Here is a 102,788-nt window from a genome sequence, read left to right on the forward strand (position 1 = left end):
TTTCACGTTACTGACATTTTTGCATCAGGACTTGTACATTAGGAGTTCAATCTGTGGTCAAAGTTTTTAAAAGTTAATTTTTAAGTCTCCTTTTCTTCTTTCATTGGAAATGTTTGCAGTCATCTAGAGGGACTAGGTTGAGACAACATTTTCTTCCGTTAGACTGTTGTTCATGAGGGTGGTTTCTCCAGTCCTCTTCATGCGTGAACACTGTTTGAAGCAATAGTCCCTATCCAGGAGTAGGCCTACTATGTAAACAGTAACAATCAACTGTAAATCATCAGCCCTTAAGTAAAGAGACATGGATAGTACCACGTGTACTCTCCATAGAGGTAGCTTTTGCCACTGTGGATGTTGCGTTGAACCAGTATATATAACAGTATATTAATTACTGTGGCTATAGAGAGGGTAACCACAGGATGAGGGGAATGAGGGAATTTGGCTAAAGGTAGATTGAAGAGGGGAAGGTAAGAACATAGATTAGGTAATGTCAAACAGTCTTGTGCCTCGGGAATCTGAGGCACAAAAGGCTGGTAAACGAGGCCAGACTGTATTTTTCCGGAGAGGAATAAGTTAGAGGAAATAGTTAGGAAGGGGTAAAAAGCAACATGGAGTAGAACTGAGTGGGGCTGAGCTGGCTTGCTAAGATGGCATTGGGTGTTTAAAAGATATAAAGGAAGAGGGCTGGGTGGAGATGAAGATAGGAAAATTGACCGGCCCGATTGCTGGCTTTTGTTTGGATTGTTTCTCTCATTCCTGTTCCAGGTCCTGGAATGCTGGGAGCAAAGCCCTGTTCCTTCACACCTTGAGCCTTCCTTTGGAGGATCCATCACCAATGTTATCCAGGTCTGTGGAGAGTGTCTCACCGGTGGAGTCTCAGATCTGGTCACATCTCAGCGAATTTCTCTCATTTTCTCTCTTGCAGAGTAGACTAACCAGTTGTCTAGCTCTGCTGTTTTTTTTTTTTTTTTTTTTTTTTCCTTCTTATCCACCCCCCTCCACCTTGGTACTTAATTTCTTGTGTGATTTGAATCTGTATAACTGTGAGCTACTCCGAACCACTCTGCAGTTAAGCTTTTGGAACGGGCTTCTCATGAACGTTTCCTTGTGAAAATCTTTGCCACAGTGACTGTTGGGTCAAGAGTCAGCACACAATGCCTGTTTTCTGGACTCACTCTTCTGGGTGGAGTTCCCGCATGGGCAGGTGGATTCAGTTTCTCCACTGTCTCAGGGAGTGGCCTGCAGGTTGGCAGTTACCACACACGGCCTCAGACAGATGCTGAGCTTTTTTGGCATACCCTGGGTTCCTAACTCCCCTTTGATGGAGCAGTAATCTTTCCAGCTTTTGGTAAGAGCTATTTCTGTAGCTTCCCTGCTTCACACAGGCTCAGGGGTATTGCTACTATCTGAGGGGAAACGGAAGGTCCAGTTCCAGCTCTGAGGGCCTCCAGGATCCCAAGGCATCTGCTCTCACCTTGTTTCTGCCCCCTAGGGTTTTCCCTTTCTTTCTTTAAAGTTAAATATATTAACGCGCCTTTCACGTTTTTCCCCACCTTGCCCTTGAGTGATTTAGTTTCTTGCCTGACAGGCTCACCTAGGCCATGAATCTTCTTTGTGCAGAGGATTATGGACCCTCACCACTGCAGCTCCGTTCTCTAACTGCTTACACAGGGCAGCCTTTGTTCCATCCTGCTTCAAGGCAGCCTCACTGTGTGAGTCTGTCAGGTGCGGCATCTTCTGGAGCCCCGGCTTCTTCATCTGTGAGAAGGAGACAGCGGCGGCAGTCTCTTCCTTGAGGGAGTGCTGCCTGCTGTGAGTGAAGCCAGGCAGGAGCGCAGGCGCGCAGACCAGAGCCAAGCTCGCACAGTCCACTCAGTGACTGTGGTGATGAGCCTTTGAGCTCCAAGTTACTTCTTTTAAAGATGACTCCGGGCTGGATGTGGTGGCGCACACCTTTAATCCCAGCACTCGGGAGGCAGAGGCAGGTGGATCTCTGAGTTCGAGGCCAGCCTGGGCTACAAAGTGAGTTCCAGGACAGGCTCCAAAGCTACACAACAAAACTCTGTCTCAGAAACAAAACAAAACAAAAACACCAACCAAACAACCAAACAAAACGGCTCTTCACTAACAACAATGTTGTTTTAAATCTAGAAAGGGTTTTAAAGACTATATTTTCTAGTCTGAGTGCTTTCTGAAAGTTCAAAGGTTCTTTACTTCAGTAGGAAGTAAGCTTTAGCCAAGCTAGAAACTCAGTAGTCTGGGCATAATGGTTTCTGTGTCGTCAAGGATTTCTTTTACACATGACACTCCCTCAAGCCCCGCTACCCAACCTTTAGCAATTATATTCTTTCCCTAATGACTCATCATGAACTCTCTGTAGGTGGCAGAATCAGCACTCAGTAACACCCAAGCTTCCTTTTTGTGACTTGTTTCCTCAATGTTTTGTCACCCATCCCTAGGTGTTTGCTGAAGCCACCTAGTAGAGTTTTATACAGAGCTCTAGGTACAGGCCAGTGGTAGTCTACTTGATTAGTGTGCAGAAAACCACCAACTTAATCCCCAGTACCACCTCGGTCAAAAGGCAAAACAAAACAAAACACCAAAGGAAGAGAAATGAATGAATATATAATAAATTTCCCTCTCTAACTATACATGTATGTTGACCTCTGTAGTTCCATGAAGTGGGGACCATGTTGCTTCACAAAGGCAATATAGATGTTACAGAAAGCCTTTTTTTTTTTAAAATCTCCACTTACAGTGGTCCCTTCCTCCCTTTATGCAGAATCTTGTCTTTAGGATGGTCAAATGTTTACTTAAAGAAAAAGATTTAGACAAGGTTTGTCTTGCTCTCTTTGGGCTGTGAAAAAGATTTACATGCAACAACACCATCAAAGCATGCACACAAAGCTAAAATCGCACAGTGCCATCTTCACATAAACATTGCCCTCATGCATCCACTGAGGCCAGGGATGGAGTCTTTGTGGTGCTAAGTGGCTCAGTAGAGGCTTGAAATCAAGACACTTGAGACCCTTTCTTTATTTCTGTGTATGCTTATATTGCTCAAGGAGACTTAAAATACTATCAGTCAAATGCTGTAGAGTGGACAGTGTAGATTGTCTGACACTGATTTGACTGGCTATTATTTTTAGAAAGATTCTTTCTCAGATATTCTGTACCATGTAGATCTGTTAAAGTTATCACTTTACACAGTACCAAAGAATTATATATTTGCTTATATTTTGAAATAGCCCATTTTTTCCTGGTCTTTCTTGGTCATATGCTCAGTAAGTGGCTACTGGAAGCTGAGAAGAATGTGACTCAACAATTAGCTTTGTGGGCATTCCCCAACTCTTGTTGAGGCTTGCCTTGCTGTCTAGATTTCCCAAGTACTGTAGCTTGTTTTACTAAGTATATTTTCTGTGCTGAGATTCCTTTTCCATTTTTTTATTTACTAATCTGTTTCCTAAGGTATGGATTGAGAATAATCAACAGCACAGCACAGAATAAAAGACAACTTTGGTACAACAACGAAACACTCCCACTATGACCAGCTCAGCAGATGCTCAACTCTGCTCTCCACTGCTGAGCTGGCCACAGCTCTCCCCATCTGGGAAACCGATGAAGCTGAGAGCCAGTGAGAGGATGTGCTGTTGGTGCCCAATATGCCTTGAAGATCTAGATTTTCAACTTGCGCAACAAATCCTACATCGCCTTAGGTCTAATTTCCCCACTCAACCTTGTCATGAAGGAAAAGTTCCTTGACACGGAGTGCTTCAGATAAACAGTCTACTATTAAGCACCGATGTGTAACATATTCTCCTCTGTGGTTGAACATATCTCAGTTAACATCTACTCATTTGGCACCTACTGTGTACAAGGTGTCAACTCTTGAACTGCTTATAAAGAAGGTAGAAAGATTGCTGGACTATAATTCAGGGCAAAATAATGATAAGTAATAATAGATAATAGTTATTATAGGCACAGCTTTGTTCTAAACACTGCGTTTAACCTGCACAAAAATCCTCCGAGGCAGGTACGGTCACACCCCCATTTTACTGCAGTAGAAACTGAAGCACAGAAAGGTTCTGTATTTTTCTCAAGGTCACACAGTTTGTTGGGGCATAGGGGGATTTCAAATCAGGTCTGCACCTCACTTGTGTTCTAGGGTAGGCTGTTCCCTCCTACTGCCTTAGTTGGCTTCTGTGCTGAGTGACCCACGGTTTCCCTTGTGTCCTAATCCACCATAAATTTGTTCTCACCTGCCAGGCCCCTCAGATGCACCGAGGAGGGTCTGTGTGTGTTCACTGTCAGGGGAAGACAAAGAAGGCTGCTGAAGCCTGGCTCCATGCCGGGTGCAGGGAAGCTCACTAGCATTTGCTTTATTCTGCGATACTTTGTGGGTACATAGTATAGCTTAGCGGGGTGACTTGAAAACAGGCGAGCTTAGAATCCTCTGGAACACATACATAGTAAAGAATCACAAAACAGGAAAGCAACGTGAAACCGAATAAAAACGAAGATTAAAAAAAAAAAAAGTAGTTCCATGCCTGGAAGAATGAGCAGATGGCAGCCATAGAAGACCGGGTCATATAAGGGCCCAGCAAAGGCTGGAGAGCATAGCGGAGAATCCAGGAGAACAGTGGGGTTGGAACATCAGGGCTGGTCTCACCAGCGAGTTGTAAGAGGGCGCTCTAGAAATGCACCCTCTAACCACCTAACAGGTGCTATTTTATTTGATGTGAGGCTTTCGATACAGACGAACTGGACTGGAAGGAACGCTGAAAAACCGGAGGGTTCTATTTACACAGAACACTCATCGAACTGTGTGTATGCATTTGTTGTTAACAATAGTCGCCACCGCGGAGAGAAAAGGGTGTGGACCACAGGAAGGCAGGGCGGGGGCAGCAGGTCACACAGACCCGCCCATGGCCAGCTTCGGGAGCTCTAGGTCCCAGCCTGCCCTGGCCCCTGTGAGCCGCTCATGAATCCCGCTAGTCATCTGGGGTCTGGGGTTTGGGATGCCAAGGAGAGCCAGGCGATCGATCGCCATCCATGACATGGGCTCGGTTAGGCTCAGGCAGCTCCGGGACGGGTGGGTGGGGACCACTGGCTCACTGCTGCCCTCTTGCTGGATGCATAGGTGAGCGTCAGCAGCTCCGTCCTAGGGGCGGGGGTCTGCCCTGGAGTTGCAGGCAGTGGGTGACAAGGGGATTTCTGGCGTCCTGGGGCCAACACCGTGCTGGACCTGAGTCTGAGAGATAAGGAAGGAGAGTGTTTACTGGGAGGAGCTTAGAAGGAAAGACTGGTTTTGTAGACAGAGATCTTCCACCTCAGCCTTAGGCTGACAAGCTCGGTGCATTCTGGCCCTGGGCTGAGGTGAGTGCCATCTCTGTACTGAAGCATGTAGTCCCTGGACCAGTGGATGAGATAATGCGATGTGTCTCGCTTTCCTGCTATGTGTCCCTATCCTCCCTGCTTCCGCCCCCCTCCTCCTCACCACGGCTAACTTGTTGTTTGCTTAGTCTCTCTCATGTTTACTAGGGTGCTACCTCCATGAGAGGGCACACCCTACTGGTGGTCTTGACCATTCCTCTTCCTGTCTCTTTAGGCAGGGTTGTACTGGCTCCGTAGGAGCCATTGCTTAGTGACTTGTTGGATTAACGCCCCAGGTCATCCATCCTTAGGGTTTCTCTCACTCGACACAGAGGGTTCTGCAAATGTTCATTACAGTAAGAAGAAATAAGGAGGGAAATGCGAAATGCTATGGCTCCCTGTTCAAGAGTCTGGGTCCACCACGGAGTGCCCTTTGACCTTTGGAAATGCATTCAGCCTCTCAGAACCTCAAGTTCTTCGTATGTAGGTTGGCAATGATAATAGTGCCCCATAGAGTGCTTGTTAGAATATGAATGCCCCAGTGGAGTTGGTCCCTATATTAGGCAGCATTCTCTAAAGTAACAGAACTGACATCATATATATGTGTGTGTTTGTGTGTATGTATATATATAATATATAATAAATCTATATAAATCACAGATTATATTTAATATATAGGGAATATATAACATATAATAAACACACACACACACACACACACACACATATATATATATATATATATATATATATATATATATATAATTTATTAGAGTGGCCTATAGGCTGTGTTCTGGGTAGTTTGATAATGACTGTCTTACAGAAAGGCCAGAAATCTAATAACTGCTCAGCCCATGAGACTGAATGTCTCAGCATTCCCAATCTGGTGCTGGAGTCCTAGGGACTTCCCAGAGAGCTGCTGGTCTTCAGTCTATGTTGGAGTCCCTAAGAAGTTGGTTCTAATACCAGTGAGGGAACGCCTCAGTAGCAGAGTAGATGAACTTAGAGTGAGGGCAAGCAGGCAAAAGCAGAAGCCTCCTCTCCGTTGTTCAGGTGGGCTGCCACCAGCAGGCATGGCCCAGATTTAGAGTGGGTCTTCTCACCTCACATGATCCAGTCAAGAAATTCCCTCACAGGTATGCCCAACTGCTTGGGTTTTAATGATTTGAACTAATCTTGATCACCCTAAAGGCCTGACCTCTGAACTTTACATTGAACTAAGTCCTACCTCTTTGATTTTGTTTTTTGAAGCTGGCCTTAAACTTCTGTTACTCCTGCCTCTTGAGTGTTGGGATTACAAGCATTACATCTGTTTTATGAGATGCTGGTGATCCAACTCAGAGCTTCATGCATGCTAGGCAAGCCCGGCACCACCTGGGCCACAAACTCAGCTTCAAGTCCACCATCTTACCTCCTCATAATGGGGATTGGGTTACAACACATGGCGCCTTAGCAGGACATTTGAATTTTACCCAAGTCGTCACATACGGAATAGCATCCTTGACAGATACCACTGTGAGTTCCGGTTCCTGGCTGTCCTGCAGGGGGACATGCTCCTGACAACAGTTTGCACTCAGCAGCTACTTCCCACTCTCTGCCATTGCTCATGATCTCTGGCATTGCCTTCCACACTGTGGTGGTTAGAATTAGAATGGTCCCCATAGGCTCATATATTTGAATGCTAATTCATTAGAGAATAGAACTATTTGAGAAGGATTAAGAAGGATGGCCTTGTGGAGTAGGTATGGCCTTGTAGCCCATGCTAGGGCTAGTTCTCTGTCTCTCTGTCTCTCGTCTGTGTGTCTGCCTGTCTGTCTGTCTCTCTCGCTCCTCAGCTACTGCTCCTGTGCCATGAGTGCTACCATGCCCTTTCTGTGCTCTCTGCAATGATGATAACAGACCAGACCTTTGAAACTGTAAGCAAGCCTCTGATTAAATGGTTTCTTTTATGAGTTGCCTTGCTCATGGTGTTTCTTCACAGAAATAGAACAGTGATTAAGACAGAAATTGGTACCAGAAGTGGGATACTGCTGTGACAGCCTTACCATGCTGTTTGTTGGAGGAATGTGGACTTTGGGACTCTGGACTAGAAAAGCAGTTGGGTACTTTAAGTGTGCCTTAATGGGCTAGCCTAGTAGGAGCATGGAAGACAGTGGTACTGGAGGTTATGTGAAGTGCGGGGTCCCCAGACCAAATGATTTTGGAGGGAAGGAATATCAGCAAGTGGTCTAGAGACTATTCTTAAGATATTTTGGCAAAGATATTAGTTGTTTTCTGCTCTTGCCCTAAAAATTTGCCAGAGGCCAAATTGAAGAGTTATAGATAAATGGCATTGGCAGAGGAGATTTCAAACAGCCTAGTAGTAACTGTGTTGGGTAGTTACTAGTTGTGACTCTAAGCTAAGCTTCCAACTTGTGAAAAAGAATTTTAGAACAGCTTAAGCAGTGAAGGAAATAATCAACAGCAGAAAGCTGATGCAAATGTAATTGAATGGAGGGGGGGGGTATGTTCCCAGCAAGCAGCAGAACTTGGCAGCTTTGGTTATGTGGTTCTGGCTTTAGAGTCAAGAATACAAGAAAGGGGTTGTGGAATCTCCATCTGTGCTGCTGAGGCCAGGTGAGTGTTGGAGTGTTCCTGCATGGAGGCCCAGAGAGGCCATTGCATGAAGCTGTGAAGGTGAAGACTGGATTGTGTTGGAGACCCCCAGGATGTTGGAAATGTCAGAGTTGTGGGATACCTGCCAAGGAGAACTGCTAACAGGGAGTGGAACCAGCCCAAGAGAAAGAAGTGTGTTGCAGTCAACAAAGCTGAAAGGAGCTGGAGATCTGAAGAGTGCTTTGACATCAGTCATGGAGATGCAGAATTTGGAGTTTGGCCTTCTGGTTTTCAGTCTTCCTTTGGTCTAGTATTTTCTCCCTATACTTCCTTTCCTCCCTTTTGAAATGGTAACGTATATTCTGTGCCATTGTATGTTGGAAGTATGTGATCTGTTTAACTTTGATTTTCTAGGGCATTACAATTACTCAAGAGATTGCCTTGAGTCTCAGAAGAGACTTTGAACTTCAGACTTTTAAACAATGTTGAGACTGTATTAGACTTCAAAATTCCAACTTTTGAAGTTGGATCAAATGGATTTTTTGCATTATGATATGGCTACAAGCCTAGGGGGCCAGGGAGTGGAATGTGGTGGTTTGAATAAAAATGGCCACCAAACGCGCATGTATTTGAATACTTAGTCATCAGGGAGGAGAGCTATTTGAGAAGGATTAAGAGACAGGTCCTTGTGAAGTAAGTGTGACTTTGTTGGAAGAAGTGTGTTACTGAGGATGAGCTTTGAATTTTTAAAAGTCCATGCTAGGCACACTTGTAGCTGGAGTTTTCTCTCCAGGTTCTGCCAAGTCCTGGCAGTCCCTTAGCCCACTTATAAAATAAACACACAGACGCTTATATTATTTAAACTGCTTGGCCATTAGCTCAGGCCTATCATTGTCTAGCTCTTACTCTTATATTTAGCCCATTTCTAGAAATCTATACCTTGCCACGTGGCTCGTGGCTTACCGGCATCTTCACATGCTGCTTGTCATGGTGGCGGCTGGCAGTGTCTCTCTGCCTCAGCCTTCCACTTCCCAGAATTCTCTTCTCTGCTTGTCCCGCCTATACTTCCTGCCTGGCTACTGGCCAGTCAGCATTTTATTTATACAGAGTGATATCGACAACACACACTTCTCTCTTTCTCGGCCTGTGGATCAAGATGTAGCCCTCAGCTGCTGCTCTGGCACCATGAATGTTGCCGTGCTACCCACCATGATGATAACGGACTAAACCTCTGAAACTATAAACAAGCCTCCAATTGTGTTTATTTTATGTTATTTTATTTTTTTACAAGAGTTGCCTTGGTCATAGCATCTCTTTAGGAAATAGAACAGTTACTAAGACACACACCTTCTACCCCACCCAGTTATCCCACTCTGGACTCCTTTGCAGTCTGATACCCAGTGTTCTCCTGACCTCATGTTATGATCCCGGTCTACCTCTGTTATGTATCCCTTCTACTCCTAGACCTTTCCATCCATCTGGACTCTCCTGCAGCTGTTCTTTACAGTCTCATGGTCCTTTCCCTGACACCTCTTGGTCACACTTGCTTTATCAGTCCACATCTGTCTGTGGTCCCTGCCCCACGTCAGTGATATGTGGAGGGGCGTCTTCTTCACAGGGAGTCTCTGGACAGTGACTTGTGAATGCTGACTGTGAGTACAATTTTTCAGACAGAGCCACAGTGTCCCCATACCTGCTGTTCTGATGCTTGTAGCTGTCTGTTAAGCTTTGATGGAGATCTGAAGATGCGGAACAGGGACTTGGGAATGTAGACTTCTAAAATCTACACCTCGTTGAGAAAGAAACTTCTCAGCTCTAGGTGCTGAAACATACCAGCATGATCTCCAAGGACTCTTCCTCCAGAGACCCTGATTTGTTGAGTTTGGTGAGATCTAGCTATCCAAGGCAATAAGATGTGAGCCATCCCCTGACTCGGCAGGATGATATAGGCTTGGGATCCAATAAAAGAAGTACAGTAAGCAGAACAATGGAGGGGACAGAGCTGGGTACTGAATGTAGCATGTGGGGATGATGGGATGCTCATCTGGGTCTTCTACCTCCAGGGAAATGTAGAGAAAGTTTTCAAGGAAGTGGTATGGGGACTTGAAATTATGTCACATCAGGAAGGCATTAGCAGGAAGAGGTTGCTTTTTCCAGGGTCACCATCTGAAAGTAAGCAATGAAAATATCTAGAAAAGGGACCCATGTGCACATCCCTTTGTATTGCACAAACTTATGAGCCTAGAAAGGTATGTGTCTGCACATGTCTTAGAAGATAGAAACAGTTGCACATGGAAATGCATATTTCCTTTCTTGAGTGTACAGCTTGCAAACAGGTTTGTTGAAAACGAAGAAGGAAGGGTCACAGCCTCGAGTCTGCAGGCATCTTTCTGATGATCTTGTGGAAGAGGGTCTATCTTCTGTTGGGTGGATTGCCACGTGGGCTCTGCGGCAGGGTCTGGGGTTTACTCTCCATTGTCACCTACTGGCACATTCTGTTCATTGAAGAATGCCCTCTCCTCTTCATGGTTCTACAGTTTCCACTCACAGAATGTGCTGAGACAAATAGAACAGATGCGGCATACACAGGCTTTGCACAAACAAAGAACAAACACCCTGACACACTTGTTAGACACCTCAGCATCATTGTGTGAGAGTTTTTATGTTGCCCTCCTTTATTTCTGATTTTTGTGCTTATTTAAAGAGACCCGTGTCTAAGAGTGTACATTCAAAATCAGCTCTTTTGACCACAAGTCAACAACCGGGAGGTGAAGGTAAACAGTAAGATTTCTGTTTCTATGCTGGCTGACAGCTGGTCTTGCTAATTCCTCCTCCCAGATAAGACAAGGCCTAGGGCCGGGCAGTGGTGGCGCACGCCTTTAATCCCAGCACTCGGGAGGCAGAGCCAGGCGGATCTCTGTGAGTTCGAGGCCAGCCTGGACTACCAAGTGAGTCCCAGGAAAGGCCAAAGCTACACAGAGAAACCCTGTCTCGAAAAACCAAAAAAAAAAAAAAAAAAAGACAAGGCCTAGGACTGAGTGTATGTAGGGTGTTCATTTTTGTAGACTTGCATGCTACTCTGGCCTGGAATGTGTGGACAGAAGTGGGGGACAGAAGGAGAGTAAGTCACTTCTGCTATCCCCCAGGGCCCAGCAAGGGCCTCTGAACAGCTTGCTGGCTAGAGTAGTCATCACGGAATTACTGTTACAAAACTCCCCCAATAGGCTGCTTTTGAAGTGAAGAAGGGGCTTATTTTGTTCATAGTCTGAAGGTTTGAGGCCAAGATTGAGTAGTCCAATTTCCTTGATCTTTGGTGAGGATGGGGATATAGTAATGGTGAGAAGTGCTTCGTGGAACAGGTAGCATCAAGAGCTAGGAAGGGACTGGATGAGGTACTTAAACTCCCAGATATCCCACCTCCAATAACCTTAAGGACTCCCTACTAAACCCCACCTAACGTTGCCATCTTAGGGATGGACATTAGGGATGGTGGATGTATTTATCTGTGGGGAGGGGCACAGAGGATGGTCAAGCTTCTTTCATTGTCTCCACCCCAGCAGATGATCCTAAAACATTGCCTCCTCCAGGGAGCAGTAACTCTATCAGTTGGGGCTTTGGACTGCCCTCATATCACTGGGGAGCTGAGAAACCACCAGTTATCAGAGTATGCCTGTGACGGAAAACTCTTTGATAGTGTTGCCTCTTCCCTCCAAATTGCCAGGCCTCTTGGTTTTGGCACTGGGACTGGAACCACCTTCTGCGGTGCCCAGCATCCTTTGGGTTTGGTCAGGTGAGGAGTACAGTGGCCTGGAATACGCCTAGACCTCCCTTCTACAGAACCCATGACTGGTCGTGTCTATGTGCGAACATTCCTTCATCTCTCTTGTCTTCCGTCTTCTCCGAAGATAGATACCATATATCTTTATATTTACAATGTGAAGACTGTTGTGGAACATTGTAGTTGAAAAAATATCAGTAACACCAAAGATCATACACTACAAGAGACCATCTACTCCCTTTCCCAGCTGCCTGAAGTAGGGTATGCCTACTTCGATTCCTGCTGGCGCCTCCTCAGTTCAGGGGAGTGCACATGGGTGGAGGGGATTACTAGATCTGCATACACAGGCACACACACACATTCAGGACTTCCATCTATGGGTGTTAAGTAGACTCTCACTTTTGCATCACATGGAAACTATATGTGCCACATAGTGATGTCTTCAGATTCTTTCTCGACTCTGGACACTGACTTCTTTCTCACTACTAAGTCACTATGCCTATCTGTTTCTAGAATGCTGTCATCAGCCTCTTCCCATAGCCTCCTGATGTCCAGGTATGAGTGTACCTCAAGAGAGGACACCCAGGTGGACTCGCTGGCCAGCAGGCTCCTCTTCCCTACCCGCTCTACTGCGTCTGATGCCTGAGATTTAAATACCTCCAGAAGTTGATCTGAACTGAAGAGAAATTCCTTTGTTGGGGAGTGGTAGGGAGTGTTGGGGTCTGGTTGGGGTCATCAGCAACTTGGCATGTGCAGGCATTCTCTCTCTCTCTCTCTCTCTCTCTCTCTCTCTCTCTCTCTCTCTCTCCCTCCTACCTCAGCCTGCCGACCTGGAAACATGATTTTAATACATGAGAGAATAAGCAATATTAGAGACACACTCCAGCCTGGATGCCTTCAAACATCAGGAATCTATTGTCTCCTAGCTCTGGAGGTCAGAAATTGTGGAGATCCACAGAGGCTTCCTAGTGAGAACTTACTCACGGTCAGAGAATCTGGGCTTGCTTTACCCAGCAGGGTTGCATAAGGAGATGATTTGGCCACGGGTGTGTTTACCAGGTGTTTGGAAGGGTCTACACTTGGCTGTACGGTGTGCTTTGATCTTGCAAGGGGGAGGTCTTTTGCCTCTCCCCTTGGCATATTATAAAAAGACCTTTTGAATAAACCTAGGGGCTGTTGGATATTGACCCAGGCCTTCCCAAAGCTATCCTGTGTCTCTGTCTTTCTTCTCATCTAGGTCTATCTATTTGATATTTTCTTATCCCTCTCTCCTCCACCTAAGAACCTTTCAAAAGGTGGGTGCTGGACTCCCACAAGAAATCCACACTGAAGTGTCAGCAGATGGTACCAGAGAGGTGGTTCACCAGTTAGGAGCACTCACTGTTGTGTGGGATACTTTTTGTCATCTTCATACAAGCTATGGTCACCTGGGAAGAAGGAACCTTCATTGGGAACATGCCTCCATTAGATAGGCCTGTAGGCATGTTTGTGGTGCACTTTCTTGATAAATGATTAATGTAGGAGGGCCCAGCCTACGATGGGTGGTACCATCCCTGGGCAGTTGGTCCTGCCTGGGTTTTGTAACAAAGCAGGCTGAGCAAGGCGTGGGAACAAGCCAGTAAGTAGCATTCCTCCATGGTCTCTGCTTCATTTCCTGCTTCCAGGTTCTTGTCCTGACTTCTCTTCATGAAGGATTGTAAGCTGTAAGCTTAAGTGACCCCTTCCTCCCTTAATACCTTTGGTCGTGGTCTTTATCACAGCAAGAGAAACAAACCACAGAAACTAGGACACTGCTCTTTCAGTGGGCTGGAGTTTGGGTCACCATGTCCTCTGGTGGCTCACAACTATCTAACTCTGGCTCCCAGGGATCCAATACCCTCTTCTGGGCTCGAAGGACACTCACACACACAAGTGCACATGCACACATGCACATACACATAAAAATGATAAATCACATGCACATAAATGTAATAAACTTAGAAAAAAACCCACAACAACTTGTCATCAGGACCACGCTCCCCCTGGAATTGAGGGGAGGGTCTCTTCTCCGCCCAATACCCAGCTCCAACTACTACTGCAATCCTTCATGTTCTTTGAGTTGCAGGAGGGTCACCCCATTCTCTGCTGCCATTAACCCATGAGAGTGCTCTTTATCTCTCGCTTCTAGACTTCCCTGTCTATTGCCATAAAAATAAAAACAATTTCTCCAACACAAAGAAGCTAGTGTCCAACATTAGGAAAGGAACTGTGCAGAGTGTCACAACTACACCACAGACTATTGTGCAGTCGTTAAAAAAAGATGGATGGAGCTGGAGAGATGGCTCAGTGGTCACGAGCACGTTCCTCTCGCAGAGGACCTGGTTCAGTTCCCAGAGCCCACAAGGTCACCTGGTTTAGGTCCCAGAGCCCACAAGGTGGTTCACAACTACCCTTAACTCCGTTTTCAGGGACTCTGCCAACTTCTGATTTCCAAGGCAAAACATTCACACAAATAAATAAAAATTAAAAATTTAAAAAAGGGTGGAAAATGGCCCACAATGTGATGTAAGGCTGGAAAATGATAAAGCATGAAGTGCAATCTCTCCTTTATACAGGAGTCGGGCACTACACAGAGTGTGTCCTGAGGGAATGACGTCATTGATGTTTGTTTTTTATGTTTCTGTGCTCTCAGCTTTTCTACAGTAAGGACCTTTATGACTGGGAAGAAATTTATTTTTATTTTTATTTGCATTGGTGTTTTGCCCACATGTATGTCTGTGTAAGAGTGTCAAGATCTTGGAGTTACAGACAGTTGTGAGCTGCCATGTGGGTGCTGGGAATTGAACCAGGTCCTCTGGAAGAGCAGTCGGTGCTCTTAACCACTGAGCCATCTCTCCAGCCCAGAAATTTATTTTAATTAATTTTTAAAGTTAACATTCAAAAAGATGTTTCATCATGACATTTGCCCACATATATATCATGGTACTTTGCTCATGTATTTCCTCCCCTCTCTTGCTGGTCCATTCTTTTTCTTCCTTCCTTCCTTCCTCTCTTTTGGTTTTAGACAGGGTCTCAATGTGTATCCCTGATTGTCCTGGAACTCACTCTGTAGACCAGGCTGGCCTCTATCTCAGAGAGTTCCACCTGCCTCTGCCTCCTGAGTGCTGGGATTAAAAGCATATGTCCCCATGGCAGCCTGGTTTTTGCTGTTTAGAGACAGGGTCTCGCTACATAACTCTGGCTGGCCTGGAACTCTCCATCTTCCTACCTCAACATCCTGAATGCTGGGTGTGTGGCCGGTGTTACCAAGCCCAGCTGCGTTGCCTTCTCCTGCCTTACTCCAGCCACACCCCCTCACGCACCATTCATATTAGATTTCAGGTCTACTGTGCTCCAGTATGAAGCTACCCTACTTTATATAATGACACCCAGTTTCCAATAAAACCACATTTTGATGCCTGACACAGAGAACTTCTGTGTGTCTCCCCACAACCCCCATCCCCGCCCCCACCCTCAATCTGTAGCAGGGTCTTTTCAGTTCTTTCTCACAAGTGTAGCCTCTCTCTCTCTCTTTCCCTCTTCCTCTCCCTCTCCTATTTTTGTCTTTGTTTTTATGGTGGACCTGGAGTCCAGGGCCTTCTCTCTGCTCAGCAGGTGCTGTATCTTAGATACACTCTTTGCCCCGACTCACTCCTCTTATTACCCTGACGAGATTTTCCAAGAGAAGATGTATTTCCCATGTGCAGGGGCAAACCATAAGCTCCCTGGCTAGGTCTGATCTTCAGTCCCTGCCCTGCAGTTCTGGGCACTCTGAGCTCTGGAAGACTTCTTCGAATTAGATTGTGACATTTACAAGTTGGGGAACTCCACCAGCAGATCTGGATGTTTGGTCTCCTGGACAAAGTAGAACACCCGCTGACATGAATAGCTGGTCCTGTGTTTCCCCTAGTCCAGAACACAGCAGGGGCTTCCCAAGGTTGGGCAGTGGCTCTTCTCCCTGTTGCTCCCTAGCTGGGTCAGCTGCCACTTGTCACTCAGCCAACTTCACTTACACCCGCTGCCACCAAAAAAATATTAGGGGAATAAATGCCTGATGATGATGTTGGTGGCAAATGAAATGTGTCTGGGATTCCCCTTTTCTTTGAACTCGTGCTCCTGAATCTTCCCCGGTGAAATGTTCATCCTCACAATGCAGCTGAGACAGTCAGTGGCAGGTTCTCAACCGATGTCTCTCCTCTGTTAGCAACACGGACATAATGGGGCACCTGGTGTCTTAGTTAGGGTTACTCTTGCTGGGATGAAACACCATGACCAAAACAACTTGGGGAGGAAAGAGTTTATTTGGCTAATTCTTCCACATCATATAGTCCATCATGGAAGGAAGTCAGGATAGGAAGGAACTCAAGCTAGGCAGGAACCTGGAGGCAGGAGCTGATGCAGAGGCCATGGAGGGGTGCTGCTTACTGGCTTGCTTCCCATGGCTAGCCCATCTTTCTTTCTTACAGAACCCAGAACCACCAGCCCAGGGATGGCACCACCCATAATGGCCTGGGCCCTCTCCTCTCAATCACTAATTAAGAAAATGCACTACAGTTGGATCTTTTGGAGGCATTTTCTCAATGGAGGCTCCCTCCTCTCTGATGACTCTAGCTTGTGTCAAGTTGACATAAGACTAGTCAGCACACCCCTGCTGTAAAGACGCTTTCTCCCAGGAATTCAGTCACACTTACAACCTCTCACTGGCCCCTCCCCCTCTTTCTTCTGCCAAAGTCAGTGGCTTGCGTGGCCCAGTCTCCGTGTTTCCTTTCTGTTCTACTGTGCCAGCACTGTCTCAGAACATCACATTTAATGCTGTGCCCTTAAACCTCTCCTCCCTGCTAACTGTTGAAGCTTTTGCCTGTGGCTGGCAAGCCCCTCTGACCTCCCATGCCTACTTCCGTCTTTGTTTAGACGCGTGTATTGAAGGCCCTTAACCTTAAACTTAGAAGCCCAGCTCCTTCAAAGTTTGTTTCTCAGGGCCCGACATTTCTGTAGACATCATACTAATTCCCTCAGTCGTCCAGGGGGAAACACTAAGCAGACTCTTCATGGATTTGTCCCCTCATGCACTCAGCCTGCTGCGACTTCCTTTGGAATGGCTAGTCCTGTGCCAGTTTGCAGAGCTCATGGTACCCAGGTTGTTAGATTTAAAAACAAACAAACAAACAAACAAACCAAAAAAACCAAAAAAACAAAGAGAGAGAGAGAGCACGAGAGCACAGAAAGAGAGGCTTAGCCTGATCTTAGGCCTGACCATGTTTATTCACAGTTAGGGGGCACGCTTGTGCCCTACAATGAAGATGGGATGTGGTCTCTTATAGGGGTGGAATGAAATTCGTAGTCTGCAGTGGAAGCTGGGAATTGTAGTCTTTCAGCAGGAAACTCTCATAGATGTTTGGCTGACACACCAGTGTGAAGGTGGCTGTGGAGGCACTTAGGGTGGAATATCAGCTCAAGAAATTCATTCTAATATAAAAACATGATAAATCAGGCCTGGGAGTACACAGCTCAAAGGTAGAGAACCTGCCTGATGTTCTGAGCTAACGACATCAAATACTAATTGTTCTCAAGAGCTCCAGCATGGAGAGGAGAGTTTGCTGCTGTGGCCTCTGAGCTCATCCATAGATCTCTGCCTCCTAACTCTCTAACCACTGTGCTTCCTTTAATATGCAACCTAGGCTTCTGCCACAGGGCCTTTGCTCCTGCTGCCTCTCTGCCTAGAAATCTCTTGGTTGTGACAATTCATCAGAACAATTCATGAGCAGAGCTGAGGTCTTTGCATCTCAAGGGAAGTAGAGACTTCCCCAAGAATGGGCTGTTCATTTCAGACTTGCCAAAATGTCTGTCTCAACCCTCTGCCCCAGGGTATCCTCTAGGACGGTTGACCTGGGTCTTGGTCCATCATCATTTCTGGTTGTGTGGTCCCTGTATGAGAGTGGCATGTGGATAAGTCCCAGAGAGAAACGATAAGCCTATCCATGAGCACACAGAGGTCAAAGCTTGGCTTCTCTTCAGTGTCTGGTTCTTGGGTACCTCCCAGAGAAAATGAATGACTGCTTTCTAAAGAACAACTTACCCTTTCATCTCGAGTAGGTTTGGGTGAGGGGAGGGCATGGCATACATCATGGAAAACAGACATTTTAAACAGTTGTCCATAGACAAAACGCCCACCATGAGGGGGCTGGGACCACACCCTTGAGAGTCCTCGCCATCCCCAGCTCTCCTCTTCTCCTATGCGTCCCACCATGGATGGCTGGTCCAGAGGGTTCTCTGTCAGAACACTTCACTGTGTTCTGACAAAGGTGGGAGGAACTCACATGTCAGCAAAGTGGTATTTTAAAACTAAGGGACCAACTAGGATGGGTCCAGGTACTAAGTTAAATGCCCCTCTTCACTTATTTTCTCCCTTATCAAAAAGAAAAAAGATGCTTACATTATGGGGCTCTTATGGTCCTTTAAGTAATATAGAATGAGTGCTTGGCTCACAGAAAACAGTTTCTGTTTGACTCACAGCCAGTTAGCATACAGTTTTTGAAGCCGTAGCAGAGGCATGCTGGAGATCCTGAGTGCTGTGTGTCCCTAGGCTGATTCAGGATACACCGTGGACACTCCGGATTACTCCAGAGACTGACTCCTGTCCTTCTCATTGTTACCCCAGGTTCCTCCTAGAATGTAAACCTGACCAGGCCACTCTGCTCTACCTACAAGCACAGTGAGACCTGAAAGTGCAGCCTCCAGAGAGCCTGAGGCACAAACCTGTCAGGACCCTGTCTCTCTCTGAAAGCACCTTCTTGCCCTTGGGTGTTCCTGCAGACCTTTGCTCTGGGTAGAGAGGGAGGTCAGCGCCCAGTGGATCTTGTGGCTGGCTCCTTAGAGCTGTCAAGCCCCTGAGCAAAGGTATGCAGCCTGTTCGCTCTACCTCCTGTGAGTGACCTCACTGGAGATTTTTCTGAGGCTCGGCCTGGTGTGATGTGCATTCCTCGGCTCCACTGCTCATCTGAAACAGAAAAGAGGTTGGTCTAGCATGACCAGTTCTTCATGAATGCCTGACACCGAAAATGTTTTGGGTAGTGCAGTCCTTCAACCATAAAGTTCTTGGTAACGCTGGGTGATTTCCCGGATTCTCTCCCACCAAGACTTCGGGGGTCCACGGTTGGAAGCTCGGGTGCTCAATGCTGATCACCAGCCAGTAAGTGGCTCACTGATCCTACAGATGGTCACTCGCTGGCCTGGCTTTATCAAGCAGCCAACGAAACATTTGCAGAGAGGCTTTCTAAGAGCTGGCAGGGGAGTCTGTGGGCCAAGTCCATCTGGGAGCCAGCAAGAACAACACCCTCGATTCCCAGGATGCTCTTTGCCCTCCTCTGCCCTGGCTACCCTCACAAGAACCGAACTGTATCTGGATCCTAGAATGCGAGGAATGTGCCACAGCCTGATAGGCATGAAGCAATCTGTAGAAAGGCAGGGAGGAGCTGCTCCCCAGGCCAAGGCCTGACAGAGCGAGGACTATCTGGCCTGCAGGCTGAGTGGCCCCTCCCACCTTCCCTGGCCTCCCCACAGCAGGCCGGATATCAAAGGCTGCATTGTGCATTGAGCAGCCTCGGTCCCTCGCATGCCAGGGAGGAGGCGGGAGGAGGGACGCCGGCCGATGGGAGGCTCCCAAGGTTCTCCTGACTGGCGTTCCCAGGGGCCTTGGCCCAGGGAGGATGGTGCACACATGGGTGGCTGCTTCTGTATCCCTGGGGAGCGGAGTCTGCCCTGGGGCCCAGGTGAGTTTCCTGGGGGGATCTGGCCTGGGGCTTTAAGCAAGAGTGCTGGTCCAGGGAAGTTGGTGTTTTGGAGAACCTGTCCTTCCAAAGATGGGGAGATGACTGTACTCTCTGGCTGCCTCTCGTCTCCTGGTTTGGTGTTTCCATTCTGGGTGCAAAAAGGTGGTGAAGTCTGGGGTAAACATCTACTTTACCTGAGAAGCGGGCTCTGTGCTGGGCCTGTGCTTTGTGGCGGGGGAGTGAGGGCCGCTCCTGGCAGCCACTCTGAGTATGTGACTAAGCCCTTCCTTCCTTTCTTCCCAAGATTCCCTAGGACAGGAAGAAGGCGCCACAGCGAGTTCCTCTGTGGCCCATGGACGGTCATAAATTTGGCCTGGGTCACTCAGGCTATTCACTATTTTCCTCAGGGCTTCGGCCACAGAGGAAGCCTAGGCCGTTTCCTCCCTCCTACCTCTGAGGGTGACTTTCGGCCCGTTGAATTGAGGTCATGGAAAGTTAGGTTAAGAAGCTGTCCAGCAATCTGGACACAAGGTGGCCAGTCTTCCTGGTTTGCCTGACACCGAGGGCTTTCCTGGGATGTGGTTAGCTCTAAAACCCAGACGGTCACAGGGAAGGAACCAGGACAGCTGGTCACAGTGTTGAAGAGCTCCTGCCGCTTCTCACAGCGCAGCCAAATGAGACCCCGTGGCCTCACTGTGGGACGTTCATCAGGGAGGACTCACTTGGGAGATAGAGGAACATCACTCTAAGGCATCATTCTGCACCTTTATTAGGGTCACATGTCTTCCTGGAGAGCTACCATGGTTTTGGTAAGCACTACCATGGTTTTGATGAGCACTACCATGGTTTTAGTGAGTACTACCATGGTTCTGGTGAGTACTACCATGGTTCTGGTGAGTACTACCATGGTTCTGGTGAGCACTACCATGGTTCTGGTGAGCACTACCATGGTTCTGGTGAGCACTACCATGGTTCTGGTGAGCACTACCACCATGGTTTTAGTGAGCACTACCATGGTTCTGGTGAGCACTACGATGGTTCTGGTGAGCACTACTACCATGGTTTTAGTGAGTACTACCATGGTTCTGGTGAGCACTACGATGGTTTTAGTGAGTACTACCATGGTTCTGGTGAGCACTACCATGGTTTTAGTGTGCACTACCATGGTTCTGGTGAGCACTACCATGGTTCTGGTGAGCACAGCTGGGAGGTTCCCCTAGCTAAGGGCTTTCCTTCTGACTGACTGCTTCCTTCTGTGGTCTTGTGACTGGGGCTCCTCAAAAGGACTTGAGATTTTTAAAGGGAACCCCAAACAAGTCAGAAGTCCTGGCCTACACATTTTGACACTGACAGCAAGAACTTCTTCCCAGACAAGGGACACCAAGAAACCCACCCAAAACTATCAGCAGATGAACCCCAAATATTACAAAAGGCTCTGACATATTTTGTTTCTCCAAATTTCTGGGTTTATAGCCTTTTTTTCAAACCTTGCCTCCAAGTCCTGTTATCTTTGTACCCCATGAGGACAGACAGAGTGAGGGCTATTTGGAATCACAGGTCTGGAAGCCAAGGGACCTGGGGTCTGGGTCTGACTCTGTTTACCTCCAGGTGGGAACATGTTGTTGTGGTCAACATGGGCTTTCTGGCCTAAAGGTCTGAGTTTGAGCTTGGTTCTTTCGTTCACAAAGAGTAACTTATTTATCTCCTCTGTTTTCATTTCCTCACCCGTAGGTTTTATGACCCATCATGCTTTCCTTACAGGGTTGAGGGGGCGGGGCTCAAGTCTACACATTCAACATTAAAAACAGTCCAGCTCACGGTTAATCATGCAGAATAGATATCAGGCCTTGTTAATGGTATTTCTGTGACTCTGGCATATCACGTTCTCTGGGGTCCATGTGGTCCTCTACAAAGTCTGAGGTTGTAATCTGCTGTGGAGATGCTCAGGGCTCTGCCCCTGACTCGAACCCCAGCTTCAATGGGAGGAGCTCAGCTGCTGTTTGACGGAGTCCCATTTGGGACGAGTTCTGTGGTGCGAGACTAGGAAGCTGACACTGAAGCTGTCCTCAAAGTTTCGTGACACTGTCATCCCGTAATTATATCTTTTCACTTTTTTTTTTTTTAAACCACTGGCACTGGGTAGCCCCTGGGTAGTTCACTATTAAATAGGAGCCAACTTACTATTTATTCTGTCACAGTTTCCCAGTCCTTCTTCCTGTGTTGTTCTCCACCCACCAGGCTTTTCCTGAGGGAAGTCGCTAGGGATGCATCTGAGGCCAGATGGTGTAAACATTTCCATCCTAGCCTCCCGGTATATCCTAGGGAAATGTCACAGTCTGAGACACTTCTCTGAACAGCTTAACATTTGCATGACCTCAGGCAAGTCCCTGGGACCTTTGAGTAGCCGTTATCTGACAGTGTGCTCCGTTGAGTGGTGGTGGCGATCACAAGAACTTTGGGGAGGATTAGATTGGACAGCGTGTCTCATAGACACGACTTTCAGTGATGGCCAGCTGTTCCACTGTTCGCTAATCCGGGCCACACCTCATCTCTAATTTGCTATTCTCTACCGGAGAGAGGTCTGTGTTCTAGTTTCTTTGGCTGCTCCTGCTTTTGGGTCTGTTTAGGTGGAAGTTAACAGTGAGGACTAAACCATGTGTCCTTGTGTACGGGGAAAGGCAAGGGAGAAGATTCGAGATACCTGGGTGGCTGCCCAGGTTTGCCTTGCTGTAATAGTAATGGAAGCTGTGTTCTCCTGTGTAGACCCTTCCTGGAGCTCCTCCTGGTCATGTGTCTCACTTTCTGCAGAAATCTCCTACTAGCATATGGTGAGAGGGCAGGTCCCGGGCAGTTGTCAGGACCTCTGACTCCTCCCCTTTGGGTTTCTTGCCATCGTTAGTCACCAACAAGTGCCCACTTCAGATCCCAGAGGAAGCCATGTCAGAAGTGCCGAGCACTTGTCTCTTATCTCCGACACCCCTTCGAAGTGATTTGGCAGGAGTTCTCATATAGAAGAAGTAGGGGAGATTTTTTGTGGACACTGTCACTCTCTTTTCAGCCTTTCTAGTAAGACCGACTCCTTGATATAATCACAGGGGGAGGGGAATGCACACGGCAATAAACAGGGCACCACTCTGGATTTAAAAGGGTGGAGAGACATTTTGAACACAGTGATGGTACAGGGTGTTGGAATAATGAGCCCCATCCACTTTATCATTTTGTGGCGTCAGAACGTCTTCATTTCTGTTTGAATAAATAAAAAAGTTGCATTTATAATCAGGGTCCCCTGGCTGGCTCTTTCCAGTCTGACTCCCACTTCTCACTCAGCAAAATCAATCGCTTTTGTGAATTCTGTGGGTTTTTTTCCCCTCTTACAGATCCATGCACACTCAGTCATTGCAAAGAATACTTTGCCGTTTTAGACATAAACAAAATGCTATTGTTAGACAACTAGCTTGTTGACCCCTCTTTGCAGTCTGAGATACATCCATATAGAGGGATGTAACTATAGTGAGAGACTGTTTTTTCTCCTAGCAATCAGATGTGGGCTTAGCTCGCAAAAACTGCTGATGGTGTGTTTTCTGGGTCAAAGGGAAAAAATGTGGGTGAAATAATAGAGTATGTGGGGAGGCCTTCAGTGTTGGTTTTCTTTAAGTTTTGGGATGATGGTAGGAGCAGAGAAGCCAGAAGAAGAGAAGGGGAAGGGGCCTCATTTCCAGCGAGTTTCTGGGTTGGGATGCTTTCCTCATCGGAGACCTTTGACCTTAGAGTTCCAAGGTCAGCTACTATAGTAGAAATAACCAAGTCTGTCCCCAGTGATTTGGATGACCTCTGACTCGTCTGTTAAGTTGCTGTGTGATTTTGGTAAAGTTGCCACTCATTTCTGGGCCTACATTTCCCAACATCCATTTTTTTTTCTCCCTCATAGTTGTCTTCCGTATTTGGCAGACCAGGATGCCTTCTCTTTTTCTTACGTTAAAACACAGTATCATTGACTCTGTTCTGTCGCTTTATATTGTTAAAACTACAGTCCGGTCTCCCGCTCCCTCCCTGATTTTCTAACAGCTCTCCAGCAGGCCTCTCTGAGTCTTCTGCTTCCTTTTCTATATTCCTTCCTATGTTTCTCCTAGCAGAGTGATCACTTTTATGAGGCCACTCCATTGCCAAGAATGTCCCACAGCTCCCCGCTGCTTACATACTCATCCCATCACCTCTGCCTGCCAGAGTGCGCATCTCTCCTGGCCCTACTATGTTTACCAAGCAGGCCCCTTACCTGCCCAGCATGTGCGGGTTGGCCATATACACATACAAAGCTCATCACTACCCTGCGTGCTTATTTCTTATAGATTAAAAGACCTTTTAGTTAGACTTGTTCATTATATTTTATGTATTTTGCTTGCATGTATGTATGTATGTGTACCACATGGATGCTTGGCGCCTGAGGAGGTCAGAAGAAGGCATTGGATCCCCTGGAACTGGAGTTACAGATGGTTGTGAACCACTGTGTGGGTGCGGGGAATCGAACCCAGGTCCCTCACAAGAGCAACAAGTATGGTTAACTGAGAAGCCATCTCCCCAGTGCTCCCTTGAAGGTTTCTCATGTGCTTTCCTGTATACTCCAGGTTCAAGTTCTTTGATGACTGTATGCGGTGTTAGTGTTTTCTTTTACTCTGCCCGCTGTGCATCACTCTTCTACACCTTTTGATTAGCACAAATTCTTGAATTTAATGCATTATCGTCTATGCACTATTTTGAGGAGGGGAAGAAGAATAGGTCTTTTCCGATCCTCCTTAGAAAACCATTGGCAACTTAAATTATGCAGATAGTCATCTGCAGTTTCTGCAAGTTTATTTTTAGAGACATCTTTTAAAATGTCCCATGCTCCCTCCCCTTGGGGCTGGGGATCAAACGCTCGACCTCATGCTCCAAACCTCACATCTCCTTTACAGGCCATGCGACCTGTGCCCCACACCAGGGGCATCGCCTTGGACTTGCCTTCCTGAAGGTAGGCTCACTTCACAGGCTGCTGCTGTCAGATCTTCCTCTGTGCAAGGTCACAGCAAGTGACTGGGTAGGGTGAGCTGTGGTGGCTGAACAGCCTGTACTTGGCAGTGGGGCAGCAGCCACTCACCTCTGCTGATTGTATGGGAAGGAACGCCCCGGGCTATAAGTCCTCCAGGTTTCAAAGTCAAGACAAGCATTTTGGGGTCAATAAAACATTTTGATTTCTAAAGGGTATTAAGCAATTAAAACTAAAAATTCACTTTGCAAGGGAGGAAAAAGAGATGTTTGGGGGTTTACGCTAGCCTGTGGTTAAAGTTTGTCCTGAGGTAGGAAAGCAGTTGCTACTCCATATTGCTCCTCAGGCCAGTGATGGAAATACCATCTAGAAATGCTAGAAATGCAGAATCTCTCTGCTCAGCTCCTAGCGGAATATCCGTACTCAGGATGATCCATTAGGCACTCACTCTGTTTGAGAAGAACTGGTCTGCTCATGTGATTCTCAGCCCTGCCCTAAACTGATATCATCATGTGGCGATTTAAAACAAAGGTATCCCTGACCCCGTAGCTGCCCTGCAGATCACGAAAGTCAGAATCCATGTTGATGGAGCCTAAGCATGCACATACAAAACCTAACCTGGATGACGCAAATGAATAGCCAGGGTTCAGAAGTGCTGATCTGGGCAACTTTTTCTTTCATACCTGGAGAAATTAAAGGCCCCAGAAGAAGTGGACAGGTCACATGCTGTGTCCGAGTCGTTTGACCAGTCCATGGAGAGGTCTCATGATTTCCAGCTAGTGGCCACCCCCCCCCCATTACTTCTGACTCCTAGGAACAGAGCTACAGCATGATTCTGATGGCCTTGACTCATTGCTGCCAGATTGGCTACTCACGGCTTAGCTTTCACCACTGAGAAGCTCACCCGGTTTTCCGCACGAAGAGCTGGCACTTCCTTCTGCCCACTCACGCTGAAACCCATTTTGTTCCCACTGTCCGTCAACAGTGCTGACTGCTCTTACCAGGAAGAAAGGGAGAGAGACCTCTGGGTGTCAAGAGGCCACCACGGAGGTCCACCATGGACAGGGACCAAGCCTCTTGACAACAGTCTGAGGACTGAGGTTCGGCACTGGCTAGGGTGATTGGGACTGCTTGAGTCTTGTCATGTGCTTTGGCCGTGTCATTGAACTACAGCTCTAGAGGGCAAGACTCGGGGGGCCTAGACACCTCCGACCCAAATTTTATAGGCAGTTGTGAAGATTAAATAAGTGACTTGTGGTGGAGACAAGATTATTAACCTTCTTTCCCAGGAGGAGGTTATGCTTGCTTGCATGGTTCTGGTCCAGTGGTTTAGTTCTTGAGAAATGTTGTGGCTGAAAGGACAAAGTCCAGCAGCCAAAGTTAATGTGCTAAAGACTTGAGCTTCTGGTATGTGGAGAATACCATGAAAGAGGCCAGTCCTGGCGGGCTGTCCAACCGTGTGGGTTCTCTGGTCCACACAGAGTGAAGACTCGCCACGGGCTATGTATTATTGGTGGTGTCCAAGCTGTGAGCATGATTCGTGGGGTACTATAGCACAAAAGATCTACCCTGGGCTGGACCTGCTCCAGGGTTGGTAGCTGGACACGCCTTTGCATCTATGGCAGTGGGTACATTTCTCTGCTCTTTCTGCTTCCTCATGCTTTTTCACTGTACTCTCTGCTCTCTTTTCAACCTTAAGCAATCAAAATACCACTCCTCTAACCTCACCCTGGTCCCCACCCTGTGTTCCAATCTGTCTTCTCCCTTGTAGCATTTATTTATATTTATATCGTGTGTGTGTGTGTGTGTGTGTGTGTGTGTGTGTGTGTGTGTGTGTGTGTGTAGAGGTCAGAGGACAAGTTGCAGCTGTCAGATCTTTCCTGGGGATTGAAGTCAGGCTGTCAGACTTGATGGCCTTTGCCTACTGGACCATCTCCTGCATCTGTCAGCCCACAGTCCTCCTTCTTTGAACTATGTTATGTCGGTGGTGGTCGTAATGCTGCTTATGATGGAGCCCAGAACCTTGTTCGTGTTAGGCAAGCACTCTTCTAATAGCTTCAGCCTACACCCTTTACTCCACTTCAGTAGCAGCAAAAACGGGATCTATTTTAAGAGCTGGGAGGATAGAGTTTTTAGACAGGACCCTGTTTTGTGGGCAGACAGATGGACAGCATGGGGACATTACAACCATTCCTCAGCCGTCTCTCTAATGATACCATTCTTTCTTCTTCCACTCCAGTCTTCCCATACCTGCTCATTGATCCAGACCTTGTTGCGGATAGCCATAATAGTGATCTGTGTAGGCTCCACATGACTGGGGTGCCTTCAGCGCACTGTACCCTGGAACTTGGTTTGACCTGTGGGTGGGACTGGTTAGTGAAATGGGTACACCCAGGAGGCTGCAGGATTGAGATAACACATATGACGGTTCTTGGAAAACAGCTGACTACTAAGTAATTATAAGGCAACTGTGACAATAATTCTTTCAAGCCCCTCGTCTTGGAAAGACTGCTGGCACTTGGTAGGAACTTGCAGTCCGTAATTACGACTTGCATATACTGTTACAAATGATCTTTTGCTTCATTTTCTTCAGGTAAAGAAAGTCCTTCCAAAGATCTTCCTGGATCAAGTGAGGAGGACATAGCCTCACTTGAAAACAAGGGAAAATGTTTCCTGCCACAGAATATTACTCAAGGTATCTAAATCACACAGATAAGTTCAATTGGGGGAAAAAAACACCTTCTGGATAGAGCTTCCTCGTCTCTCCATCTGCAGATCCCGTGCCCCCCCCCCTTGCCCTTGTCTCTTGTTACATCCAAGTGCGTCTGTGTAAGTGTGTCTTCATCATATTGTTGCACTCACAAACCTTCCAGACTGTTAGTCAAAGTTCTTTAGACTCTGGAATGTGTCAGGAACTCCATATATAATTTCTGGGCTAGAGAAACATTATTGATTAGATTTTTAAAGGTGATATGGGGGGCAGGGTTAAATTAAACAAAAACTGTGCATTCATCATGGTACCTTAAAGAGTTGTTTGTATGTTGTTGGTGTCCAAAAAAATGTATGACAAAGACACAGATTGAGAAATGAATATTTGGAGGACCTGTCTATATTCTGTATCACACTTACCACAGTCTCTTCCTATTCTAGGCTCTGGGTAAATATTTCTTAAACAAATGAATACTAAAATGAAGACCTGAGTGTGTAGAATGAGATTGGCTGCGTAGAAGCTTCTGAATGAATGTTTAAGAAGCAGAAAATTATTTGGAAATCATTGTGATGGAAGATATCCATTTTCATTAATATCTCATGAGGTCCTCTTTTGTGAGACTTCAGTGAAATTCACAAAGAGAGAATTCTCATTAGAAAATAATGTCATTGAGATGAGCCTTACAGCAGAAACCAGACGACAGACAGGAGGTGTTCCTGTAGCATAGCATCTGATAGGCAGTAGTGGGGACCATTTTGAGAGCAGATCCTGTATCAGGAGGTCTGTTACAATGACCCTTACACAATCTCCTCTTTATGGCAACACCCAAATGCCTACCTATCAGATGGGAAGGTGGGAAGCAAAATCTCAGAAAGGAAGGTGACTTGACTGTCATATACTTAATATGTGATGAGGAGGACGCTTGAGCCCTTGTTGTGTTACTCAGGGTTCTCTGAAGGGACAGAACTGATAGAAGAACATATAAAGAGGATTCAGTGGAGTATCTTATAGGCTGTGGTCCAGCTAGCCCAACGATGGCTGTCTGCCAACAAAACTTCCAAGAATCAAGTAGTTGTTCTGTCCACGAGGCTGCATGTCTCAGCTGGTCTGCAGTATGTGCTGGAGTCCCAGAGAAGTAGACTCTAATGCCAGTGAAGGAATGGACTTGTCAGTGAAAGCGAGGGCAAGCAGGCAGAGAGCGCAAGCTTCTTTCTTCCATGTCCTTTCTATAGGATGCTTCCAAAAGGTGTGGCCCAGATATAAGGTGGATTTTCCCGCCTCAAAAGATCCAAATAAAAGGTGGGTCTTCCCACATCAGGTGATTTAATTGAGGAAAAAAAATCATCACAGGTGTATCCTCCAGCCCCTTGGGTTCCCTGGTTGTCATGAGAAATGTTAATCCCAGAGCATGAGAAACAGGTTGGGAAAATGTGTACAAACAACTCCTAAGATAATGTTTATTACCTATTATAAATTTGTGTGTAGGGGCTGGAGAGATGGCTCTGTAGTTAAGAGCACTGACTGCTCTTCCAGAGGACCTGGGTTCAATTCCCAGCACCCACATGGCAGTTCACAGCTGTTTGTAACTCCATGATCTGACACACTTACACAGGCACATGCAGGCAAAACACCAACACACGTGAAATAAAAGTAAATAAATTTAAAAAAGAAATATGTTCAATAAAAAGAAATTTATGTATAAATGCATTCCCTTCACTTTGGATAATGTAGTTTTCATTTGGAACTTTCACACATCATCTTCTGGAAGCAATGTCTACTTTGGCTGGGTCTGTGTCAGCACCTGAGCCAAAGTGACCACTGTCCACCTCTCCAGAGCCCCGCTGGCCCTAGTGTCTTTCCCTATCCCTGGGAAGGACACCTGAAAGGGAACTTGGAGGATCCTTTAGCCTACTCTGATCTGTTGTCGGTGGAGGATACCGATTTAGGGTTTGTGGGAGCAACTTTCCCCCTGGTTCTTTCTTTCACTGTGCACCCAGCCTTGCATCTCTCTTCTCTTTCAGACCTGGTGCTCTCATTCTGTGTGAAGAGTCGCTCCAAGAGGTGTGTCAATGCAAGCTTACAAGAAGCTGCACGGAGGAGGCTCTGGGCCCTGGAGAATGAAGACCATGAAGTCTGTGCACTGTTTAAGGTGAGCTGGGATGGCTGGCTCTCAGATCTCAGGTCCCCAATAGCAAGGACTGTGCCTAGAACAAGGTAAGTCCCCAAACAAACAACTGGCTGCCTAACAGGAATGAGTGGCCTAAGCCAGAGGAACACCGCCCCCCACCTAATTTTGGGCAAGTTACTTGTATTAATGCAGAATAAGGATATCTATAGCAACTGTCTCAGAAGTATATTCCCGGTCCCCCAAGGTGCTACATTTGAATTTTGTTTTGTTACTAGGGTACAACATTCACATATTTTCCCATTGTGATTTAAAATGCACAATTCACTTATGATGATTGTTTCCAAAACATTCTATCCCCATTGCTCCAAGTTCAATCTCTGTGTCACAAACAACTGTCCATTTTTTCCTTTTCCTCTTGGGTCCTGGTAAACATTGAGCACATTTCTTTTTTCCTTCTGAGACAGGCTTTCTCTGTGTAGCCCTGGCTGTCCTGGATCCTACTCTGTAGACCAGGCTGGCCTCGAATCACAGAGATCCGCCTAAGGTGTGCACCACCACTGCCTGGCAAGCACATACATTTAAAGTAATAATATTGCCAACGGAAAAAACCGTAACTATAAATATTGGGATGAGAGGAACAATGCAACAAATCAGATGGATTTTCATAGTAGATAGATGCTTAATAGTTAAGCTATATTTGGTATTACCAAAGGTCTGATCAAAGAACGAGAGTCAGAAATAGAGAGAATCTGTTGCTGTCAGTGGTAGGGAAAGAAAGCATTGCTTTATGTGACAAATTAATATGTCTTCTTATTTTCATTTCCTCCTTAATCTAGTACAAGTGGAAAGGAGAAAAGCACTGTGGCTGTCATGTAACAGAGTGACAGCAGCTGGTTTTTAGTAGAAAGCAAGGCTACGCCTGTAGAGAGCTTCATTTTGTACATGGTGCATGGGTAGTGGTATCTGTTGCATAATTAACAGCTAAACTTAAAAAAAAAATGTGTGTTCCTGAATGTGACTGTGGTGTATGCACATGTGTATGGATGCACATGCCTCTGGGCAGGCCACTGTGCTTGGGTATTCAAAGAGGCTAGAGGGGGACATTAGGTGGCCTGCTCTGTCACTTTTCACTAGGCTGATGGCCAACAAGCCCCAGCATTCCTCCAGTCTCTGGTCCTCCCCTCAGTACCGGGGTTACAGGTGCAGTGGCTGCACCCGGCTTTTCCTGCGGATCTGAACTCATGACCTTGTGCTTGGGCAACAAGTGTTTTTACCTACTGAGCCATTTCTCCAACCCTGGGCTTCTAAATTTGCTTTTATTCTATTTTAATCCTCGGAACTCGGGAAGTGAAGACACTAGCTGGCGATGGCTTTAATGAATTTCTCTTGGATTCAAGTCACCTTTGCTTTGGGCAGGAGCAGGGTTTGATGGCAAGAGCTATCCATTGGTTAGGTCATGTCTTGAACTAAGTGTGTTTAGGGGTGGAAGCTGAGGTCCGAAGTTGGCTATATCCAAGAGCCAGTCAGGGCTTACTCTCTATAGATGACCCTGGGCAAGTTACCTCACCTCTCTGTGTCCTCATCTCTTTGTTTACAAAATGTTATGAGCTTCATGATACTATTAATCATAACATCCGTCCTTATTTAGTATACATCTTAGAGAAAGTACACCTTGTCCATTAGGCAGGGTGCCATACTTCCTCGTCTTTCACTTGAGAAGTGGTTAGATGTTACAAAAGCCATACAGTGGATTAAATACCACAATTGCACTCTTTTCAGGTATTTATTGTGGGAACTGAATGAAGTGTTGCTCGCAAAGATTTGCCTTGCAAAGGTCTGACATCTAGCAAATTCAATATATATATATATTACCCAGCAGTTCTGATTGCTCACAAGATCTATACCTGCTCAGGATCTGGGGCCTCTGAGTCGCTGGTGTTGAGGGGATGCAGATTCCGACCTTTCTGGACTTGGGGCTCTTCTTTCGGATCCTCATTCCCTTAGACTCCCTAAGGGTTGGGTCTAGCAGTTGCTCTCCATGGCAGTTCCTGGCCCTGGAATAGGACGTTCAGACCATCACTTTGAGCAACCAACAGAGAAAGACTGGGGTGAAGCAAGTGCCACTGGGTTCAAGCCTACTTTGGTCCCATATTGGACAGCAAGAGGCTCCTGGGCCTCTTCTTGTTCTACTGATGAAACGATATTGGCAGATATTTTTGGAGGTTATTGTGTGGCTGCATTTTTGAATAGAAGATGCATATATTCTCCACTGAACTGCGCTTCTTAGAATCACGTGTACCCGAACAAGCAAGGATGTGCATAAAGATTTATCTATTGAGGTAGATTGTAAAATAACCCCAAATGAAAGGATGGCATTTGCAACCAGTAAACATAATGTAGACCACTCACTGATGGGAGAATGTTTTACAACACACTGCTTAGCAACAACTAAGTTGTTGATTAATACTTGGTCCTCACGTGCTCTTTACTTAAAGAACTCAGTTATCACAGGCTGACTTGTTGCTCTTGTTCAGGACCTCTCTGCAAGGCTGGTGGGCATCCAGTCCCAGAAGGACCAGTTCCTCATCACCTTCAAGACTGTGGAAGAAATCTGGAAGTTTTCCACCTACCTGAACTTAGGTATGCCCTGGGTAGGTAGAGGAGAACATACTTCTCAATCTAGCCAGCTCATTGAGCCTGATATCAGGGGATTGGTTTGTCTCTGATAAAGGAGATGCAGCTCTGAAATGGATGGTTAGCTTTTTGAAATATCATAAACTCTCTAAAGCTAATTCCAAAATAAGTATTAACTATTATTCTAAAATGTCTGTGAAGAAACTCATTTCCCTACCATCCAGCGAGAGCTTTTTTTTAGTTTTTCGAGACAGGGTTTCTCTGTGTAGCTTTGTGCCTTTCCTGGAGCTCACTTGGTAGCCCAGGCTGGCCTCAAACTCACAGAGATCCGCCTGGCTCTGCCTCCCGAGTGCTGGGATTAAAGGCGTGCGCCACCACCGCCCGGCTTCAGGGAGAGCTTTTTAAAACTGACATAGCTGGGCAAACAATTTGGTGAGCTGCTGAGTTGGATGCAGTGAGATAGATGTGGAGTTCAGTAGGAAGAAAGACTCCTGAGGAAGAGCCAGAAGCTGCTCAAAATACTAAAGCTCGGAGATGCTTTGTCCCATGTGTTTGTGAAAGAGTCAAAGAGATGGGAGACCTAGCTGGGAAGTGGCCCCAGTCTTCAGGGTTTTCTAGAAAGTTGCGGGTGTCAGAGCACAGTGACCTTACCATTGTAGTGGACACTGTTTCATCCTCTGTTCCAGGACAAAAATCCTGGCAGGAACTGATGGTTTCACAGCCAAGTCACCTACATTTGATGAACATTTGCTGCATGGCAGAAAACCCTGGGTTCCCTGAAGTTGTACCCAGAAAGCAAGGCTGAGCTGGGCTGAGGGTCCAAGTGACCCTTGGCTGGAGCGGGAAACTTCCCTTATATTCACGGTGATTTTCCTGCTCTCTGTGCCGTATTACCTGTGACCATGCTAGATGGTCAGTATTACAATTTTGCTTTGTGGATCAGTTCGTTCACTCCCTGGAGTGTGCTGGTGTTACAGACTCAGAAACCCAGGCTCTGACTCAGACCTGCTAATTAGCTTCTGTGTTTTTATAAGACTCTTAAGTGTGAACTTTCAAATTTAACTCTTGTAGCAGACAGTGAGGGTAGAGGATGGCAGGTTATTGCATTATAGGAATAGTGAAGAAGACGCAAAAGGAGCAGAATTTCAATAAGAATAATTCATGTTTAGAAGAATATTGGCATATAATAGTGTCTAGTTAGCACTCTGCTCCATTTAAGTGGTGGGTCTGGGTATGTGTTTTCTCTCTTGTGGCCGCTCAGGGCGGAACTCATCTTGTTCAGCTGTGTTGGTTTGACCTCTAGGCTATGTGTCCACATGTCTGGAACAGCTTTTCTTTGACCATAAGTATTGGCTCAACTACAGACTGGTGGATGACACAGAGATCCAAGTGTCTGTAGATGACAATCACTTGGAAAACATGTACCTGGGCCTCCTGTTGCAGGAAGGTGAGTCTGGCATGGGATTTGGAATGGGAGCCTCTTTGAGATATTTGTTATTGGAGTCCCTCAGTAATTAAGATACCTAGAGAGGAAAAAAAATTCTTAGAAAGATGAAAACATGCCGGAGTGAACCTATCTGTTGTAACAAAACCTCAAGCATCCTTCTCGGCCCAGTCCTGACGTCACACAAACAGCTGTGTGTGTTGGTTGGTCTCACTGATTCATGTTCAGGCTGCTTGGGGGGTTTAAGGGGTGGGGGTCGGGGCTGCCAGGCTTTATCCAGGCTGGTAGAGTTTCTGGAGGTGGGGACCCTGCCATTGGCATTTTAAAAATAAAGTTTCTCATGTAAATCTAACGGTCTCCAGGATTGACAGACGGTTCTATGAACACATGATGTAATTTGATTGTAAAATAAATTTATGAATCTCAGAAAACCTGAACTATTTCGTGAAATTCAGTAACAGAATATGAGGGGTCAGTTGAAGCTTCTCTGTCTGACCTTTTCACAAGTGAAAGTGCCATCTGACTGGCAGTTGGTCAGGTCTGATCACTTAATACATGTTGAAAGCCAGACTGGCCCACTATAGTTTTACAAAAGTCATTCTCTTTCCAATTCTAGTGCGCAGCTCTGTAGGACAGAGTCTGTGCCGTACTGTTACAAAGCTCATTCGGCATCATTGCATTCATCTAAATGACTTCCTTTTGTCTTCGTGGCTCTGAATGAAGTACAGGGTTGCAAAGACAGCTGGAGCTGTGTAAATGTGCATGTATTTCCGTGGGGCTTTGCTTCATCTCTCTCTCTCTCTCTCTCTCTCTCTCTCTCTCTCTCTCTCTCTCTCTCTCTCTCTCTCTGTAAAGTCCAATTAAGTCTTACTCTCCCGAATTACTCAGATCTATTAGTATCTATTTTAAGGGAACTCCCTGTCAGTGACTTTTCTTACTCCCTGGGATCACAGCACAAGGCCCTTGTGCCTCCTCCCGGACAGTGGACTTTTACTCGGAGGAAGAAAATTGTCTGGGCTCTGCATCTAAGTAGTGCCTGGAAGATGACGCTCTCCATTTCCGGCTGCTCCTTGGAAGCCTTTTCTCATTCTCTGCAGGCCACTTCTTCTGCAGAGCCATGTGCTCCGTGGCTCAGCCAGAAGAGAAGGAAGGGGAGTATTTGACACTGTGCAAGAATGAGCTAATCTCCGTGCTCTCTGAAGGCGAATCTGAGTGGGAAGGCGTGTCTTCAGTGACGGGCCAGAGGGGCCTGGTGCCTGTGTCAGCCCTGGAGCCCCTGTCTGTCCCTTTCCATCAGTGAGTAGCTGCCCACCCCCTGGGGGAGGGTCCCAGAGCAGACTGAAGTTTGGACAGAATAGAATAGATATCCTTTTAGATATGGTATTCCTGGTGCCTGGAAGAGGACAAAATTGGAGGGGCTTTTTAATCTCCTTTTTTTTAAAAAAAAAAAAATTATTATTTGATGAAAGTGGAAAAAACTCTAAATATCAGATGGGCATAGTACATAGGAAGAAGTATATGACCTCTATTGAAGTGCTTTCCAGTTCATGAACTGGGGCCATTCCGGTCAATGCCACCTGAGGGTTTTACTATGAATTCAGCCCCCGCCCCCCGCCCCTCCTCTGGTTCTCTTGGTGTTGGGCCCAGAAACTCCCTTTTTAAATGATGTCCTCAGGCCTGTTCTTCACACCAAAGTTTGAGAATCTCTACCGGAGATTTAAACTTGAGCCGACAGAGCGACAATCTTGTCTCATGCCTTATCCACTCTGCCTGACCCTGGCAAAGTTGGCAGTAAGAATAGTAAAGGTTGTGTGCAAGTTATCTGACTGGCAGAAGAATCACAGAGCTAGGGAAGATCCCAGACTTTCATTTTCACAGTGTAAAGTAAGTTCTCAGTTTGCTGTCATTAAAATAAGGGGAACGATAACACCACCGTCATTTTTCTACGGGACTATTCTGCTCGTTATTTTAATGTTTGAAAACTCCATGTTTCCACTGGCAGATGGTTCCTGAAGAGCTACCCGGGAATCTGTGGCCTCCCCAGGAAGAGAGACTGGATGAGCTCTTGTCACATTGGTATGAGCTGAAAACAGCATCGTCAGGAAGATGATGTGTACTTGCTTCCTAATCTCACTGACTGGATGTGGGAAGTCAGTTACTGTCTGCACACTTGGGGTCTTTGCCTGTGAAGTGAAGGTTCAGGCCAGGGCTGAGGAAACAGATGCCTGCCTACACGAATGGGCAGAACACATATGTATGAGAAGGACTGGGAGAGGGGTGTTAGGGAATGGCAGGGGTTAGGGAGATTTAAAGATAGACCGGTAGGAAAAAAGTCTTGCATGGGCCAAATGAAACATTTTGGAGCCAAATGTGACCTACAGGCCACCAGTTTCCAACTCCTTACCCAAATATTTTCTGGCTTTCCATAGAGTAATGTGATTTAGGGGGACTATGAATGCCTAGTACTTAGTGAGTGCCCAGGAAACACTGAATGAATAGATAATCGACTATGCACACACATATCTGTGTTCACATGCACACACGTGACACGCACACACACACACACACACACACACACACGTGTCAGTTAATCTCTGTGTACACACACACATTGCTAAGTAATGCATTTAGTAGATAACAAAATATCTAAAACGAACTGTTGAAAGTTTGTCCTTGTAGCTCCCTATTCTAGCACATTTCCTTTCACACATCTCTAGTTTAAAAAAACAACAACACAATTTTACTAATTCCAAACCCAAATAACACTTAAAATAACTAGAAGGAATCATAGAATCAAAATGTTACAACTATGCAATCATTGGCCATAAACAAGGCTTTTAGCATTTGCAGAAACATAGCCTGTGGAAGTCAGAACTATGGGGCTTTGGAGTCTGTTACGGTTTACACAACCTCACACCAGCACTCCCTGCCTTTCCTAGGCTTCTACCTTCTCAGTAAAGAAGTGGTGTCGTCAAGCCAAATGCTGTCGCAGAACTGAGCAGATGGACGGTAGAGGTGGGAAGTAGCAGGGAAGCCTGGCTGCAGTCCTAACTCTCCCTGTGCCCCTTAGACACGTCACTCAGGACTGCGTCCCACTTTCTCATCCACGAAGGGGGAATTCTGCTGGGTACCCTGCCTGGCATTCAGCCCTCTGGAAGACCTGGGTATAGAGATGTGCTTTGTAAACAAGAGAGTACAGTACTCACAAAAACACTGTTATTGGATCCTAGGTGAACCATTTGTCAAATGGGGTAATTACTGTGGCTTTAAGGATAGTCCCAGATCGCTCTGGCTTCCCTGCAGCACTCTGTCCTACCAGGGATTGTGAAGTGACATCTCCTGGGAGTTGATTAGGTACCAGGCACGATGCCCTTTGCTTCGGACTCTGGTGTTTAGAAGCATCAGGTGTCACAGTGGCTGAAGCGGCTGCAAGGAGGTGTAGGTATCTTCTGCTGTAAAGATTCTCACACACTGCTCTGAGGTCCTGTGCCAAACGTGGTGGTGATATGTACAATGGTGATAGAATCAGTTGAGGATAATATAAGGAACATTCCAGCTTCCTATCAGCTTATCTAGTTTCAAGGCATACATATTCTGTATTTTGAGAGTACCTTTCTTATACTTGGGTCTTTTCTTTTTAAAACATGATAACAAAAGCACCCAGATTGTAGTTCCTTTTTGGATTGTCCTGGTTTGGCAACGTGAAAAGCCTGCTATCCCTGGCCATTCCTACCAGTTTGATTTTGGGGTGTGTGTGTGTGTGTGTGTGTGTGTGTGTGTGTGTGTGTGTGTGTGATTGGACTGAATTATGGAGATTCCTAAGGCTGGGATACCTTAGTCTGTGTCACACTGATAAACAGGGCAAGGTTCATTCCCCATATCCTTCCAGTTGACCAGTGTGTTCTTTTTCACAGGCAGAGGAAGGTGCAAGGCCATGATGGATTATGAACAGGAGCAAAAGGATGAACTGAGCTTCCTCCAGGGAGAAAGCATTGAGATCCTTGGCTTTGTTATACCTGGGCTGCAGTGGTTCATTGGGAAGTCGGTGAGCTCAGGAGAAGTGGGCTTTGTCCCCACCAGGAGCATAGATCCTGATTCCTGCTCTCCAGTGTGAGTATGTTTGGGGGCCCAGCATCCTTGCCCAATGCTTCCTTCCCCTCTGAGCAGCTTTTCAGAGAGTGCAGGGGGTACCCTGGATGTAGAGCTAGAGGGGCTCATTCCACACCCATGGTGGACACAGAGGAGTGGTTAGAAAAAGTATTGTCTCAGTTCATTTCTATAGATGCTCTTTGAAGCCTCGCTGTGTTCAAACAGACAGGCAGAGTCTCAAGAAAGAGGGTGCAGTGTAAGGGTTTGGGTACCATCACTCACAGTGACCAATTACAAGACGCCGTCAAAGGATGAACATAGACGGAGAGTGGCAGATTACTGGCTTGTTCAGTGACATTCTCCCCTTGTAGGCCAGGGAGGCAGGTCCCTTGGAGATGTCCACACACTTAGCATTCAGGTTAAAACTTGAATGTGTGATGTCAGCCCTGGCAAGGAGAACCAGAGACACCTTCTCCGTCTGTCTTGATTCTGAAAGGGCTGGTTCTGAGGAACAGACCTAACCATCTGATCAATTAGCAGCAGGTGACCAGCTGTTCTAACCCCCCTCCTTCTCGGGTATGGGAAGGGCAGAGATGGGTAGTATTACCCAGTCTATTTGGTGGGCTTCCACCCAAATAGGAAAGCAGAAAGTTGGGCTTGGGTAAGTGCAAAGGAAAAAATCAACTGCCTCCACACATGAAGACACTGTAACCACAGTTTCCCACAGTGGGGAATATCTAAACTTCCACAAAGAATATCTAAGGCTTTCAAAGGAATATCTGTGGCTACATATGGAATTTCTATGGCTACATAAGGAATATCTATGGCTACATAAGGAATATCTATGGCTACATAAGGAATATCTATGGCTACATAAGGAATATCTATGGCTACATAAGGAATTCTGTGGCTACATAAGGAATTCTGTGGCTGTGTAAGGAATATATGTGGCTACATGAGGAATAGATAGCTACAGCTACATAAGGGATATCTGTGGCTACATAAGGAATAGTAGCTATAGCTACATAAGGGATATCTGTGGCTACATAAGGAATATCTAAGGCTAAAAAAGAATATCTGTGGCTACATAAGAACTATCTAAGGCTACATAAAATATCTAAGGCTACATAAGGAATGTCTAAGGCTACACAAGGAATGTCTAATGCTTTCAGTATTTATACCAGGCTTCCTTCTCTCATGAAAAGGAGTCAACAAAGAGAGCAGATTGAGGGCAGAAACTCCCTCTGTGTTCTGCCCTTTTCCAGGGAGAGGACACAGGCTATTTTTCTATCAGAAGTGTGAAATCTGAATCCTTGAACAAGGAAGGCACTCCTTGATGCCTTGAGAGGGGTGGGGGACAGCAGGGATTTATAAAGTGGACAAGGCTGTCAACAGAGCTCTCAGGAGAGGGAGCTAGTTAGACAGGGGAAATGGGAGGGGCAGGAGGCAAGGGATATGGGAGGGGTTGGAGGGAGAAAAGGGAAGGGGGAAATGATGTTATATTTATTTAAAATAAAAAATGGGAAACATAAAAAGAAGGCACAGCAGAGAGAGAGAGAGAGAGAGAGAGAGAGAGAGAGAGAGAGAGAGAGAGAGAGAGAGAGAGAGAGGGAAACTACTATGAGAAAGGCAACCTTTGAGTTAAGCTTTGCCTCATGGGAAAGCAAGTCATCCTCTTGGGGACAGATTAACTGGAGAACACCAGCGTAGCCAAGACCTGGCACGGCCTTCCCTGAGGCAGAAGGTGGGGAGACTCTGTAGGGTGGTCCCTTTAGCTTAAGAGGATGGCGAGTGTCTGAATGTCTGCAGAGGCTGAGAGATGATGGGTACTGCCTGGCTTTGGGGGAGGTATGTACCAATAGGGCGCTGAGCAGGAGGCAGGAGTCCGGGGACAAGGCTAAGGCTGGAATCCCACAGGAGGAGTGGGGAAGGGGAAGAGACACTGGTGATGAGCAGCAACCAACAGGAAGTTAAAGAACCTGAGAGACTTGCACATAGGGATATTTGTGTCCTGCCCCCAGAGGCTCCAGTCTAAATGTTCTGAGAAGGGCTTGGGACAGGACAGTCACAGAAGGTGGCAGCCAGGTGAAAGACGCCAGTCTGAGTGTCTCCTTTGTTTTGCTGCAGGGGGTGGGGAGTCCAGGACACACACACTGGTAAAGGGCTTGAATCCAAAGCCCTGTATCTAGAACCCTAGAATCCTGGCGTCAAGTGCATGAATCCTGTAACGGAGGTCCTGGCGAGAGAGAGAGAGAGAGAGAGAGAGAGAGAGAGAGAGAGAGAGAGAGAGAGAGAGAGAGAGAGAGAGAGAAGGAAAAGAGCAGAGACTTAGTGGGGGAAGAACCATTTCTACAGCTGAGGCAGGATGAAGAAAGACTGACAAAATGGCCCCTGAAGGAGCTGGCTAGGAGACGCTGGGGTGGTTAACACCATTGGCGGCGTCGGTGGGTGGGGCAGGCTGGCTGGGAAGGTCTTTGTGGTTGACAACGGGGAACGATTTGGAGGTATAGTAAGTAGCTTACTGGTTTTCAGATTTCTGAGTCAGACTGACCAAAAGAGATCTGTAGCCAGTGGATCCCGTGTCTTCATGAGCTAACCAGTTCTGCGACTTTGCATGAAGTGAGTTACTTTTCTGGCCCTCGCTTGTCTTATCTGAAAATGTGCATGATGCTAGCCTAGCACTGCCTGATAGGATCATCAAGGGCTTAAACAAGAGCATGCACACCGAGCATGCAAGGCCTGCTGCACTGTGCCGGTGTTTGATATTTTGGCTTTTGTTACTGCGTTTTTGTCCCCATTAGGCATGGTAATCTTGGAGGTTCAGTTTTAATAGGATGCTGTTAGAGGATGTTATTATATTAGGATATTATGTCAGAGGTAGGTCTTAGAGTCTACAAATCGTATTTGGACTTCTGTGACTCAGACCCTGCCCAAATGACAACTCAGGCTCACTAAGTTGATTTGGTGCTTTGCTATAAGGGCCCCCTCTCACAGCGAGGAACAGCACCTTTCACATCAGAGGATGTGGCAGTGCCCTGGTCACCTGTGGGATCTAATGCATCAGAAGCTGCATGTTGGGTAGGTAAGGGAAAGAGATTCAGGAACCAGGGAGCAGGGGCAGAGGTAGGGGGACCCTGCATCCTTATATCCCTAGAAGCACTCTTGGGATTGCAGATGTCCCTGAAACACAGTAAGGGTGGACTTTGAGTTTAGAGGTCATAGTTCAGAGATGTGACAGCCAAGCAATCAGGCCTCACAGTCAGCACACTGCTGAGGTTCCTGTATCATCCCTGTGCCGTGTGCCTGCCGATGCCACAGGGTGTCGCTCTTAGACTGTGTTCACTTCTTTGTAAAGGGAAGGACAGCAGTGTTTGCTTAAACCAGACTCTTCCTAGTGTCTGGGTGTGAACATGAATGTGTATGAGGGTTTTTGTGTGTGTGTATATGAGTTTTTATGGTGTTGGTATATGTATGGGCATGTGTCTGTGCATAGCTATGTATTCATACCCCATTGTTTATGTACTGAGAGTGACATTTCCCCAGGATTGTTTTCTAAATAATTTTTGACTGGTGCTTTAGACACATAGCCAAAGCCTCATGCTTGTCCAAGGAAACAAATCGACAAGTTTCCTTTTTTACAGTATTTTAATGTCAGCCACTTGGTTTCACAGCAATGGCAACTAGAAAACCAGCCTGTAATACTTGAGGCAAGCATTGATTTTACTTTATATTTATTGAAGCTCAAGAGCAATTTTATTTGAATGTGAAAGAAAAGGAACCCAAGTTATAAATCTCAACAGCTGCCCAGAGGAGGAGAATAGAATGGGGGGTGGGGAGGACCCGTATCATTTAAGCTGGCATGGAAGTCAGACCCATGGTGGCCAAACAGCCCCATGGAGGAAGGAAGGGAGGAGGACTTTGGAGAAAGAGGAAGGAAACCCAAATCATAAGGGAAAGCATGCTTAGAAAAGAGACAGAAGAAAAGAAGTGAAACTTTTCTGGATAGTTTAAAAGGTGGCCAGACTGAGGAAGCCACATGGCCGAACCCTGGTACACTTCTGTATAAGGGGCGAGGATTCTGAGAAGGAAAAAGGACAGTATCTCATTAGAGGATGGATTCTTCTGCCTATCTCTTTAGCATGATTTAAGCAGAACCTGCCTTCTTTGGGGTACTCCCTTGGCCGGGCGATTGACCTAGCCCAACTGGAATGCTAAGCCAGAAGCTGTATTCATTTGAACAGAAGGTTTTCTTTTCTTTTTAATCTTTAATTTTTATGCTTTTATTTTATGTGGATGAGTGTTTTGCTTGCATGTATGTCTATATAACATGTGCATGCCTGGTGTCTGTGGGGGCCAGAAGATGGCATTGGATCTCCTGGAACTGGAGTTACAGGTGGTTGTGAGACACCTTATGGGTGGTGGGAATCAAACCTGGCCACCTGGAGAAACACTGAGTGCTTTTAACGGCTGAGCCATCTCTGTAGCACCCAGAAGACTTTTCTTTTTTTTTTTTTTCCTGAGACAGGGTTTCTCTGTGTGTAGTTTTGGTGCCTATCCTGGATCTTGCTCTGTAGACCAGGCTGCCCTCGAACTCACAGAGATCCTCCTGGCTCTGCCTCCCGAGTGTTGGGATTCAAGGCGTGCACCACCACCACCCGGCTCAGAAGATTTTTCTTAATGGGTCTTTATTGCTACTCTAACATCCCCTACTCTGAATTGATAACCCTAAAATCACTTAGAAACCAGGTCAAGTATTAGTGCCCCCGAACAATTCTGGCACCTCTAGCCTCTAGCAAGAATGATACTGTTAAGAGGCCCACGGACACTGCTGGATTTTAGCCAGGAAAGAAACTGGTTACTTTTCTTTGGGATCTTTTTACCCATTTAGGCAAGTTGGCCAGTTTCTAGTTCCTGTTCTTACCATTCCCCTCTGAAGAGGGAGCCCCAGTTGCCATTATGGAATTCTGTTGATGACTGACCTGGCTTTTTCCAGCTGAATGTAGGTGTCAGGTGTAGCAGTTGGGGTACCCCGTCCAGTGGGCCTATCTAAAAGGCACAGAAAAATGCATCAGTTGCTTTATTTGGTTAGCTGTCAGATGAGGGGAGCAAAGGAAGGCTTTGATTGGTGCCCAAAAACAGATGTGAGAGAGAAGTTAAGAGTTATGAGCATTACAAGTCCTAGACATGGATCCAGGAGAAGTCAGAACACAGGTTACTTTTAAAATTGTCCAAATATAAGAACATTAGAATGTCTTGATGGGCTCATGACAGCATCCATCTATTGGACTCCTCTTTTTTTTTTTTCTTCCAAGATTGGACTTGAGAGTGATGGATGAACTCAGGATGATTTCAGGCACTTTGATAGCTGTTGGAGTGGCTAGAATCACAGTGTGAGGTCCCTCCCAGATGGCTGAGGAGGGGAAGGGAGAAAGAGGAGGAGGAGGAGGAGGAGGAGGAGGAGGAGGAGGAGGAGGAGGAGGAGGAGGAGGAAGAAGAAGAAGAAGAAGAAGAAGAAGAAGAAGAAGAAGAAGAAGAAGAAGAAATAGTTTAGCCATCATTTAATCTGTAGGTTAAAATAATTGGCTTATCTTTTTTGATTGAATTGAGCCAAAGTCATGAGGCAGAGGCAGGTGGATCTCAGTGAGTTCAAGGCTTCCAGGATGGACAGAGCTACATAGCGAGACCCTGTCTAAAAAAAAATATCATTAGTGATAAAAATTGCCAAATGACATCTCATATGGAGTTAAGCCTAATGTCTGGTGAGTATGGTCCCTTGGATTGTTCCTCAGGAAGGAAACAGACCAATCATTTTAATCTTTGGTTATACTTTCCTGTTGAGTGTTTAAGACCATGCAGGTGGCCCAGATTAAGCACTTTACTTTTTACTGTCAAATCCAGCTGAGGATCTGGTCCTCAAGGGTCACCTGGGCTTGGGCAGAGCCTCTGGCTCCTCTCAGCCTTCTTTCTCACCAACTCTTCCTCTATTTGAGGATCCGTCAAAGCCTTGCTTGACCATGGCTTTGCTTGGAAACATGAAGGAACATTTTCTTCCATGAAGACCTTTCTCTTTGCAGACTAGACACTAGTGAGAGTTCACTGGGTGGGGGTGGGGTCTCCACAGCTTCCCTGAACAAGGGGACAGGTGTTTCACATGGCAAGCACAGTGAGGTTTTTTTTTTTTCTTTCTTCTTCTTTTTTTTTTTTTAGTAAACATTATGTCCCCTTTGTGGTATAGTTTATTTTAACAAAGTGCAACCAAGAGGAAATGCACCCAGATATCAAAACTAAATAAAGTAAGCAAGATTAATAAGCCATTTGCTTAGAACCAGCAAAAAGAGAGTAGGAGAAAACTCAGAATTTCATAGTGTTAAAAATTGTATCTTTTATTGCGTTGTCTCTTTTACTCTTTACAGTTTTTCTGTTTATGATTCTATTTCTCATGACATCCACTTTTGCTGATTAACATGATGCTGTTGGCCATTTCTTCGTAAGTAGGAAGTCTTTTTTTTTTTTTTTTTTTTTTTTAATCTTAGAACTTGATCCTTTACAATTTCACCGAGACATGAATCGTGCCCGTTAGGTGTCGACAGCAGGTTAGCCCCTGTGTCTGCAAAGGCTCACTCTGGCAGTTTCTTCCAATGTGATTCCACAGCTTGCAAGCACCGCCAGTCCTCAGCCCTTGTTTGGATTAAATACTCTCCGATGATAATTTATCTAGGCGTAGAATAACATCTTCAAAGTATGTGTGTGTGGGGAACTAACGAGAAAAAATACAAGCACATCGTGCTGGGGCTTTGTCTATTTCATTAGTGTTTTCAGAGAACCATGTTTTCCTTTGCGGGCTGTCTCTGCTTTCTGTACTATTGATTATAACATTTGCCTTCATTATTTTGTTCTTTACTTGGTTTTATCTCAGATATATGTGTTTTTGTCGTTTATATTTCTTTTCTTTTTTCCTTTTCCTTTTTCTTCCTTTCTTTCTTTCTTTCTTTCTTTTTTTTTTTTTTTTGAGACAATTTTTCCACATAGCCCTGGCTGTCCTTGAACTCACTCTGTAGACCAGGCTGGCTTTTGACCTCAGAGATCTGCCTGCCTCTGCCTCTGGGGTGCTGGGATTAAAGGCATGTACCACCCCTACCCGGCCATCATTTATATTTCTTTTGTGTCATTAAATTGAATGCTTAAATTATGGAGAGTTGAACCCAAAAGTAAGAATAAGCAAAAAAAAAAAAAAAAAAAAAAAAAGGATAACTTGGAAAGACCTATAAGAAATAATGGATTCCTTGTTAAAAATAATATTTTTATTTGTTTTGCTCAGGATTTGGTGTGCTTCTTCAGTTTGAAGACTCATCATGTCTTTCTCCAATTCTGGAAACTTCTCAATCACTCTGTCTTTGAATAGTGCCCCCTCTCAGTCTTTTAGCTTTTCTCTCGGAATCCTGGTAGAGGTATGTTGGACTTACTCTGTCATCAATCTTGATGAATTAGGTTTTTTTGTTTTGTTTTGTTTTTTGTTTTTTGTTTTTTGTTTTTTGTTTTTTTTTAAATCACCAGTCACCTTTTGTGACTGGAGGCCACATTTTGGGGGGTTCTTCAGTTTTTCTAACTTTCTCCTCTGCTACCACTGAACTTGCCATGTAACTCATCTTTATCATTCTTGATGTCCGTGACTCTGCTTTCCATTTGTAGAACTGCATTTTCCTCAGAGGGTTGTTGGCTCTGAAAACCATCCAACCTTTCACGGTAGCCCCTATTCATTTCTTGTCTCTTTGTTTTAACCAGGCTTATGGTCAGTCCGTCTTCAGATGACTGCTGCTTCCAATTTTGCAGGATTCATTGACTTCTTTGGGATTACACTTGGTTTTCTTTCATAATTTACATTTCTTGGTCTGCATTTTTGTGTTTGTGTGTGAACTGTTTTCAGCGTTTTAAAAGATGGACCTTGTGTGGATCCTGCAGCAAAGAAAACCTCCTTGCCAAGAGGCATCTTTGCGTTTGCTGCTCCTGAAATCCGAAGAGCTCTCGGTCCAGGTCCTGTAACGTTGCATTCTCTGTGGTACCTGCGTGGCACCGTGTACGCTGGGCCAGTGGAGGCACTGGGGCCTGATGTTTCCCAGGACTCACGGAAGTGAGAGGTGTGGCCAGACTGGCAGACAGTACGACATGTTGCAGCCCTCTGTATGGAAGCTGCTGCCTTTCTAGACTGTGGGCTTTATGAAAGAGCTTATGTCCAACTCCCTCTTACACACAGGCTCAAGATCAAGTTTCCTGTCCCGGGTGGGTGATTACAACCCAGCTAAACTACTGGAATCTCTGTGGCATCTGCTCTCACCTCTCATCCTTTTGTCCTGCATCCCTGAGATTCCCCTTCCTCTTTTAAACTTTAAGGGGTTGTTAAGGTATTTTTCTTTTTCATGTGTCTTCCAGGTTTGAGTGTGTATAAGGTAGAGTAGCCTTGGAGCACATGCCATGTTATGGGTTGCTTTGCTGTGTTCACTAGCTCTGTTTTTGTGTTTAGAAATCCACAATATGTAGCTCACCCTGTTTCTTGGATTCTCTTTAGACTCCTGGAAGTCAGGGTGCTGGCAGATCAGCTCGGAGGCAATGGACATGGGTGCTGATGGACAAGATACCACTTTCAGTCTTGCCTTTACCACCCTCCAACTGTACAATTCTGAACATGCTCCTGAATCATATTCATCAGCAAACATGGATTAAAAACAATTAGCAAAGAGAGTTGTTATGAATAGCAAATGATCAGTCAAATTCAGAACATGTTGTAATGTAATTTTTTTTAGAAGCCTTAAACATTACATGTTCTGAATTTTATTTTTTAATGATTTATTTATTATTTTACATACATTGGTATTTGCCTGAATGTATGTCTGTGTGGAGGTGCCAGATCCCCTGGAACTGGAGTTACAGACAGTTGTGAGCTACCATGTGTGTGCTCGTAATTAATCCTGGGTCCTCAGGAAGAAGAGCCAGTGCTCTTAACCAGTCAGCTATCTCTCCAGCCCCCTAAACATTTTCTTTTCCTTTTTTGTTTTTTTTGGTGGTATTTTGAGACAGGGTTTCTTTGGGTAACAGCCTTGGCTGTCCTAGAACTCACTTTGTGGACCAGGTTGGCTTTGAACTCACAGAGAATCACCTGCGTCTACCTCCTGATCGCTGGGACTCCAGGCCAGGAATGGGGCTCATACCTGTGGGAGAAGAACTGTGGACCAGTTGTCAGCATGCAACTCTACTATATGTCTGCTAGGAAGGAGAGGAGTGACCTTGAGCTGTTCTTTCCTGGGCTATGGGGACAGACAGCAAGGGACCATCACAGCAACCCATCACAGGCCCTCTAGATCCCTGCCCTGACTAGAGAGGCTCTCTTACTTCCCGATTACCAACTCCTTTTAATCTGTAAGCTGTTCTTTGTTTTTTGTTTTTTAATCTGTAAGTAGGGATAAGAATAGTCCCTGCCTAAATAGCAACTGTGGAGATTAAATAACAATGTAGGAGCACCCTTCACACGTATTAACTGCTATGAATTTTTGGGTTTTGAAGGATTTGGTTTTAAATTGTTTGGTACTGAACCGGATGTATATATTTGCGGTGTTTTGTGTTCTGTTTGGACACAATGATATCTGTGGACATTGGGGTCAGGGGACATCTTGCTGAGATGTTTAGGTTTAGAACAAGGAACTGAGCAGGCATGTGCCGTGGATGGTAGCAGAAGGAGAAAGATATGCTTTCAAGATTGGAAGATGGCCAGAGCAGGGGGGAAATTTTAGAAGCTGAAAGGGTCATGTGATACAAGGAATGGGGCTTTTACATCCCAGTAGTATATATTTGGGGGAGTCATTTGAACAGGGTGGGCTGTCTGTTAACATGAAGTTTATAATGAACCACAGGTTGGTCACCTTCAGACTCTCTGGAGTGTGCCTCTGTACCTGCCACAGTGGCTCCAGCCAGTTGTAGCTGGCCTCGGCTGAGGGTGTGGGGTGTGAGGTATGTGAGTGAGGGTGTCTGGCTTTCCTCATCACCAGTTTTTTTTTTTTCTCTCTTGTATTAGTTTTGCTGCTTTCCCCCAAGGCTTTCCTGACCTCTCTCTCCGCCCTACTCTCCTGCCTCAGTCACTCTGTAGCCCAGGCTGGCTGGTCTAGAACTCACTAGGTAGTCCAGTGTGACCTTGAATTTAAAGCATTCCTCTGTCTCAGTCTCCCAAGGAGTGCTGGGGTTACAGGAGTAAGCTCACACATCAGCTTGCAGCTAAATACTGGATGTGCTTTGTCAGGCGTTTGTAGTTTTCAAAATAACCTCTAACAAGCAAAGGAGACCTCACAGGTAGGTTGCACACAGGCTGCACTGTGCTCGAAGACTCTTCCGTTTATGATTGTTTCAGCCCCTCCCCCGTACCCCCCCCCCCATGCTTCCTCTACTCACTTTCTGTCCCTCAGTAACTCCTTTCCTTTCTTAGTGTCACATAGTGCCGGTCTGTGTCAGGGAATCAAATCTGGGTTGCTTCTGATCACAGAGGGGCTTTCTTTCCTGTTCTTCTAGACGGGTACCATTTGCCCCTGACTTCCTGAAAATCAGCTAAGGAGAAAGAAACTTCGTATGGTTTCTTTAAATCCTGACCATTGAGGCACCAATTCCATGGCTCCTGTTACAAACTGATGCTACTGGGATTTGAGGGACAGGACTTTCTTTCCCTGAGGAGATGGATTTTTTTTTTTTTTTTTTCTCGAAACAGGGTTTCTCTGTGTAGTTTTGGTTCCTGTCCTGGATCTTGCTGTAGACCAGGCTGGCCTGGAACTCACAGAGATCTGGCTGGCTCTGCCTCCCGAGTGCTGGGATTAAAGGTGTGCACCACCACCGCCACCGGGCTGGGAGATGGAATTTTAATAGAAGGGTGTTTCCACCTCCCCTTGACCCACTTACTACCATACAACTTCCCTTTCTTCTCTTGCACAGATCGCAACAGTGAGGAATTGAAGTCAACCCTGGACAAGCCAGTTCTCTAAGCTTTACTACGTCCTTGTATGGAGAGAGGAAGATGGGGAGTCTGAAGCCCAGTGCTAACCTGTGTCTGTCTTCTGCCCCATCCAGGAGCAAGAACGCTGTCTTTTTCAGCGACGAGGAAAGATGTTCTCTCTGGGCCCCGGGCAGTGACAGGAAGGCTGAGTGTTCCGGCTTTTTACATGCGCTCGCTCACACTGACATCGCTTCTGTCTACCGGCTCAGTGAGTGTCGCTCCTCAGACCCCGGAGAAAGCCCCGAAAAGAGCCCATAGCCAGAAAGAGACTCTCTCTACCTTCTAACACTGTCTAGGAATTGGGGGCCGCAATCATTATTCACTTGATGGCCTGGTTCATGCTTGATCAGCAGTCCCTGCAGATTTCAGATCTCTCTGGATTGCACACATAGTGTTATCCAGCAACTGTGACACATGATAAAACCAACTCGCCTTTACCATGGGTGGTCAGCTGTGTGGGCCTTTCATTCCAAGGAAAGCAAGAACTTCCCGAGTCATGGCTAAAGGTCACAGGGCTGACGAGGTACCAATTCACAAATCATACAAATAACTGGAAATAGATCTCAGAGACAATCCCCTTATTTTAGGGATTAGGAAACTGAGACCCAAGACTATTAGTACATGAGCCAGGATAACTGCTAGCCCATTTCATCACACTGCCCAAGATATAAGATGACCCTGAGCTGTTGGATGAATGAATCAGTCTCAGGAGTCGATCTACCTTGCCTAGCATAGTTTTTGGCAAAGTTGAATGAATGAATGAATGAATGCTAACAGTTTTCTTATGATGGGAAAGACCCACCGCTTTGTGTGAAGGAGTAGAGTTACTCTCACTAATAAGGCTGAGAGAAGGTTCTTTTTTCTCCCATCTCTCAGTGACAGTGATATGTCTGCATCTATGCGACCGAATTAGATGGTTGTCACTTCATGGGACTAGCCGGAGATTCTCCACAAGGGACTCTCAGGCCAGTTCCCAGGAAGAGAGGGACTTGGAGACTTTCCTCATGTATAGGGAGCCTTTGTGAGGAATATAAAGCCCATATATTGGCACTCAGTCCTAGCAAAGCTTTCTCACTGTAGCAGATCTGCCGGGCTCAGCCTGGGTGCTGAAGCCCTGAGCACTTCCTGGTGGGGGAAGCAGAGCTCTGAACATCAAGGACCAGTGTGCTCTGGGAGCGGGCAGGGGAGCAGTGGTTGGTAATAGACTTGGATCAAAGATATGTTTCCTGTTGGCCCATTGACTGGGAGATCCCCAAACAGGTCCCAGGAAGCATGCCACTTCTTGATTTTAAAGACCAGGAATCAACTTTGCTGGCTGTGGGCTATGCCTTATGGTTGTGTTGACCCTGGCCTCAAGGCAACCAGAAGGGGAACCGCATTACTAATAAATGCCAGCTGTTTTAGGGCTTATGCCCTGGGGAAGGAGTGATTCTGTGAGTCTGCTCCCGTCTTGTGATGAATACAACACAGGCTTTCAGTGATCTGGTCCCCGAGAGAAACGGCCACATGAAATGGGCATGTGTCTTTCAGCACTGGAGAGGCCAGGGTCCGCAAACAGCTTTGTGAGGCAAACGCCTCAGCTCTTCCAGCTTCTGCTGCAGGCCTTTCACCCTTCCTAAGGTGCATGCTGGAGTGCCTGCCATGGCAATCCTGGAAGCTCTTCCCACAGGAGAGCAGGCAGAGGCGGGGCTTGATGAGGGGCTAATGGTTCAGAGTTCACTGATTCAAGGCGTGGGGACCCCACTGCTGCTGCTTTCCCAGGAAAAAGTGGATTCTTCCCTCCAGCACTGGCTGTCCTGAGGGTTGTGTAGCTTTGACCTCCACAGGTCCGTTAGTGGGGGGCTCCTGAGTCAAGAACATGCTTTCCTTGCCTAGGCTCCACGCATCTTCTTGGTTCTTGCCTAGTTTTTTTTTTTTTTTTTCCCACTTTTGTGACATTGTGCAGCTGCAGTATAAGTCACTCGGCCTTTATGATTCTCTCAGCTCTCTGCTTTTGTTTTGTTTTGTTTCTTTCTGGAAATAATTGACATGCGTATTAACACACCCCTTCCTCCATCTTGTTCTCTTTTCCCTTTGAATACTTCACCTGTGTGATCACATCAGTCCTGGGACTTGGGCTGACTCCTTGTGTTTCCGTGTGAGCCTCCAACCTGTAGTTACCATTTCTACTGTCCTCCTTGGCTTGAGATATACTTGATTCTCTACCTACACCTATGACTAGCTCCTAAGTCGAAATATCTAAAACCGTGTAGCGTATTCTGTGGATGTAACCAACTGTCTTATTAAATAAGAAACACAGAGCCGATTCAGAGAAGAAAGCCAAGAGGTCAGAACTAAGAGCCTTACCCTTCCTGCTTCAGCTATCCTGCTTCAGCCAAGAGAGCTCTCCGAAAAAGGGGCTACTTCCTGTGTGTATGTCTTTATATAGTCTAGCTGTTCTGCCTTCTCATTGGTTGTAAACCCAAACACGTGACTGCCTCATCACTGCCTGTATGTACCGCCCTCCAGGTCCTTAAAGGCGTGCGCCACCACCGCCACACACTTGCTATGGCTCTAATAGCTCTGACCCCCAGGCAACTTTATTTATTAACATACAATTAAAATCACATTTCAGTACAAGTAAAATACCACCACAGTATTCCATCAAGTTACTTGAGGGAACAAAACTGGGGCTTCAGAAGTATTTTTGTTCCTTTAAACATGAGCATTTATGGCCCCCAGTCTTGGTACTTTTTACTGCACACAGAACTCCTGTCCGTCAAATGGGTGGATGATGAGTGAATGGAGTAAAGGAGCAGGAAGTGAGGGAGAGCGGGAAGGATGCAGGAAGGGGAGGGAGAGCAGAAAGGAAGCAGGAGTGATACCCTGCAGCACAGCATGTTAGAAGTGCCCTGTGATTATAGTTTTCTCCAGCTCTGCTATGAATCAACTGAGAGATTTAGGCCTTGCACCTCTCGAGATGGTTTTAACCCAGCTCCATGCTCACACCTCTTGTTTCCACATTGTCTTCTCTGACCTGCCCCTGCTGTAAAGTGTGTGAGTTACACAGGATGATAGAAACCCTGAAGCTGATGTTGAGGGGGTCAAGACTGCCCATTCCTATCCTTACCTCAACTCAAAAGCTCCTCAGGGGTCATCGGCATGGTGACGTGTTCTGACCTAATACTAGGCCTGTCCTTCATCTCTACCTAGGTGAGTTCGAATCCATCCGGAGTCTGCAGAATGATCTGAGCGGTGAGTAGTGATCGTGCTGAGCCCGACCTCTTGTTCTCAGGTCAGCTCGTCTATTCTCTTGCCAGGAGCTGAACTGTCCTAGTTGCAGACACTCAGGGACGCTCAACTCTGCCTGTCCTTACAGCATCTCTGCCTGAGGGCTTCAAGGAAGCCAGGTCTGGTGGGACTTGGGAGGAGCGGCAGACCCTGGGCTCCAGGCGTTCCAGCAGCTCTACGGACTCCAGCCTCGAGGAAGAGCTCCTCCTATCAGCCTCCTCAGACAGCTATTGCCTTCCAGAGCCTGATGACCTCGGTGACCCGGAACTGTTCATGGACCTGAGCACTAGTCTAGAAGAGGATGAGAGGGAGCACTTTGCCCCCATCTTGGCTTTTCTGGATCACGAAGGCTACACCGAACACTTTAAGAGCCTCTATGATTTCTCGTTCTCTTTCCTTACTTCCTCCTTTTACAGCTTCTCTGAGGAGGATGAGCTGGTGGCCTACCTAGAGACCTCAAGAAAGTGGGCCAAGATGAGCCGCATGACGTGGGCGCATGCCCGGCTCTGCTTCCTCCTGGGCCGGCTAAGCATCAGGAAGACCAAACTTTCCCAGGCCAGGGTGTACTTTGAGGAGGCCATCCAAGTCCTTGACGGGGCGTTTGAGGACCTTTGCCTCGTGTCTGCTCTGTATATCAATTTGGCGGCGATCTATTTGAGGCAGAGGCTGAGACATAAAGGCTCCACCTTGCTTGAAAAGGCAGGTACTCTGCTAGCCTGCCTGCCTGACCGTGAGTTCACTGCCAAGAATGAGCTGGATGTGGTGGCCTATGTACTACGCCAAGGGATTGTGATGGGGAGTGGTCCTCTGGAGGCCAGGTCCTGTTTCCTGGCCGTCCGATTGCTCCTGAGCCTTGGCCGACACGAGGAAGTTCTGCCATTTGCTGAGCGTCTGCAGCTCCTTTCTGGATACCCTCCTGCCTCGGAGGCTACAGCCACCATGTTGAGTTTTCTGTATGACAAGAAATATCTTCCACATCTTGCATTGGCCTCTGTTCAGAAACGTGGTCCCCAGAGTGCCCGGGGGATGTCTATTTCCATTTGGCAGGCCTATTTGGTCCTCCAGAATGCCACTAAGATCCTTGGTGTTCCTTCCTCAAGCTGGGGTGAAGTTTCTGCACTGGCCTGCCCAACCCTCAGGCAGGCCTTGGCTGTCTGTGAAGAGCAGATGGACCTGAGCACTCAGAGGACCTTGTGTCTCATTCTGTCCAAAATGTACCTCCAGCACAGGTCTCCCGATGGTTCTGTCTACTACCTGAGCCAAGCCCAGGCCTTAGGGAAGCTACTGGGGGAGCAGGAAGCCTTTGAATCTTCTCTCTGTCTGGCCTGGGCTTATCTCTTAGCCAGGCAGGCCAAGAAAGCTCTGGAGATCCTTGAACCGCTCCTGTGTTCCTTGAGGGAGACAGAGTGTACGACCCAGAGAGGAGTGGTCCACAACCTCCTGGGACTTGCCTTTCAAGACGAAGGCCGGACAAGAAGGGCCGCCAAGAACTATCTGCGAGCTTTGATCAGAGCTCGTGAGATGGGGAATGTGCGGAACCAGGCCGTATCTATGGCCAACCTTGGCCACTTGAGCCTCAAGTCCTGCATGCCGCAGTCAGCCAGAGGTTATCTTCGGCAGGCTGTCCGGTTGTATTCTGAACTCCAAGCCAACAAGGAGACAGACATGGAATTGATACAAGTGTTGCTCTGGTTGGGCCAAGCTCTGGTGTCTGGGCACCAGCTGGTCCATAGCCGCCTTTGTTATGAAATGGCATTGCTGTTTGGCTTGAGGCATCAACACTTGAACAGTGAGTATGTCCCATATTGCTGGGAGCGTTGGAAAAAAAGTGTTGGTACATGCTTTGCCCATGTCTCATTCATGTCCCTGCTTTATGTTCAGGTCAGCTTCAGGTCACCAAATCCCTCTGCCATTTCTACAGCTCAGTGTCCCCAAACCCTGATGCATGCATTACATATCATGAACACTGGCTGGCTCTGGCTCAGCAACTCAGGGACCGGGAGATGGAGGGACGATTACTGGAGTCCCTCGGGCAGCTTTATCGGAACCTAAATACATCCAGGTGAGTCCCTGCCTTAGGGAGAAATGGTGTTCTTTCTCTCAAGATGCCAAGCCCAAATGCTTGTGGTACATGGATATTGTGATGGAAAACCGTGGGTCTTGCAGCAACCATGCATCACTATATCAGCTGGGAGTTCTGTGGCCTTGGACACGTTATACCTCGGTTTCCTCTTCAGTCAGATGAGGATGATAATGGCATTTATCTTACAGCACCACCGTGAGAAATGAATGAGTCAAAGTCCCTGAAATACAGACAGGGTTTGTAATGATTACTATGTCAGTCTTACTTGTGTGTTTCCAAAACAAGGTGTCCTGTGATTGGCTGAGAGTGCATGATTCAAAGGGGGCAGTTAGACTGAGGACCACAGCTCCTTCAGGGGTCTTCACTACTTGAAGACAACTGCGATTCCAGAAAGGACACAAAGTAAATAAGTGTCATGAAGCAGGGTGTAAAATTTTATGGTAAAAAGAATGCTAGATTAGGACCTCGTCTTTAAAATGGAACTGGGACTCAAGCAGTCACGTCTACTTTCACCGAGCCTCAGAATGAGGCAGTCGCGTCTACTTTCACCGAGCCTCAGAATGACCATGTGGTAGCGGAAGGGTGGACTTGGCACCTCGTTGTGTGGGAAAACTGTGTATTAGCACTGTATTTTGTGGTTGACTTCTTGGTGCCTTCTGAACAACCTTCAGTTTTGCAAAAGTATGTTCCTTATATATCCAAGCGTCCTTTAGACCACTGATACTCAGTCTCCCCACCCACACACCATGCCACCTGCTTGCTTGAGTTCTTTTCTTTCCCTGGTCCAGGGCCGCTAGGATTCTCCTTTACTGGTGGGCAGCCTGCAGCCCTGTTTCTAACAGGCCTTGATGCATTTCATTACCACCACCCCCCTCCAGAGGTCTTAAAAGCTTTCGTTTCACTTTGTAACAGATTGTGTTGTAATGCTACATTCGTAATTCTGGATGGCTTCTAAATACAGTGGAGATGTTTCCTAGGGATGAGCAGAGAGGCATTTGAGGGGAGAGGCACTGCCATAAGTTAGGGTCTCTATTGCTGAGATGAAACACCATGACCAAACGCAAGTTGGGGAGGGGAGGGCTTACTTGGCTTCCACTTCCACTTTGTAGTCTATCATTGAAGGAAGTCAGGACGGGAACTCAAACAGAGCAACCTGGAGGCAGGAGCTGATGCAGAGGCCATGGAGGAGTACTGCTTACTGGCTTGCTTCCCCTGGCTTGCTCAGCCCGCTTTCTTAGAGAACACAGGACCACCAGACCAGAAGTGGCATCACCCATAACAAGCTGGGCCCTCTTTGATCAATCACTAAATCAGAAATGCCCTGCAGGCTTGCCTACAGACTGGTTTTGTAGAGGCATTTTGTTAACTGTGTCAATGGACGTAAAACCAGCCAGCAAGGGCACCGTGGTAACTGTGGGTATGTAGGCAACCAGACAGCGGTTAAGCACACTGAACTCTTTCTCTATGTATTTCTCCCTGCTCACTCTATTTCATTTCTGTTCCCCTTTCTCTTACAAAAATCAGATGTCTTCTGAGCTCCCTAGTGCCTTTGCCTTTGGTGCCAGGGAGAGAATTTTGACCTAGGCAGCATGGGTGAGGTGGTGTCCAGGGAAGGCCTGTCCAGCCTGCCCTGCATCCATTCCTGCATACCCTAGGAGTCTGGATGCCTCTGGACAGACACAGAAGATGGCTTTCCATGAAATTTTGAGATGGAATAGTTGTAGACACCTGGGAACTGGGCTTTAGGAAAGTCAGGTTTTAAACCACTAAAGGAAGGATGCCAAATGTGACCGTGTGTTTTCAGTTTCAGATTACCCCTGTTCCCAGCTCCCACCGGCCATCCTGTGTTCTTAGCTCTGGGTCAGTTGTCAAGAATACTGAGATCCTAAAGGCATGTAGGAAGAGAGAGAGAGTGAGTGAGAGAGACAGAGACAGAGATAGAGACAGGGAAAGACAGAGAGAGGAGAGAAAGAGAGCGAGAGGAGAATCACTGTTCTTAGATGATGCAGGAGATACAGAAGAGATATGGTGTAGGGACCACAAGAAGATAGCAGCTACTGGAAAAAATGGCTGGAATTAGGAGTCTAGAAACCAAGTCCTGCTGTGACCTAGTAACATGTCCTTAGAAGCTACTGTCTTGGTTGCTATGTTCTTAGAACCAGTTTGAATCAGGAACCTTCTAGTTGAGTCTGAGACCAGCTCACTATACCAAGGACTACCAGATCCCTAGTTCCTCCAAAGAGGCTTCATTTTTTGAGGCAGATTCTAAAAGCTGTGGGCCTTTTAGATACAGGGGCATGGAGTCAGAGACCTAAGGTTTTTTTGGTGGTCTGGAACACTCAAAGTATGGTCAGAGTTCTTGTAGGCAGACGTATTGAGCGTAGAACTAGGCAATTGCTCTGTGCTTGTGTGGGCAGCTGAGTGATAACTGAGTTGTTATCAACTCAGTTGATATGTTATATGCTTCCCTGCATTCTGAGGGTTGAAAGAGAGATGGGGATTCATTGCCAAAGGGAGGCACTGGCTGGATTGCTCAGAGCATGGGCAAGGAAAACAAGGGGCTTGTAGTATGGAGGCAAGCTTCCTAGTGTTTAGTGACAAGATTAGTGGTCAGTGCCATCAATGGATATTCAGGTTCCCATTCCACATGCTCTTTTTGATCCTGTCCTATGCAGTATTAGGTGTAGAGCAGCATGGACCCCTCCTTAAGGAGTACTCACAAACAAGGAACCAAGTATTGAATATATGTTAGGATACAATGGTAGATTTTTATCCCTAAAATTAAATAATTACTTACAGTAAAAAAAAAGATAATCAAACCAGCATTGAAGATTATGCACTGAAAAACAAGGATTTCTTTGCAAGTTCCTATGCTCCAGTTCTCCAGAAATCTATTTACAGTTTTTAAAATATCAATAAATAGTTCATGCATATGAAATATTATATATCCCATTCTCAATATTAAATTCTAGGCATTTAAAATATAATACACATACACCTTAATTATATATGTAAGATTATGGTAAAAGGTCTGTTATACAATGCAGTATACTTTTTGCTTGCATTTTTAAAAAAGTATCACCATGAAATGCTGAGCCAGCATTTTTGAGGCTAAGATCTGTTTCATTGAAAAAAATTTTCATACTATATGTTCTGATCATGTTTTTCCTCCCAGATTCTATCTACCTCCCTACTACCCAATTTTATGTTCTTTTTTCTGTCTAAAAATAAAAAATATAAACATCCAAACAAACAAAAACTAATGAAAAAAAATCCCCAGTGAAAATGAAAAATCAAAACAAACAAGAAATGCCAAAACAAAGCAAAATGAAAGAGCCAAAAAAACCCAATAATAATAATAATAATAATAATAATAATAATAATAATAATAAAACCCCACCACCACCAACAAAAACAAAATGAAGCAAACAATGAGTTTGCTTTATGCTGTCCAACTACTGACTGCTGGGCCTGGGGCCTGCCCTGAAGTTAATATACCCAGTGTGACTCCGTTGGAGAAAAGTGATTGTCTTCTTACCGTTGGAGAAAAGTGATTGTCTTCTTACCAGTGGGTATCATTTGCAGATAGCTTCTTGGTTAGTGGTGGGACCACTTCCCCATCTCAGTGATAGGAGTCTATTTTGGAGTTAGCATATTCCACCATGGGAGCCTTTCTGATGGGCCAGATACTATGGTAAATGCTGGGGAGTCCTGTAATTAGGAAAAAAAAATCCAAACAAACTATCCAATACAGCCTCCACTGTGTGAGAGTCTGTGTGGCTCTTACAGGTATTCAAGCAGATATTATCATGCAGGAACTCTTGATAACAGCATCATTGACATTTAATCACGTGCAATAAAACTGAGCCTTTACAATTTAATTTGCAGCTCAACATACACTCTAGTGTTTGCTTTTTCATGTAGCTATGCTAAGTTTCATTGCTACCAAACTGCCAATCACCTTTAGGACCTCCTCCTCCAAACCCTGAAACCATCAGCAACAGGACTTCCTACTCCCCAATTCTCATCCTGCACTGGAAATCACAGACCTGCTGTGTATCCCTGTTGACACTAACTACCAATGGGATCAGTTTTGTGACTGGTTCTTTCAATTAATATGATGTTTCCAAGGCTCGTTCATGTCAGGCTTGGTAACAAGAGCCTTTATGTGTTGAGCCATCTTGCTGGCCCACTATTCATTATTTTTATTGTTGAACAATGTTCTGTGGCTATGCCATATTTGTTTATATCATTCCTGAATGATGGATATGTAGGTTGTTTCCATGTTGTGGCTACGGTGTGTAATGGACGTTCATGAACAAGTGAACTTGGAGTTGTAGTTCTCTTGAGTATGTACCTAAGAGTGGGATTAGAGAATTGTAAGGGGTTCATAACTACAGACTCCTTTTTCAAAGAGGTTGTGTCATTTGACATCCCTATGACTAATGTGTGATGACCTCACTGCTCCCATACCCTCACTATATTTACTATTGTATGTGTTTCATTTTCGCCCTCCTAGTGGGGTGGGATGGAATCTCATTTTTTTTCCATTGTGGTTTGAATCTGCATTTCTGTAGTGACTAAAGATGTTGAACATTGTTTCATGGGCGTTATATATTCTTTTGGGAGAAATATTTGCCCAAGTCACTTGTCTGTTTTAAAATTGGGCCCTTTGCCTTTTTATTGTTGACTGTAAGACCTCATGTATTCTGGACCCGAGTCTCTCATCAGACATGTGTGTTGCAGACATTTTCTCCCAATCTTGCTGTCTTGATTGCCTCATGCAATGAACTTGGCTGTTCTTTATGATGGTCAAGCTCGATTAGCACTTCATAGGTGATCAGAAAAGCACACCTCTGGGTGGACTGGAGAAGGGATTCCAGAGAGATGTAACTAAGCAATAAATACCCATCACAAATGCAGATGGCGCCATCCCATAGGCTGGTGGCCCAGGTGAAATACAGGGGGGAAAAGAGCCGACCAGTGCAGGCTCCCTGTCTTCTGCTTCCTATATCCTGTGATGTGAACCATTTTCTCCCCATCACACTGCGCCATGACTTTTGAAAGGGGGAGCTGGAATAGATCTCTCCTCCCTTAAATATTTTTGCTCAGGTACTTGGCAAGGTGTGTTTCAATTTTCTTTTTATTTTGAGCAGCTTTTTTTTTTTTGTTTTTTGGTCTTTCTAGGAATTTGTCCATTTCATCAGAGTCAGCCAATTGACTGGTGAACCATTGTTCGTAGCGTTCTCTAGAGAATGACCTTATCCCATGTCTAGCTGTCTTATCTATTATTGAACATGGGGTTATTAATGTATCCAGTCATGTTTTTGCTGAGTTGTCTAGTTCCTCTTCAGTTCTGTTAGGTTGGTCTACGTGTCATTTTGGGCTCTGTCACACACACACACACACACACACACACACACACACACACACACACACACACACACTTGTAATAAGTGTGTTTCCCGTTCTGTTGGCTGTCTTATCACGACAAAATGACTGACATTGTTTCTAGTGATACTTTCGTTGCTTTTATCAATGCCTCCCTCTGTAACTGTTGCGGGGTGTGTATTTTTACATACTTTTGGCTTCTAATGTGTCTTTGAGTCGACACTTTGGTCATTTAAATATCTGTTCTGCCAGTGTCGATCTTTGAAGTGTTGAACTCAGTCATAGTTAAGTAATCACTCAAAGGTAGGGTTTAGACGCCATTTTTTATCATTTTGCTGCTTGTTTTTTGTTTGTCTCATAGCCTTTTCAACTTTCATCCCTCCGTTACTGCTATCTTTCACGGTAAGTAAGTATTTTATAGAGCACCGCTTTATTTCCTCCCTTGCATTTACTTTCTCAGTGGATTCCGGAGGACTGTGGTTACTATATTAACCTGGACCACTCTCAGGAGTTTCTGAGCATGCGCAGCCCTGCACATGCGCATGGCCTTCATTCCTAGAGGGGCTGGGGCTTTGCAAAGCCCATGGGGACACCACATTCCTCCGCTTTTGCTTTGATGTGTGCTTGCCAGTTCCTCCTAAGCAGTCCTTTTTGTGATGCCAAGGATTGAACCCAGGGCCTTACAAATGCCAAGCGAATCTTCTACCACTGAGCTACAGGTTCAGCCCTAGATTTCGATTTGTCCCAAATATTTTCTTTATATCAGGCATTGGCAATGCTTAATTATCCTTCTCCTCCTCCTCCCTTCTCCTCCTCCTCCTCCTCCTCCTCCTCCTTCTTCTTTTTTTTTTTTTTTTAATGAGTAAACTCTGAGTAATGTCCAACAAAAATAAGCTCTGTAGGATAGATAGGCTTTAAGCGGCCATCCCCGGGTCAAATTGACAGTTCTCTGGGATGAAATTTTGGGGAATCCAAATTCTTCCTGATCTGTTCTGATCTGTCCAATTTCCCAGTAACTGACTTCGAGGCTTTGGTTTGATGGTTGTCACAGGTCTGGGGTGAGCAGGAAGGATCGAGGCTAGGGGAGAAAGAATCCCATCTCAATAAAATTAAGGTGAGATTTGAACGAACTTTCCAAGGAAAGGTTTATTTTGAAAATTCTTGACCCGTGTTTTCATGGCCTTTCTTGAGGCCTGGTTTTTCCCAGATCCTTGCTCCATTGTTCCAGAAGCTGACTCAGATCAGAGTTCTTTCAGTCTTTAAATTTTTATTTGTTTTTATTCTATGTGTATGGGTATTTTGCCTGCATGCATGTCTGCACATGATTTATGTGCCTCGTGCCTGTGGAAGGTCTGGGATCCTCTGGAACTAGAGTTACAGACGGTTGTGAGCTGCCATGTGGGTGCTGGGAACTGAACACTGGTCCTCTGCAAGAGCAGCCAGTGATCTTAGCCACTGAGCCATGTCTCCGACTCCAAGGTCTTTTCATTTTAATATTCAGTAGTTCCAGTTTTTAAGTTTTTTATTTGAACTCTTTGGAGGAAACGTTCACTAGCCAGCCACTTCACTTCCCCAGAAACAACCAGCGAGATTCAGAAATGCTTCAGGTGTCACAGGAAGCTCCTCCAGACGGGACGTTATTGTCCCTTTGTAAAATAGCCATTTCATCGGAGACCATGCAGGAACGAGGTGCTTATTTAGCATGTATAGATCACTCAATCCTACAGAGAGCTTTTAAAAGAGAAAAAACAAGAACCAAAGAACACAGACAGATTAACAGGTGTCTCTACACCCCTGGGTGTGGTCACTTTAATTTCTCATGAAACTTCCTGGTAGCTGAAGTAAAAAGGGGAAAAGCCTTCTCTGGTTCTGACTGTCAAACAAAAGAACGCGAACGAATGTGTCTGTCAGAGTAAAGTTTTCCTGGCATTGATTCCCAGGAAGAATTTATTTAAGTGGGCCTTGATGTCATGGACCAGTGGTTCTCAACCTCCCTGAAGCTGTGACCCTTTAATACAGTTCCTCATGCTGTGGTGACTCCCTAACCACAAAATTATTTTCCTTGCTACTTCATAACTGTAATTTTTGCTACTGTTACAAATTGTAATGTAAATATCTGATATGCAGGGTGATCTTAGGCAACCCCTGTGAAAGGGTCATTCAACCCCCCAAAAAGGTTGCAGTGTATAGGTTGAGAACCGCTGTCATGGACTGACTTCTTCAGCTCCTCTCAGAGGATTTCCATTTTCACCAAATTCAAGGTAAAGCAAGCAAAGGCAGGTTTAGAGGAGAGAACTCTTGTAGGGAGGGATGGAGGGGGGAGTAGATCTACGTGACAGTAGTCATCTAGGGGTAGGGATCGGAGGGTCCGTGTGACAAAGTCATCTGGGTAAATCTTTCGAGGAGAGTCCTGGGGGCTACGTATGATGTTTGAAAGGAGGAGAATGGTAGTGAGTGGCATTTCAGGTAGATGGGATAGTGGCCAGAAATCAGTAAGGCCATGTAAATAACAGGTAGACAGACATGGGTGAGCACTGGGACTCAGGCAGAGAAGGTGCAAGCCCCTGGCTAACCAAGGATGCAGAGTCAGGTGGGGTTGGGGGGGGGGTCGCATCTTAGCAGGCCTCTGGACTGATGGTAAGCGTCCATAAAGAAAATACTGTGCTAGCAGAAAGCTTTTGCTGGACATGTGCTGTTTGCTGAGCAGTGTGTCTGTTCCAAGGCAACCACATGTGGCAGGAGCGTTCTGCAGAGGTGGAGAGCTAAAGCCGCCCAAAGTCTTGCCTGAGGCCCCCGGCAGGGGTGGGTGCCAATGGAGGCTACCCACCTCCATTGGCCAACAATACAAACAAGTATTGGCCAACTTGTTTGTCTTTTATTTTTTGAGTCAGAATCTCCTGGAGCAGGGTGACCTTGAACCTTTAGTCTCCCGCTTCCACCGCATAAGTGCTAGGATTATGGGCACGAGCTACCACATCCCCCGTTAGCAAGCTTAAAAAAAAAAAAAAAAAAAAGTCAGATAGTAAATTTTTCAGGCTTTGTGGGCCATATGTTCCCTGTCATCGCCCCTCCACTCTGCAGCTGTGGCGCAAAAACAGCTCTGGGCAGTACATAAACAAATGAGTGTGGCGGCATTCCAAGGAAGCGACTCACAAAGGCAGATGGGAGGGTGTGCTCGGCCCACACGGGTCAGAGTTTGCCACCCCTAGTCCATAGTGCATGGACTCATGTACTTTGCATGTGTTCTGTTTTCTCTGCTAACAGTCCTCACCCTAGATAAGGAGGCCTTGCAGATAGTCCTGCAGTGAAACCTCGTGGGATTCCGGGGATGAGCGTGGCTTAGAGTTTATTGGCTCTGTCCCTGCCTGCCGCAACCCAGACTCAGCATGCGGATTGATTTCACTGGGCTGATCTCAAATCCCCATTTCCCTGTTTAAGGTGGTTTCCCTCTTCTTCTGCCCCTTTTGGTGGTTATAATTGCTTAGTTTAATGATTTTCTCTGGTGTTTAAAGTGGGAGGGATTAGTAGATGACGAGAAGTTTGCCTCACTCTTCAGTACCTGCAGAGCAGTGGCCCTTCTGCCTCCCAGGTGACGTTTCAATCTCTGGGTGGGAGAAATCTTTGTCTGTCTTGATCTCTGTCTGTCTTGATCTGACGCATACAGACTGTGTTAGTTACTTCTCTGTCGCCATGATAAAACGCCATGGCCAAGGCAACTTACAGAAGGAAACATTTAATAGGGCCTCAGTGTCAGGGGTTACAGCCCATGACAGCAGAGTGAACTCTTGGTGGCAGGAACAGCGGAGAGCTCACATCACATCTCAGAACTGCAATGGCTGGTGTGTGTGTGTGTGTGTGTGTGTGTGTGTGTGTGTGTGTGTGTGTGTGGTGTGCGCACTGGGGATGATGGGAGGCTTTGAAGAGTCAGAGCCCACCCCCGAATCATACCTCCTCTAACAAGGCCATGCCTCCTCTCCCAAGACCTCATCTCCTCTAACAAGGCCCTGTCTCCTCCAGCAAGGCCACACCTCTTAATCTTGCCAAACCATTTTACCAACCCAGGACCAAGTGTTCAAACATACGAGCCTATGTGTGTGGTGGTGGAGGGGGACATTCTCATTCAATCCACTACACGAACCAATCCCTTTTTCTAGAGTTGAACCAGATAGGGTTCAGGAGGACCTTGTAACTTTACTGGATCCACTGAAAAAGTATTTGTTCATCAATTTCTGTGGCCCAGACAATGAGCAAGAAATCAGATAAAGGAATTACAGTCCTCAAGCTTATTATGCTCACAGAATAGTAAAGGGAAAAGAAAATGAAGAGTCACCAACGCAGTGGGAGACACTGGTAAGTGCATCCACATAACACTAACTAGAAAGAGGGAACGCTTTGTATGCAGCAGGCCCTTGTGGAGACCCATTAGTCTCTGTATGCGAATATGATGCCAGCCTAGGATCTGTTCCTCCTAGCTTTTATTCTTATTCTGTGCTGCTTGCTTATGTGGAACTAAAATAAAAACAACAAAACAAGCAACAGGACACAACAAAAAGCCTCCAACATTTGGTTTCCAGTATAACCAATATGACTAATCCTTAACTGTTCTGCAATCCTAAATGAGGAAACACTTGCATTTACCATGCCCACACTTGATCCCAAGGCTGTGGTACATTACCACCCACTTCTGCAGATGAGGAAATCTTGTTCAAGGTTTGCAATCATTTATGTCCTTAACCATTTCAGTGTTTTTTAAAAGTGGCAAAAAAAAGTAATCAAAGCTTTCCCACAACTGATAGTTAAGCCAGAAGTTCAGTAAGGGTTGCTTGACTGTGTGGTTAGACTCTTAGTATTAGATTCTGGTTAAGCATGGTTTATTACCTGACCCCAGTTACACTTTCTGAGCCTTATTTTTCCATTTTTAATTATATTTATTTATTTGTGTGTGTGTGTGTGTGTGTGTGTGTGTGTGTGTGTGTGTGTGTGGTGTGGAGTGTGTATGAGAAAGAGAAAGTGAGAGAGAGGAGAAAGAGAGAAAGAGAGAGAGAGAGAGAGAGAGAGAGAGAGAGAGAGAGAGAGAGAGAGAGATGAGCACAGCGTGTGTGCGTTGGTGTCCATACGGAAGTCAGAGGACACTTGCAGAGTCAGGGTTCTCCTCTGCCTTGTGGGTCCCAGCGACAGATCTCAGATGTTCAGGTTTGGTGGCAAGTGCCTTAACCCAGGGAGCCAGCTCTTTCACTAACCCTTATTTTTCCATTTTGTGGAAGGGATGTAGTAGTAGTACTGCTCTCTTGGAGCTATTGTGATGATTAATTGAGATTATGTGTGCAAAGTGCCCAGGGCATGCTTAAATGCCCAGTAAACTCCAGCTAGCTATGTATTGCCGCTACCACCACCAATAAGTAACAGAGAGTTCAAAATAAAGCTTTAGAAATGAACAGGGGGATTGGGAATGCTTTTTTTTTTTTTTTGAAAAAGCCATTGTTTATTTGTAGTATCAGCTAAGCGTTTTGCTAATTTGAAGTTCTACTCGAGAGAATGGGCATTGGAAATGCACATCCCTTCACCTGGCAGAGCGCCAGCCCTCTGAAAGTAGAGCTCTTTCTGTAGGAAAAGGACAGACTAGACTCCTGGAGGCTAGACTCTGCTGAAGGTCAGGCAGGTTCACCCAGGCAGGGTTGGCAGGACGATGCTGGCTGGGAATACAGATGTGCTGGGGTTACTTTGCCACAGTTCACCTCTTTGAATGGGGAGGAAGAAACAAGTCCTGAGACCCAGAGTGTGAACTTGGAGACAGGAAAAATGGTTAAAACGACGATCAAGACTGGATAGGCAGAGGAGTCACATGAGTGAATTGATGGTAACCCACGAGGTTTTTTGTTTTTTTTCTTTTTTTCTTTTTCTTTTAATTCAGAGGCCAAGCCAGCTCAACATCTTCAGGTGGTGGTAAGAGTAACCAGGGTGCTGGGTCATTCCAGGTCAAGCCCGTGTGTGACACAGCACAGCTGTTGGGTTTATCATACTGGGGGGGTGGGGGTGGCAAGGTGTCCAAGGCAGCTGGACACGCCTCTCAATTTAAACTGTTAGAGTACTTTCCAAAAGTCCAATGTGTGTCCTGGTGAAAATCCTCCACTCAAGTGGGGTCTGGATGTCCCTGCACTCATGAATCTCCATGTTTTACCTCCCACCCCCACCCCGGGGAGTTTCTTGGAGAGAAATGCTTATCTCTACTTTCCCCAGCAAGGAGTCAAGTGCCTACTCCATGTGTTAGCCTCTAAGAATCTAAATCTTGTTCCCTAAGGATCTGGAGACAGAAACTTCCATGCAAGGACATTTGAGGACAGTAAGTGGTAATAAAACACAGCGGAAATAGGATCAAGATGAGATTTATGAGTTCTGTCTTCACCATTCGCTCCAGTCAGAGTGAGGAGAGTCTTGGAGCCTGGCCTGGGGTGCTTTAACCCTGTTCAGAGGTGGGGAGAGAAGATCGGGGCTTCCCCAGCTTTTCAAAGACTGTGGTTGTCCTAATTGGGGAGGTCAGTGGCCAACGCAGTATTGTATGCAGCTTCTCACCTTTCAGCGTTTTCCGAGCTCCGGATCTCTAATACTTGAGAGAGTCTACTGTTCACCCCGGATGCCAATCATCTTATGTCAAGGGCAGGGCAGTAGGGACAACCAGAGTTCTTTCCTAGCTCTTTCACAGGCCAAATGTCTGGACACTCTCCTCAGAAGGCCCAAAGCTGCTTCGCTGCCAATACGGATCAGAGCTCATCCTCAGTCAAGACAGTCTTTGCATCCCTCATTTGAAAAAGGGTCTGACAGCTGAGTTGTCCGCGATGAGCCAGCGTATTAATCCATTTTCCATTGCTATTACAAAATACCTTGGGCTAGGCAATAGGGCCCGGAGCCATCATCACTCCAGGGCTGGCAAAGGCCTCTTGGCTAATGGCATCACAATGGCAAGAATGTTTGGTGAGATAAGAAACCAGAGCTGTGCTGAAGTTTCTCCAGGACAGCTCACTCTCATGAGAACTAACCAAGGTCCCAGGAGAGCCTTGTCACCCCCTCTGTGAGCAATGGCCCCGGTAACCCATGACCCAATTACTTTGGATTAAGCCCTATGTCTTACAGGCTTTACTACCTTTCAGTTTTGCTACAATGGCAATCAAGCCTCCAATACACTAACCTTCGTGAGACAAGCCGAGTCAAAAGTACCACAGGTTTTAGCTGTGTTTGAGGTGTACTTCCTGTGTATGTGCTCACAGATGTGGTTAGATGTCTAGAAGATGTATGTTCTGGACTTGGATGCATGTGATCACAAACAGAATGTGTTTCAGGAGCTCAGATTTATGGATTGTGACTGTCATGCCTCCATTTAGTTAGTCCCAGGGGGCTCTGGGCAGCTGAGGTTTTCCAAAGCTCTCAGGTAATACTGATGCAGTGGAGGCCATGGTGGTGGGAGAGGGGGCTGTGGGCGGGGTTCTGGTCTGCTGCACAGCCATGTGCAGTCATTTCCCATCTCTGGAGCTGTTTCCTCTAGAGCAGCAGTTCTCAGCCTTCCTGCGACCCTTTAATACAGTTCCTCATGCTGTGGTGACCCCCATCCAAGTTATTATCTCTGTTGGCTACTTCATAACTGTAATTTTGCTACTGTTATGATTCAGAATGTAAATATTTGGGGGGCATAGAGGTTTGCCAAAGGGGTTGAGACCCACAAGTTGAGAACTGCTGCTCTAGAGTGTAGAAAGACTGGACTAGAGCAGCAAATCTAACCCAAGCTGTGCAGTTGAATCATGTGAGCCACGGTAAAATGCTAGCGCCTGGGTCACAATCCCAGATTGTCTGAGATTGTCCAGGGCTCCAGCTAATGTGACATTTTAAGCTACCCTGGTGAATTGCACAGCTTGGCTGCATGTATTTGCTTTGAAAAGCCCCCAAGGGACTCCTTGCTGCTGGAGGGGACATCCGTGGCACAGAGGGTGCCCAGCGAGTGTCCCCTGTCGCTCTCTAACTCTGGGTCTGTACCACCCTGTCACCCACATCCCATTTCTGCATTAATTGCTGTCATGGAGGAATTGCATATTCTACGTGACACATTCCCCCCCTCCCCCCAATAACTAAGGAGTACCAACTAATTAAAGAATCTTCAAATATTTCAGGCAGGATTAAGTACCAACTTCAAAAAATTCAGTCCGTTTTGATTTCTCTTCTTAATGAACCATCAAAATCTTCATGATTGCAAGTTACCCACTACATATTAGCACTATGGATACTCAAGCATTAATTTCATAAAAGTACATTTGGTGTGTTCTAAGTACATTTGGTGTCACTTATGAAAAACATACAGCAGTGTAGTCTGAAGGTTGTGGGTTAGTAACGGTGGTCATGATATTTAAATATTCATCAAATGCTTACTAACTCCTAGGTGCTAGTTTGAACATTCTAGATGTATTGTGTTTCTCAGGCCTCACAATAATCTTCTAAGGCAGGATAATTACATTCCCCTTTTACAGATGAGGAAACTGAGGCGTGGGTAGGTACTACCTTGTCTCAAGGTCACACAGCAGAGATGAACTTCAAATCAGGCCCTGCTCTCTCTGTGGTCTGCGGCAAACTTGTTCTCTTCTAGAATATCCCAGGTCCTTCTGGGCTGAGTGACCTCAGAGCCCTCGGATCCTCCACAGCTCACAGGTCCACATCTGTCCTCAGGTCCCTCAGAAGATCCCTCGCCTGCATCAAGGAGAGTCTGCGTATATTTGTTGACCTAGGGGAGAGAGACAAGGCGGCTGAGGCCTGGCTGGGGGCGGGGCGTCTGCACTACCTCATGCAGGAGGATGAGCTGGTGGAGCTGTACTTGCAGGTGGGTCCTGGTGTGCCTCTCATCTAAGTTGACTGAAAGACAGACATGAGAGCTCGTGGGGGCTGGGGGAGGGGCAGTAAACACAGAGCATTTGCTGCCAATAACTAGTGACCGAAGCTTGGAAGAGCTGGGAGTTGGTTCCAAGTCTTGCTGCCTTGACTTGCTGGAGTGGAGCCCACATTTCCAATTCCAGTCATTTATACATTAAGGGGGTGCCGTTGCTAAATCCATGTACCCTCTGAACCATTATTAATTTATTTTTCTTGGACTCAACTTCAAATCAACCTTTTAAAAACACTTAACTTTACATAATGTCTCAAATCACTGGCTTGACTCACTTTTAATGGTTTTCCTGAAGTATAATAAAATAAATTTTAAATATGGAAACACAGACTGTTTATCTATGCACTACTAAGATCTCCCCAAGTCCCACCAGAAGAATGCTATCCTCTTACATGGGTAGACTTCCAGACAGAGCATCAGAGTCTTCTTTCCAGCCTCATGGGTGAAGGCCAAATCTACGCGATGACTAGGGTTTCTAGAATTCTGACTAGGTACCCTGGATCCTCCCCCTGCTTGTCTCACAGAGCTCTGGATGCCCTTTTCTCTGCCTCTTACAGCCATTTCTGTCCCACTAGGCGGCCATCCAGACAGCCTTGAGGTTAGAGGAGCCCTCCCTTGCTCTCAAGCTTTATGAAGAAGCAGGTGATGTGTTCTTCAATGGTACCCGCCACAGACATCGTGCTATGGAGTATTACCGGGTAAGCCATGGACTTCCTGTGCTGAGCCAGACCCTGGCACAAATGTGGGCAGCTCTACCATCTTCCTTGTTCAGCATTCACAGCTTTATCCTATCTTTAGCCTAGGAAAGGATCTCATCCACTCTGTTACTCTTTGGTTTGAGGTATGAGACTTGCTGCCACAATATACCATAGTAATAAGTTCTCTTGTGTGCAGCACCTTACAGTGGTAGCATATATAGACTATCAGTGTTCTCTTACTAATGTAGCATTATGGAAGATGACCTAAGGGATGCAATGGTAGGCATTTTATTGGCTACCTTTTCTGTCACTATAATAAAACAATGACCAAGGCAACTTATAGAAGGGGGTTTATTTTGGGCTTGTGGTTCCAAAGGGATGAGTAACATCACAATAGAGAAGTGTGACCACAGGCAGGCACAGGAGCAATGACATCTGAGAGCTTACATCTCAAACTACTAGAGACAGCAAACTTGAGATGGTGAGCTTTTTTGGAGACCCCAAAGTCCACCCCCAGGGATATACTTCCTCTAGTAAAGCCATACCTTCCAATCCTCCCCAAACAGCCATCAACTGGGACAGCCATCAACTGGGAACTAAGTATTCAAATGCCTGAGACTTATGGGGGACATCTCATTCATACCACCACAGACACCAAAAACATGCTACTGTGCTTTTAATAAGCATGTATTAAAGTGTATTTAAAAATTAAGATGCATAACACCAGCTCACCAAATCATGACTTCACAGTTATTATTGCAAATGATGAGGCTAGAAAATAAGAGAGTAAATAATACTAATTAAGTTAATGTCCAGGTGTAGCAGATATATGAATTGTTGCTCATCACCTGACTGAAGTTTGGGAAATATTTGGTCCTAAAACTTTGCTTGTTTGGGTGTACATTCTTTATTCAGTAGCTGCTTCTCATCATCCATGATCAGATACAAAAATATGTGCTGGGCACCGAGTGTAGGTGGGAGAGCAAGAAACACATCACTGACCATCAAGATGCTTATTTTCACGTGCACTTTATGGACAGTAAAATGAAGGCTTGGGGCTGGGAAAGTGGCTCAGTATTAGGAGCTCTTGCTACTCTTGCAGCGACCTGTGTTTGGTTCCCAGCACCCACATGGGGGCTCATAACTGCCCATAGCTCCAATTCCAGGGAATCCAATACCATCTTCTGGCCTCCTCAGGCACAGCATGCATGCTGTGCACACACATACCTGCAGACACACACTCATATACATAAAATAAAAATAAATTAATTGAAGAAGAAGACTAAGGCTTAAAAACACAAAGTGGCATGCCTAAACTTCTAGAATTATGAAAACAATGGAAAGCATTATTTATTGAACACTGTCAGACACCTGCTCATATATGTATTCCACACATCAGCTGAGATGAAGGACTCCCCGGGTGACCTCAGAGTTATTGGGAACTTTGGAGAGCCCCACATTGGGTGCCATATGTTACTGGGGAAACTGGAGTTCCCTCTTTTGAGTTATTAGCTGTGCTAACAAAAGAATTTAGAAATGGACCTAGAAAGAAGCCCAAAGACAATTTTATTAAAGTTTAACAGAAAAACAAGACAGGCAAGCTGTAAATCTTGGCAAGACCAGGAGGAGAGAGAAGAGAGGAGGGAAAGCCGTGCTGGTTGTAAGTAGCCACGTGGTGGAGGAGGGTGCGTGGTATAGAGAAAGATCAGAGCACCAGAAAAAGCACCAGGAAAGCTTTCCCAACATCTGAAAGAAAAAGAAAAAAAAAGGCAAAGAAAATGTTACGTTTTTCTGAGTTAGGACTCAGAAAAGAGCCCAGGCTACATGACGGAAACTCAGCAGTCTGATAGAAGACCTCCAGGCGGCTGACCTGGGGGGAGGGTTTCTGGGAAGGAAAAGGACATTATCTCACTAAGGGGACACTTGCTTCCCTTATCTTCTTAGCATGGCTTTAGGTGACTGGCAGGCCCAGATGGATTAACTCTTAAGGAGGAAGACAATTGTTTGTAATATCCTAATTTTTGGAGCAGATTAGAATGTCAGTCACATCTTTTACCCAGGGCCAGAGGTTGGTTCTATTCTTTGATGGGGCCTCAACAGAGCTTTGATATCCTCAATGGCCTCCAAGGCCATTCCCTCCTAAGAGCTTAGACCTTAAAATCATTTAGGATTGGGCTATAATTGGGGAATGGATATAACCAATTTTCACCATGAAAATCTAGAGACCCTGTTCCAGAGTTGTTCACTGGAAGGGATTAGTGTCTGTAGTGTAGCTTCACCCCTAAGATGCCTCCCAGGTAGATATCATTCAGGAAGTGATAAGCCAGAGCTGCCTTTTGGCATTCCTGGCTGGGGAGACAAGGATGACATGCCCCGCTTCTGGTTAAGGACGAGAATGGAACTGTTCACTTTTGGGATCCCTGCCCCTAAACTGCCTAGCTACTTTTTCATCTGCTATCCTCATCATTAGGATGTTGACTTCCTTTCTGCCTTTAGTTGCTCTGATTTTAGAAGGTCCGATGACCTCCAGTTCTTAAACTGGTCACATCTAGGCAAAGCACCAAGAGCTGAGCCAGTTGAGAAAAGGTAACGGGGGAACACAGTGGTCACCGCAATCCCTCCAGGAAAAGCCAGGCCTGTAGAGTGCAGGGGTGTCTGTAGATTAAGATCGCTATGTCTCGGATCTCAGGCTGGGGCCGTTCCTTTAGCGAGGAGAATGAAGGCGGTGAGAACTGAGCTTCGGATCTTCAACAAACTGACGGAGCTGCAGATCAGCCTCGAGGGCTATGAGAAAGCTTTGGAATTCGCCACCCTGGCTGCCAGGCTGAGTGTCCTCACAGGTAGGTGGTCCTACCCCATAGGTGCATGGGAGCCAGAGGAATGAACACCATGCGGGCATGTGCGTGGCTAGTAAGGAAGTGGGCACCAGCTTTGGACTCCGCCTGTATAGGCTCTAATCCTAGGTTCAGCAGTCAGGGGAAATGTAAGGATTAATTTCCACAAGTTTTGTTCCTCATCAACAGAGCAGGTTTCAAATGAGTGTCTACCCAACTCTGTTATGAAGAGCAATAATTGTCTATATAAATATCACAGCATGGGGTGAGGGATGTAAGTCCTCATTCTGAGGTCACCGTTGCCAATGGTAATTATTATATCACAGTTGGTAACGTTCCTCCGTGAGGTAAATGGTACGTTGTCCTATGCATATGTAATACCTTTATTACATAAAGACTTTTTATGCTGAATTTTTAATTGATTGGTAGTTGGGCCGAAGCACATTTTCCCCATGGAGTAGAAATGCAAATGAAGGTCAAGTTCCCATTAACCTAACTCAGGACATATTTAAAAGCGCCTTTGCTTACAGGGAAAGCTAGTGGGAAATAATGTAAGCCATGGGCAGGGAGGAAAGGTCGAAGTAAAAAGAGTGAAAACAAAGTCAGTCTTGAGTGTGTGTACTTTAGGAAAAGCAGTCTCGATTTTCAGAGAGAAGCCTTGACTCCCTGCAGGAGTGGATGGAGAGCTCTGTGGTGGTTCTAGAAGGGACGTCTATGCATTCTCAAGGTCAACCGATACAGAGGGTAGTGAGCTTTATTTGTAGCTAGTTGAACCAGAGGACTCTTGCCTTTTTTCCTCCACTTTAACGGCAGGAAACTTCATCAAAGCTTTGTGGCTGACCTCAGGAAAGGCCCGAGGGACCTTGGGCAGCTCAGTCTGAGCACTCTGTATCTATTGCTTCCTGAACAAGGCGCTTAAGGAGGCGGGGCTCACCTTACACAGGTGTCTCTGTGATTGAATTTTCCCAGATCAGAGGCTTTTCTCTCCTTGGGACTGGTTTTTATAATTTTGGCTTTTGGTTCTTTGAAGTTTAAAAGAGATTTTTTTTTTAAAGATGGCATGAGATAGCTACCTTGCGAACATTCCAAAGACGGGACTGGCTGAGGAGCTTTTGTTCTCTGTGTTAATAAAAGTACTTTGTATTAAAATGCTTAGTTATTGAAACCATGAATTCACACACACTTCAAACACCTTGAGCCCTAAGTACACACAAAGCCACTGCCATGAAAGCTTAGGCTAAAAGAGAATGGGTCTCTGTAGAGTCCATGGAACTGAAGAGACCTCATGTGGCAAGGATGTTTGCTACCCAATGTCCTTCATTGGAAGCAATTCCTAATTGCTAAATTAAGCTGGTCTTGTCATCATAACCTATCATGGGTTTTAAGAAATAGCTTCCCTCTCAATACTGAATTACAGTATCATCTGCAACACAGAGAACATTTTCTTCCAGAAGTCAGACAGCTCAGCATTTTGTAACACGTTCCGTAGGAGCAATGTTCTATTTGTGGGATCATTTAAGGAGTTCCTTGCTCTGAAACACTAAGCCCCATGCGGGCAGGGACCTCCTCTGTGCTCTCTCCTATGCCCTTAACCTGTGATATCCGGTAGACTCGAAGTTTTCGGGGCTGAATATGAGTGGACAACGGCCAGGGCTGGCTACAGGATGTCCCTTACTCTTGTAATTCCCAGGAGATCAGAAACAGGAACTGGTCGCTTTTCACCGCCTGGCTTCTGTGTACTTCTCTCTAAACATGTATGAGATGGCTGAGGACTGCTACCTGAAGACTCTGTCCCTCTGCCCTCCGTGGCTGCAGAGTCCCAAGGAGGCACTGTACTATGCCAAGGTGTATTATCGCCTGGGCCGACTCACTTTCTACCAGTTGAAGGTAAGTGGTAGTCCTCCGTGACGGACTTTTGAGAGCTGCTGTTCAGCCACTCTTTGCTGAGAAAGATAGTGAGGGGACTTTGGAGTGGAGGTGAGAGGATCAGTGGGCCATGATGATCAGTCTTGATTCATAAGGTATGAATGAAAGCATGGTTTCACTGGGGACATGAGGCCATTTTCTGTTAAGTCCTGCTGGAGAAGTTTATCAAATGCTCTAAGTCAGTGCATGACATTTTGTAGGAAATTTCAGGAAATTACATTGTATAAAGAAATGCACACACATACGAGTATGTTTGAGATAATCATGTATGGCACCTTGGATATAAGGATCTCCAAGCCCTAAGGAAGTTCTTGTCTTGTTTCTCTTCCTTGCTGGCCTGGAGTTCAATCTACAGCTCCCGGTTGCTTCTGGAATTGAGTTGGTAGCCTGCAATCCTGTCACAGCTCTGACCCCCAAATTGTGTCCTCAAGTTTGGCTTCCCCTTCCAAAGGTCCTTATCACTAATACAGTGACTTGTGAGTCTTGTCTAACTTTGACCTCAAAGGGAGACTCAGGGTGGCTCTGCTGACCTGCTGTTTCTGGTGAAACTCAGTACCTGGCCTGAAATAAGTATAGGATAATGAGAACCAGGGGTCTCTTTTTGCATTCTGCCTGAAGATGCATCTGTTTCTCATCCTAGTGTGTAGAGAGGGACAGGTGAGTGAAAGCCCAGTTAGCCATCACACTGTAGTGCAAGTTGCTCAGGGACAAGAATGCGCAGCCTGGTTGCATCAGCCAAGGACTCCAGGCATCGCGAGGGGGAGAAACCTTGAACTATGACTATAAACAGTTATAGCTAGAAGCTGAAGTATGGATTCAGTTTTGAGTACTTCTGGATCCTGTTCCCCATCAGCTTCACGAATTCCTCCCATCTCCTCCTTGACACTGTACATTCCTACTTCTCTGTGTCTCTTGGGCTCATTCCTTGCCCACACTTGGGGTGCTCATCCCATATCCAAAAGGACATGGGCAGTTTTCCTTGCTGGGTCACACTGAAAAGTTCCAGAGAGGGATGGACAGGTCAGGTTTGGGTCATGTATATGTCCTTGAAACGCTGTGTCGAGTGCGGTGTTATGTCATGATTGGATGAAATGGGGAAGGTGCCACCTCTGTGCCCGAGGAGGAGGGGTACCATGATTGACAGTACCACTGGAAACAGAGTACAGTGGGGGGAGAACTCCTGTGAGGCACTGGGATGTGGGGGTGGAGTAATTGAAAAGTGTTAATGTTCTCAGCACAGACTTTAAGCCTATCCTGGAAGTGCTGCTGATGTCTCTTCTTTGCCCCGTGGCATTAGGATGCCCATGATGCTACTGAGTACTTCCTGCTGGCGCTAGCAGCTGCGGTCCTGCTGGGTGATGAGGAGCTGCAGGACACCATTAAGAACAGGCTGGACAACATCTGCCAGAGTCCCTTGTGGCACAGCAATCCCTTGGGGTGCTCCTCAGAGAGGGCACGGTGGCTCAGTGGTGGGAGCCTGGCTCTCTGAAGAGACTAACCCTTGCTTGACCACTTTGCCACGGCTAGATGCTGCCTTCCTGCCCCATGTTCTTAGATCTGGACTGGGAGAGTTCAAGTTTTCACCTCTTTTTATGGAGAAGAGAGGTGCCCAGAAGGAGCAGGGCTCTGTGAGGAGCATCTTGGCTCCACGCTTCGATTCTGGAGCTCTGCCCAGGTCACTGTGACTCCGCTACACAAACAGCTCCGAAAATGCCTTCTCTCACCCCAGCTCTGGAGAAAGTGAGGAAGGCAGGCATTGTGCTGGGAAAGGGCGAGCGGACTGTCCTGGCGCCCCCATCGGTGTTCTCAGGGAAAGACCCTCCAGTTCCAGGGGAGGAACCCATCCTTTCTTGCTTGCTTTCTTCAGAACCAAAGGAGTCAGCGCTCCATGCTCATGGGGACTGCCGACACAGACATTCAGCATGGCTGTAGCTCGAGAGACACAGCCCCAGAAGGGCCAGGTGGAATGCACAGAGGTCTAACTGGGATCCACATTCTCCATTCTACCTGGAAGCAGGGCTCCTGTACAACCTCCCAGAAACTCTAGTGAAACTTGCCAGGGCTAAGGCTTGAGAATTATGCCATACACTACTTGTAAATACTGTATATCATTAAATATTGGCTATTTACATTTATATACACCTTTTGTCTCCTTTATCATGGGGTGGCGGCGGGGAGATGAGCTGAGCTACTTGAAGTATGGATCAAATACCCAGATGCCTTATTACTTCAGAGTGGCTCCTCTATTAAACCCCTCTGTGAGTTATCTGTAACCACATACCACATGGAACGACTTGTATCACCACTGATTATTCATCTGATTGTGTTTGGAGGGCAGTAATCCAAGTGTGACCTCGCTGGGTCTTCTGGCTCAGGGTGGCTTACAAGATCGCGCAACCAAGGTGTTGGCTCAGGGAGGAGTCACCTTGGGTTCAACTGGAGAGGAAACTGCTTCCAACTGGTTCACATGGTTGTTGGCAGGAGTTGGATTGGTGGTTGCTGGCAGTTGGCTGGGAGCTAGCCACAGTTGGGGCCTGTAGCTTGATAGCTTGATGATACTCCCATCATCAGAGTGAGCAAGGCAGAGAGGTAAAAGAGAGATCAAGCAAGAGAGACTATAATCAAATTGAGAAGTGGTACCCATTTGCTTTGTGTATTGTGTCCTTTATAAGACAACCTCTGACAGAGCCCCTTATGGCATAGCAATCGCTTGGGATGCTCCTTGGAGAGGATCAGCTTACACAAAATGGGGGGGGGGGTGGCCAGCAAGAGCGCAGAAGTCAGGAGGGGAGGGATCACAGATTATTTCTGGCATTGCTTACCATCGTAACTGAGCTTTTGGTAATGGAACTAGGCAGTGAGTTCACATTATGTTCCACTGACCACAGTGTCAGAATCAGCTGATTGACATCTCAAGTGTAAATTCTGGGTCGGTCCCTGAGACATCTGAGTGGAAACTCCTGGAGCTCAGCTCTCTACCTCTCACAAACTCTCCCAGCCATTCAAGTGCGTACTGAAGTGTGCCAAGTGTTCCAGGCAAGTGTGCATATGAATTGCCTGGTGAACAAGCTGACCGTGAACTTTTGGTTCCTGCTTCTCATAACTCTGGTTCAGTGAGTTGCGTGGTCCAGGAGCATGCATTTTGGGAGAGCAACTCCAGGGATCGTGAGGCAGGAGGTTCACACCTGCTCTCAGCAGAGTAACACACGTGAGGTCTGGCCACCACTTTCTCCACCTGCACATAGCAGTCTAGATTTGACTAACTGGACCACACGCTCCTTGTCTTTAGACTTTGGGGGATTACTAGATGTTGTCTGTGAGAAGAATTTGTACACTGAGTTATCATTACATCTAGTCACCAAGGCTATAGATACATCAACGTATTTTTTTCCTGAGAGACTCAATCCCAATCAGCTGTTCTCTGCTCTAGAGTGCTCTTCCCCAGAAAGGAAGTGGAACAATTCAATCCACTCCTGTGTGAAACAGATGCAGTTTTGCTCCCACTACAAGCTGTAAACTCCCTAGGCCGGGAGGAATGCTGTGGTTGAGGCTAGCTGCTCTAATCTCCCCATGCAGAGTCCTTGCAAAAACATTCCTGAGGGATGGTCCAGGCACATGCGTTCCAGAGCAGTTACACATCTTAGATCTGAAGAAGGCTCTCTTGGCCTGGAAGCCATGCCACAGCCATTCCCCATCTGACTCAGGTTACAATCTCTCCCCTTTCCCACTGACAGGGCCGTATCCTCTGGTCAGAGCTGATGCTGTTTCAGAGCTGCTCAGGCCTTTGATGCTGGCTGAGACACGAAGACTATACAGGGGTGTTGCTGTAATTAATGTGATTTGCTGTTACATTTTAAGCCTTACTAAGATTTGTCTCCTCAGCAGCCACATCTTACTCTCCACATGAGGCTTTCTGTCCCATCAGATATTTCTCAATTGATTCAAGTGTGCATGTTCTATGTATGCATACAGATATGCATTTGTACATGAGCACACAGGCATGTGTACATGTCAGGCATTATACTGACTCCTTGATACAGATATCTGTATATGCATAGATATATATGTATTATGTATAGGTACTTGTGCTAAGTGAATATAATGCAATTCATTAGTCAGAAGTTTATTTGGGTAGGAAATATGCGAGGGTGAATGGAGAAAAATGGAACAGATCACGGAAGAATGAGAAACCTCAACTTGATGTTAATTGCAGGGAGACTCTGTAGCTCTGAGCTCTGACCTCTGAGATCAGTCCCCCTGACAGCTCCTTTCCCACGGGCTGCTGTCATTGTCCTGCATGAGCAGGTTTGGAGATGTCATCTGTGGGAAGAAATCAGATCTTTGTATCCCCTGATTTTATTCTTCTTTCTACGGATGAATAAACTGAGAAGCAGAAAGTAGTTCTTCTCTCGGCCACACAGGTAGGGGCACACACGACAGTGCTCCGAGGTTTCTGATGTGAGGACTTAGGTGGGGAGCGATAGGGATCTCTGCCATTCTGAGCCCCCCTCACAGTATGTAACTGTGTGTGCACACAGGCTTAAGCCTGTGTTTCTCATCCCGTGCAACACTAGAAGAGCCATTTGTCAAGCTATTTTATACCTACTTAGTTTGGGGGCTTTAGTTGGCTCTTCTTCTTTCTTCCCCTTCATTTCCTTTGCTCATATAAAAACAAATATTGTACACACATACACACACACACATACACACACACACATACAGAATTGTATTGCTTTTCAACAGAATTCCATAAATAATAAATAAAATGAGCAAAAAAAATATACACTGAATTCAAACTCAGTCCAGTTGCTTACTGAAAGTTCCTTGCCTAAGCCCGCTCTTTCACTGCTCAAAAGATGGAGAAATTAACAAATGAGAAAGCATAGAAGACAGTCTAGCATCAGTCAGGTTCTTTTTGAACTATCTGAGAATTAAAAATGCAGCAGAAAGGACTCCCCTCTTCATGGATAGAGTCAGTGCCATCTAAGCACATGCTCCTCAGGGCAGGGAAGCAGGGACCAGGCTGGGTGAGAGAGGAAAGGGGCATGTGATGCACTGTGGAAGAGAGTCGGGATCTTCAGCATCGTCAGAGGAGTCGAGTTCCAGGGAACGGTGAGTCCTCAGGACAGGGACTTTATCTGGGACAGGAGCAAGGGACATCAGGGAGGGCTTCCTGAAAGGAAGTAATGTCTGTGTTCTGCATAGAGAGAGCTACTGAATTTTGGCTGTGGGCAAGCCTGCAGGTTGGTATTGACAGACAGGATGCATGCCACGAGAAGCCCCCAATTAGGAGAAATCAATTAGGAGGCTGGAGCAAAGTCTGGAAATAGGGAGGAAGGACAAAAGAAGTCCCACAGGGGGTGGAGGGACAGGCTTCACCCTGAGGATAAGAGCAAGCTGTGGAAGGGGTAGAGGTCGTTGAGAGTGACATGGAGGTTCTGTGCTTCGGAAAGCAGATTTGGAAGCAGTGTGAGAATGGTTTACAGGGGTGGAGCAAGGGGTAAAGGAGAGGTAGGGTTTAGAGTGGTATTACTGCCCCGATGCCAATCTCCTTCTTCCAGGCTGTGTGACCTTCAGCAAACAACTTTTCTAAGCCAAGCACCATCAAACTGTGCTAGACAGCGCATGTAAAAGTACTCAGTACATGTAGTACCTGGCCCAGAGGTAACCTTCAGATGAGCTGATAAAGATTTGTTTGCCTTCTTCATTTCATAGACAAGGAAATGGTTGAAGCAAATCTATCTTTAGGGACAACCCATTACCCAGGGAACAAAGAAACCCCATCTAGAACACAAACAAATGCGACTCTTTTTAAAGGGGATCTATTGACTCCACCCGTCAGTTCATTTATTTTAAAGCTGAGCTTTGAACTCTTTCTCTGTCTGGGCTTTATCAGCTGCTTTGCAGGTGTGCTATGCATCTCTTTCTTTCTAGTATAAACTTTGCTGTTAAAAAAGTGCAGTGACCTCCCAGCTGTGGCTGGGGACACTGGTCCTTCATGTGTGGACACTTGAGACTGAAGACAGCTTCACAGAAGGACCAGAGTAAGTTGTGTTATGCCTCCCAACACAGTTCATTCTCTGCCTGGAGTTTGGGGTAAATCACTATGTGTGTGGGACTTAGTACAAGCCCTCAATTCCAGGGACGGTCACAGTGAAGCAGAGTTATACAGGTTCCTGGCATATCTGGTTCTTTCCTATCCCCAAAGTACAGGCACATTAGGGGCAGTCCTTGATTCTGGACTTGTACCACGACAGTTTGACTTGTGATATCATCATTCGCACCCACAGCCCTCAATCTTTGCAACTCAGTGGGTGAGCAGAAGGAGGCTGCTGGGCATCCTGGCTCTGAGAACTTGGCATTGGTTCGTGTTCCTCAGAGGCATGTCTTCTCCCCAGAGAGGCAGAGAGTGGTGGGGATTTTGGATGGAGACTCTGTCCAACTGAGATCGCCAGAGATAGGGCCAAGAAGGACACAGGCAGCTGAGACTCCGTAATGCAGCCACTCTGTTTGGTTTCTCAGGCTGACGGAAGGCGCCAGAGGAGGGCACTGTGATTTCAAAGTGGTTTTAAAGGTGGGAACTGCACATCCTGGCCCTAAAGTTACCTCTGACTCAAGGCCAGAGCACCAACTTGGATCCCCTTCTAGCGCGCTTCCACAGACAACAGGTGCTGGCAGTTCTCTGTGGAAATCAAGATGTCCAGGAGGGGGCGGCAGTGTCTTTTCCAACTCTTCATGTACAGTGTCTATATCACGTATTTAGAAGCTCTGGATCAGACTAGAAAGCAGTTTCAAAAATTTATCTATTGATATATTACTATGATTCATATTTTTGGTATTCCAGTACATATATGCATAACCACACCTATACATATTTGACAAACACCACTTATTTCTTACATTGAATACACTCTGATTTACTCATTTTAAAGAAACATTCTATTCTAGTTAAAAAACATACAGTATGGGTGTGGAGAGAGAGATCCATGGTTAAGGGCTCTTGTTGCTCTTGCAAAGGATCTAAGCTCAGTTCCCAGCACACACACATTCAACAGCTCACAACCACCTATAACTCCAGCTTCAGGGGAAATGATAACAGTCTGATCTCCAAGGGCATCCCAAACCACTTCTCCCCCGCCCCTGTCTCTCTCTCTGTTTCTCTCTCCGATTTTCTCTGTCTCTCTGTATGTCTCTGTCTCTGTCTCTCTCTCTCTCATACATACACACACAATAAAAAATACATAGTGTGCTAACTAGATTAACATTTAGCCTGACAGGTACTGACCGTTCATTTGGTCGGTCACAAAGGCTCTTGTGAGGAAGAGCTGGCTTTTGTTCTTGTATGTCTTTTGATGGGCAGCATTTTGAGACTAAAATATGTGTACAAGACAGTTGACATTGAGTGGATGATACGTGTCATACAGAACCCTTGTTAGGATTCCCTCTTGGAATCTCACATTTTGATGGAGATACTATTGTTTTTAGTTCCACTGAGGCTTAGAAAATGAAATTGGCTCTTCTAAGTCCATAGTAGTGGAGGTGAGATTTGAACTCATATCTTTCTGATGCTGGAATCATAGAACTAAGAATCACAGAACTAAGCTGTTTCATGCTTGTATGCTTTGGACAGGGGACACATCTCTGGGAGAGACAGTTTGATGGATATCGCCACAAATAGAAAACAGATCACAACATTTCAGCAGCTTGCACCATTGGGCAGAAAGCAACCCATTGATTCTGGTGGGTCAGAAATTTGATGAACCAAGAACACAACCAGGGGGAACAAATTTTTTAGGAGGTCCTAGAATAAAACATGATTCAGGCTGTTTAGCAAGTCAGCCAGCCAGCCAGCCAGCTAACAAACCAACTAATCAACCAGCCAGGCAACAAGCCAGCCAGTCAGCCAGCCCATAAACCAACCAGCTAGCCAGTGAGTCAACCAACTAACCAGCCAACTAACCAACCAACCAACCAGCCAGCCAGCCAACCAAATAACCAGTAACTAACAAACAAATATTCAACATATCCTGTGTGTTAGGCTCATACTCTAGTGAGCAAGATAATAATAGATGCTGACCTCCTGTGGGCTCCTGGGCAGGCCAAGACCCTCTGATGAACTTCTCCCTCATTATCACCAGGATAACTTAGGTTTGAACCTGTATGTCCTGGACACTGTACTAACTGTTGCACTTACTGTAACACTGACTCCTTTTAACATCTTCCCAGGAATTAATTACATAGCATAGTTGGTTGGCCATCTGGTACATATAAAGAAACAAGTTCAGAGATGTGAAACAAGAGACAAGCTCTTGTCCAAAGTCCCATAGGTAGAAAAAATGATAGAGGGAGAACACTAACTAAAGCCTGGCCCATGTTGTAGGCTAGACTTTCATTTAATTGCATGGAACGCAAGCTTAGAAGATCTTATTCATCTGAACACCCTGTCTAGTGAATGGTGGTGTCACTGAGCAACTCCATTGCTTATCAGCTATGAAGGTTATCATTGGTAAGTGGGAGTGTTAACAGAATTGATAAGATTGTTGTGAAAACCAAATGTGTTAATATGTTTTTAAAGTGTGTATTGCATTAACAATCATTTCATAATAGCATGTTTGAGTCAAAAAGGCAATGGATTCAATCAACTTGTAGTGTGCAGAGAAGATATCGATAGAGTTTTTATCTAAATGCATGTGAAAATATTCATTCATATTTTCTGTTTGGTTGTGTCCCATGATGTCAGACAGAGATTGTCAGTCCATGTCACCACTATACCCATAGTGCTAGGACACAGGCTAACCCTTGGGAGGTGAGGTGTTTACTTATTACATAAAACAATGAATGAATGAATTATATACCACATGTTTTCTTTACACGTGGTTAAAATAATGAAGTAAATAAATATGTCCCTTATAGGATGGCAGCATGACCTTAAACCGAGAGGCACGTGTGTGATTGCAGGTATCCTGTAGACTGGAAGGATGTACAACTTCCAGGAGAAAAAAGCATGTGTGTGTGAATCATTTTCTTTCCAGTTTCAACAGAACCATCCAGGGTTCTGGGATGTCCTGGGCTAGGTCTTCACAGCATCCTGAATTCTCCAGCAATGATGTGGCCAGTTCCCATGAAAGAAAAAGACCTTTCATTAAAAAAAAGAAAGAAAAATCAATACATATATATGTGTATATATGTATGTGTATATATATACATACATATATATATATATATATATATATATATATATATATATATATATGGAAAGAACACGAAGTTGGGTGGGTAGGGAGGTGAGGGTATCTTGGAGGAGTTGGGGGAGGGGCAAGAACATGATCAAAATATAGCATCTGAAAAAAATTTTTTAATACAAATTTAAAAAAAGAAAAAGACCTCTCTTCCTGTCCTTTAACTTCAAACTGGGGTCAAAGGCTTTAGGCTGATCTGAAAATAACTAAAGGCCCGAAGAGACAAAAGCTGTTCTGGAGCCAGCCCTCACTGTAAACATCAGCCTTCCTTTCCTCTGGCCGAGGCTTCCAGGCACCTCCCCAGCCCACTGTGACCTCACTTAGCCCAAAGCCTGGTGACTGTGGCAGGTCCTGGCAGTCTTCTTGAAACAGATGGAGAGACTTCTGAAGGGTGTCTGGGGATGTGTGCCGTCTTAGTTTTATTGCCACATAATTTTTTTAATAAAGAATATATAGCATGCAATTCACAATATAACAAAGTGATAGGCAATCTATTTGTGCCTCTCTCTGCTGTGGGGAGCTGTTGCATTATTTTTTTCCATAAAACCTTGTTTGTCCTTCAAAAAGAATGATGAAACTTTCAATCATAATTTTCAAATTGGCAATTAGTTCTAAAACAATGCACTTCCTGATTTGTGTGTTTCTTGTATCTAGGCTCACGAGAGTTGCCATGGGATTACAAATATAGTTTTGACAGGAATGTTGGTTGATATCTTTGTGAACAATTAAGATGGAAGTCGAGCAATAGTTGGGAAAAAAATCAGTCGTCAATGAGATGAGTGACTTTCTGTTGGATGAGAAGAAAACTGTCTGTTTCTATGTGTTGGTCCCAGAGAGCAGATTTGGAGTGCCATAGTCTTATGTTATAATCTACACAATTGCCATCATGTTCTTTTTCTTTAAAAAGGCTTTATTGTGTGTGTGTGTGTGTGTGTGTGTGTGTGTGTGTGTGTGTGTGTGTGTGTCTCACAGGCACCATCATGTCAAAGGCAACTTGTAGGAATTGGTTCTCTTTTTCTACCCTGTGGGTTCCAGGGATCAAACTGGTCATTAGGTTTGGTGGAATGGGCCTTTCCCTACTGGGTTCTGCTGCCTGCCCTAACATACAATTCTTAAGTCCAGAACACCAGCAGGACTGTGAGCTGAGCTAGATTTTTGGCACTTACCAACTTTTGTGGTATAAATGCACCACCCACTGTGGTCAATATCAAGCATGATGAAATAGGACATTTGGAAAGATTCAATGGTGCTCAGACCTAGGTGGTATCCTACCACACAGATGCCAGGGCATAAACACCCCAAGAACACAGATGTACCCTCACATTAATGTGATCCTGTGGGTGAAAGCTTATGCAGGAGACAACATCCTTTTCATGTGTTGAGTCATATGCCATATCCTGTCACATTGGGTCCTTTGGTGTTCTGATGGGCCATTCTAAAGGTTTTGGGATCAAGAAGGATTGGAGTCCCAAAAGACCTGTGGAAAGGGTCAGCAGATATTTAATACATAGGTCTAATTCTGGGTTTGGGATGAAAACTTTTTGAGAACGTGGCTGGGAGCTCAAGGTTCGTATCACATTGTGTCAAGACAGTAACAAATACCAAGGCTTATTAGCTTGGGGAACTTAGGGACCCAATCTAACCCCTATGTGCCTCAGATTTCCCACCTGTTAAATGGGACATTCAGGAATATTTTTCATGTTTTTAAAGTGCTTAGTCTCAAACTGTGTTTGGAATTTATATTCAATAAATAATGGATATTTTAAACCATGTGAACTCCAGAATAAATAAAACCAGCTAATGTTTACCAAGGTCTTACTGCACACCAGGCATTGGATACATACTTTGAACCCATGATCTCATTTTGTGTTCACAAAACCTCGGGGAAGAACTATTAGCAACCCTAGTTTGAGCTGAGGACACCAGGGCTGGAAGAAGTTGTGATCTGCTCAAGATCTAGCAGCTTGTGGTAGTGGAGGGAGGAGATGGACACACTTGGTCTGGCTCCAGAGGCAATACTCTTCACTGCTAAGTGGTTCTGAGTACCTTCTCTCTGTGAGTTCATCAGCAGGGCTGTCTCCAGGGTAACCTGATGTCTTAGTTAGCATTTCTACTGCTGTGAAGAGACACCATGACCATGCAACTCTTGTAAAGGAAAACGTTTACTTGGAGTGGCTTACTTACAGTTCAGACGTTTAGTCCATTATTGTCATGGTGGGAAGCATGGTGGCGTGCAGGCAGACATGGTGCTGGAGAAGGAGCTGAGAGTTCTTACATCTTGACCAGCAGGAAACAGGAAGTGGTCTGAGTCACTGGTTGTGGCTTGAGCATATATGAGATCTCAAAGTCCTCCTCCACAGTGACACACTTCCTCCAACAAAGCCACACCTCCTAATAGTGCCACTTTCTATGAGCTTATGGGGCAATTACATTCAAACTACCATGACTGATTATCTGTTAACTTCCCTCATTTCAACTAATCAGCAGAGTGTGTGTGTGTGCGCATGTGCATGTGCGTGTGTGTGTGTGTGTGTGCGCACGCGCGTGCGCGTGCATGCGTCTGTCTGTCTGTCTGTGTATGTGTATTGACAAGGCCATGTTACTTGTGAAGGGAAGAAACCAAGATGTGGACAGCTACATATTTGCATTTCCAAAGAAGAACCATTAATCACATATGGACATATTTGATATGGACACTAGATGTAGAAAGTATGCAGAGACAAGAATAAGAGAAAGAACAAGGCTCTACTGCACCCCAGAACATATCACCATGAAATCTCCTCTACACTTGAATTTTCCTAGAATGCCAAACCCACAAGAGAAGGCAGAGAAGAGTAGTTATGGGGAAAACATTTTGCAGAAGAATTAGGGCTGCTTAGGCATAGTTCCTAGAAGAGAAGTAGTCTTCACCCCACTCAACATCCTCACCAACACATACAGAAAGGTCTGTACATATGTGTACCTCTATACTCACTCTGGGAACCCATTGCTTTTTATGTGTATCTCCTCAGTCTTTATCACTCCATCTAGACTTTTGCACACATTTTCTTGAATGGCTAGTTCCAGCATTCACATGAATGACAGCAGAGAATGTCATCATACACAGAAGCCATTAGGACCAGTCAGATAACGGAGTTAAGCGAATGACTACCATTTGAAAACGCAGTTGGAAGACATTAGCACTGTGCAATCCCCAAACCTCAGATGTATGTATATCCTTCCTTTAGCATGACTTCCTAGGGCATATTATACTATTGGCCCATCTATGGCTTTCCCCCACTGTTTCAGCAGCTGTGACATCATTTCTCTGTGTGTGTAAACTCAGAGATACTCAATTGCTCTGTGTATGCTGCCTGAGAGGTGTACATAGGTTCTAATATGGTCTTAACATCTGTGGGTCCTTAAGAGACCCACATTTGGATGTCAGCATTTGGAGCTATGGCTATTTCCACTGTAAAAGAGGGATAATGAACACCTGCATCACGAAGTTGCCACAAATGTAATGTGATAATGTGTGTGATGCCCTCAGAGTGGTGGCTGGAATATAATATGCACTTAATATTCTAGACTTTTCTCCAAGCTTGTGACTTAAGCCTATGATATTGGGGAAAAAGTCAAGAAGGGATGTCAATGACTCCTGAAGGAGCCAAGATGTGCAAAGAAAATAAACTGCAGAACAATGAGGTCAGCAAATTTTTCTGCAACCCAAGACGTTATGTACATGTTCTGTGGATTTCCACGAATGTATGGTTGGGTCTTTTCTTTTTGGCCTCAGTAGAGGCACCACTAGACTGGATAACCAGCATCTGACATCCAAAGAGGAAGCAAAAAGGCATCCATTGATGATTAGAGCTGTGGGTGGGAGACAATGTCTTTTGCTTGCTGTAGTTACCAATCATAAATAAATGACCTGACCTAGGATGTCTGTGATTTTCTTTGACTGAGAGGCAACTTGAGAGGCATAGTTTTGATTCAGAATTATAACTGTCAAAATGTTTCTGTGGTTGACTCAGTAAAGTGTTTACCATAGAAGCAGGAGAATCTTCATAAAAAGCCAAGTGTGGAGGTACATGCCAATAACCCCAGCACTGAGGAGGATCCCTGGGGCTTGCTGGCCAGCTGGTCCAGTGGAACTGATGAACTCCAGGTTCAGTGAGAGATTGTCTCAAAAAATAAAATGGAGGCTACGAAGATGTCAGAGGGTAAGAGTGTTTGCTCTATGGCCATGGGACCTGAGTTCAAATCCTTAACATCTGTGTGAAAGGCTGGGTATGGCTGCATGTATGCAGAGCATGTATCCCAGAGCAGTGGAGGGTAGAGACACCATGGCTTTCTGGCTGCCAGCCTCACTCCAGGTCCAGTGAGAGCCTGTCTCAGGAGAATAAGGCATAGAGTGATTGAGTGGGATACCCTGCTGACCTCTGATTTCTGTACATACATGTGCACATGTGTGAACACACATGCATGCATACATTACACAGGTTACATACATACACCCCTATTCCCAAATAATATGGAAAGCAATCGAGGAAGATACTCGACATCAACACACATGTACATCCACATGTGCTTGTATATGCACACACTTATACCCACACATTAAACATGTACACACAAAAATTTGCTGTGATTTATAAGAAAGTTTATTTTAAAACAATATGGGAAATACTTTAAAACATGATCACAAGAGCCATAGACACACATTGTCATGGGTATTTCAACTAACCTTACAATATAAAACCCCAATTTTATTATTTCACACACGGTTGAAACCTTTCATTGGATTTGAGGCTTCCTAGGTGGGAACTCACATTGGGTCCCATAAATCTGGTCAGATTGTTAGGCTAGATGGACATGTTGCCAAGTTGCCTTCTAAATACTCATGTCTATACCCACCTTGCATAATGGAGCATTAGTGGGTCTAATCTTGTGTAGGTCTAGTGCATATTATCGAAGTATCTGAGAGGTCAAGAGGGCAACAGTCATGTCATCCCTGGAGGACAATGCTCCACAACAGGGTCTCCCATGTGTTTTCAGTCCGATGATGGCTGGGGCTGTTCTCATTTGATCATGCTTCTGGGTTGGATATTCATGCTGGCTCCTTTACGGAGCTGGGGGTTCTCGATTGTTGGCTGAGAGGTGAGCTGGGTCTGTGATCAATTGGAGTGCCTGAATACCTAGACACAGCCTCTGGAGTGGTTTGGGATTCTTGAAGTGTAGTGTGTGTGTGGGAGGGCGGGGTGGTGGTGGTGAGAATATAAAAGAATAGGAATGAATGGGAATTCACAAGCTAGTGTTTTAAGAGACTAAGGAGTGGGGCTGCAAAGCCTCCTATCATGCAGCCTCGGAAGGCACAATGCCTCCTGCCGTCACACTGTTACACAGGTCTGGTCAGGACTGCTGCTGTGGGAGAGTGCTCGGTGACACTAACATTGGGCGTGGTTCGCTAGGCTCCATCTTGCATTTAGATGCCAAAGTGAGGTTTTGGGGAATAATTTCAAAAAGTAATTTCATTCCCATGGAAAAGGAATAAAAGTGCTTTGTTACCCGCTTTTCATAAAAGCTAGCTTGTTTCCTTGGTGTTCCAGAAACTCCTTGCATGTGTGTTTAGGTTTTTGTGAGGTCAAAGGAACTCAGCTTGTATCTAGGAAATTCTGGAGAGATAACCCAGCAAGTAAGTTGTGCCTCCAGTGGTAGGCATAACATTACCTTGGCTAGAAGGGGATGCTGTGGCAATCTCAGCACTGCCTTGGAGGCGTCTGTAAGAGATAAGCTCAACATGCCAGCTCACTGTTGAGGAAACTCATGATATGAGCTTAGTCTGGCTTCACTGAGCAGAGATTCTTTGAAGAGAGAGCTCATGTTCTGAAGAAGCACAGGTTGCGATAGGGAACATGACTGAGCGAGCTGGGTGTGGGAGTGATGACCTTAACTTTAACTCAGTCTTAACTGAGTACTCCTCTTAGAACAGCGCTAATTCTCCTAAGGCTTCCCCTTATTTCTGTAGTGATCACTGGCGCTTATTTCAGTATCTGTGCATAGTGATGCTCTAGAAAAAATTGTTCTATGTTGTTAGCTTGACTGGGAAACCCAGAGGTCCCGTGTACAGTGCCAAAGACCATAGATATAAGAGTACATTTTTCTGCTCAGCAAAAACAGCGCTGTTCGCTGGATGTTCAGCCTTATCTCTCTTTGGGTAAGTCATGGGAGGTTTTGAGGCTGTATTTCTCTAGGTCTATTCACTCAGAAAATACTGGATGCCTTCTAAGTGCCTGGCGTTGCTTCAGTCTCTAGAAATAGAGCAGTGAGCAGAAGCCTAAAGTTGCTGCCCTGAAGTGAGACCCCCTTCAGGACAACCCTGAACATCAGCAAGTGCAGAATGATCTTGATGTAGAACACAGATGGTGGACAAATATGACTGTCCTTCTCCCACACGGGTGGGTTATTATAGTGGTTGAGAGTCAACTAAATTTATGGGCTGGAGAGATGGCTCAGTGGTAAGAGCCCTTGCTACTCCTGCAGAGGACCTAGGTTTGGTTCCCAGCACTCACAAGGCAACTTACAATTGTCTGTAACTCCAATTCCAGAGGACCCAGCACCCTTTTCTGGCCTCCACATGCATTGGGTCACTGTGCAATGCTCTTACAAATATATGTAGGCAAAACATTTGCACACATAAAATAAAAATAATAAGCCTTTAAAAAATAATTCAATTTAGCCAGATGGTGGTGGCACATGCCTTGAATCCTAGCACTCGGGAGGCAGAGGCAGGTCAGTCTCTGAGTTTGAGGCCAGCCTGGTCTGCAGAGGAAGTTCCAGGACAGTCGGGGCTATACAGAAAAACCCTGTCTCAAAAAAAAAAAATTTCATATATTTCTTCTAAAAAGCAAGACTAATAAGATGACATTGGAATGGATCTAAAATACAGAATTTCAAATTAGAGAACTAGGCATTACCAATTATCCTGAAGGAGATTAGTTATTGAGTTAATTTTTAATTTTCCAAAATTATTTCTTAAACAATAGCTCCCGGGCATTGAACTGGAGTCTTTGAAAGTCTGCCTCTCCTTAGAACTCCGATATGACCTCATATTACGGCATTGTTAAATAATCTCAGCATTTTTGGGTGTAACCGATTCGGCAAGTTAGGACTTGATGCCATTTGTACATGTTTCTCAGAGAAGCGAGACAGAACAGGACTGGGAGCCTGTGGCACGGCAATGGGATTTAGGCGTCCTGCATTTAGTCGCTTGAACAATTCTCATGCTCCGATTTGGCTGCAAGATCTGCACATTCCAAAACAAGGGGCTTAAAAATCTTATCATTTAGTCCAACCCGCTAAGTGTGAATAATCCAATGAAACTCCATTTTTCTAACCATCGGTCAACCTGCCTTATTAAGGACCTGTTGTGTGCCAGGCAACATAGATAACACAGAGTGAATTTACTGCCTGGAGGGGATTAACGCTGCCACTAAGGCAAGGATGCAGATGAGAACCCGTGCTAGAAAGGAAGTGAGATTTGGGGATGCCATGGGGATGACTGAGGTTAAATGAGTGGTGTGATTGCTCCATTGTGGAAGGACTGGCATGCTATATTGATTTAAAGTGGGTTGCATTGGAGCGAAGTGCAAAAGAGCCTGCAGAAGACAGCTGTGTAGGACAGCTGGGCAGAAGTTCTGAGTCCTGAGCTCTCCAGCTGTGCGATCTTGGCCTTTCAGGGCCCACATTTCTTTACTAATGCTAACAGAGGCAGGGCTTGGTGGAAAAGCTCCAAATTTCTTTGTTTTTTAACAGTTAGTAATGGGATCTAGGCTTCAGGCTTTAAGAACATCCAGGCATCCTGAGGTAAAAAGCTGAAATCACCCGCAATGTTTTTCTCAGTAACACTTCATGTTCAGTTGCTTTCTAATTCTAAAGTCCTTTTCCATGCACGCTTCTCTTGATCCTCAAAGAACAAAACAAAACAGGACAAAGCCAAACCCAAACCTGTAGAGATGGAAAACTACCCTGGAGTTGAAAGTAGTTAGGTAGTATACCAGTTTCACCGGGCAGTAAGGGTAGGGTCTGTTTGCAGAGCTGGGGTGTGACAGTTGCTTATAATTGGATTAAAACAGCTCTCTTCAATGACATTGAGAAAGTAACCTCCAATTTCTCTTTGAATACCAGCGTTTCCAGATTGGATCTTGAAAGCAAACAAAGGACACCCTGGAGTCGATAGCCATGAGTCTCATGTCAGGGTCATGACAGATAGGAAGTTTTTTTGAGTCCCAATGAAGACAACATAGCTGAACCTATATAAAATGATGTTTTGCCCATCTGAACTTGAAGATTGTGACATTGCTTTTGAGAATGTAAAATGAAACAGCCACATCGGGAAATGCTTTGATGGTTCCTTATAAACACAGTCTTAGTAAGTATTCTAAATATACTCCTTTACATAAAAGACATGAAAACTTGTACACAAAAAACCTGTACAAATATGTTTATAGTGGCTTTGCTCATGGCTGCCCCTCACTGGAAAACCCCAGTGCCTTTCAGTGTGAACTGATAAACTGACATTACTTGTGTAATGGAATACTACTCAGTAACAAAAAGGAATGGCTGCCAGTGCAGGCCACAGTTTAGATGATGCTCCCAAGCGTCATGCTAACTGGGGGAAGTCTGACTTGGAAGGCTACACACACATCTGATTTCACTCATATGATATTCTGGAAAACCATAGATTTATAAAATAGAGCTATGGTCACCCCGGTTGCTGGGAGTCATGGAGGGTCACAAAGCAGCTGTGTGAAGTGATAGGAATGTTCTGTGTCCTGATTGTGGAGTGATTAGTAAGACTGAATGGTTTGTCAGAACTCAGAGAACCATGAGCCCTAAACAGTATAAATTTTGCTGTATGAAAATTATAACTTCATAAACAGACACACTAAAAATGATGATGATATATTTGCTTGTTTGAGTTTTAAAATATTTTAAGTGAACGGATTTTATTTTCTTCAGAAAAAATACTTATTTTTGTATTTATTTATTTTTATTATTCTTATTTATTTTCTAAGGGTGTCCTGTAGGCTGAGAATCAACAAAGCTTTGTTTGAGAACACTCTGTCAGCCAGATCAGCTTGCCCAAGTTTGGGGAACCATGAAAACCAGGTTAGAAACCGGCCAGGTGACCCCCATTGTTTTAGTCTTTAGGGACTGCGCCCTATAACCTGTGTGGTAGGTAAACTTTAATGGTGCCTCTGTAATTCACATGCTTTGAACATTGAAGTTCTTTTTTTTTTTTTTTATATTTGCAAGTTACAAAGTTTTCAGGTCAGAGGAGCACACAGAACACAGAGCACTCAAGGCCACACTGGTTCTCCCTTCAGAGTGTGAGCTCAGTGAACTCAGGCATGAGACAAATTGAATACAATCTCTACGAGGGCTGATGTGTCCGTGAATCCTTTAAGCAGACATGGGAATTTGCTCCTCTGCCATACACATTGTTGAATCACTTCCTAGATCCCAAACTGAAAGACTAAGGTTTGGAAAATACAAAACCCCACCCCATGCTGAGGGAGGCAGAGCCTGAGTCAAGAGTCATTCAAGGTCTATACTATTTTCACATCCCCTGTCTTCTCAGGAACCTTCCTCACCAGTCATGGGTCCAGATCAGGCCCTGAGGTTCCTTTCAAGATAGCTCATCAGGCTGGGGCTGTGGAGCATGCCTGTAATTCCAGAACTGGGTAGATAGAGGCAGGAATGTCACGAGTTCAAGGCTAGCCTTGGCTACAAATGGAGTTTGAAGCCAGACTGAGCCATGTGAGACCCTGTCTCAAAATAAAAGCAAACAAATAGATATTTTATCAGTCAGTCTTCTGGAGTTGGCAATTGTACATAGATTATTATTTTTTCTTTTTTTGATACCTTTTGTTCCTTGTTCAACCTCTGACATAATTTATTTAAATTTTTACATAATTTCTTAATGTATTTATTTTCATTCAACAAATCTCACATATTTACCGGGGTCTAATAAACAAAGTGAGTAAAATCAACAGAACACTCCCATAGCGTATTTGACTGGGCAGAGGAAAGAACTGGGGAGCTCCAAGGGAGCATTTGAAATGATGCAGATAGTTTTTGCAGAGAGAAGAAAAGAATAAAGGCAGCTTACATGATTTATGGGGTGTCTAGAGAGCTAACAAATTATATTGCAAAGCACACAGCTTAGAAACAAGTCTGAAGGAGACAGGAAGCCCGCTTAAAGCAACAGTGACTTAAAAGTTTTCACATATTGTTAAAGATGTGACTCTCCTAGTCCTAGTACTAGAAACTGTATACAGGTCTGTTTCACTTGGGGGAGGAAAGGAGGAAGGAAGGAAAGAAGGAAGGAAGGAAGGAAGGAAGGAAGGAAGGAAGGAGGGAGGGAGGGAGAAGGAAGGAGGGAGGGAGCGAGGGAGGGAGGAAGGAAGGAAGGAAGGAAGGAAGGAAGGAAGGAAGGAAGGAAGGAAGTATCTAGAACTTAAAATCAAGCTGGTTCCGAGAGCCAAATTTTCAGCTCTGCTTTTATTCATTTCTCAGCCCCTTGAATTCAAAGGGAGCTCCAGCATCTCCGCATCTCCCATGCCATCCCCGGGCCAGCAGCCTCTTCTCCAGCAGCTTGAGCAAAGCTGGGACCAGCAAGGAAATGGACTTTGATTCTTTGGCCTTGGGTACAGGGATGGAATGCTAATGGGAGCCTGCGATGTGGAGCAGGTAACTTCCCCTCTAGGAAACTGGAATGACCTTACGGGAATGGGAATGCTCACCTCTGCCAGACGAAACCAATCTATGCCTTATGTCATCAAAACCCAGATTACTCAGTGTTAATGTATGTGCTAGTGAGAAGCAAGCCTCACTTGGCTACTTGGGACACCATCCACTAGGGAAGCTGAGTGTAAAGGCTCCGTATGTATCTACTCTTGGGGAGTTTGTTTTGTTGGGCCTCTTACTGTCTACTTTTGGGTCACATGTGTCCCTTCAGAAAGCCTACCATACCCCCAGGCCATAGATGGTTCATCACCCAGGTTTTTCTCTTCTGCTGAGGCAAGGAGAGAATTCTCAGCAGAAAAGACAAGTGGAGAGAATGGGAGGGGGAAGAGGGAGGGGGAAGGAGAGAGAGGGAGAACGAACATGTAAAATTGGTTCTGTATATAGAACATATGATGTAATTCAAATTGAGTACAGCCTAGTTCAAGCAGACAACAGGAGGCCAGAGCAACAGGGTGCCTTTAGAAAATCCCTTCTTATTTACATCTGTACTGTTAGAACGCTGGGAAAGTAGATCATGGGTTGTTTCAAATAAGAAGTACTTACTTAGAAGTTCCTTCTTATTATCCTATAGATAGGAACACAGAGGCCCAAGGGAAGGAAGAGCTGAACCGAAAGTTCATTGTCATTGTCAATGCAGATTTGGGTTCAGGACCAGCATCTTCTGCTTTAAAGGGTGCATGTCCTACGTTTTGGAGGTGATAGAAACTTTTAAAAGGTCAGCTCTGTTTGAAGGACTAGGTCAGCAAGGGCGTGGTATCAAAGGGGATTGTTGCACAATGGTTTCTTCTTTTCTCTTTTGTTTCTCGCTACTGTGAGATCAACAACCCTGCTCCACCACGCATGCCCATCGTGACGTGGTGCTTTACCATAGGCCCTAAAGCAACAGGGTCGTCCAACAAGGACTGGAGCCACCAAAACTGTGCACTCCACTTAATCTTCTTTCTTTTAAGTTGATTATCTCAAGTATCATGTCAGCAACAGAAAGCTCCTTAAAACAACCTTTCACATGGTCCCAACAGAGCAACTCATTTTTATTTAAAAACCATCCTAAGTGACTTCCCTGAACATGCAATGTAGCTTCACAATTCCTGAATCAAAATGAAACAGACTGACACAAAAATCCTTCAGCCGCTTCTTGTCTCTATTTTCTGTATTCGTGGGTGGCATTTTTTTTGTTTGTTTGTTTCTTGTGCGTTCTTCCAGGGACATTCCTACATAGACACACAAACTATGACATACTTTCCCACTGTCTTAAAAGTATAGGATTCTGTATGTTCTGTTTTGATCTTGTTTTAAAATGTTTGTGTGTGTGTGTGTGTGTGTGTGTGTGTGTGTGTGTGTGAGTGCACATGTCACTGGGCTTGGGTGGAGGTCAGAGGACAACTTGTAAGAGTCGGTTCTCTCTTTCCGCACTGTGGCTTCCTGGGCTGGCACTCAGTTCAGCGGTATGTGTGTGGACACCAGAGAACAACTTGTACGAGTTGGTTCTTTACCTCCACCATGTGGGGCCTGAGGCTCGAACTCTGGTTGTCAGGCTTCGCGGCAAGCACCTTTACTCACCGAGCCATGTTGCCAGCCCACTAATTAGTCTTTATAACCACAAAGTTTTCTGAGGTGACGTAGCAGAGGAGTATGGGGAGGGGGGATGAAGAAGGGCCTGCTCCACCTGCTTCCCCCTGGCTGGGATCCTAAGGAGCCAACAGGACCATGAATAAAATGAGCGGCGTGTTTTCTCAAACGGACAATTAATTACTGCATATTACACAGTTAATAAGCATTCTTAGTTATTATTACTGATATATTCATTCATTGTTAGACCTTTGGCCTGAGTTGACCTGAAGCTTGGCTTATGTGGATAGAACTTTAAAATTACCATGAATATGGTTCCAGAGAGACCTAGAGGCACACAAAGCCGTCCAGTTCCCTAATGCACACATGTCGGTCTGATGCTTAGGGACGGGAGCCAGGAGTGGGGTAAGAGTAAATGTGATAAACAACTCACTGTCTACTTCAGTGCTTTTCAGTCTAGAACATCTGTTTCATCTGAACTCTGGCTGGCTTTTTATCAACTGCCTGGGTTTAGGGAGGATCTGGGGGACTGCGTTTGTGAGTCTCCCCTCTTGCTACCTATATGGCTTGGAGACAAACATTGGTGGAAGACTCCAGACCTGCATGTGTCATCATCGCCCCCCACCCCCACCCCCCAGAAGGCTGGTCGCCTCCAGGCTGAGAGTGTGCGACAAGAACTTGCCTGAGAGAGACAGTGACCTCATCTTCCTGAGCTGCAGAAGTCTTCCTGCCAGGCCTGTTACACCTAAATGGGCTGTCCTGCCCAGAGGCATGGGCGAGGCAGGAACAGGCCAGACAGACTCCACCGGGTAACTGTGTGCACTGTTCCCCAAGCCTCAGGGCCTGCCCACACTGCCTTTTCTGCTCTGGGCAGTCATCTCTACCTACCATTGCTGGAAGATTCCTTCTACTCTTTAGAGTGAAGTTAACAGCATCTCCTCTGCAACTATGGCTTTCTTTGCTTCCTTACCATGGTACTCAGTCTCCCCTTTCCCTGGCTTCTGCACCAGAAGCAAATATGTTAGATCATTCATGTATTTATAACTATTTACTGAGCACCTACTATGTACCAATGCTTTCATAAAGAATTAGAGAGTGAATAGGAGAAATGGCATGTAACTAAATATATATATGTGTGTGCATTATTATTATTATTATTATTATTATTATTATTATTATTAATGGCTATGTCTAAGAAAGAAAAAGCTATATGTTAGTTTTGGGATGGGGTATGGATGCACCAGGTTAGACAGGTCAGTCATGGGCAGGCTGAGGAAGTGAAATTTGAGCTGCGCTATGAAAGGCAAGGTGAACACGGGTGTGTAAAAGCAGAAGAAAGGGCATTCCAAGCTGAGAGCAGAGTAGGTACCGAGACTCTAGGCAGGCTCAGTGTTTGAGAAACAGGAGAAAGTCAGGTGCTAGGATGGGGTGGAGAGGATGGGTAGGGAAGAGCCAGGCCAGTAGGACTCTGAGGGTCTTGGGTGCAGTGTAGGGGTTTTTGAGTCTTAAAGCCACTGTTAGGCAGGAGAAAGGTGAGGGCTGACTGGAATCAACTCATTCAAGGAGTGTTGACACTTACTTCCTTTGTGACGGACAGGGAGCAAGGTGCTGAGAACAAAAGGCCAGAGATGCCTCTGCCCCAGGTGGGGCCTACTAGATGTGCTGGCCCCTGGTGTGGCCATCCAAGCACAAGGTCTCTTTTCCACTTTGCAGATTAAAGCGGTCAGTTTCCTCCTTCACTAAGAACAGAATCCAGGGCCCAGGGCCTCTGTAGCTGTTACCTTTCTTTCTTTCTTTCTTTCTTTCTTTCTTTCTTTCTTTCTTTCTTTCTTTCTTTCTCTCTTTCACTCTTTGGGGGGCCCACCACCCAGTTCCCAAATGAATACACAGAGACTTATTCTTACTTATGAATTCCTGGCCTTAGCTTGGCATGTTTCTAGCCAGCTTTTCTAACTTAAATTAATCCATTTTTCTTCTTCTATGTTTTGCCCCTGGGCTTTTTATCTTTCTTTATTCTATACATCTTTCTTTCCTTCTTGCTCCATGGCTGGTTGTGTGGCTGAGTGGCTGGTCCCTGGTGTCCTCCTCTCCTCCTTTTCTCTCTCTTCTCTTGGGCCTAGATTTTTCCTCCTATTTATTCTCTCTGCCTGGCAGACCTGCCTATTTCTCTCTCCTGCCTAGCTATTGGCCATTCAGTTCTTTATTAGACCAACTAGGTAATTTGGGCAGGCAAAGTAACACAGCTTCACAGAGGTAAACAAATGCAACATAAAAGAATGCAACACATCGCTGGGTGGTGGCACACACCTTTAATCCCAGCACTTGGGAGGCAGAGGCAGGCAGATCTCTGTGAGTTTGAGGCCAACCTGGTCTACAGAGTGAGATACAGGACAGGAACCAAAACTACACAGAGAAACCCTGTCTCAGAAAAATAAAAAAAAAAAAGAATGCAACACATCTTTGCATCAGTAAACAAATATCCCACAGCATAAATGAATGTAACACATCTTAAACTAATATTCCACAATAGGCCCCCTTCGCCATCAGGGAATATATCAAGAATACAGATTCTGGAGGCCACTCGGGACCTGCTGTTAAGAGTCTGCACTCTCTTAAAACCCTCAGTTGGTTCTCACATTAAGTGTGGAGAAGGACTAGCCTAGTAGAAGTGATGAGCGTGATGGACTCCACTAACTGGATAAGAAGACAGTAACGAGGCAGATGCTCATGACTGTAACTTATACCCTCCTACTAGTAACATCGGAGGATCTCTCCAGTTCAATGTGCACACACATCACCTGGGGGTAAACACAGATTCTGATTCCATTGTTTGGAATGGGACTCTGCATTCTGGGTGACTAACACGCTTTAAGGTGATAGGAGCACCGCTTGTCTGAGGAGCTGAACCTTGACTGCATGTCAATCAATGAAACATGACATTGATTCAAGTGCATATTTGATCGCTATGACTACCCTGTTGTCAGGTGTTTATTCACATTCCGCCTAGAGGTGGACAAGACTTAGCTTATATCTGAGCTCTGTCACCCTAGCTGGGCATGTGGACTCCTTATCTATAAAATGGGAGTGGCTTCTCTCCAAGGATTGCCCAGGCAGTACAGGCCACTGTGGTATCACGTGCTTGGCACATGCCTGGTGCACAGCAGGTACTTAACGTTTAGTAGCTCGTTTTCGAGAATTTGCACCCAGCTTTCAGCCTTAAAAATCTGGGGTTCTTTCTACCAGGTCCGTGGAAATCAGGAATTGTCTCGGAGAGTAGTAAAGGTTGGTCATTAAAATACTTAACACTAATTGAATATGGGTGCAGTTGATGGATGCACTTCCCTCAGAAGGTGATAAGTTTACTCTGGCAACTCTGAAGACATTTCTATATCCGCAGCTGGTTACTTATCACAGTCTTCCTAAGAGGCTACTGAGACTCGGAGATGTGCCTTTTCCTTTCCAGATCATGTGCTCATACAGGCTGTCTGTTCTGACAACAACCATGAGCCCTTAGGTTTAATTGCAAAGACCACAGCACCCATTCCGGCTTAGTCATGGCTTCATTTTTATTATTTATTTATTTATTTATTTATTTATTTATTTATTTATTTATTTATTATATATACAGGAGAGGGCACCAGATCTCATTACAGATGGTTGTGAACCACCACGTGGGTGCTGGGAATTGAACTCAGGACCTCTGGAAGAGCAGTCGGTGCTCTTAACCTCTGAGCCATCTTGAGGAGATGGTTCGGTCCACGGCTGGCCTTGGTAACACGGTAGTGACTAAATTTCCAGGTTACCGTGACCACTGAATTCAATCAAGGAGAGGGCATAAGATACTTCTTGATCACTTCAGCTTCAGCTTTGGAGATTGGCTTTCCTGAACATGCTAGAAACCCTCGGAATAGGCTCAGTCAGCCTCTTCATCTTTATTAGAAATGATTGGTATAGCCAGCCCTTAATGACTTACAGAGCACTTAGTTTTAGTTCACTATCTTGCAAAGGACATAAAACAGATATTACATAAGTTGCACAAGAAGATATTAAAGGGATTAAAGAACTGCCCCCTGCTACTCCCCAGTCACTGCCTTCTGACTACCTCTACGTGTGTTTACTCAGTCTCTATTTGTAGGACAGCTAGCAGGATCAGGCCCTGTGCTGAGCCTCGAGACTGCAGTGCTGAGAAAAAGCAGACATGGCTTCTCTTCAAGGAGCCTGCTTTCTAGCGAGGAAGACAGAGGCTGAGCAGATAATTACCCGGATAAATTGGAGAGTGCTGCTGGGACAGGGGCCAAGAAAGAGAGGAAGGATGCTTTGAGCCTAATGGAGAGGAATCTGACATAAGAGAGAGAGCTTCTCTGAGACCTCTCGAAGGGGATATGAAGGACGATCTGGGAGTGCCCTGCCAAGGGCCTCTGCCTTGCCTCTGAGAACACTGTCCAGCCAGCTGAAGGACTGGCAGATGTTTTGTATAGAAACTTCCTTAGCACAGATTCCAGTCTGTCTTTCATCCTTTCCTCACTTCCCTACGCCCCTGGAACATCCTTGAAGACAGGGATTAGTCATTGAATAAAGTGACACTTAAAGGCATGGAGACCCAAGGAAGTTAATTGAGGACGGCCATCCATGCCTCCCCAGTGACTGTCCCAGGAATGGAGGCAGCAGGGAGAGAAGACAAAATACAACATTCTACCCAGGCAGCATGGTGTTCTGCACTCGGCCTCTAGGCCTACGTCTGAAAATGAGATGTAGCAAAGTATCTGGAACTGTAAGAAAGCACCCTAAGAAAGCACTCTTCGGTCTTGGACTTGAAGGCTGTAGGGACAGAGCTCCGAGGTTCAAATTGCTTTTCAAGTCATCTGCTTCTTTCTATCCGCATGGCTTCATCTGCCAACTGAGGAAGATAAGATGCCTCCTGAAGTTGTGAAGGTCAAACAAGATGGTACTTGTGAAATGCTTGCCTCGTGATGAGTAGTGAGCAGTAGCGACGGTATTAAAACAAGGGTGTTGACACGGAGCCCAGGAGAGGGCCCAGCAGTTCCTCTGTTCCCTCACTACGTAGGCAGACGACGTCTTGTGAAACAAGATTGCCATCTCCTTTGGGTTTAGTTGATCAGTGAGCTTGTCACTGCTAATCTTAGTCTGCTCTTTGCTGCCATAATTAAATCCAGCGGACTAGGCAACTGACTAAGAATTGTTGTGTATTTAACTTACAGTTCTGGAGACCAGGAGGTCTAAGAAAATGGTGCAGGCATCTGCTTAAGGCCTTGGCCTCTACCGTAATGTGACAGAAGGAATCACGTGGCAAGGCAACAATGGGCTACCAGCCCAAGCCCTTCTCCTCTGCAAGTCCCATCACAAAGAGCCTCACCCACATGATCCTGTCTAATCCTGATTGCCTCCAGAGGGCACCACCTCCAAATACCACCAACATGCAAATTTAGGGATTAGGTTTCAATAAAAGTTATAAGGGGAACAAAAAAAAATTTAGCAAAGTTAGCATCCAAAAATCTCTGCAAGGGCTTGTTCAGCTTCCATTGAATCCCTCCATCTTGCAATTCACTACCGCTCCAAACAGTTCTTTACACTTTCTGCTTTTGTATGGGCAATGTTCACCTATATAACCGTTCACCTCCCTGCTTCCTAAAGCTGCATCCTTATGGAGCCTTTCGCATTTCTCCATAAATTCTATCCGTTCACCACCCACCCCACCCCTTAGGCATTGAGGCTATAGTGATGGACACAGACGGAAAGCTCACACCCTTGCAAGTACAGATTGCATTTTTGCTTTGGGGAATCAGGCAACATGTATCACATACACACAGATAACAAAGTCATGCCAGATGGTGAATGCCAATCTGCTTCTGGGGGAAAAGGTAATGTAACCAGGCCTGTTGGGATATAGCTGGGGAGCCTAAGGAGAGGGTGGATGGTTGGGGAAGACCTTTAGAGGCTGTTGGAGGATAGTATCTAGCCAAGGCACTCTAGGCAGAGGGAAGAGAAGCAGAAACAATGGAGTGAATGCAGAGTAGAAGAGTGCTGCACACTAAGCAGGAGATGAGGCAGGAGCTGGACTGAGGCTCTACCTCTCGCTAAGACTCCCTCAGTGTCCTGAGAATAGCTCTGTTGTGGTCTTTTCTATCCTGGGGGTGAATTGAGCTTTCCGTATCTATAGCCCAAGTACAGTTCCTGGCTTCCTAAGTGATGACTGGAGACACTGGCAAGAAGCCTCAGTATGCAAAGGTGCTCGCTGCCAAGACTAGTGACCTAAGTTGGTCCCTGGGACCCAGATGGTGGGGAGAGGGAACGGACTTGCCCAATTTGTTCTTTGACCTCTACGTAAGTGCTATGGCTTAAATGTAGATGTATGTACAGACACATAAATGATTAATGCATTTTTAAAAGTTTTCAAAGAGCTCCTGGTGGTAGAGAGATGGAGAATTGGGGGATGGAGCTTGTAGAATGCAGGGTGTCTCAGGAATCTTTGCTGAATCAGCACTCATAATACACATCTTTCAGCTCATTTTGACAGCAATTAAGCATTAGCACAAATGCTGCAAACAGTTCCAGAAGATGCCCAGGCCTCTGGTTCAGGCCCAACGTAAATGTTCATTTATCCCAGATGAAGGCACAGCCAGACAGAAGGTGTTCTGGAAATGAACCTGAGTTGTCAGTCGAGAGCTAATCAATTTCAAAATAGAATCTGGAGCAGAGTGCAGATGACCTAAGAGGAAAGAAAGGCAGGGGTGTGGCCTTTCCAATCCCAAGTGAGGTTAAGCAGTTAGGACATCCGAAAACATTGGCAAAACAGGTCCTGGCAGAGGGCATTTGACGGTTGAGCATGACAAGTGGGAAAAAGTCGGGCCACAAAGGATGGGGAAGTGAGAGTGAGGGGCTGAGTCATCACCGCTGATGAACGCTTGAGCCACACTCAGCTTTTCCTGCCAGCTCAGGCCCAGTGAAAGCCGTTTGCTCAAATCCTGTTCTATTTGAGGAAACGCCAGCTGCATAGGAGGAAGTACGGCTTGTTCTACATTTGGGAACAAGAACCCTTTCTCTTTGCTTATGGGTGTTTGTGGGCACCAGCCCTGGAGTGTGCAGGGTTATCCTGCTGCTCAAGTAAGTGAGGGCGGCTCTGTCTAGCTTGGAAAGTCAAGCGGCCATCCTGCTTGGAGGTTGGGAGAAGCTGAACTGGCACCCTCCCCAGAAATTGTGGGTTTTAGCCTCTCTAAAAGAGCCCTGCAAGTCTCCTGTACCAACTCCAAAGCAAAGAGATACAGTGGCCAGGTTTCACTCACGGTCTGTCCTACCTCTTCCCTCCTCTTGAGAGGAGCACAGAAAACCTGGCCACTTGTCCCAGGGGAGTTGAACAGGTCACCAGGGCATTGCTGCCATTTCAGGCTGGAGGTTGTATGCACTCTGACATCCATTTGTTTCCCTGGAAACCGAGGCTGAGGTGCATTAGGGCAGGCAAACTGTA

General features: G+C 45.7%; 1 protein-coding gene across 2 annotated transcripts; it reads left to right on the plus strand.

Moving 5' to 3' along the window:
• Window positions 1-19,427: 19,427 nt before the first annotated feature.
• Sh3tc2 (SH3 domain and tetratricopeptide repeats 2) lies at window positions 19,428-75,847 on the plus strand. Of its 2 annotated transcripts, none has more exons than XM_059246169.1 (17): window positions 19,428-19,533; window positions 27,147-27,248; window positions 29,285-29,412; window positions 31,926-32,031; window positions 33,329-33,472; window positions 34,567-34,765; window positions 35,472-35,545; window positions 37,384-37,579; window positions 48,659-48,792; window positions 51,777-51,818; window positions 51,943-53,643; window positions 53,736-53,916; window positions 68,035-68,185; window positions 68,824-68,946; window positions 71,636-71,786; window positions 73,471-73,667; window positions 75,004-75,847. In XM_059246169.1, exons 1-17 carry the CDS (start codon window positions 19,482-19,484, stop codon window positions 75,193-75,195), a joined length of 3,873 nt encoding a protein of 1,290 aa, XP_059102152.1. In that variant the 5' UTR covers window positions 19,428-19,481; the 3' UTR covers window positions 75,196-75,847. The 2 variants fall into 2 exon arrangements, with proteins under 2 accessions (XP_059102152.1, XP_059102153.1); XM_059246170.1 differs by having other exon boundaries at window positions 73,474-73,667.
• The last annotated feature ends 26,941 nt before the right edge of the window (window positions 75,848-102,788 follow it).

This window comes from Peromyscus eremicus, chromosome 19, assembly GCF_949786415.1.
Source record: "Peromyscus eremicus chromosome 19, PerEre_H2_v1, whole genome shotgun sequence".
In the NCBI taxonomy this organism is placed as follows: domain Eukaryota; kingdom Metazoa; phylum Chordata; class Mammalia; order Rodentia; family Cricetidae; genus Peromyscus; species Peromyscus eremicus.

Excerpts from the sequence above, each read along its gene's own strand:
- Sh3tc2 (XM_059246169.1), top strand. The coding sequence starts at position 19,482 with ATGGGTGGCTGCTTCTGTATCCCTGGGGAGCGGAGTCTGCCCTGGGGC. Across the intron at positions 33,473-34,566 it reads GGGCCTCCTGTTGCAGGAAG|GCCACTTCTTCTGCAGAGCC; the intron begins GTGAGTCTGGCA and ends CATTCTCTGCAG. Across the intron at positions 37,580-48,658 it reads CCTGATTCCTGCTCTCCAGT|GAGCAAGAACGCTGTCTTTT; the intron begins GTGAGTATGTTT and ends TGCCCCATCCAG.